Source organism: Ovis canadensis, chromosome 15 (genome assembly GCF_042477335.2).
Source record: "Ovis canadensis isolate MfBH-ARS-UI-01 breed Bighorn chromosome 15, ARS-UI_OviCan_v2, whole genome shotgun sequence".
NCBI lineage: Eukaryota > Metazoa > Chordata > Mammalia > Artiodactyla > Bovidae > Ovis > Ovis canadensis.
The window spans coordinates 87,011,116-87,155,294 of NC_091259.1; the positions used below are offsets into that span (position 1 = coordinate 87,011,116).

Below are 144,179 nucleotides of genomic sequence, written 5' to 3' on the forward strand. Positions count from 1 at the left end.
AGGGTCTGCCTGCAACGCAGGAGACATAGGTTCGATTCCTGGGTTGGGAAGATACTCTGGAGAAGGAAGTGGCAACCCACTCCAGTATTCTTGCCTGGAGAACCCCATGGACGGAGGAGCCTGGTGGGCTACAGTTCACAGTGTCGCAAAGAGTCAGACACAACTGAGTGACTTAGTTTTCACTTTCACGTCCAACAAGATGGATGGAAAGATTAGGTACCATGACTTCTATGTCTCTTGATTTCATAACATCAGTTCAGTTCAGTAGCTCAGTCGTGTCCTACTCTTTGTGACCTCATGAATCACAGCACACCGGGCCTCCCTGTCCATCACCAACTCCCGGAGTTCACTTAGACTCACGTTCATTGAGTCAGTGATGCCATCCAGCCATTTCATCCTCTGTCGTCCCCTTCTTCTTCTGCCCTCAATCCCTCCCAGCATCAAAGTCTTTTCCAATGAGTTAACTCTTTGCATGAGGTGGCCAAAGTACTGGAGTTTCAGCTTCAGCATCATTCCCTCCAAAGAAATCCCAGGGCTGATCTCCTTCAGAATGGACTGGTTGGATCTCCTTGCAGTCCAAGGGACTCTCAAGAGTCTTCTCCAACACCACAGTTCAAAAGCATCAATTCTTCAGTGTTCAGCCTTCTTCACAGTCCAATTCTCACATCCATACATGACTACTGGAAAAACCATAGCCTTGACTAGACGGGACCTTAGTTGGCAAAGTAACGTCTCTGCTTTTGAATATACTATCTAGGTTGCTCATAACTTTTCTTCCAAGGATTGCTGTTTTTCTTTCTGGCCTTCTCCATAATCTAGGGCATCCAGCAATTAACTGAGAATTCACCAGACACTTTAATTATATCTTGCAGAGGTTTCGGATAGGAGGTGAAAAACACAACTTCAGTTACACATAGTGAACCTAAATGACATAAATGAGAGGATCAGTAAAACTTTTCATGTAAACTGTGATGCCCAAAGCAGGGAGGAGTTTGCATCCCTATGGATTCTGGATTAACGATGGATAACCAGACTATCCTGCATATGGTTTGTGAGGATACAGTGAGGGATTTGTCTGCTTTGTATAGTGATTTTGAATATAAATTTTACATGTAGTTTTCTATGAGATAACTATGGGCTTTAATAAATGGCTGCAAGGGAGTGGCAGTGTTAGTATCTAACACTGTTTGTACACAATGCATTAACATACGTGGTTCAGTGAACAGGAAAAGTAGCAAATCCTTGCATTTCACAGCTTGACATGATCATGATTTGTCAGCATCAATAAGGATTATATGAATGAACATGAATTATGCTTAGTAAATTACATAATTATTCTGTATTTTATTTTAAATGACAAACATGGTTAATGCAGTTGGAAAAATGTTCTGATCTCATGTATGTTTAACTGTAAAATGGCTTGACTTCTACTTGGTATAGGGATGTTGTAAAATTAACTAAGTAGAAATCTTTTGTATAAATCCCTGCATGAAATACATTAGTTGAATTCAAGTGACCAAAAAGAGGAGTTATTAACCACAACTTGTTAGGATTGAGTTTTTATAAAGCTATTTCAGCATTGGTTATTTATATATATATATATATATATATATATATATATATATATATATATATATATATATATATATGTCATCAAGGGCTCCTCCCAGGGAAAGGTTTATCTTTCCATTTCTTAAACTTTAGGAGAAAGAGTTCAGCTGAGTTGATCAAAGTTTTGGGGAGGGGAGAGTATTTGACTAGGAGATACATTAAGGGAATTTTTAAGGTGAAGGAACTGTTCTGCATGTTACCAAGGGGATTGTTATTTAACTCTCTGCAATTATCATAAATTCATAGAACTGCATATTGCAAAGACTAAATTTTATATATATATATATACACATATGAATAGAAAAGTTAGTGAGATTGTCAGACAATGCCAGGAAAAAATTGCATGCAAATGTATTTAATTGTATTATGAATGTATGACATAATCACACTTAAGATGGGAGATTTATTGTCATGAGTAACTTTGGAAAATGGTTCTTTGATTAGTCATTGTAAAATTACAGACAAAAGGAACTGAATATAAACTTTGCATTCTGGTTTAGAAATCTGTTTCTCACAGTGGTCCAAGTTAGTTCTGAAAGGATGTACATGTATATTGGTGTTGAACAAGTAATTAAATGGCTTTTAAGTAGTGGGGCCAGGTTTTTCACTGCTGAAGAAAAACTTGACAAATAAGCTTGCAAATGAGATAAGCATGCTGTTGAGGCAGGAGCCTTACAAATAAACATGCAATTTAGAACGTGCTCCTGGTAGCTGTTCCCTGGAAAATAGCCCTCAACAATGGGATTTTCCCTTGTAGAGAGAGAGTTTGGGAGATTTGTGAGTTGTTTTTTTTTTTTTTTCCTCTCCCAAGATCTTCATTTGAAAGCCTGGGAGAACCTGAAGAAAGATTTCATGCCATCTCCATGAGAAAGTACCATTGGGACTCATTTATCTTGCATTCCTTTCTCAGGTGCCACAAGAGACGGATCTGTGAGCACTTGGGGATTGAACCTCTGTTAATAAAACAAATGAATTACTACAGTTATTTAGAAACTTGTGGAATAGATTATGACAAAAATTATGACAAATGATGATCATTGAAACCTTGAATCCACAAACACATCAATAAAATTAGCCTCATTTCAATAACACATTTTAAATCAGACCCACACAGCAATTTCATGTTTTCCTTAACAGCATTACTAAAGAAAAGTTATACTTAACAGTTTGAAAATCACAACTGTTTTCCAAGCAATGCTAGTTACCTAGGGCTCAAAATTTTCAAGAGATAAGCTTTCTTAGATATTCCCTGGTGATCCAGTGGTTAGGGCTCTGGCTTCTCACTGCTGAGCACCTGAGTTCAATCCTTGTTCAGGGAACTAAAATCTCACAAGCCATGTGGCCAAAAACCAACAAATAAGAGAAAAAACAATTAAAGCTTCTTTTTCAAATTCAGGTTTTGCCATTTTCAGACTGGTAGAAGTCCTGATAGAATTTACACCCTCATGAATGAGACTACATTGAAAAAACTTATAATTGGAAGAACAGCTGGACATTAATATTGTGAAGTGAAGTGAAGTCGCTCAGTCGTGTCCAACTCTTTGCGACCCCATGGACTGTAGCCCACCAGGCTCCTCTGTCCATGGGATTTTCCAGGCAATAGTCCTGGAGTGGATTGCCATTTCCTTCTCCAGGGGATCTTCCCAACCCAGGGATTGAACTCGGGTCTCCTGCATTGTAGACAGATGCTTTACCATCTGAGCCACCACTGGGGGAAATTTAGGACAGCTCACAAATAGCACTTGTGAGAGATTTCCCTTGTCAAAATAGAATTCCTATGATGCTTATGAAAAGATTGGAACTCAAAGAACTACCAAGCAGCATGGGACCATAGACCATTTTTAGTCTCACAGCTTTCAGAGAGTGCTATGAAAGCAACTTGGTCTTGTGGCACTGACTCAAGTTGTTTCTAAGTGGCCAGAAGGAAGATAGCTGGAAAATGTGTTAAGAGGAACAATTGGTCAGAGCTTTGGTTCTACCACCCCACTCCACCAGACTAATTTTAGTTATTGTTTATTGGAGCTTCCCATGTGGTGCTAGTGGTAAAGAACCCACCTGCCAATGCAGGAGATGTAGAGATGCAGGTTTGATCTCTGTGTGGGGAGGATCCCCTGGAGGAGGGCATGACAACCCACTCCAGTATTCTTGGCTTGAGAATCCCAAGGACAGAGGAACCTGGTGGGTTACAGTCCACACGGTCACAAAGGGTCTGACATGACTTAGCACCCATGCACACATTGATATTATTATTAATAACATTAAAAAAAACTCTAACCAAAATAATTCTACAAAAAATAAACTCATGTCTCTAACACAACCCAATCATCTACCAATGAGAAAGCTCACATCTTAAACAGGAAATAAAGTTAGTGGTTCTATCAGGAGTCAAATTCATGCTTCCTGATATCCACATCCATTCAATTAACTTTCTTTTTCCAGAAAAAAATAAAGAAAATGAAGGCACTCAGTCATGTCTGACTCTTTGAGAACCCATTGACTATATCCTGCCAAGCTCCTCTATCCATGGGATTCTCCAGACAAGAATACTAAAGTGGGTTGCCATTCCCTTCTCCAGGGCATCTTCCTGACCCAGGGATTGAACCTGTGTCTCCTGTATTCCACACAAATTATTTACCATCTGAGCTACCAGGGAAGGCCCCAGAAGAAAAAGGACCCAGAATTTCATGGCTAAGAGGAAACTAGATTTGACAACATAGACTAAATAATTCTTCAGACTTTTACTTTTTCAAAGTTTTGTTTTTAAACTTCTGAGCCCTTTTTGTGATAAGAAGAGGTGCTAGAAGCGCTTCCTATTAAGTAGGCTGAGAAAAGTTGATGAATGTTAAACAATTTTAATGTTTCAATATGGCATCTGGTCCCATCACTTCATGGGAAATAGATGGGGAAACAGTGGAAACAGTGTCAGACTTCATTTATTGGGGGTTCCAAAATCACTGCAGATAGTGACTGCAGCCATGAAATTAAAAGACTCTTACGCCTTGGAAGAAAAGTTATGACCAACCTAAATAGCATATTCAAAAGCAGAGACGTTACTTTGCCAACAACGGTCCATCTAGTCAAGGCTATGGTTTTCCCATGTATGGTTTTCCCATACATGTGGTCATGTATGGATGTGAGAGTTGGACTGTGAAGAAGGCTGAAAGCCGAAGAATTGATGCTTTTGAACTGTGGTGTTGGAGAAGCCTCTTGAGAGTCCCTTGGACTGCAAGGAAATCCAACCAGTCCATTCTGAAGGAGATCAGTCCTAGATCTTCTTTGGAAGGAATGATGCTAAAGCTGAAACTCCAGTACTTTGGCCACCTCATGCAAAGAGTTGACTCATTGGAAAATACTCTGATCTGGGAGGGATTTGGGGCAGGAGGAGAAGGGGACGGCAGAGGATGAGATGGCTGGATGGCATCACTGACTCAGTGGACGTGAATCTGAGTGAACTTCAGGAGTTGGTGATGGACAGGGAGGCCTGGCGTGCTGCAATTCATGGGGTTGCAAAGAGTCGGACATGACTGAGTGACTGAATTGAACTGATTTATGACTATCAAGAGGACTTTTCTTTCTGGAAAATTACACAAATAATATATTGCAAAAAATTATAATACCATCTTAATTTGGGTTCCCCCAAAATGAGACACTGAATCAATGATTGGTGTAAATGTGATTTGTTAAGAATTTTTCCCACAAATAGCTATTGGATTGAATGGGAGTGGCACCTAGTAAAGAAGAAAGCCAAGCAAGGATATAGTATCAAAGTCCCCATGATAGGAATTTTGGTTAGATTCCATGGAAGAGTTCTGGAGAGAGGTAGCTTAAGTTGATCTGAGTGGGCAAAAGAGCTTGAATATAAACAGCTGACACTGAACAACCCATAACCCATAAATGTATGGATTAATCTGTGTATAACTTATCATTGGCCTGCTGTATCAATGATTCCTCCCCCCATCATTGGATTCAAACAATTAGAGACATTGTAGTACTATAATATTTACTAATGGACAATTATTCATGTGTAGGTAGACCTGTGCAATTCAAACTTGCAGTGTCCAAGGGCCACCTGTATACTCCTGTGCTCATATAAATCATTGCTAAGGGGTAGTCCCTGTGGGATGTAAATTTCCAGTTGCTTCTGTCTTACCTGGCCCACAAGCATAACAGCTTCAGGAAACCTGATGCAGTTCTCCAATAAAGAAATGTAGGTACTTACTCTTAAGCAAGAAAAGCCACCAGAAGCTGAATATAGATACGATAAAGAGATCATTTGAGGCAATGGCTATCAAAGCAGAGCCCTGGACAAGCAACATCAAGACAACTTGGTATTGGTTTGCAAACATGAGAGTTTCCCAGGTGAGATCTGAAACTAGACAAGCATACATGAAGGGTGGGGAAACAAAAGAAAGAAGCAGATCATCCCAAATTGGTCAGCGGCAACTTTAAATAGCAAGGGGATATAGCTATGAGTCTTAGCTTGGGTGGCTATAAGATGAGCAAATCTCTGCAAAGGCCCCCTGGACTCCTAAAAGTTCATGTAGTAGACTTACGGGTTCACTCATGCCTACCATGGAGAAGACAATGGCAACCCACTCCAGTACTCTTGCCTGGAAAATCCCATGGACAGAGGAGCCTGGTAGGCTGCAGTCCATGGGATCACTAAGAGTTGGACAACAACTGAGCAACTTCACTTTCACTTTTCACTTTCCTGCATTGGAGAAGGAAATGGCAACCCACTCCAGTATTCTTGCCTGGAGAATCCCAGGGATGGCGGAGCCTGGTGGCTGCCGTCTATGGGGTCGCTCAGAGTCGGACACGGCTGAAGCAACTCAGCAGCAGCAGCAGCACGCCTACCATCCAGATGGTTTCAACACCTTAGGCTGTCCAGGCTGCAACCTTTACAGTGGCTCCTACCTTGGAAGCAACAGGCAGAAAAGTGCACTTCAAAGGCATGGAGGCAGGGATCGGTAGTGAGGACCTGCTGATTGTCCAGGTCCAGCTCAAGAGTCAGCCAAACGTCACATCCTCTCAGTAACCTCATTCAACACTTGGAAACTATAAGTAGCTGTTGAAAATGCCTTTTTTTTTTCTTTGCTTGCTCTGTATCAGAGCTACTGACTCTTAAACTCTGGAAGTTTGATCCAGCAATATGTGTTCTAACAAGCCCTCCAGATGTCATTAAGTAGAAAGGTACTAATTACACCAATCAAAAGGCATATATATTTAGTTACTTAAAAAAGGCAAAATCCAACTACTGGCTGTCTAGTTCAGTTCAGTTCAGTTCAGTCTCTCAGTCGTGTCCGACTCTTTGCGACCCCATGAATCGCAGCACGCCAGGCCTCCCTGTCCATCACCAACTCCCGGAGTTCACTCAGATTCACGTTCATCGAGTCAGTGGGGAGGGAGGTGGGAGGGGGGTTCATGTTTGGGAACGCATGTAAGAATTAAAGATTTTAAAATTTAAAAAAATAAAAAACTAAAAAAAAATAAATAAAAAATAAAAGAGACACAATTTTTACTCCGTTTTTGCCACTGCCAATGCAGAGGACATGGGTTCAATCGCTGGTCCAGGAAGATTCCATATGCCTCAAGGCAACTATGTCTGTGCATTGCAGCACTGAGACAGCGCTCAAGAGCCAGAACTCTGTACCAAGAGAACTCACCATAGTGAGAAGCCTGGATACTGTAGCTAGAGAATAGTACCGCTCACCAAAGCTAGAGAAAACCAGCTCACAGCAATGAAGACCCAGTGTAGCCAAAAATAAAATTATAAATATATTTTTAAGGTAAAATGATAGAAAATGATTCCAAGCAAATAGTAACTATAAGAGAGTTGAAATTGTATGTTAAAGTCATAGAAAAATAGGACTACAGTAAACAAAGATGGCACCCCACTCCAGTACTCTTGCCTGGAAAATCCCATGGACAGAGGAGCCTGGTGGGCTGCAGTCCATGGGGTCCCTGAGGGTCGGACACAACTGAGCGACTTCACTGTTACTTTTCACTTTCATGCATTGGAGAAGGAAATGGCAACACACTCCAGTGTTCTTGCCTGGAGAATCCCAGGGACAGTGGAGTCTGGTGGGCTGCCCTCTATGGGGTTGCACAGAGTCGGACACGACTGAAGTGACTTAGCAGTTAGCAAACAAAGATGGGTTTTTAATAATAATAACAGGAAAACACAGTAAATTTAGCAATTATAAATTCATGAGCAAGTGCCACAGTCACCTCAAGATTTATGAAACAGAGAGTGACAGATGTGAGCAGAAAAAGCATAATTCAGCTGGGGATTTAATGGCCCTTGATGGAAAAAAAATAAAGGGAAAATCAGCAAGTCTATAGGAGACTTTTCAAGTGGCTAGAGGTAAAGCATCTGCCTGCTAAGGCAGAAGACACAAGAGGAGGAAATGGCAACCCACTCCAGTACTCTTGCCTGGAAAATTCCATGGACAGAGGAACACGATGGGCTACCGTCCATGGGGCCATAGGGAGTCAGACACGAGTGGTCAAGAACGTAGGAAGCTTTAGTAACACCATTCCCCAGTCTAACCAGGATGAAGTCTACAGTTCTTGGAAAACAATTTCTGAGGGCAGACTTTCTCAGCATTGAAACTTAGTGTTTAGGACTGTATAATTGTTTTGTGTGTGACGAATTTTTCATGCCCACTGCAGTTTATGTAGCAGCATCTATAGCCTTGGAGAGGGAGATGGCAATCCACTCTAATATTCTTGCCTGGAGAATCCCATGGACGGAGAAGCCTGGCAGGTTATGGCCCATGGGGTCACAAAGAGTCAGACACGACTGAGTGACTAACAAACACACCCACACCCTTGATTGTCTACATAGCAAGGATATTCGTTTACACCACCTTGTCATGGTGAAAATCAATAATATTTCCAGACATTGCCAAATAGCCCCTAGGAGAAAAATCAGTTCAGATGGTGAAATCACTGATTTACAGTTGTCTCTTAGCATTTAATTGGGAATATATTACAAAAGCACTCTAAGATACATTATTAAATCATTCTTATAATTTTAAACTGGGTATTAAAGGGAACTCAGTTTTGTCTACTTTTGGCTTATACCTAGTTATGTTAATATCACATGAAATGAATTTTTATAAATGTATAAATATACTTTTATGTCTAAATATATATATGCATATATAAAATTTGAGAGATGGCATGTAAGTTCCTATGATACTTTCTACATATAAATTATGATTCTAAGTCAAGTTTAATTACAAAGAATTCAGAGAATGAATTTATTTTAGTTTGTAAATCTTTACTGAACACCAAATAAGGTCAAGTCATTTGACTAGTTTTTCATAGTCAACTAAAGAAAAAAAAATGCACCATTAAAGTCCACATTGATTTTTTTGAATCAATTTTTTTTTTTTTTACTTTACAGTATTGTATTGGTTTTGCCATACATCAACATGAATCCGCCACAGGTATACACGTGTTCCCCATCCTGAACCCCCCTCTCTCCTCCCTCCCCATACCATCCCTCTGGGTTGTCCCAGTGCACCAGCCCCAAGCATCCAGTATCATGCATCGAACCTGGACTGGCGATTCGTTTCGTATATGATATTATACATGTTTCAATGCCATTCTCCCAAATCATCCTACCATCGAATCATTTTTAAATGTGAACACAGAAGTCTGGTTTTTACCGGTGATGATTTTTTTCAGGGCATTTTTAACATCCTTATTTCTGAGGCTGTAGATTAAAGGGTTCAACATGGGAATGATCACCGTATAGAAGACAGAGGCCATCTTATCTGTGTCAAGAGAGTGCTGAGAACTTGGCTGTAAGTACATAAAGATGAGGGTCCCGTAGAATATGGTGACTGCCAGCATGTGGGAGCTGCATGTGGAGAAGGCTTTGCGTCTTCCCTCAGCTGAGCTCATTCTCAGGATGGTAGAAATAATAAACATGTAGGAGATAAAGACAATCAGAACAGAGGAGATGAAAGTAACACCAGCACAGGTCAAAATCCACAGCTGTTTGGAATGTGTATCTGAGCAAGTGAGCCTGAGAAGAGGCATGTCATCGCAGTAGAAATGGTTGATGGTATTCGAGTGGCAATAGGAGAGACGAAAAGTGAAGATGGTGTGAAACAGTGCCATCAAAAAGCTGTAGCTGTAGGGGACAGCTACAAGCTGAATACAGATTCCTCGGGACATTGAGGCCATATAGAGGAGGGAGTTACAAATGGCCACGTACCGATCATAGGCCATGGAAGCCAGTAGCAAGCACTCAGATACCATGAAGGTGAGGAAACAGCCTAACTGGACAGCACATGAGTTGAAAGAGATAACATTTTGCTTGTACAAGAAATTTCCAAGCATTTTGGGTGTAACGACAGAAGCATAACAGAAATCAACAAAGGCCAGGTTACTAAGGAAGAAGTACATTGGCGTGTGGAGTCTTTAGTCTGTTCTGATGACTAGGATCAGACTCAGGTTGCCTGCTACTGTGAAGAGGTAGATGGATAAGAACAGCACAAAGAGGGGCATCTGCAACTCCTCTTGATCCGTGAGGCCCACAAGAATAAACTCCTTTGCCTGAGTGCAGTTGATCTGTGACATATCTCTTCCAGAGGTCTGCATGAGGAAGTAGAAAACAAGAGTTAAATTCCAGTTACCATTATATAAGTGGTACTTTTATGCTTTGATATCTTGTAAGGAGATTTAATGCTAACATGTAGTTAGCATACAGGGATTCTGGGAATGGGATAGAGAGTAGAAACAGATAAACGTGGGAAAGGCATAGCTCTCCTGTCTCGGATTCATTATTTATACAAAGAAGGAAGCTGTGGAACAGCCTGATTTCTGTTGAAAGTTCCTGAACATTAAGCTATCTGCAACTTTAATCTGACTTATTAAAATGTTCGGCCGTTCTTTAAAGTCTTTGGTGAATTCATTACAGTATTGCTTCTGCTTTATGTTTGTGTGTTTGTTTGTTTGTCTGTTTTTTGGCCTTGAGTCAAGTGATATCTTAATTAATCTGTTCTATTTTATTTTATCCAGTTATTGCTCAGACTCTCAGTCATGTCCAAATCTTTGTGATCCAGTGGACCGTGTGCAGCTTGCCAGTCTCCTCTATCCATGTGATTCTCCCAGCGAGAATACTAGAGGGGGTTGCTATTTCCTCCTCCAGGGGATCTTCCCAGCCCAGGGACAGAACCCGCTTCTCTTGAGTCTCCTGCATTGGCAAGCAGATTCCTTACCACTAGTGCCATCTGGGGACCCGTACCCCTGCACTGAAAGGCAAAGTCTTAACCACTGGAAGTCCATAGCTATTTTTCTTTTATTGAGAAACTGTTAGCATTAATAGCATAAAGGAAATATTCTACTGTGGTACTTGTCTTTGATGTATCTGTCATTGTACCTGTACAGACAGAACTCCATATTATTCCAGGGCAGGCAGAGACATAGTTCTGCATTTTCTGTTTTCCTTTAATAATTTATCACTAAAAGGTCACTATCAATTATAGACTATCTTCTTAGTTATGTTAATAATGCAAATACTGAAAATAGGTAAGTGTGGAAGCTACAATGAGGAGTTCATTTACTTCATTTGTTTTACCAAAACTTTAAACCTAATATCATATCATTATGCTCACTCTGCATATGAGGAAAAGGAGATCAAAACAAGCATCCCAAACAAAATCAGCAGGCTGGTCTGAATATGATTAATTGTTTTTCAAATCTGTGAGTTTCTGACTTCAGTCTACATCTTCTTATGCTATCACTATATCTTATTAGTTCTATTAAAGAAGCAAATTATTTCCAGATATTTTTTGCTATAATATTGCACATTTTTATCTCTAAAGAATTTACATGATCAAAAGAGATGAAAATAATTTGCATTTTAAAAACAAATGTAAATTTTGAATAAATAAAAAAAAGAAAGAGAAAAAGAGACAATGTTTTTGTTCATAGAACTGCCCAGACCAAGCCACTTTTCTAGACAACTAGCTTTCAGACCCAAACTTTTTGACTACAAATCACAGAAATAAATACCTTTTACGTGATGGTGTAGACTAATAAATACATCCAGAATACTACTCTGATTACCTGACATCACTTACCTTGCATGGTCTATTGAGTTGTAATGTAATCTGTTCTATTTTATTTTGTCCAAATTATACAGGCCAAGACTCTAAAACTTGAGTTCATTATATAGAGGCCATTACAAGCACAATATCAAAAACTATAATCTAGCCCATCCCCCACCATCACCATTTTCACAAACACAGATAAACAACTTATCGATAAATAGGTCTAGGCTACACCTCCCACTCTGATCTATAGCCAAGACTGTGCACCTCCTATCCTTAACATTTGTCTTGATTATGTCTAAAGGACTTCCCTGGTGGCTCAAACGGTTAAGCATCTGCCTACAATGTAGGAGACCTGGGTTCAACCCCTGGGTCGGGAAGATCTCCTGGAGAAGGGAACGGCAACCCACTCCAGTATTCTGGCCTAGAAAATCCCGTGGACCGAGAGGCCTGGTGGGCTACAGTCCATGGAGTCACAAAGAGTTGGACACGACTCAGCAACTTCACTTTCAGGGCTTTTCATGTCTAAATGCTGCTTCTTTAGGACCCTATTTCAGTTCACTCATTCCCTCATTCAAGAATATATGTTGAGAATTATTAATTTCCAAATACTACTTAGAGTCTGAAAGAAAAGACAGCAGACTAGATCAGAAAGAAAAAAGAACAAAAAAGCCCTGTTGACATGTTCTTTATTTTTCTGGTCTCCTCCTCTCAGTCCTCTTTCTCCACTTCCAAAACACAAAACTTTGACATTTATACATAGATATCATTTTGCTGTATATCAAAAATAAGGTATGAATTATATTTTAAAATATATATGACCTTTCATAATTGTGTCCCTGAATAGTCTTATTGTTCTGATTCCATTCAACTCTCCCAAGCAATAAGGGATGCCCACTGGTCTCTTTGTCAATAAAAACATGACTTGCTTTGCTTCTCTTCCACTGTCTGCCATTCCTAGTACACTTCCCTACAAGAAAAATACATAAAGGGAAAACTATTTACTTTTAAGGACCATTTAATTATCACCTCTTCTTTGAAGTTGCTTCCCAAGTTTAGCTAACATAGTTCATATTTGTGTTGTAAAATCAGTTCAGACATACTCCATTTATATATTCTCTCACATTTATAAAACCAAATGTTTCCATAACTCTGTCCTTGATAGTTTCCATACTTTATGTTTGACAGCCTTGTTCTCAGTGCTTTTGTTTCTGTTATTTTTTAAAATTATTTTTTAGTGAAGTCTCTTCTAAATGTTAGGTAAAGTGTTTAGTCTCTCAGTTGTGTCCAGTCTTTGTGACCCCAGGGACTGCAGACTACCAGACTCCTCTGTTCATGGATTTCTCAGTCAAGGATACTGGAGTGGATTGCCATTTCCACCTCTAGAGGAGCTTCCTGACCAAGAGATAAATCAAGCTCAGATCTCTTGCATTGGCAGGCGCATTCTTTCACACTGAGCCACCAGGGTAATGGGAAGTTAAGTCTCATCTGTCTTAATTAAAGATTCATATCATGCTAATTGCATTTAACCATTTCGTCTCCTTATTCTTAATTTATAGTCTTCATTTTGGTGGCTATCTCTAAGCATATAATGATGACATTTATCTGATATAATCCTCCCAAAGTAGAAAGCATAGTTTTGAAATAGATTGCAATGTGGTCAATCATATGCCTGCTTTTTTCAAAGCTCCTCAGAGACTCTAAACAGTAATTTTTATTTTTAAAAAAGAATACATTTGAATCAGTTCTAATGAGGTGGATGAAACTCAGCCTATTATACAGAGTGAAGCAAGCCAGAAAGAAACACACCAATACAGTATATTAACGCATATATGGAATTTAGAAAGATGCTAACAATAACCCTGTATGCAAGACAGCAAAGGAGACACAGACGTATAGAACAGTCTTTTGGACTCTGTGGGAGAGGGCTAGGGTGAGATGATTTGGGAGAATGGCATGGAAACATGTATAATATCATATGTGAAATGAATCACCAGTCCAGGTTCGATGCATGATACTGGATGCTTGGGGCTGGTGCACTGAGACGACCCAAAGGGATGGTACGGGGAGGGAGGAGGGAGGGGAGTTCAGGATGGGGAACACGTGTACACCTGTGGTGGATGCATGTTGATGTATGGCAAAACCAATACAATATTACAAAGTAATTAACCTCCAATTAAAATAAATAAATTTATATTTAAAAAAATAATAAATGTATACACATATATAAGAGCAACACAAATTTGCAATTTGAATGCATTAAAACATCTTTACTGACTCCACATTATTGAACATCTTTCTGTGTTTTGAGGGGACGTCCAATAAATGTCAGACTTCAGATATCAGGGAGTAAAAACAGGAAGAGAGCAATCAAGACTATTTGGAATAGTGAGGTGCTATATAATAACCTATTAGAGTTCAGTGTTGTACATCAGAAACACATATGAGACGAGCCCTGAAAACTGGAAGACTTTGAGGAGGGAACGGTTAAGGGAAGATTTCTCTGGATATGCATGTCAAAATTAACATGGAAAGATTTAAGACAAGGGAAGTTTCAAGCAGAGAATATGTAAAAAAGCAACTAGATGGTTCAGTTCAGTTCAGTTCAGTCACTCAGTCATGTCCAACTCTCTGCGACCCCATGGACTGCAGCATGCCAGGCCTCCCTGTCCATCACCAATACCCAGAGTTTACTCAGACTCATGTCCATCCAGTCGGTGATGCCATCCAACCAACTCATCCTCTGTTGTCCCCTTTTCCTCCTGCCTTCAATCTTTCCCAGCATCAGGGTCTTTTCTATTCTTTCCTTTTTTTACTTTACGATATTGTGTCTTTTCAAATGAGTCAGTTTTTTGCATCAGGTGGCCAAAGTATTGGAGTTTCAACTTCAACATCAGTCCTTCCAATGAATATTCAGGACTGATTTCCTTCAGGATGGACTGGTTGGATCTCCGTGCAGTCCAAGGGACAACAAGAGTCTTCTCCAACACCACAGATCAAAAGCATCAATCCTTCAGCGCTCAGCTTAGGAGCTTAGGCACTGAGCAACTAGTTAAGTACATGCATAATTTCTATAAATTCTAGACATATGCATACATCATGCTTATTCAACTTTACTTTCTAGACTTGGTTCTGTCTTTAATTAGTTACATGAGCTTGGGAAACCCACTTGAATATTTTGGAGTTCAATTTATTCATGTGTATATGTTGAACCAGCCAATCTTAAAGGAAATCAACCCTGAATATCCATTGGAAGGACTGATGCTGAAGCTAAAGCTCTGATATTTTGGCCACCTGATGCAAAGAGCTGACTTGTTGGGAAAAGCCCTGATGCTGGGAAAGATTGAAGGCAGGAGTAGAAGAGGATGCCAGACAATGAGATGTTTAGATAGCATCACCAACTCAGTGGACATGAATTTGAGCAAACTCCAGGAGATAGTGAAGGATAGGGGGGACCTTGCATGCTGCAGTCCATGGGGTCAGGAAGAGTCACTCACCACTTAGTGAGTGAACAACTAACAACAATATATATTTTAAAAGGCACTAGACTAGGTTATCAGAGAAGGCAATGGCAACCCACTCCAGTGTTCTTGCCTGGAGAATCCCAGGGACGGGGGAGCCTGGTGGGCTGCTGTCTATGGGGTCGCACAGAGTCGGACATGACTGAAGTGAGTTAACAGCAGCAGCAGCAGACCAGGTTATCTCTCCACTTCCTTCTAATTATTTAACTGTTTACTTGAAAAACTAGATGTTTTTGATACTTTTGCCAAAACTAATATAAATACAGATAAAGCAGTATCTTTAGGTTACAAAATGTATTTCGAATTGTTTTACTCTAGCGCATTGTATTATTATACTCTTTAATTTTAAAAATTATTATCTTGAGCTATTGTAGCAATGTTATTCCATAAATGTGACTCACAGCTCGCCATTTTGAAATGCATTCTTCTAACCTACCTGAGCAGAGGCTGCACAAATTTCTTTTCCTAATAGTCTGGGTAACAGATTACTGCATGCTTTTGTCAGTATCTCTATCCCAAAGGACTTTACCTCGGAGTGTAATGTAAGTGAGATCATCAAAAAAAGCACAGTCTGTGCTCAGTTGGGAGGTGAAGGCTGACTGAAGATATATTAACCCAAGTCCATTTTTGAAGAACAGCATATCTACAGCTAAAAATTTCATGAAATATCTACAGGGTTGTTCACTCAGTTGTATCCAACTTTTTGTTACCCCATGGACTGCAGCACACCAGGCTTCCCTGTCCTTCACCATCCCCAGATGTTTGCTCAAACTTATGTCCACTGAGTCGTTGATGCCATCCAACCATCTCATTCTCTGTTCCTGCTTCTGCTCCCGCCTTCAATTCTTTCCCAGAATCCAGGACTTTTCCAATGAGTTGGCTCTTCGCATCAGGTGGCCAAAGTATTGGAGCTTCAGCCTCAGCGTCAGTCCTTTCAATGAGGCATTAAATATTCAAAAAATAGCAGCTTGATTATATTCTATAGGTAATGATTAGGATAGGAATTGTATAGGCAGAAACAGTATATTGGAGATATTAAATATTCTATGAATATACAATGCCTGTTTTATTTCATTAATTAAATTTATAAATGAATCTATATTTGAACAAATGTCCCATCTCTGCTTGTACCTTGATATCTCAATCCCCTTTATTTCTGAATAGTATTCCATTGCATGGTTGTATTATGATTTGTTTATGCATTCACCTATTAAAGGATAAATGGTTGTTTTCTCTATCAATAATAAATATGGCTGCAATAAATAAAATTGCAGTTTGAATAAGTAAAATCTATTGGCTAACTATCTAGAAATGTCATTTTGTGTGTTTTTTTTCATTTTTTATTTTTATTTTTATTTTTATTTTTTTTAAATTTTAAAATCTTTAATTCTTACATGCATTCCCAAACATGAACCCCCCTCCCACCTCCCTCCCCAGAACATCTTTCTGGGTCATCCCCATGCACCAGCCCCAAGCATGCTGCATCCTGCGTCAGACATAGACTGGCGATTCAATTCACATGATAGTATACATGTTAGAATGTCATTCTCCCAAATCATCCCACCCTCTCCCTCTCCCTCTGAGTCCAAAAGTCCGTTATACACATCTGTGTCTTTTTCCCTGTCTTGCATACAGGGTCGTCATTGCCATCTTCCTAAATTCCATATATATGTGTTAGTATACTGTATTGGTGTTTTTCTTTCTGGCTTACTTCACTCTGTATAATCGGCTCCAGTTTCATCCATCTCATCAGAACTGATTCAAATGAATTCTTTTTAACGGCTGAGTAATACTCCATTGTGTATATGTACCAGTGCTTTCTTATCCATTCATCTGCTGATGGACATCTAGGTTGTTTCCATGTCCTGGCTATTATAAACAGTGCTGCGATGAACATTGGGGTACATGTGTCTCTTTCCATTCTGGTTTCCTCGGTGTGTATGCCCAGAAGTGGGATTGCTGGGTCATAAGGTAGTTCTATTTGCAATTTTTTAAGGAATCTCCACACTGTTCTCCATAGTGGCTGTACTAGTTTGCATTCCCACCAACAGTGTAGGAGGGTTCCCTTTTCTCCACACCCTCTCCAGCATTTATTGCTTGCAGATTTTTGGATCGCAGCCATTCTGACTGGTGTGAAGTGGTACCTCATTGTGGTTTTGATTTGCATTTCTCTAATAATGAGTGATGTTGAGCATCTTTTCATGTGTTTGTTAGCCATCCGTATGTCTTCTTTGGAGAAATGTCTATTTAGTTCTTTGGCCCATTTTTTGATTGGGTCGTTTATTTTTCTGGAGTTGAGCTGCAGAAGTTGCTTGTATATTTTTGAGATTAGTTGTTTGTCAGTTGCTTCATTTGCTATTATTTTCTCCCATTCAGATGGCTGTCTTTTCACCTTGCTTATATTTTCCTTTGTTGTGCAGAAGCTTTTAATTTTAATTAGATCCCATTTGTTTATTTTTGCTTTTATTTCCAGAATTCTGGGAGGTGGATCATAGAGGATCCTGCTGTGATTTATGTCTGAGAGTGTTTTGCCTATGTTCTCCTCTAGGAGTTTTATAGTTTCTGATCTTACATTTAGCTCTTTAATCCATTTTGAGTTTATTTTTGTGTGCGGTGTTAGAAAGTGATCTAGTTTCATTCTTTTACAAGTGGTTGAGCAGTTTTCCCAGCACCACTTGTTAAAGAGATTGTCTTTACTCCATTGTATATTCTTGCCTCCTTTGTCAAAGATAAGGTGTCCATATGTGTGTGGATTTATCTCTGGGCTTTCTATTTTGTTCCATTGATCTATATGTCTGTCTTTGTGCCAGTACCATACTGTCTTGATGACTGTGGCTTTGTAGTAGAGCCTGAAGTCAGGCAAGTTGATTCCTCCAGTTCCATTCTTCTTTCTCAAGATTGCTTTGGCTATTCGAGGTTTTTTGTATTTCCATACAAATCTTGAAATTATTTGTTCTAGTTCTGTGAAAAATGTGGAATGGACAACGTGGAAGAAATGGACAAATTCTTAGAAAAGTACAATTTTCCAAAACTGAACCAGGAAGAAATAGAAAATCTTAACAGACCCATCACAAGTACGGAAATTGATACTGTAATCAGAAATCTTCCAGCAAACAAAAGCCCAGGTCCAGATGGCTTCACAGCTGAATTCTACCAAAAATTTCGAGAAGAGCTAACACCTATCCTACTCAAACTCTTCCAGAAAATTGCAGAGGAAGGTAAACTTCCAAACTCATTCTATGAGGCCACCATCACCCTAATACCAAAACCTGACAAAGATGTCACAAAAAAAGAAAACTACAGGCCAATATCTCTGATGAACATAGATGAAAAAATCCTCAACAAAATTCTAGCAATCAGAATCCAACAACACATTAAAAAGATCATACATCATGACCAAGTGGGCTTTATCCCAGGGATGCAAGGATTCTTCAATATCCGCAAATCAATCAATGTAATTCACCACATTAACAAATTGAAAAATAAAAACCATATGATTATCTCAATAGATGCAGAGAAGGCCTTTGACAAAATTCAACATCCATTTATGATAAAAACTCTCCAGAAAGCAGGAATAGAAGGAACATATCTCAACATAATAAAAGCTATCTATGACAAACCCACAGCAAACATTATCCTCAATGGTGAAAAATTGAAAGCATTTCCCCTAAAGTCAGGAACAAGACAAGGGTGTCCACTTTCACCGCTACTATTCAACATAGTTCTGGAAGTTTTGGCCACAGCAATCAGAGCAGAAAAAGAAATAAAAGGAATCCAAATTGGAAAAGAAGAAGTAAAACTCTCACTGTTTGCAGATGACATGATCCTCTACATGGAAAACCCTAAAGACTCCACCAGAAAATTACTAGAGCTCATCAATGAATATAGTAAAGTTGCAGGATATAAAATCAACACACAGAAATCCCTTGCATTCCTATACACGAATAATGAGAAAGTAGAAAAAGAAATTAAGGAAACAATTCCATTCACCATTGCAATGAAAAGAATAAAATACTTAGGAATATATCTACCTAAAGAAACTAAAGACCTATATATAGAAAACTATAAAACACTGATGAAAGAAATCAAAGAGGACACTAATAGATGGAGAAATATACCATGTTCATGGATTGGAAGAATCAATATAGTGAAAATGAGTATACTACCCAAAGCAATTTACAAATTCAATGCAATCCCTATCAAGCTAGAAATGTCATTTTGGAGGTGTCATGAGGATCTACAGCTTTGCTGCTAGATATGGGCTAATTTAATATGATGCAGAGCTTGAAAAAATCCATTTCTAGAGATGAATTTCAAAGCAAATGTGATCTCAGTGGCTTTTCTTGGAAACACTAAAGTTGTAGATAATGTGAAGTCACAGTACTGGTTGGTAAAACCAATATACTAGCATATCAGCTGCCTATTTAATAGCAATATCAAACTCGAAATCATCAGCCACTAAGGAAAAGCAAATTAAGACCACAGCACCATTTCACTACGAATACACTAGAATGACTTTAATCAAAATGACTGTCAATACCAAGTGTAAAGACATTAAAACACTCATATGTCTGTTAGAATAAAAACTTTGGAAAACTTTTATTTGTATTTTCATAAAAGATTTAACATAAGACTCTCCAAACACCCTAGCAATTCTGCTCCAAAATATTAATCTAAGAAAAATAAAAATATGAATATAAGACTGTTACACAAATATACCAAAAATATTCCTAATAAGCAAAAAATAGAATAATCCAAATGTCTACCAATCAATAAATGAACAAACAAAAATGGTATATGCATATAAGCAAATGCTATTCAGTAATAAAATATTTCTAACACATGCTACAACATGAATGAAACACAAAATCTTTTATTAGTGTACGAAGTCAGACATAGAAGTTTCCACATTTTAAGACTCTATTTTAATGAAAATTCCTAAAATGGCAAATAAAGCTGTCTGGAGATATGGATGGAAGTGAAAATTAACTGGAAACAAGCAGAAAGAAAGTTTATGTGGTGACAACATAAATATTTACAACTGGAACATGATTGCATATATACAACTCTATTTATAAATATATACTTTATAAACTTGCAACTTTGGAACTGAATCTGGATAATGACATGGTTGCATAATTACTATAAATTTACTCAAATAAAAGAATACTAATTAACTTACAAGAGGTGAATTTCCTCACAATAGGTGCATTTTATGTTGCATATGTATACTTTAATAAAGCTGTTATAACATTATCAAATTCAATGTAGAGGATATTTTTTCATCTCTTGGCTAAGTCCCAATTTATCCAGTCATTATACAATTTGTATGATCAATTATGTATATACTATAAATATTTAAATTTAGTTGAATTTTTTGTAGTGAAAATATGAACTAAACATGATTTGATGCTATGCAATTGTGTTTAGTTCTTGGAAGTGTGAGCTTTGGAGTCAAATTTCCATTTTGAATCTTAACTTTGTCATTTATTAGCTGGAAGATTTTGGCAATTACTCTTCTCAAAGTCATAGTTATCTTATCTGAAAATCTGTTTCAAATTCAAATGCTGTTTGGTTTGAGTTAAAAAAAAACAAATGGATTTAATGTAACTATTGAATAGTAAATAATGTCTATAAACTGCTTAACACATTGTCAGAAATAGCATACTTCAAAAACTTATAGCAATCAAAAATTATTCTTCCCATTTTTGTTGTTTATTTAATTAAGTATTTCCACATAAATTATTTCACAAGCGGAAATGAACTTTTTCTTTCAAAGTGTGGTCATAATAGATGACATAACATTTTAAATTATCTCTTCTTATGTATTCTTATTTTAGGGATTGTGATGACTTTTGTTCCTTGTCTAAGAGTTGGTTCAACTTTGCTTTTTCATGGATTGTAACCTTATTATTGTTGTATATTAAAGGTCTTTGTGGTTTGTCTCTATTATCACATATAAGTCATATAAATATCAGAAGCTACTAGGCTGTAGAAAAGTCTTCTAAGTCGGGATATGTTAGTTTCTAACTTTTTGCTTATATCTGTTTGGTCAGGAAGCAACAGTTAGAACTGGACATGGAACAACAGACTGGTTCCAAATAGGAAAAGGAGTATGTCAGGGTGTATATTGTCACCCTGCTTATTTAACTTATATGCAGAGTACATCATGAGAAACGCTGGACTGGAAGAAGCACAAGCTGGAATCAAGATTGCCGGGAGAATTATCAATAACTTCAGATATGCAGATGACACTACCCTTATGGAAGAAAGTGAGGAGGAACTAAAAAGCCTCTTGATAAAAGTGAAAGAGGAGAGTGAAAAAGTTGGCTTAAAGCTCGACATTCAGAAAATTAAGATCATGGCAATCTGGTCCCATCACTTCATGGGAAATAGATGGGGAAAGAGTGGAAACGGTGTCAGACTTTATTTTTGGGGGCTCCAAAATCACTGCAGATGTTGACTGCAGCCATGAAATTAAAAGACACTTAATCCTTGGAAGAAAAGTTATGATCAACCTAGACAGCATATTCAAAAGCAGAGACATTACTTTGCCAACTAAGTTCCATCTAGTCAAGGCTATGGTTTTTCCAGTGGTCATGTATGGATGTGAGAGTTGGACTGTGAAAAAAGCTGAGCACCAAAGAACTGATGCTTTTGAACTGTGGTGTTGGAGAAGACTCTTGAGAGTCCCTTGGACTGCAAGGAGATCCAATCAGTCCATTCTAAGGGAGATCAGTCCTGGGTGTTCATTGGAAGGAATGATGCTAAAGCTGAAACTCCAGTAATTTGGCCACTTCATGCAAAGAGTTGACTCATTGGAAAAGACTCTGATGCTAGGAGGGATTGAGGGCAGGAGGAGAAGGGGACAACAGAGGATGAAATGGCTGGATGGCATCACTGACTCAATGGACATGAGTTTGAGTGAACTCCAGGAGTTGATGTTGGACAGGGAGGCCTGGGGTGCTGGGATGCATGGGGTCGCAAAGAATCGCACACGATTGAGTGACTGAACTGACTGACCGAGGGTTCATATAATAAAGACTCTGATCCTGGAAAAGACTGAAAGCAGAAGGAGAACAGAGCAACAGAAGATGAGATGCCTGGATAAGCATCACTGACTCACTGGACATGAGTTTGAGCGAAATCCAGGAGACTGTGAAGGACAAGGAAACTTGGCATGCTGAAGTCCATGGGGTCCAGAAGAGTCGGACACGACTGTGCTACTGAATGACAAATGGTTAATATGCTCAAGTCACTGCCACCAGTCTCCTTGCATCGTACTCCATGTCCTTGTAGTATGTTCCTCTTGCCTTACATCTTTCTAATTATATGCGGTCCTTAAAAACGTTCATGTGTGTTAGTTGCTCAGTCTTATCCAACTCTTCGCAACTCCATGGGCTGTAGCCCACTGGGTTCTTCTGTCCATGGGATTCTCCAGACAGGAATACTGGAGTGGGTTGCCATTCCCTTCTCCTAAGAATGTTTAGGCTTTGAACCTATAGAATGTTTCCCCTGTAGGTTGTGAATGCATATAACATCGGTTCAGCTCAGTTCACTTGCTCAGTCGTGTCTGACTGTTTGAAACCCCATGGTCTGCAGCATGCCAGGCCTCCCCGTCCATCAGCAACTCCAAGAGTTTACTCAAACCCATGTCCATTGAGTCAGTGACATCATCCAACCGTCTCATCCTCTGTTGTCCCCTTCTTCTCCTGCCTTCAATATTTCCCAGCATGAGGGTCTTTTCAAATGAGTCAGCTCTTTACATCAGGTGGCCAAAGTACTGGAGTTTCAACTTCAGCATCAGTCCTTCCAATGAATACTCAGAACTGATTTCCTTTAGGATGGACTGGTTGGATCTCTTTGCAGCTCATGGGACTCTCAAGAGTCTTTCTAACACCACAGTTTAAAAGCATCAATTCTTTAGTGCTCAGCTTTCTTTATAGTCCAACTCTCACATCCATACATGACTACTGGAGAAACCACAGCCTTGACTAGACGGACCTGTGTTGGCAAAGTAATGTCTCTTGCTTTTTAATATCCTGTCTAGGTTGGTCATAACTTTTCTTCCAAGAAGTAATTGTCTTTTAATTTCATGTCCGCAGTCATCATCTACAGTGATTTTGGAGCTCCCCCCAAAAATAAAACCTGCCATTGTTTCCCAATCCATTTGCCATGAAGCAATGGGACCAGATGCCATGATCTTTGTTTTCTGAATGTTGAGGTTTAAGCCAACTCTTTCACTCTCCTCTTTCACTTTCATCAGTATAACATAGTGCTCATTACACTATGTCTTCATGCATTCTGTGTTCTCCTCATTCTCTTTTGATCTCGTGTCTTACTGTATGCATGTTGGTACCTGACTTATTTATCCGTGTTGCTACTTTCACCTGTCACATCACACTGTTTGACCTGAAACAATGTCAGTTCTTTTCTTTTTTTTTTTTTTTGCTGTATTGTGTGACATAAGGGATCTTAACTCTCAGACCAGGGATTGAACTTGCACCCCCTGCATTGTAAGTGTGGAATCTCAACTACTGAACTGCCAAGGAAATCCCAAAGTATCAATTTTGAGTGCCTGGTTAGAAGCTACTCTCTTTCATTTTCTTTAACAAATAGCATTTTCCAATAAGATCACACATTTCTGTTTACAAGGATAGTATTAATAGTTCAGTTCGGTCGCTCAGTTGTGTCTGATTCCCTGTGACCCCATGAACCCAAACACGCCAGGCCTCCCCGTCAGGAGGAGGAGTTGTCATCACCAACTCCCAGAGTTACCCAAACTCATGTCCATTGAGTTGGTGATGACGTCTATCTCATCCTCTGTCGTCCCCTTCTCCTCCTGCCCCCAATCCCTCCCAGCATCAGGGTCTTTTCAAATGAGTTAGCTCTTCACATCTGGTGGCCGAAGTACTGGAGTTTCAGCTTTAGCATCAGTCCTTCCAATGAACATGCAGGGCTGATTTCCTTTAGAATGGACTGGTTGGATCTCCTTGCAGTCCAAGAGACTCTCAATAGTCTTCTCCAACACCACAGTTCAAAAGCATCAATTCTTCGGTGCTCATCTTTTTTTATAGTCCAACTCTCACATCCACACATGACCACTGGAGAAACTATAGCCTTGACTAGACGGACCTTTGTTAACAGTGTAATGTCTCTGCTTTTTAATATGCCATCTAGGTTGGTCATAACTTTCCTTTAAAGGAGTAAGCGTCTTTTAATTTCATGGCTACAAACACCATCTGCAGTGATTTTGGAGTCCCCCAAAACAAAGTCAGCCACTGTTTCCACTGTTTTCCCATCTATTTGCCATGAAGTGATGGGACCAGATGCCACGATCTTAGTTTTCTGAATGCCGAGCTTTAAGCCAGCTTTTTGACTCTCCTCTCTCACTTTCATCAAGAGGCTCTTTAATTCTTCACTTTCTGCCATAAGGGTATTAATAGTGGTATTACACATGTACAGATACAGCAAATTCACTGTAATTTCTTTGTATTTTAAACATGACGTCTTTTTAAAGTCAAATGATAAATAGAAATAAGTGACAAAACAAATTTATTCTGGTCCACAGAAGAGAGGTGTAAAAGAGACACTATTGGGAAACATTTACCTAATGATGCTGAGAAGAAATTTCTGAAATTAAAAAAGGATATTCAGAGATTTCCTTTCAAATGAAGTTATACCCATAGCACTGTTAGTTTGTACAACATAATTTAAAAAAATTAACCTGATACATTTTATCATGAAACACTGAGGGTTTTAATATTCTCTATTTGAGGATCCAAATGAAACTAACCTTTTTCAGGGATACTATTTGTGCACCAGGTACATGGCTAGTCTAGAAATCCAGACATTGTTAGTAAATTAGTATCAAACAAGACTTACCGTTCTTCACTGGAAATGCCCAGCTTGGTTATATGCACTATATAAATAGTACTCCATTAATTTACCCTCATATTGGTTAAGTCCATTCTGATTTGATAAATCTGAGATATAGTCTGGTCACGTGCATATATGTGAGTTGTCTGATAAATTTTGATATGCACTCAAAAACTATCAGAAACCAAAAAATTACAAAAACAATTAATTTTCTTCTTAATGATGCAAGGGACTTTCCCAAAACATGATTCATTGAATGCTTATTTATATCAAAACACAGTACATTTATTAAACATACTGCAGAAAACTGATACTTAGAGTAAAGAGAAGAGAAAATTCTTATAAACTCCGTTTATAGGATTATCATACAGTAGTACTCAGAGTGAAAGCCATCAGCAATGATGCCTTGTGTTCTTCATTAATAAGTTGTATCAATTGTGTTCATTGCCATAAAAATAATTTCAACTGCATTTTGGTTATCGTTCAAAATACAAACGTATCAGGACTGTGTAGCTTTTCCTTCAAACCATACTAAGAAAGAGTTAGGGATTGCTTTAAATAAATTTGTCAGTTTAATTTTACTACTTGGTGGTGAAAAGGACTTAGGCCATCTGCAATTCCAGATGCAGGGATATGCTTCGTGCACAGAAAGTAAAAGAAAGCCAAAGAATGAGAAAAACCCACTTACTTCTCCCAGCTATTATGTTCCTTCTTCTGTTTTGACTTATTTAAAACTTTCAAATTCATATCTCTCTTGACTCCCAGAAATATTTATTTCAATGTAGATGTTTGCATAATCCTTGAGAAAATAAGTGAATAATGCTTTGTTTCTGTATTAAATCCATACATCCAAGAGCTTCAGATTATTTTTGAAATCTGTGCATCCCAAATTCTAGCACCTTTTAATTCCCAGAGTAACCTGCATACCTATTAACCCGTCATCTAACCATTGCTTTTTCTGACACAATGGCAGTTTGTTTTAACTTTATTTACTTATAGATTTCTGAAATTACATCGGCTTAAAAGAACAGCATGAATTTGTCAGAAATCTCTTTAAAGCAGCCTTCACGTCCTTGTTCCTCAGGCTGTAGATCATGGGGTTCAGCATGGGAATCACCAGAGTATAAAACACGGAGGCCACTTTATCAGTATCCATAGAATGGTTAGCTTGAGGCTGCACATACATAAATATCATTGTGCCATAGAAGACGGATACTGCCATCATATGTGATGCACAGGTGGAAAAGGCTTTTTTCCTTCCTTCTGATGAACGTATTTTGAGAATGGACAAAACTATGTTAAAATAAGATACAAGAACTATAATTATGGAAACCACCAGATTTGTAGCTGCAGATATAAACACAAATGTTTCTGGAAAGGAAGTATCAGAGCAAGACAATGCTAGCAGAGGGGCGATATCACAATAAAAATGATTGATGATATTACAAGAGCAATAAGTCACAGAGAATACAGAAGATGAGGCCACAACAGCTGTGGAAAAGCTATAGAGGTATGTGAGAGAAACTAGCAGGAGACAGACCCACCGAGACACCACTGCCATGTAGAGCAGGGGGTTACAAATGGCCACATAGCGGTCATAGGCCATCACGGCTAACATGAGCACCTCAGCTACAATGAAAACCAAGAACGCTCCCAGTTGAGTGGCACATTCATAGTAGGAGGTGGTGTGTTTCTTTACTAAAAAGTTGACCAGCATTTTAGGGGCGATGACAGTTGAATTGCCAAGATTGATGATAGCCAAGTGCCGGAGGAAGAAATACATGGGGGTCTGAAGGTGAAAGTCCACGCTGGTGAGGGTGATGATGCTTAGGTTCCCTGTCACGGTCAGTCCATAGATGACCAGGAAGACAAAGAAGAGTGGGATCTGGAGGTCTGGGCGTTCTGAGACTCCTGTGAGAATAAATTCAGTGACCTGAGTGAAATTTCCATTAGCCATGTAAGAGTGTAGAAAGTCATCTGGGAAAGAAAGGAGAAGTGGTTACAGTTTTTAAAAATTTCTAGGACTGTTGTTATATGGCAAGGGCAATTTCTGGGGTAAGATTTCCTGGAATCATACTTTGAAACATATCCATTCCCTTGAGTAAGTGAAAGTCACTCAGTTGTGTCTGACTCTTTGTGACCCCATGGGCCTTACAGTCCATGGAATTTGCCAGGTCAGAATACTGGAGTGGGTAGCTGTTGCCTTCTCCAGGGGATATTCCCAACCCACGGATAGAACTCAAGTCTTCTGCACTGCTGACAGATTCTTTACCATTTGACACACCAGCGAAGTCCATCAGTTCCCTTGCTGCTAAGCTGCTAAGTCGCTTCAGTCGTGTCCGACTCTGTGCGACCCCATAGACGGTAGCCCACCAGGCTCCCCTGGGATTCTCCAGGCAAGGACACTGGAGTGGGTTGCCATTTCCTTCTCCAATGCATGAAAGTGAAAAGTGAAAGTGAAGTCGCTCAGTCATGTCCGACCCTCAGCGACCCCGTGGACTGCAGCCCACCAGGCTCCTCCGCCCATGGGATTTCCCAGGCAGGAGTACTGGAGTGGGGTGCCGTTGCCTTCTCCATCAGTTCCCTTACTTCTGCTAAATTCAAGCGTGTTGATGGTTTATAACTTCCCAGGGGGTGCAGTAGTAGAGTCTGTCTACCGATGCAGGAGATATGGGTTCAACCCTGGGTCAGGAAGATCCCCTGGAGGAGGGCATGGCTACCCACTCCAGTCTTCTTGCTTGGAGAATCCCATGGACAGAGGAGCTGGCGGGCTACAGTCCATGGAGTCGCAAAAAGTCGGGCATGAGTGAGTGACCGAGCACACACAGGCTGGTTATATCTCTTCTTAAATTGCAAAAGTAAATGTTGAAAAGCAATCGATTAAATCTCAAACATTATATTTTTCCTCTAAGTTTCTTTTAAAGCTCTGTGTGGTATTTTTTGCTAATTTCCATATTTCTTTGCCATCTTAAGCACCCCATATCCTACTTCCTTAGGTCAAGCTGTCATTAACACTGTCCTGGACTGCTGTATCCTTCTCTTCTTCAGGATACCATTCTCTCAGATTTATTGATAAGCAAATAGGAGTCATTAAAACTTTCTGATTAATCAAACATGCAATCTGAGATATCTTTTAGAATAATTGAGAAAAGCCTGGGTCTCACATTCAATGCATTCCACAGTCAGGTCTGCATCTCTTTTTCAGTCATATTGTTTCACCAGACACACACCCAACCCTAGTCCCTCTGTTTCCCTGCTGATATTCAAAGATACCAGTTGAGCGAAGACAAGCAATCTAGAAACAAAACAAAACAAAACATTTTTTCCCCTCAGATTTTCTTTTCTCTTTAAGATACTACAGAGGTTCTGACTTATCAAACCAGAAATCTAGTCTGATCCAAGGAGTGGAGTTGAGAAGGAGAGACAGTGCTGGAGATTGCTGAGCCAGTTCCAGGCCTTCTTTCTAGATGGTGCCTGCTCTTTCTCTACTCTACTGAGTCCCACTCTGATTTCAGTCTCCTTCTTCACGTACAGATTAGAACCAGGGGTAACATGGCTTGCTATCATGTTTTCTTTTTTTTTTTTTTAAATAGAGAGACACATTGGATTAAGCAATGGAATTCAGATTTCTAGAATCAGTTTTACCACTTTGAAGTCTTCATTTCTACTAAGAATCATCCTTATGTTTATTAGACATGTCTTCATTTTCAGTATCAGTTATTACACCCTTCTACATTTCCAGATCCTTGCACCTTGCCCGTTCTTTAAAATTTTTATTTTAACAATGTGGTAAGAATACATACCTTGAGATCTGCCCCATTAAGAGATATATGGCTGAACAGAACAGTATTGCTAATTACAGACACAATGCTGTGTATCAGATCTCTAGATCTTATTCCTCTCATGTAACTGAAACTGTATACTTGTTGATTAGCAACTCTCTATATGATCCAGCTTACAACTTCCAGGTGTTTATCAAAAGGAATTGCTATCAGAATGTTTAAGAGAAAGTGAAACCCAACCCATTCTAATTTGGGAAATGATACCTCTGGTCATTTTCTAATATCCTGATGAAACACTTTATATTCGTTCATTTAGGGCTAACCATTAGAGGAGAATCCCATGGGGAGAGGAGCCTGGTGGGCTGCAGTCCATGGGTTTGCAAAAGTCAGACATGACTTAGAAATTAAATCACAGAGTACAAAATTATGCAATGGGATGACACTTTTCAATCTTCAGACTTGGTGATAACAGTTAGGAATTATTTGAGGTTCATAGCTTTCTCCGTAACTCTTAAAAATGTCATTCTATTCATTTGCCAGTCTATTCACTCAGTTTGTAAATATCTGTCTGAAAAGAAACAAACAGATGAACAAACATAAGCATAAGCAGTCAGTAGGGGAAACAACTAAAATGTCTCTCAAGCATGGGAGTTTATTCACATATATAAGGAATATTATAGTAAAATTATTCAGTTCATAAAATGATTCATGAGTAACACATATCTTAAAATATTATTTTCCTAAGATTGCACTGGGTATTTGTTTTTGTTGTTGTTCAGTTGCTAAGTCACATTCAGCCCCTGGCAACCCCATGGATTATAGACCACAAAGCTCCTCCGTTCATGGGATTTTCCAGAAAAGAATACTGGAGTGGGTTGCCATTTCCTTCTCCAGGGGATCTTCCTGGACCAGGGATCGAATCTAAGTCTCCTGCATTGGCAGGGGAATTCTTTACCACTGATCCGCCAAGGAAGACCTGTGTTGGGTATATTTGTAGAAAAAAAGTCAAATCTTACATGCTGCTGCTGCTGTCACTTCAGTCGTGTCTAGCTCTGTGTGACCACACAGATGGCAGCCCACCAGGCTCCCCCGTCCCTGGGATTCTTCAGGCAAGAATACTGGAGTGGGTTGCCATTTCCTTCTCCAAATGAGCCAGATATTAAAACGTAGTTATTATTTTTCTGAAATTTAAATTCAACCGAACATCCTATATTTTATCTGGAAATGTTAACTTTACTAATTTTAACAGATTAATTTGCTGGTGATTTTCAGATACTCCTAATTACTTCTATACTTGCAATATCCAACTACCACTTTTCATTTTCACAAACCAAATGAATATATGACCTCTAGTCAATTCATAGGATTTAATGTCCTAAAATGCCATGCTTTTCCAGGGAAACCAGTAAACAAAAGAGATAATGAAATTTTTGTGATGTAAAGAATAAGCTGTCAGTGACTGAAAGAGTATCCATAGTTAAGAATTAAGTGAAATTACCAAAAACTGTGGTGTTAATCAATATCTACAATTCCTATTTACTCACCTTTAATGAAGAATTCAATTTTCTGCTTTCAAATTACTCTGGCTTGTCTTTGGGTAGGGGCAATTTATATGTTCCCTCTCTCCTTGTGATGTTCCCTGAGGAAGTAGTATGAAATTTATTCAGATGATTCTCCCCAAATTACATGAGAGGTGTTTTGTTTTTTTTTTAAATTGCCTGTAATGTCTTCAAATTACCTAGGATAACCTGCATATTCTCTAGTGAAAAATTGTAAGGGACAATTTAAGGAAAGGAAGAAGACAGTATAATTTATCTATACAGTTCCAGGGAGACACTTACTTTAAGACAGCTATTACCATAACAATGAAAAAAATGGATGTGCTTTCTCATAGTAAAACTACAACTGTTCCAGAAGTTATGATAAAATTGCAAGCAAATCATCATCATTGGATAGGATTTTAAAAAAATAATTTATAAATGGAAATAGGGATGAAATAATCTAATTGTGAGTTTAATTTTCATTTACTTACTGACATGATATTGGACATTTGTCAACGTATTTGCTGGTCATTCATACATATATACATTATAAAGTGTCCTAATTTTGTCCATTTTAATCAATTTTTCATTGATTTTTTTGGACTTTTTATAAGTGTGTTAGATGAAACTACTTTTGGAGATTTTCTTCTAGAAGTGTTCTTAATTTATTTCATATTGAGGGAAATTTGCTCTACAGTGTTTTGATATTATCTACCATAGAGCAAAACAAATCAGCTATAATTATACATATATCACATCCCGCTGAGGTTTCCCTCCGCTTCACCTATTCCACCCCCCTAGGTCAAGACAGAGTGCCAGTCTGGGCCCCTGTGTTATGTAGCAACTCCTCACCAGCTGTCTGCTTTGCACAGGACGATGTATACACGTTAGTGCTACTTTCTGCATTCATCCAGTTCTCCCTTTCCTCCACTGTATCCGCAAGTCCATCCTCTATATCTGAGCTTCCATTCCTTTTCTGCAAATAGATTCACCAATACCATTTTCTCTAGAGTCACTCTCTCTATATATATATGTGCGTGCGTGTCTGCGTGTTTGTGTGTGTATCTTAATATGCAATATTTGTTTTTCTCTTTATGACTTACTTCACTCTATATAGCAGGTTGTAATTTCATCCACCTCTCTAGAATGGAGTTAAATCCCTTCTTCTTGGAGGCTGAGTAATATTCCATTGTATATTTGTATGACATTTTCTTTATCCATTCATCTGTCAATGGACATCTAAGTTCCTTCAAAGTCGTAGCTATTGTAAATAGTGCCTCTATGAACATTGGGGTACATGTATCTTTTCCAATTATGGTTTTCTCAGGGTATATGCCCAGTAGTGGGATCACTGGGTCACATGGTAGTTTTATGCCTAGTGTTTTAAGGAATCTCCGTAATGTTCTCCATAGTGGCTGTATCAATTTACATTCCCACCAACAGTGCAATAGGGTTCCCTTTTCTCCCACATTCTCGCCAGCATTATTGTTTGTAGATTTTTTGATGATGACCTTTGTGACCTGTGTGAGGTGATACCTCATTGTGGTGATTTACATTTCTCTAGCAATAAGCAAAGCTAAGCATTTTTTTTTTCATGTGTTTATTCTGTATGTCTTCTTTGAAGAATTGTCTACTTAGGTCTTCTGCCCATTTTTGGGTTGGTACAAAAACAGAAATATAGACCAATGGAATAAGATAGAAAGTCCAGAGATAAACCTGCACACCTATGGACATCTCATTTTTGACAAAGAAAGCAATGATATACAATGGAGAAAAGATAGTTTCTTCAGTATGTGGTGCTAGGAAAATTGAACAGTTATGTGTTAAAGAATGAAATTAGAACAGTTCCTACCACCATACACAAAGATAAACTCAAAGTGAATTAAAAAACAAAACAAAACTAAATGTAAGACCAGAAGCTATAAAATTCTTTTCTTTTCCTTTTTTAAAAATTTTTTTTTTTTTTACTTTACAATACTGTATTGGTTTTGCCATACATTGACATGAATCTGCCACGGGTGTACATGAGTTCCCAGTCCTGAACCCCCCTCCCACCATCCTCCCCATATCATCTCTCTGGGTCATCCCGGTGCACCAGCCCCAAGCATCCTGTATCCTGACAGAACACTCTTTGACATAAGTTGCAGCAAGGTCCTCTTTGACCCACCTACTAGAGTAATGGAAATAAAAACAAAAATACACAAATGGAATCTAATTAAACTTAAAAGTTTTTGCACAGCAAAGAAAACAATAAACAAGATTAAAAGACAATCCTCAGAATGGGACAAAACAGTTGCAAATGAAACAACTGACAAAGTATTAACCTCCAAAATATATAAGCAGCTGATATAGCTCAATGTTAGGAAAACAAACAACCTAATCAAGAAAATGAGCAGAAGACCTAAACAGAGATTTGTCCAAAAAAGACATCCAGATGGCCAATAAACACACAGAGGTTTTATTATTTTGATGTATCTATTTAGTTCTTTGGCTCAAGATCCTGCAGTGATTCAAAGCAGAATTATGCACCAGTAGGGACGGAGAAGGCAATGGCATCCCACTCCAGTACTCTTGCCTGGAAAATCCCATGGATGGAGGAGGCTGGCAGGCTGCAGTCCATGGGGTCTCGAAGAATTGAATAGGACTGAGTGACTTCACTTTCACTTTTCACTTTCCTGCATTGGAGAAGGAAATGGAAACCCACTCCAGTGTTCTTGTCTGGAGAATCCCAGGGAAGGCGGAGCTTGGTGGACTGCCGTCTATGGGGTCGCACAGAGTCGGACACAACTGGAGTGACTTAGCAGCAGCAGCAGCAGCAGCAGCAGGGAGGGCAGAAAATCTCCCCTCTGACAGCTTCTCATGTACAGAACAGATTGGGATGCAGGAGATGGAGTGGGTAGGAGAGGCCATAAAGCTGATACAGTCCCATCTCAAGGTATACAGACTAACACTCTGAAGACTGAGAAGGGAGAAGGAAAACTTGAAACCACTCTGTTATCACTTCAAGGTTTGGAGTCTAATTGGAGATTGTGATAGGATGCTGTGACAGTATCTAAATATTGCTATATTCTTCTTAAGATGGCTGAGTTTATTTGTTCTTTTAGTTACTTATTTCTGCAGGAAATTAACAAAGTTTGTGTCAAACTGCAAACTCTGCCTCTGGATGGTATAAATGTTTGTGCACATTTTTAGCTTTGTCTGGGGTCTTCAACCTTTCCCCCACCCGCACGGCTCAGGTTTGAGTTGGACAGAGCGCTAGACAGTCAGTGAGTTTTCTCACCAAGTTGGACAGAATTTTGATGTGTTTCAATCCTGTGTGAAGTGGCAGTCTGCACCATCCAGATCTCCAGCTGTTTCTCACTCCCTTGTAGCTGCTCTTGACCTGGCCGTATGGAATCTCACCTTAATAGGTTTGTTCCGAAGTCACTGGCCTCTCAAGCAGCATTCAGGCTGATGGGTCATCACTGTGTCTGCTTAGGTGTCTCCACTCCAGTTCCAACGCACATATCCCAGCACCTCGGCCCTGCTGGCCTGACTGTGTCTCCATCTTTACCTGTGTCTCCATCTTTACCTGAATACTGTGTTCTCCACGTGCCCACCGTCACCCCGTGTGAAGGACAGCTAACTGTACCCCTTACTGACATCACAGCCCTGTGCTGCCAATTGTCAGATATCTGAAAACGCTCGTTACATATGTGTCCTCTCTGTTCGCCAAATTTCCAGGAATTTTGCACACAGTGGATTGTGCCTCTTTCTCTGCCCCTATCTTATCTGTCTCCTCTTCCCTTTCCCCACTAGTCTGCTCTTTGCTCCTATGAATCTATTTCTGTTTTGTTCTAGTCATTAGGGTGTTTTATTTATTTTTTTAATTTCACATATGTAGTGTTCAACTACACCTAAAACTAATATTGTAAATCAACACTTTGTGAAAACTAAAGTATATCCAAATGTCCCTTATTTTACTGATTTCATTTCCTCTCAATTGCTTTTCAGTTCTTTCAAAACATAAACTTCTGATATTTGGACATAAAACCCATTTTATATTGCATTAAAAATAAAGTGTGGATTGTATTTGAAAGCTTATATGTTAATGTGAGTCTTTACCATCTTATCTCTGAATATTTTTGTAACCTCAACTCCTTTCAACTTTTCTTAAAATATGGTTTTAGTAATCTTTATTTTGTGATCTGACTTAATAAGTCTGTGATATGGTCTGGTCACCCTTATCCATTCAGAGTTGGAGAACAGATTTTAGTGTAAGCTCACCAATCAAAAAGTATCAGAAAACACCACAGAGTATTTTTGGAAAACAAATTGTTTTTGTAATGGTATAAAGAACTCTGAAAAAGATTGTTCATTGAATGTCCATTGTCTCACAATAAAGTCCATGTATTAAACACAATAAAGAGGACTATACTCAGTAAGGAGAAAGGAAAATCTTAATGGTATCCACTAAGCTCATGAATAAAATGAGAGCATATTAAAAAATTTACTATGTTTTTACATTGATGTATAAATTATATACATTTATAACAAATTCAAAATATATGAAGTATATTAATAGAATAAAATAGTCATATTTTGGTTGACATTCAGAATATAAATTCACTCCTACTATATGTTTTATCAAACAAACAATATTAAGAAAGAGTAGGGAGTTTTACTTTAAAGATAACTGGCATAATTTTGCTAAAAAGAGTCAAAAGGATTTTAGCCATCTCCAATTACAATTCTTTAAGATGTAGTTATCTACTATACCCATACATATCCAGGATAAAAAGAAAAAGAAACAAAATAATAAGAAAGAGCAGCTTGTTTGTTTCATTTATAAATATTGCTCTGTTCTAGTTTTCTTATTTCTTAATATATCCATCCTGACTCCTGGAAACATTTCTTTCAATCTAAATAACTAAACACTTAGTAAAGTTAGTGAATATGCTTCATTTCTGTATTTATCTGAGAGTACCAGGAGAGTCCGTTTATTTTTTAAATCACCATTTCCTAGACACAGAATCCTATTTAATTTCCAGGATTACTTGAGAACCTATAAACCAGACATCTAATCTCAGCTGTCTCTAATCAATGGCATCCTATCTTCATTTATCTACAGAGTTTTAAAACTAGAATGATCTTATTTTATTTTTTTTAATTTTTTTAATAGCCCCATTTGCTGCTTTATTAGACTAATAATTTATTAATCATGATGGGGTGACATTATAAAAATAAATATATTGATTTTAAAAAACAGCATGGATTTCTAATAAATCTCTTCAATGCAGCTTTCACGTCCTTGTGCCTCAGGCTGTAGATCATGGGGTTCAGCCTGGGTATCACCAGTGTATAGAACACTGAAGCCATTTTATCAGCACCCATAGAATGGTTACTTTGAGGCTGCAAATACATAAAAAGTAGCATTCCATAGAAGACTGACACTGCTGTCATATGTGAGGCACATGTGGAGAAGGCTCTTTTCTGTCCTTCTGATGAACGTATCTTTAGAATGGACAGAAAAATGTTGAAATAAGATGCTACAACAGTAATTAAGGAAAACATCAAATTTGTAGATGCAGATATATGTATTACTGCTTCTGGAACTGAAGTATCAGAGCAAGACAATGCTAACAGAGGGACGGTATCACAGTAAAAGTGATTCATTACATTGGAAGAGCAACAAGTCATAGAGAATACAGACGATGAAGTCACGATTGATGTGCAAAAGCTATAGAGGTATGTGAGGGAAACTAGCCGAAAGCAGGTCCGCCGAGACACCACCGCCATGTAGAGCAGGGGGTGACAAATGGCCACACAGCGGTCATAGGCCATCATGGCTAACATGAGCATCTCAGCTACAATGAAAACCAAGAACCCTCCCAGTTGGGTGGCACATTCATAGTAGGAGGTGGTGTGTTTCTTTACTAAGAAATTGACCAGCATTTTAGGGGCAATGACAGTTGAATTGCCAAGACTGATGATAGCCAAGTGCCGGAGGAAGAAATACATGGGGGTCTGAAGGTGAGAGTCCACGCTGGTGAGGGTGATGATGCTTAGGTTCCCTGTCACGGTCAGTCCATAAATGACCAGGAAGACAAAGAAGAGAGGGATCTGGGGGTCTGGACATTCTGAGACTCCTGTGAGAATAAACTCAGTGACCTGAGTGAAATTTCCATTAGCCATGTAACAGTTTGGAAAGTCATCTGTTTGAAGAAAAAAAGAAGTAGTCACAAACTTTATGGAATTATTTTCCAGGACTGTTATTAGATGTCAAAAGCAATCCATTGATGAGATTTCCTATTGGTCTCAGTTATTAAACTCAAAGTTCTAGGTCTAGTAAACCAACTTTGCAATCATTTACTGAAGAGATGAAACAGGTATGGAAAACTGAACAGATTATCCAGTGTAACGTATATTTTGAAAATTTATTTTCTCATAATCTTATTAAATTATGAATGTTTTAATAGCTTAAAAAGCAGAGCAGAGATTCCAATCTGATGCCTCTTGCACAGAGTGTGAGGAAGACATGAGTAATTGCAAGTTACCTAATAAGTCAAGATTTCCCAAGTGGCTTAATGGTAAAAAATCTGCCTGCCAATGCAGGATACGCAAGAGACAGAGGTTCTATCCCTGAGTTGGGAAGATCCCTGGGAATAGGAAATGGAAACCTGTTGCAATAGTCTTTCCTGGAAAATTCCATGGACAGAAGACCCTGGTGGGCAACAGTCCTGATGGGGGTCACAGAGTCAGACATGACTGAGCGACTAAGCATACAAATAATTTGACATCTATTCTTAATTTCTTAATCTGAGATTTCTTGCTTTATCTTTATATAGTTTAGCCAATGCTCTACCCCTTTTCATTTATACTGTATTTCTATAGCTTTTATTCTGTGTATATTGAACTTGCAAATTTGACCCATCTATTTCTTTTAACCTCTTTGCTCATTTTTCACTTTATTACCAGAAAAAATATATATGGAGACATGTTCTCAGATATATTTTTTTTACATCAACTATTCTCTTTTCAATGGCATCCCACTCCGGTGCTCTTGCCTGAAAAATCCCATGGATGGAAGAGCCTGGTGGGTTGCAGTCCATGGGGTCGCTACAAGTCAGACGCAACTGAGCAACTTCGCTTTCACTTTTCACTTTCAAGCATTGGAGAAGGAAGTGGCAACCCACTCCAGTGTTCTTGCCAGGAGAATCCCAGGGACAGGGGAGCCTGGTGGGCTGCCGTCTATGGGGTCGCACAGAGTTGGACACGACTGAAGCAACTTAGCAGCAGCAGCAGCATTCTCTTTTCAGCTTTAAAAAATTTTTTCTCTTTGAAAGTGTTTTCCTCCCTTTCATAACTCTTTTCCTTCTTGCCCACAGGTTGATGTGATTCCTCATATTATTTCAATGTGCTTTTATTTTTAACCATTATTTTTTATTTATACAATTTTATAATGTTATTTTTTGAATTGTGAAATACTTCTGACCTCAATTTTAGTTCATCATTTTACTGATATTTTATCAAATTTTTAATATTTTTTCATCAATGCAATAATATTAAACATCCTTTTATAGAACTTCTATGGTAATTTATTACATATATTTGCTAAAGGATCTACATGAGATCATAATATAACTGAATATTCTTCTAGAGATATTTGAAAGGTGATATTTGACCTCACCAAGTTGAGCTTTTTCTCAATAACAATTGATATCTAGTTGGGGGCATCTGACACAAAAGAAGTCTCTTCATAGTCTCTAATCCGAGGACTTGGAGAGAAGTTGTAGAGGGTCCAAGCTACATGATCAATTAACATAAGATTTACCCTTTAGCAACAATTAACATATATATGTAATATATTAATAATAATTAATAAAGTGAGCAGGAAGAAACTTTTGTAGACGGTGAATCTGCTTATGGCATAGATTGCGGTGATTATTTCACTGATACACACATATCTCCAATCTCATCAAGTTGCATACATTAAACATGTAGAGTTTTTGCATGTCAATCATAATTCAATAAAGTGTTTTTTAAATCTATATATCATGAATATGTGACTTTTAAAAGACCAGAACTGTTGACATTTCTCTTCTAAACAAAATTAAAACAAAAATTCTACAGTAAGAAAAAAAAAAGACGTGACAATGAAAAAGAATCAGAGCTCTAAGACCAAAATTACTTCTAATATTGTTGAATATTTTATACTAGTTTGTTTCTGACACTAAACATTCTCTTTGGTCCCTTGAGTCATTTTCTTACTTAATTACCAGGTATTTGTTGATTTTCTACTTTTGTCGGGAAATAGCCAAGTTTCAGTTGAATTACTTGTTCCTTACCTCATGGACATTCTATTCCAATAATAGGGAAGAGAGAAAGGGCTGGTAACAAAATATAATCACAAGATAACTGTAGAGCATATTAATTTTAACAATAACAAGTAACAAAGTATACATTAGGATAACCTGGCAGAACTATTTCACACAAGATGTTAAGAGAAGACATTTTTGAGACATGACATTTGAACTAAAACTGAACAGTGAGGCAGAACCAACTTTTGAATGACTCACCGGAAGAACGTTCCAGGATTCCGATTTCCTGAAGATGCTGTTTTGGGGTAGAAAATAACTTTTCTTTTTCCTGTCTGTTTTTATAGCAAAACTTAATGGAGCCAGTGTGACTAAATAATAATGAGGAAATGGGGACAGTAGAATCATATGATATAGGTCACAGTAAATAGCTGGATTTTATTTTAAGTGAATTCTAAAGCATTGATAAGTTTGAAGGTAGATAGGGAACATGGCCAGTTTTAAACTTTAGAAATATAACTCTTGCTGTTATGAAGATAATAATTACATAATTGAAAAGAGGTAGAAGGCAATGGCAACCCGCTCCAGTGTTCTTGCCTGGAGAATGCCATGGACGGAGGAGCCTGGTGGGCTGCAGTCCATGGGGTTGCACAGAATTGGACACGACTGAGTGACTTGACTTTCACTTTTCACTTTCCTGCGTTGGAGAAGGAAATGGCAATCCACTCCAGTGTTCTTGCCTGGAGAATCCCAGGGACGGGGGAGCCTGGTGGGCTGCCGTCTATGGGGTCACACAGAGTTGGACATGACTGAAGCAACTCAGTAGCAGCAGCAGAAATCATGAATAAAAATTTAAAAGTGAGTTAAGCAGTTGCTATAGAATTCCTGGTGGAAGATAATGAGCCAAAGTAGAGAAATGGAAATAGAGAGAAAATGGTATGTTAACAGGTGAGAGAAGAAACAAGAAAGCATCAGCAACATAATTCCTTGTGTGGGCTCTATGAGAAAGAGATGAGGGAATGACACTGAGATTAGGAACAAAAAATTCTTTTGTGGGGTTTTTTTGTTTTTGTTTTTTTTGGTGACTGGGTCAGATATGGTTTTCAAATATTTGGGGTTATGATTTAAGATGGAGTGATGAAAGTGATATTATGAACTTATTACACTTTAAGTGTTTATGAGACATTTAAATATTACTTTGGGCAAGCTACTATGTAAGTCTGCAGCATGTTTGGTAAGTTAGACTTGCGGATATTTAGGAAATGAGCCCTAATGATCCTATGATAGTTTTTCATCTATTTCAAGATTTTTTCATCTGCTTCCAGTTTTTTTTTTTTAATTGTAGCATAACTTCCCAATAGGTTTCTCAATCTACCTGCATCCTTTTCCACTGAGGACAACCCTGTCTTTTGAGATTCTAGTTTTTCTTTTGTCCTGTAACAATGCATGACAGGATGTTGATTCTGTGTCTCTCATGTCTCTTTTTTTTCTCAAGAAAAAAAAAATTTATTGAAGTATAGTTGATTCGGGCTTCCCAGGTAGCACAGTGGTAAAGAATCTGCCTACACATGTGGGAGACTTGAGTTTGATGTCTGGATTGAGGAGATCCCTTGGAGTAGGAAATGGCAACCTACTCTAGTATTTTTGCTTATGAAATTCCATGGACCTTGTCTACTTTTTAAATTTTGATTTTATGTAATAAAATACATAATATGAGATCTGCCCCATTATATAATTTGAGTGAACAGTACAGTATGGTAAATTATAGTTAAATGTATAGAGTAGATCTCTAGATTTTATTCACCTTCCTTAATGGACTTTTTTTTATACCTGTTGATTAGCAACTCCCTGTATGGCCCAACATACTACTTCTGGGCATTTATTGAAAATATTTTCCACCCAAGACAGAAAGGTAATGGTGGAGAAGACTGACAGAATGTGGTCCACTGGAGAAGGGAATGGCAAATAACTTTACTATTCTTGCCGTGAGAACCCCATGAACAGTATGAAAAGGCAAAATTATAGGACACTGAAAGATGAACTCCTCAGGTTCGTAGGTGCCCAATATGCTACTGGAGATCAGTGGAGAAATAACTCCAGAAAGAATGAAGGGATGGAGCCAAAGCAAAAACACCATCCAGTTGTGGATGGGACTGGTGATAGAAGCAAGGTTAGATGCTGTAAAGAGCAATATTGCATAGGAGCCTGGAATGGTAGATCCATGAATCAAGGCAAATTGGAAGTGGTCAAACAGGAGATGGCAAGAGTGAACATTGACATTCTAGGAATTAGCAAACTAAGATGGACTGGAATGGGTGAATTTAACTCAGATGACCAATATATCTACTACTGTGGGTAGGAATCCCTTGAAGAAATGGAGTAGCCATCATAGTCAACAAAAGTCTGAAATGCAGTACTTGGATGCAATCTCAAAAACGACAGAATGATCTCTGTTTGTTTCCAAGGCAAACCATTCAATATCACAGTGATCCAAGTCTATGCTCTGAACAGTAATGCTGAAGCTGAAGTTGAACAGTTCTGTGAAGACCTACAAGACCTTCTAGAACTAATACCCAAAAAAGATGTCCTTTTCCTTATAGGGGACTGGAATGCAAAAGTAGGAAGTCAAGAAACACCTGGTGTAACAGGCAAATTTGGCCTTGAAGTACAGAATGAAGCAGGGCAAAGGCTAATAGAATTTTGCCAACAGAACACACTGGTCATAGCAAACACCATCTTCCAACAACACAAAAGAAGACTCTACACATGGACATCACCAGGTGGCCAACACTGAAATCATATTGATTATATTCTTTGCAGCCAAAGATGGAGAAGCTCTATACAGTAGGCAAAAACAAGACCAGGAGCTGACTGTAGCTCAGATCATGAAAACTCCTTAATTCCAAATTCAGACTGAAATTGAAGAAAGTGGAGAAAACCACTAGACCATTCAGATACGGCCTAATGAAATCCCTTATGACTATACAGTGGAAGTGAGAAATAGCTTTAAGGGACTAGATCTGATAGACAGTACCTGATGAACTATGGATGGAGGTTCGTGACATTGTACAGGAGACAGGAATCAAGACCATCCCAAAGAAAAAGAAATTTAAAAAAGCAAAATGGCTGTATGGGGAGACCTTACAAATAGCTCTGAAAAGAAGGGAAGTGAAAAGCAAAGGAGAAAAGGAGAGATATACCAATTTGAATGCAGAATTCCAAAGACTAGCAAGAAGAGATAACAAAGCTTTTTTTCAGTGATCAATGCAAAGAAATAGAGGAAAACAATAGAATGGGAAAGACTAGAAATCTCTTCAAGAACACTAGAGATTCCAAGGGAACATTTCATGCAAAAATGGGCTCAATAAAGGACAGAAATGGTATGGACCTAACAGAAGCAGAAGATATTAAGAAGAGGTGGCAAGAATACACGGAAGAACTGTACGAAACAGATCTTCACAACCCAGATAATCACGATGGTGTGATCATTCCCCTAGAGCCAGACATCCTGGATGTGAAGTCAAGTGGGCCTTAGGAAACATCACTATGAACAAAGGTAGTGGAGGTGATGGAATTCCAGTTGAGCTATTTCAAATCCTAAAAGATGATGCTATGAAAGAGCTGCAATCAATATGCTAGCATATTTGGAAAACTCAGCAGTGACCACAGGACTGGAAAAGGTCAGTTTTCATTCTAATCTCAAAGAAAGGCAATGCCAAAGAATGCTCAAACTATCATACAATTGCACTCATCTCACACGCTGGTAAAGTGATGCTTAAAATTCTCCAAGCCAGGCTTTAGCAATACGTGAACTGTAAACTTCCAGATGTTAAAGCTGGTTTTAGAAAAGGCAGAGGAACCAGAGATCAAATTTCCAACATCTGCTGGATGATCGACAAAGCAAGAGAGTTCCAGCAAAACATCTACTTCTGCTTCATTGACCAAGCCAAAACCTTTGACTGTGTGGATCACAATAAACTGTGGAAAATTCTGAAAGAGATGGGAATACCAGACCACCTAACCTGCCTCTTGAGAAATCTGTATGCAGGTCAGGAAGCAACAGTTAGAACTGGACATGGAACAACAGACTGATTCCAAATAGGAAAAGGAGTACGTCAAGGCTGTATATTGTCACCTTGCTTATTTAACTTATATGCAGAGTACATCATGAGAAACGCTGGACTGGAAGAAACACAAGGTGGAATCAAGATTGCCAGGAGAAATATCAATAACCTCAGATATGTAGATGACACCACCCTTATGGCAGAAAGTGAAGAGGAACTAAAAAGCCTCTTGATGAAAGTGAAAGAAGAGAGTGAAAAAGTTGGCTTAAAGCTTAACATCCGAAAAACTAAGATCATGTCATCCGGTCCCATTACTTCATGGCAAATGGATGAGGAACAGTGGAAATAGTTTCAGCCTTTATTTTGGGGGCTCCAAAATCACTGCAGATGGTGACTGCAGCCATGAAATTAAAAGACACTTACTCCATGGAAGGAAAGTTATAACCAACCTAGACAGTATATTAAAGAGCAGAGACATTACTTTGTCAACAAAGGTCCATCTAGTCAAGGTTATGGGTTTTCCAGTAGTCATGTATGGATGTGAGAATTGGACTCTGAAGAAAGCTGAGTGCAGAAGAATTGATGCTTTTGAATTGTGGTGTTGGAGAAGACTCTTGAGAGTCCCTTGAACTGCAAGGACTTCCAATCAGTCCATCCTAAAGGAGATCAGTCCTGGGTGTTCATTGGAAGGACTGATGTTGAAGCTGAAACTCCAATACTTTTGCCACCTGCTGCAAAGAGCTGACTCATTTGAAAAGACCCTGATGATGGGAGGGATTGAGGGCAGGAGGCGAAGGGGACGACAGAGGATGAGATGGTTGGATGGCATCACTGACTCAATGGACATAGGTTTGGGTGGACTTCGGGATTTGGTATGGACAGGGAGCCCTGGCGTGCTGCAGTTCATGGGGTCACACATAGTCAGACATGACTGAGCGACTAGACTGATCTGATACCCTGCCAAGTTGGTGTTTTTATTTTTTTGGAAAGGATATGTCTGTTTATAGATGCAGTTTCTATTCCTGTAGGGTCAGAAAGATACCCTGGATGAAGAAATAACAATCCACTCCAGTATTCTGGCCTGGAAAATCCCATAGGGGGCTACAGTTCACAGGGTCCCAAAGAGTCAGACACAACTGAGCATGCATGTGTTCATGACAGCAGACAAGATACAGAATGCATGCAGGCATGACTGCGTTCTGAATCTTCAGAACTGCTGACGGCAGTTAGGAATTATTTGGGCTTAAAGTCTTTCTCCAAAACTCTTAAAAAATCATCCAATATTTACCAGTCTACTTGCTCAATTTGTAAAGTGTTTCTTTAAAAAAGAAATAGAACAAGACAAAAATGGACCATGTAATTAGCAAGTTAGCAACTGGTAGAGAAAACAAGAGTCAGACACTACTGAGCGACTGAACTGAATGGAGCTAAACTGAGAGAAAACAAATGAATAAAAAAATCTCCAAGTTTGTGCATGGGAGTTGATGTTATATATAAGAATATGCATATCTTTAAATTAAATTATTTTCAAATTATAAAATATTTAATGGGTGACACAACATTTTTAAATATCCTTTTTAAAATATTAAATTGGTTACATTAACAAAAATGCCAAATGTTGCATGAGGCAGATACTAAAAAGTATTTGTTACTGATCTGAAATTTAAATGCAGCTGAATATCTTGTATTTTATTTGCAAATTCTAGCCTTACTGGATTCTAATAGTTAGATTGGTGATGATCTGTGCACTCTTTCTGCAACTGTAATATCCAAATGCAGCTTTCAACTTTCACAAGTTGAAACAGACATAGAACATGTTGTCAATTCATGGGATTTTAACACCTTAAATACCATACTATTCCAGAGAAACCAGTTAAAAAAAGAAATAATGAAATTTCTGTGACATAAAGAATGATCTGTCAGCGACCAAAAAGTGTCTTTAGTCAGAATCTATGAATCAAGGTGAATTACCAACATTAGGAGATCATGAAAATCAACAGCAATGTTTATCTATTCACATTTAAAGAATAATTGCAGTTTTCTGCTCTCAAGTTCCTCTGACTTTTTCCTGAGTAACGAGAATTTACGCTTTTCTTCTATCTTTCTGATGTTCCTTGAGGAAGTAGTATGGTATTTATTAAGACATTTTTGTTTAAATCATCTGAGAGATTGAAAAATTGTTTCTGCTAATTATCCAAGATATTCTGCATATACCCTAGTGAAAAAGTGTAAGGGGCAATTTAAGGAAAGGAAGAAACAGCATAAATGATCTGTACAGCTCCATTGAGACTTACAGCCTGTTTTATGTGTTCATTCATTTACACAGACTCAATGATTGTAGTAGCAGTGAAAATGCTACTGTATGGGCTTTAACTCAGCAAAACTGAAACAGCTCCAAACCTCATGATGTAATTGTAAATGAATCATCATCATTGTATAGAATTTTTTAAATTTATAATTCCAGTAAAAAAATATGTAGTTGGCACTGGTGTGAAAATATATAACAATAAACAGAGGAAAACCAAGCTCAGATAAATTATGTAATTTGACCAAAGCCATGATGAAATTAAAGCCTCATCTTTAAGTGAGTGGTATACATACCCTGACCTTTAATATGACAAATCTATAACAATCATTGAAATGCAGTGTGTGTTTAAACTATAGTGCTTCCTGAACTTGGATAGTGTTCAGTACAACCCCATGGAAGGTAAACTTTAATATAAGACCGTACATGCCCTCTCATAACATTTTACCTATACCCTCATCCTTATGTATTAGAATTGAGGAAAAATCATAAACAGCTAAAGATGATTCTAAATTGCATAGATGGGTAAGTTTTGGAAAATGTGTCATTTGTTCCTAATACCTAAATCAAGATATAGAATATTTTCAGCACCACAGAAACTTCTCTAATGCTTTATAACCCCTCCACCCCTCACCTCTCCAGGAATAATGGAAATTTCCCTCATTTAACTCTATAAACACTCTCACAACTCTAGCAACTACTACTCTGTTTTCTATCCCTGAACTTATTATCCTGCTTTTAAATTTCATGTAAGTGAATCACACAATAATCTCAGTCTGGTATCTTTCACTCAGCATAGTGATTTTGAAATTTATCCATGTGTGATTTTATAACTATATGATATCCCACTGCATTTGAGTACCACAACTCTTCAAATATTGATGGATATTGTGTTTGTTCTATTAAAATGTCCAGCATAAAGAGTCCTATATAAGTGTATGTATGAGTATATATACATTACTTTCTCCTAGTTAGGGATCTTAGAATAACTAGGACATAGGTCACTGTATATTTAACTTTATAAGAAACTGCAAGATAAAAAACTTACTGTAGCATTTTACATTAGCAAAAGCTGTGCATGAGAATTTCATTTTCACCATATTCTTACCAATATTTGATGTAAAAATTAATACACACACATATATAAATGAACATTGGGATAAAATAATTCTATTCCCTGGTGGCTCAGACAGTAAAGAATCTGCCTGCAATGTGGGAGACCTAGGTTCAATCCAAGGAGCAAGCGTATTTTAATTTTATAGCTGCAGTCACCATTTGCAGTGATTTTGGAGCCCCAAAAATAGTCTGTCTCTGTTTCCATTCTTTCCCATCTATTTGCCATGAAATGATGGGACCGGATGCCATGACCTTAGTTTTCTGAATGTTGAGTTTTAAGTCAACTCTTTCGCTCTCCTCTTTCACTTTCATCAAGAGGCTCTTTAGCTCTTCTTCACTTTCTGCCATAAGGGTGGTGTCATCTGCATATCTGAGGTTATTGATATTTCTCCTGGCAAACTTGATTACAGCTTGTGCTTCTTCCAGCCCAGCATTTCTCATGATGTACTCTGCATATAAGTTAAATAAGCAGGGTGACAATGTACAGCCTTGATGTACTGCTTTCCCTATTTGGAACCAGTCTGTGTTCAAATCTACATCTTACGTCTAAATTTTGCCCATTGAAATTTAATCTTTCTTGATTTTTTGAATTTTTACATGTGCTAGATAAAACAATTTTTGTATATTTTCTCCCTGATCTTTTATATTTTGATATTTCTGTTTTGTTCTATGACCCAATATCTTACTGTATTACCAAAGAGATTTTTGCTATCACTGCTGCTGCTGCTGCTAAGACACTTCAGTCGTGTCTGACTCTGTGTGACCCCATAGACGGCAGCCCACCAGGCTCCCCCTTCCCTGGGATTCTCCAGGCAAGAACACTGGAGTGGGTTGCCATTTCCTTCTCCAATGTATGAAAGTGAAAAGTAAAAGTGAAGTCGCTCAGTCGTGTCCGACTCTTAGTGATCCCATGGACTGCAGCCTACCAGGCTCCTCTGTCCATGGGATTTTCCAGGCAATCACTAGGAAGAGCAAAAAGTTATCTCCCGCCAGAAAAATTCCACAAGTACAAAACAGATTGGAATGCAGGAGATGAAGTGGGTAGAAGAGGCCGTGAAGTTGACAAAGTCTCAAACGAAGGTGCAGACTAATGCTCTGAAGATCTGAAGGCTGAGAAGGGAGCAAGAGAACTGAGAGCCACTCTCTGCTGTTACTTCAAGGATTACTTTAATTTTCTTCTATTGACTATATTACTCTGTCAGGAACTTAGAATCTGTCTTGAACATGGTTATATTGTGCTGTGAAGACATGTGAATATTGCTATCTTCTTCTTAAGAGGGTTGATTTGTTTCTTCTTTTTTAATTAGAATAGGAAATTAACAAGGTTTGTGGCAAACTACAAACTCTGCCTCATGGGCGATTTCATAAATATTAGTTCATTTTTTGGAGTGTGTTTTTTTTTTTGGGGGGGGGGGTGTCCGGGACAAGTGAAATCCTCCAGTAACCTACGTGGCTCAGTAGGATAAATGAACTTGGCTCAGGATAAGTGAACTGGACAGCTTTTACAAAGAATGGGGATCTCATTTTCATACACTGTTTCCTTTCTGCAATTCATTGCCTAAATTTCTGAGACTATTGTCTCAAATTCTGACTTTTTTTCTTTAGATCAGAAAAAAAAACAGTTATTTTTAAGATTTCTATTTGTATAATGCAGACTAGAGCCTTGCCTCAAAATAAATAAAATGGGAAAAACACCCATTCCGTTAGCTTCTAATGCTGTTCAGAGTCTCCTTCACACAATGTGCCTTTCTTAACCATCTCCTCATTTACCTTAGAGTTAAAAATTACATCAGTTTAAAAGAACCGCATGAATTTGTCAGAAATCTCTTCAAGGCAGCCTTCACGTCCTTGTTCCTCAGGCTGTAGATCATAGGATTCAGCATGGGAATCACCAGCGTATAAAACACTGAAGCCATTTTATCAACACCCATAGAATGGTTAGTCTGAGGCTGCAAATACATGAAAAGCAGAGTTCCGTAGAAGACTGACACTGCTGTCATATGTGAGGTACATGTGGAGAAGGCTCTTTTTCTTCCTTCTGATGAACGTATCCTTAGAATGGACAGAACAATGTTGAAATAAGATGCTACAACGGTAATTATGGAAAACACCAAATTTGTAGATGCAGACACAAATACTACTGTTTCTGGAAAGGAAGTATCAGAGCAAGACAGTGCTATCAGAGGGACAATATCACAGTAAAAATGATTGATTACATTGGAAGAGCAATAAGACATAGAGAATACAGAAGATGAAGCCACAATAGCTGTGGAAAGGCTATAGAGGTACGTGAGGGAAACTAGCAGAAAGCAGGTCCTCCGAGACACCACCGCCATGTAGAGTAGGGGGTTACAAATGGCCACATAGCGGTCATAGGCCATCACAGCTAAAATGAAAATTTCAGCTACAATGAAAACCAAGAACATGCCTAGTTGGGTGGCACATTCATAGAAGGAGGTGGTGTGTTTCTTTACTAAGAAATTGACCAGCATTTTAGGAGCAATGACAGTTGAATTGCCAAGATTGATGATAGCCAAGTGCCGGAGGAAGAAATACATGGGGGTCTGAAGCTGAGAGTCCACGCTGGTGAGGGTGATGATGCTTAGGTTCCCTGTCATGGTCAGTCCATAGATGATCAGGAAGACAAAGAAGAGAGGGATCTGGAGGTCTGGGCGTTCTGAGACTCCTGTGAGAATAAATTCAGTGACTCGGGTGAAATTTTCATGAGCCATGGTAGAGTTTGGAGAGTCATCTGTTTGAGCAAGAAAGGAGAAATGGTTACAGTTTTTAAAAGTTGTATTTCCTAGGATTGCCATTAGTTGGCACAGGCAATGCCTAGGGGGAGATTTCCTGGAATCATGTTTCAAAATTATACCAGCTCCTGTATTTCTGCTGAAATTTAGTGTGTTGCTGGCTACATACACTTTTTAAATGGCAAACAAAAATTTTAAAGGGAGCATTTTAAATCACAAATATTGTACCCATCCTCTAAATTTCTCTTTCAAAGTTCCACATTCTATTATTTGCCAGTGCCAATAATATTTTGCCATTCTATGCACTCCTACTTCCTTAGGTCAAGCTTTAATTAATACTGTCATTGACAACTGTATCATTTTGACCTCCATGTCATGATTCTCTCAGTTTGGCTGATAGACAAATAACAGTCTTTAATACTTTTTGAGTAGTCAAATTTGTAATCTGAGATTATTTTTAGAATAATTGAAGAATAAGCTTCAGCCTCATATTCAATGCATTTGACATTCAGCTCTGTATAGCCTTTCTACTTACATCACCTCACTCAGCATACACTCAGCCCTATATTTTTTTCTCTTGTCCTCTGTGTACCTGCTGATATTCAAAAATACCAGTTGAACTAAGAGCAACCTAGAATATAAACATTTCTTCCTAGATTTTACTTCCTTATTAAGATACTACAGAGTTTCTGTCTTGTTAAATCAAGAAACTAGTCTGATCCAAAAATGGGTTTAAGGATGGAACATGATGCTGGGCTTGTGGAGCCAGCTCCATTGGTTTTTCTTAGATGACACTGTCTGCTGTTTCTCTATTGTGTCCCATTCGGCTTTCAGGCCCTTTCCTCTTTCACAGAGAAGAACCAAGTGTTGCCTGGCCTGCCATCATGGGTTTTCTTGTAGAATGTGAGACACACTGAATTAGCAAAGGAATTCAGACATCTGCTACCAATCTCACCATTTTTAAGTCTTCAGTTCTGTTAAGGATTAGTCTAGTGTTTATTGACTGCATCTTCGTTTTCAGTGTCTTTTATTATTTTCTTCTAAATTTCCAGATTATTTTACCCTACCCATTCTTTTTTTTTTTCTTTTTAATATAGTTTTTTATTTTTTAAATTTTAAAATCCTTAATTCTTACATGCGTTCCCAAACATGAACCCCCCTCCCACCTCCCTCCCCATAACATCTCTCTGGGTCATCCCCATGCACCAGCCCCAAGCATGCTGCACCCTGCGTCAGACACAGACTGGCGATTCAATTCTTACATGATAGTTACTTTTCTCCTTAAGAATATATAACATAAGATCTGTTCCATTAAAAGATTTAAGGTTGAATAGACTAGCATTCTTAATTATAGGCACAATGCTGCTCCTCTCTAGAACTTATTCATCTTCCATTACTGAAATTTGATATCTGTTGATTAGCAATTCCTCATATGGTCCAATTTACAACTTCTGGGTACTTATCAAAAAGAATTGCTATAAGAATCTTAAAGAGATAGTAATACTCCGCCCGTTCTTCTTATTTTGCAAAGGATATCTTTGGTTATTTTTGACCATTCTGATGCACCATTTATATGCTTCTATTTAGGGCTAACCATTAGAGCACACAGGATAAAAAAAAGTATGCAAAGATATAACTGATATTTCAATCTTCAAACCTGGTGATAAGCGTTAGGAACTACTTGAGGTTCATGGCTTTCTCCTTAACTCTTAAAACAGTATTCTATTCATTTACTAGTTTACTCAGTTAGTAAAGGCATTCCTGAAAAAAAAAAAAAGTAAGCAACCGTTAGGGAAAACAAACAACTAAAAACTCTCCAAGTTCATGTGTGAGAATTGATTCTCATATAGAAGAATATACATATCCTTATATTAAGATCATTTTCAGTTTGTAAAATGTTTCATGGGTTATACATATCTTAAAGTCTTTTTCAAATATCACATTGGATATATTTATAGAAAATTCAAATGTTATATGAGGCAGGTACTAAAAAGTATTTGTCATTGATCTGAAATTTAAATGCAACTGAACATCTTATATTTTATCTGGAAATTCTAATCTTACTGGATTTTAATAGATTAGATTGCTCATGATTTTTTTCAGATATATATAACTCCCTCTGCACTTACAGTATCCACATCTGACTTTCAGGTCTCATAAATAAAATAGATGTATGACATCTAGTCACTTCATAGGTGCTGCCCTGACACTACCACAGTATTCCAGGGAAACAAGTTAACAACAGAAAATAATAATAATGGAGTTTTTGTGGTTAAAGAATATCTGTCAGTGTCCATAAAAGTGTTCATAGTCAGAATCTAAGAAACAAGGGAAATTACCAATGTCAAGGTGATAATCAAAATCAACAATTTCTGTCTACTCACGTTAATGAAGAATTGGATTTCCTCCTCTCAAATTTCTCTGACTTTTCTTTGAGTAGGGAGAATTTATGCTTTGTGATGTTTGTGATGTTTCCTGAGAAAGTATTAGCAGCATGTGAGTTATTCAGATCACTTCTCTTAAATCTTCTGAGAGATTTAAAAATGATTGCCTGTGTGCCTACCTATCCTCCGGGATATCTGGCCTAGACTCTAGTTAACAGTTGTAGGAATAATTTAAAGAAAGGAAGAAAACAGCATAATGATCTTTACAGTTCCATGGAGACCCACATGGCATGAAAGTACTCAATCACTGACACAGAGTCAATGATCAAAACAACAATGAAAAACACTAAAGTGCTTTATTGCAGCAAAATTGGAACAGTTTCAATAGTCATGATAAAATTGCAAATTAATCACCACCATTGCATATAATTTTTTATTTAAGTTTATTATTCCAGTAAAAATATGTCATAGGTGCTGCATTAAAAATATACCATTTAACCTAAATGAGGTGGATATTACTATTCCCAGATTCAGAGGACACTAAGCTCAGATAAACTATGTGATTTGACCAAAGATGTGTAATTGATGACTAGAAGATTTGAAATTAAAGCCTTGTCTTTAAACGAGTGATATACATGCATTTTCTCGTCATATGACAGACACATGACAATTACTGTAATGCAACGTGTTGCAATAATAGTTGCCTAAATCATAGTGCTTCCTGAGCTTCGATCTACCGGTTTTGCATGATGTTCACATAGTCTCACAGAAGATAAAACCTAATACAAGGAAATATATTCCCTCGCACAACAGTTAACCTATGGTCTCTTCTTCTATGAATTCCTTTTGCTTTAGAATTGAGGAAAATTTGCATACAGAAAAGATGGCATTAAATTGTACAAATGGGTAAATTTGGAAAATGTGCCATTTGTTCCTAATACCTGAATCAAGATAACATTTCAACACCACAGACATTTCCCTGATACTTTATAACCCCCGCTTCTTGGCTACTCCCATCATAAAGGCAATTTCCCTCAGACCTTAACTTCCCAAAGAGCTCGCTCTCACCTAGAGGAAACGCTGCTCTGGTTTCTATACCTAATCTCATTTTCCCTGTTTCTGAATTTCACATAAGTGAAACCACACAATAAATGTTCTTAGTCTGTATCTTGCACTCAGCTTAATTGTTTTGAAATTCGGCTGTGCTGAGTTTATATGGATGCATATAGCCCTCTGCCACATCTATCCCATCTTACTCATTCTCTTATCAATAGATATTTGAGTTTCAGTTTATTATAAAATATCTTGTATAAACACCCTTATAAAAGCATATGTGTGTATATATGTATTATTTTACTAGTTATAGGTCTAAGAGGTAATTACTGTAACATAAACATCTGCTTTTCTTACTTTATAAGAACCTGCTAACTTTATGAACTTACGGTAACATTTTACATTACCAAAAGCCATGTATGAGAATTCTATGTGCCCCATCTCCTTGGCAATATTTGATGTAGACATTTTAAAAATAACTTATAAATGGAATTGGGATAAAATAATCTCATTGTGAGTTGAATTTTCATTTACTTGGTGGCTAGTGAAAGTGGACAGCTTTCTATGTACTTGGTTATTCATATACTCACCTCTTACAGTCCTAAAATTTGCCCATTTTAATTGTTTTCTTCTTTCTATTGATTTTTTGAATACTAAAAGTTTGCTAGATGAATCTACTTTTTCAGATTTGTTTTTTTCCTAGACTCTCTTGCTTTTGATGCTTCTGTTTAGTTCTGTCTCAAATTGCTGCAGTGATACAGCGCAGAGTTGTGCGGCCAGTAGGAAGGGCAGAAAACCCTCGCCCACCAAAAAGTTCCAAACAAAGCAGTTTGGGACCCAGGAGATGAAGTGGGTAGGAGAGGCCATAAAACTGATAAAACTGCAAGCCAAGGCACATAGAGGAACATTCGGAAGACAGGAAAGGAAGCCGGAAACCTAAGAATCTCTCTCTGTTATCACTTCAAAAGAAAGAAAGAAAAGAAAGTGAAGTCGCTCAGTCGTGTCCAACTCTTTGCGATCCTGTGGACTGTAGCCTATCAGGCTCTTCTGTCCATGGGATTCTCCAGGCCAGAGGACTGGAGTGGGTTGCCATTTCCATCTCCAGGGGATCTTCCCAACCCAGAGGTCGAACCCGGGTCTCCCACATTGCAGGCAGACACTTTACCCTCTGAGACACCAGGAAAGCCCCAAGAATACTGGAGTGGATTGCCCTGCCCTTCTCCAAGGGATCTTCCAAACCCAGGGATCATACTCAGATCTGTCACATTGCAGGCAGATTCTTTACCATCTGAGCCACCAGGGAAGTCCTATCACTTCTAACATTGCTCTAATTTTGTTGCATTGAATATACTGGTGTGTTAGGAAATCTGCAGTCTACTTTGGACATGGTGACACTCTGCTCTGCAGATATCTGAATATTGTCATCTTCTTAAGTGAGTTGATTTTATATGTTCTTTTTCTTTTTTAATATTAACTAAATATTAACTAAACTACGGACTCTGCCTCATGGGTGATTTCATAAATACTAGTTCATATTTTAGCCTTGTCTGGGGTACTGGAATTGTCCCCCACAGCCACATGCATCAGAAAAAGTGAACTGGAAAATTCATACAAAGAATAAGGATCTGACTTTCACTGGCTCTTTTTTTTTCTTCTTCAATTCAGCCCCCAAATTCTGTGACTATTGACTCAAACATTTTTATTCTTTAGATCAGAAAACCTGGGTTGTATTCAAGAGTTCTATTTGAATGGTGCAAACTAGGACCTTTTCTCAAAACAGAAATTGCAAAATGGAAAAATAACCCATTCCTTTGGCTTCTAATGTTGTAAGAATCTCCTCCACACAACGGCAGCCTATCTTAACCATCTCTTTATTGACCTGTAGAGTTCAAAAAGACATCAACAGCACGAATTTGTCAGAAATCTCTTCAAGGCAGCCTTCACGTCCTTGTTCCTCAGGCTGTAGATCATGGGGTTCAGCATGGGAATCACCAGCGTATAAAACACTGAAGCCATTTTATCAGTGTCTAATGAATGGTTATTTCGAGGCTGTAAATACATGAAAAGCAGAGTTCTGTAGAAGACTGACACTGCCATCACATGTGAGGCGCATGTGGAGAAGGCTCTTTTCCTTCCTTCTGATGAACGTATCCTTAGAATGGACAAAATGATGTTGAAATAAGATGCTACAACTACAGTTATGGAAAACATCAAGTTTGTAGATGCAGATATGAAGACTACTGTTTCTGGAAAAGAAGTATCGGAGCAGGACAAGGCTAAGAGAGGGACAATATCGCAGTAAAAATGACTGATTACATTGAAAGAGCAATAAGCCATTGAAAATACAGAAAAGGAAGTCACAATCGATGTGGAAAAGCTATAGAGATATGTGAGGGAAACTAGCAGAAAGCAGACCTGTCAAGACACCACTGCCATGTAGAGCAGGGGGTTACAAATGGCCACATAGCGGTCATAGGCCATCACAGCTAAAATGAAAATTTCAGCTACAATGAAAACCAAGAACCCACCTAGCTGAATGGCACATTCATAGAAGGAGGTGGTGTGTTTCTTTACTAAGAAGTTGATCAGCATTTTAGGAGCAATGACAGTTGAATTGCCAAGATTGATGATGGCCAAGTGCCGGAGGAAGAAATACATGGGGGTCTGAAGCCGAGAGTCCACACTGGTGAGGGTGATGATGCTTAGGTTCCCTGTCACGGTCAGTCCATAGATGACCAGGAAGACAAAGAAGAGAGGGATCTGGAGGTCTGGGCGTTCTGAGACTCCTGTGAGAATAAATTCAGTGACTCGGGTGAAATTTTCATGAGCCATGTAACAGTTTGGAAATTAATCTATTTGGGGAAGAAAAGAAAATATGGTTACAAACTTCCAAGTAATTATTTTCATGGACTGTCATTAGATAACAAGGGCTATTCTTGGGGTGGGGTTTCCCTAAATCATGTTTCCAAATTTCATCAGCTCCTCTACTTCTGCTGAAATCTAGTGTATTCCAGCTTATATAGTTTGCCTAAATGGAAAAAATAAATGTGAAAAAGCAACCACTGTAAAGCACAAACATTGTATCCATCCTCTAATTTTCTCTGTCAGAGTTCCACATTGTATTTTTTTTTTGTAATTTCAATTTTCATAATATTTGCCATCCTAAGCATCTCCTCACCTACCTCCTGAGGTCAAGCTTGTATTAACACTGTCATGGACTGTTGTAGCCTTCGGGTCTCCATGTCATGATTCATATTAGCTGATAGGCAGATAGCAGTCATTAAAACTTTTGGATAGCATGTAATCTGAGATATTTTTAGAATAATTGAAAAAATCTTTAGCCTTGTTTTCAATGCATTCCACAATCAGATACATATCCTTTTTTCTATTCATATCACATAGGACCAGGCTTTTTGAACTCTAAATTTTCATCTCTGTCTTTCTGTTTCCCTACTGACATTCGAAAGTACCAGCTGAACCAAGAGTAGACAACCTAGAATATAAAACCTTTATTCTTAGCTGTTATTTTCTCTTATGCTGCATAAGTTCTGATTTATCAAACCGGGAATCTAGTCCAATCCAAGGAGTGGGGTTGAGAAAGAAAGGCAGTAGTAAAGATTGCTGAGCCAGTTCTTTTCCTCTTTCCTAGATAGTATTTTCTGCTGTTTCTCTGGGCTTCTGTGGTGGCCCAGGTGGTAAAGGATCTGCACGCAATGCAGGAGGCCCAGGTTTGATCTCTGGAAGATCCCCTGGAGAAGGAGATGGCTGCTCCTCTGCAGAGCCCCACTCTACTTTCAGGCTCCGTCCTAACGCACAGACAAGGACCAGGTGCTGCCAGGCCTGCTCTCATGGCTTTCATTGTGCAAAGAGAGACACACTGGATTAAGCACAGGAATTCAGATTTCTAGTATCAGTCCTGCAACTCTGAAGTCTTCAGCTGTGCTAGGATTATTGAAATGGTTACTGAGGGTACCTCCATGTTCAGTGTCAGTAATTATCTCTTTCTGAAATTCCAGACTCTTTTACCTTGCCCATTCTTTTCTTAATTTTGATTTTAATTTTCTGCTTCTAATCAATGAGTATAGTAAAGTTGCAGGATATAAAATCAACACACAGAAATCCCTTGCATTCCTATACACGAATAATGAGAAAGTAGAAAAAGAAATTAAGGAAACAATTCCATTCACCATTGCAACGAAAAGAATAAAATACTTAGGAATATATCTACCTAAAGAAACTAAAGACCTATATATAGAAAACTATAAAACACTGATGAAAGAAATCAAAGAGGACACTAATAAATGGAGAAATATACCATGTTCATGGATCGGAAGAATCAATATAGGGAAAATGAGTATACTACCCAAAGCAATTTACAAATTCAATGCAATCCCTATCAAGCTACCAGCCACATTTTTCACAGAACTAGAACAAATAATTTCAAGATTTGTATGGAAATACAAAAAACCTCGAATAGCCAAAGCAATCTTGAGAAAGAAGAATGGAACTGGAGGAATCAACTTGCCTGACTTCAGGCTCTACTACAAAGCCACAGTCATCAAGACAGTATGGTAGTGGCACAAAGACAGACATATAGATCAATGGAACAAAATAGAAAGCCCAGAGATAAATCCACACACATATGGACACCTTATCTTTGACAAAGGAGGCAAGAATATACAATGGAATAAAGACAATCTCTTTAACAAGTGGTGCTGGGAAAACTGCTCAACCACTTGTAAAAGAATGAAACTAGATCACTTTCTAACACTGCACACAAAAATAAACTCAAAATGGATTAAAGAGCTAAATGTAAGATCAGAAACTATAAAACTCCTAGAGGAGAACATAGGCAAAACACTCTCAGACATAAATCACAGCAGGATCCTCTATGATCCACCTCCCAGAATTCTGGAAATAAAAGCAAAAATAAACAAATGGGATCTAATTAAAATTAAAAGCTTCTGCACAACAAAGGAAAATATAAGCAAGGTGAAAAGACAGCCTTCTGAATAGGAGAATATAATAGCAAATGAAGCAACTGACAAACAACTAATCTCAAAAATATACAAGCAACTTATGCAGCTCAATTCCAGAAAAATAAATGACCCAATCAAAAAATGGGCCAAAGAACTAAATAGACATTTCTCCAGAGAAGACATACGGATGGCTAACAAACACATGAAAAGATGCTCAACGTCACTCATTATTAGAGAAATGCAAATCAAAACCACAGTGAGGTACCACTTCACACCAGTCAGAATGGCTGCGATCCAAAAATCTGCAAGCAATAAATGCTGGAGAGGCTGTGGAGAAAAGGGAACCCTCCTACACTGTTGGTGGGAATGCAAACTAGTACAGCCACTATGGAGAACAGTGTGGGGATTCCTTAAAAAATTGCAAATAGAACTACCTTATGACCCAGCAATCCCACTGCTGGGCATACACACCGAGGAAACCAGAATTGAAAGAGACACATGTACCCCAATGTTCATCGCAGCACTGTTTATAATAGCCAGGACATGGAAACAACCTAGATGTCCATCAGCAGATGAATGGATAAGAAAGCTGTGGTACATATACACAATGGAGTATTACTCAGCCGTAAAAAAGAATTCATTTGAATCAGTTCTGATGAGATGGATGAAACTGGAGCCGATTATGCAGAGTGAAGTAAGCCAGAAAGAAAAACACCAATACAGTATACTAACACATATATATGGAATTTAGGAAGATCGCAATGACGACCCTGTATGCAAGACAGGGAGAGACACAGATGTGTATAACAGACCTTTGGACTCAGAGGGAGAGGGAGAGGGTGGGATGATTTGGGAGAATGACATTCTAACATGTATACTATCATGTAAGAATTGAATCGCCAGTCTATGTCTGACGCAGGATACAGCATGCTTGGGGCTGGTGCATGGGGATGACCCAGAGAGATGTTGTGGGGAGGGAGGTGGGAGGGGGGTTCATGTTTGGGAACGCATGTAAGAATTAAAGATATTAAAATTTGAAAAATAAAAAACTAAAAAAAAATAATAATAATAATTTTCTACTTTAAGAACATATAGCATCTGCCACTTTAAATGATTTTTGGGTTAATTGTACAGTATTGTTAATTAAAGTTATATTGTACAGTGGATCTCTATATCTTATTCAATCTTATGTAAATGCAACTATATTTGTTGATTAGCAATTCCCCATGTGATTCAACTTATTACTTCTCGTTATTTATCCAAAATAACTGCTTCAGTATCCTAAAAAGATAGGAGTGCCCTGCCAATTCTTCTCCTTTGGGAAAAGGTATCTCTGGTCATTTTTTAATATCCCAGTGCAACATTTTATGTCCTTCCATTGAGGACTAATATTTAGAGTAGACAGAATACAGAAAGTATGCAGTGGGGAGACTGATTTTTCAATCTTCAGTCCTGGTGATAGCAATTAGGAGTTATGTGGGGCTCATGGCTTTCTTATAGCTCTTAATAAATCATTATACTTTTTTTACCAGTCTACTCACTAATTTGTTAAATCTTTTCTGAAAAACAAACAAACAAGTGCTAAGAAACCAGCAAGAAAAACAAACAAGTAAAAATTATCCAAGTTTATGCATGGGAGTTATTTTCATACTGAAGAGTATGCATATCTATATATCAAAATTATTTGGGGGCTTCCCTGGTGGTTCAGTTGGTAGAGAATTTCCCTGCAATGTGGGAGACCTGGGTTCGATCCCTGGGTTGGGAAGATTCCCTGGAAATGGGAACAGCTACTCACTCCGTTATACCCTCAATATTTTGGCCTGGAGAATTCAGTCCATGGGGTCACAGAGAGTCAAACATGACTGAGCAACTTTCACTTCACTTAACTTCAGAGTCAATTTTAAAATAAATAAAATTATTTTAGGTATATACAATGTTTAATGAATAATACATGAATTATTATTTTTCAAATATTGCATTGGGTATATTTACAAAAAATAAATATTATATTAAACAAATACTAAAAAGTATTTGTTATTGATCTGAAATTTAAATGCCACTGAGCAGACTTGTATTTTATCTGGAAATCCTAACATAAATGGATTCTCTTAGATTAAATTGGTGATAATTATTTTCAGGTACCTGTAACTTCTTCACTTGCAATATCCGAATACCACTTTTGACTTTCACAAATCAAAGGATATATAACATGCAGTGAAGTCATGTGATTAATGCCTTAAAACTACCATCCTATTCCAGGGAAATCAGTTAGCAAAGGAAATAATGAAATTTTTATGGTGTAAAAATAAGCAGTCAGTGACCATGATAGTGTCCTTAGTCAGAATCTAAGAATCAAGGGAAATTACCAACACCAGAGTTGTTATCAAAATCAATATTTTTTATGTGCTCACCTTTATGAAGAACTGGATTTTCTGCTCTTATGTTCTCCTGATATTTCTTTGGGTAGAGAGAATATATGCTTTTCCTCTTTCTTTGTAATGTCCCTGAGGAAGTAGTACAGAATTTAAATCATTTGCGAGATTTAAAAAAGAAATTACCTACGGTGCCTGCTAATTCTCCAGGATATTTTGCATATTCTCTAGTGGAAAAATTGTAAGGAATAATTTAAGGAAAGGAAGAAAGCAGCATAAATGATCTGCAGAGTTCCATGGAGACCTACATGTCATAGAGGACTTACGGAGTCAATGATTTAAATAACAATAAAAGCATTACTGTATGAGTTCTATTTCAGCAAAACTGGAACAGTTTGAAAAGTCATGATAAAACTGTAAATGAATCATCATCACTGCATAGAGTTTTATTTATTTATTTAGTTTTCCCCCAGTAAAATAAGTAGTAGGCCCTGGGTTAAAAATAAAGCATTTGACCTATATGATATAGATATTACTATCCCCACATCCAGAGGACACCGAACTAAGACAAACTATTTCATTTGATCAAAAACATGTAACTGGTGACTAGAGATTTGAAATTAAAACTTCATCTCTGAGTGATATACATACATTGGCCTTTAATATGACAAACACATAATTCTTGCAGTGAAATGTGTTACAATAATAACAGTCTAAATGTTAATGTTTTCTGAGCTCTCTCATGATTCTTGCATAATGTTCAGCACAACTTCATAGACACTAAAATATAACAGAAGATAATATATTCCCTCTCATAACATTTACCCATGCTCTCTTCCTCTGTTACTTCCTCATGTAGAATCGAGGAAAATTCTATATAGTTAAAAATGGATCTAAAATGTAAAAATGGGTATGTTTTAATAAATGTACCATTTGTTCCTAATACCTAAATCAAGATATAGAACATCATCAACACCAAAAATGGCCCCTGATACTTTAAATGCCCCCCAAATATCCCTACATCCTAGGCTACTCCCATTATAATGATGAACAACATCCTCCAACTTCCACTTACTGCTGCTACAAGCTTATTTTCCCTGTTTCTGAATTTCATATAAGTGGAATCACACAATAAACAGTCTCAAATGAGCAGTCTTTCGCTCAGCATAGTGATATTGAAATTTGTCTGTGCTGTGCTTATACAGATACATAATAACTGACTACATGCATATATCCTATCTGTAACCATCCTCTTATTGATGGGTATTTGAATTTTGGCTTGTTGTAATAAGTCTAGTGTTAACACTGCTATATAACTGTATATGTGCATATATGTGGGGCTTCCCAGGCGGTAAAGAACCTGCCTGCCAATGAAGGAGACATAAGAGATGAGATGCAGTTTCCATCTCTGGGTTGGAAAAATCCTCTGGCAGAGGGCATGCCAACCACTCCAGTATTCTTGCCTAGTGAATTCCATGGACAGGGGAGTGCATAGTGTTGCAAAGAGTTGGGTGCAACTAAAGTGACTTAACATGCATGTGTATAGATGTATTAATCTCCCTAGCAATAGATCTATGAGGGAAATTACTGGAATATAGATAACTATATATTTAACTTTATAACAAACTGCAGATTTCTAAGCTAACTGTTGCATTTTCATTACCTAAAACCATGTATGAGAATTCATATTTTTCCCACATACTTGCCAATATTTGAAGTCAAAATTAAAAAAAAAAAGACATAAATTGAAACTGGGATAAAAGTAATACTGTGAGTTTGATTTTCACTTACTTGATGATTAATGATACTGAACACTTTTCTATATACTATATTCATTCATATATCTCCATCTTAAATTTCTAAATTTTGTATATTTTAATTGAGATTTTTCTTTTCACTGATTTTTAGAGTTTTTATAAGTGTGATAGATAAAATTACTTTTTCAAATTTTATTTGAGAAGTTTTATTTTTTGATTTTTCTCTTTAGCACTTTGACCCATGATCTTGCAGTTTTACAAAGAAGAGTTTTGCTACCACTGAAGAAGACAGAACAGTTTCTCCCACCAAACAGTTCCATGTGTACAAAACAGATTGGGATGAAGAAGATGAAGTGGGTAGGAGAGGACATAAAGCTGGAAAATTCCCAACATAAGGTACACAGACGGACACTGAAGGCTGGGAAGGGAGCAGGAGAACAGAGTCCCTCTCTGTTGTCACTTCGAGGATTACGCAAATTTTCTTGAAAACAGTGATGTTCAGCGGACTTGGAGTCCATGTTGGACATGGGGACATCGTACTGTGAAGATTTCTAAATATTGTTATAATCTTAAGAGAGTTGATTAATTTGTTCTTTTCCTTTTATTTTAGAAAAAACTAACAAGGTTGTGTCAGACTATAGACTCTGTCTCATAGTTACATAAATATTTCTTTATGTTTTTAGCTTGTCTGGGAGTCCCAGATAGTTCAGTGGTAAAGAATGCACCTGCAGGAGACTGAGGGGACGTGAGTTTTATCCCTGGATCGGGGAGATCTCCTGGAGGAAGAAATGGCAGCCCATTTGAATATTCTTGCCTGGAAAATTCAATGGACAGAGGAGCCTGGCAGGCTACAGTCTAAGGGGTCTCAGAGTGTCAGATGTGACTGGGCAAATGCACACACACATGCATGCACACACACACACACACACACACACCCTTTCCTGGGATGCTGAAATCTCCACACCCACGTGCCTCAAGACCAGTGAATTGCACAGATTTTGTACAAATAATATGGATCTGACTTTCACTAGCTGTTTATCACCAAAATTTCTGTGGCTGTTCTCTCACATTTTTCACTTTTTAGATTATAAAAAAAGGGCTTGTATTTAAGATTTCTGTTTGAAAGATGTGGACTGGGACCTTTTCTCAAAACAAAAATTGTAAAATCGGAAAATCATCCATTCCTTTAGCTTCTAATGTTGTTCAGACTATATCCCACACAGTGGTAGCCTATCTTAACCATCTCTGTAGTGACCTATAAAGTTCTAACACTACATTACTAATTGGTCAGAAATTTCCTCAAGGCAGCCTTCACGTCCTTGTTCCTCAGGCTGTAAATCAAGGGATTCAGCATGGGAATCACCAGTGTATAAAACACGGAAGCCATTTTATCAGTATCCAGTGAATGGTTATTTCGAGGCTGCAAATACATGAAAAGCAGAGTTCCATAGAAGACAGACACAGCTGTCACATGTGAGGCGCATGTGGAGAAGGCTCTTTTCCGTCCTTCTGATGAACGTATCCTTAGAATGGACAAAACGATGTTGAAATAAGATGTTACAACTACAGTTATGGAAAACATCAAGTTTGTAGATGCAGATATGAAGACTACTGTTTCTGGAAAGGAAGTATCAGAGCAAGACAAGGCTAACAGAGGGACGGTATCACAGTAAAAATGATTGATTACATTAGAAGAGCAATAAAACACAGAAAATACACAACATGAAACCACAACAGCTGTGAAAAAGCTATAGAGGTATGTGAGGGAAACTAGCAGAAAGCAGGCCTGTCGAGACACCACAACCATGTAGAGCAGGGGGCTACAAATGGCCACATAGCGGTCATAGGCCATCACAGCTAAAATGAAAATTTCAGCTACAATGAAAACCAAGAACCCTCCCAGTTGGGTGGCACATTCATAGAAGGAGGTGGTATGCTTTTTTACTAAAAAGTTGACCAGCATTTTAGGAGCAATGACAGTTGAATTGCCAAGATTGATGATGGCCAAGTGCCGGAGGAAGAAATACATGGGGGTCTGAAGCTGAGAGTCCACGCTGGTGAGGGTGATGATGCTTAGGTTCCCTGTCACGGTCAGTCCATAGATGACCAGGAAGACAAAGAAGAGAGGGATCTGGAGGTCTGGGCGTTCTGAGACTCCTGTGAGAATAAACTCAGTGACCTGAGTGAAATTTCCATTAGCCTTGTAACAGTTTGGAAAGTCATCTATATGGAAGAAAAAGTTACTTGGTTAGAAATTAAGGAATTATCTTCTAGGACTATCAATAGATGGCAAAAGCATCCCTTGGATGAGATTTCCTCAAAGAATTTATTGAACTCATGTTTTTGGTCTATTAAATCAAATTTGAAATAATCTCTTAAAGAGAATATTCAAGTGCAGCAAAAAAAATAGATGATCCAACATTATGAATATTTCAAAGATCCAATCCATTGAATTTTATTAAGTTATGGATGTCTTATTAGCTTGAAAACATTTAAAGCCATGATTCATATCATGGCATCATATTGATATCTTCTGCACTGAGTGTGAGAAACTCTTGAGTAATTGTATGCCTCCAAATAATTCAATGTTCCTTGTGATCTCTAATTTGAAAATATTTGCTTCTTCTGAATAATGCATGATCTAGTCATTTTTAAATATTATTTAGTTGCTAAATCACGTCCAACTCTTTTTTAGTGACCCCATGGACTGTAGACTGTCAGGCTACTCTGTCCCTGTCATTTTCCAGGCAAGAATACTAGACTGGGTTGCTATTTCCTCCTCCAGAGGATCTTCCTGATCCACGGATCAAACCAGCGTCTCTTGCATTGGCAGGTGGATTCTTCACCACTGTACTGCTGATCCAGTCACTATTCTTCCCTCTTTTCTTTATTCCATCCTTGTACTAACATTTATTCAGTGTAGACTGAAATTGCAAATTCTGTCATTTTTACACTTTTGATCATTTTTATTGATGTAACAATGCTAAACATTTCATTTTCATAAGGCTTTTCTGAAAATTACATTGTATATATTTGCCAAAGAATCAGCATGGAATTATAATGTTTTCCTAGAAATATCTGCTTGAAGGATGGCTTCCTGTTACTAACTAAGCCAGTTATAGTCCCTTCTCACTTTTAATTGATCTCAGTAATGGTCTGTGGCCTTAAATATTCTATCTCAGTCTCTTATATGAAAAGGTAAAATTTAGATCCAGAGAATCAACACTATTTCATCATTTAATATAAGATCTACCCTTTAATGAAAAGTTAATTATGTATATGTATAAAATAATCATAATGATAAAATGGACAAGATGATACTTTGGGGAATGGTGGGTATGTTTACAGCATAGATTTTTGGTAACTGTATCACTAATATATACTTATCTTCAAATTCATCAAATTGTATACATTAACCACATACAGCTCTTTTATGTCAAAGATAACTCAGTAAAGTGATTTTTAAAAGATATGTATCATAATTTCCTGACCAGTAAAAGTTATTGATATCTCTTCTCCTAAAGAAGAGATTTGATATCTCTTCTCCTAAAGAAAGAAGAGATTTGATATCTCTTCTCCTAAAGAAGATTAAAAAAAAAAAATCTGCAATGAAATGAAAAATGAAGCAGTGATATAAAACAATTGAAGAAATAAGGTGGTAATAACACCAAACATTTTTGAATATTTGATATTAGTTGTTTTTAACTCCAAATCATTCTTTCTCTTAACACTTTGAGTCATACTAGAAGGCTGAGTTTCCAAGAATTGACACTTTCAAACTGTGGTGCTGGAGAAGACTTGTAAGAGTCCTTTGGACAGCAAGGAGATCAAACCAGTTGATCTTAAAAGAAATCAACTCTGAATATTCATTGAAAGGTCTCATGCTGAAGCTCCAATACTTTGGCCATATGATGCAAAGAACCTGACACTGGGAAAGATTGAGGGAAGGAGGAGGAGGGGGTGACAGAGGATGAGATGGTTGGATGACATCACTGACTGAGTGGACATGGGTTTAAGCAAATTCCGGGTGATAGCGAAGGAGAGGGAAGCCTGGCATGCTGCAGTTCATGGGGTCACAAAGAGCTGGACAACAGCAATATAATCTTATTTGTTTCCTACTTGTTCCAACAGATATTAAAGTTTCAGTTACTTTATTTGCCCCTTACCTCTGGACCTGGTTGGTTGGTTGGTTTAGTCACTACATCGTGTCCGACTCTTGTGACCCCATGGACTTTAGCCTGCCAGGCTCCTTTGCCCATGGGATTCTCCAGGCAAGAATATTAGAGTGGGTTGCCATTTCCTTCTCCGGGGGATCTTCCTGACCCAGGAATCAAACCTATATATATATATATATATATAAAGGAGGTTTATCTTGAGGAGTTCAGTTCCCTATTTATGGAGGCTGAGAAATTCCACAATCTTCTGCCTACAATGTATAAAGCCAGGAAAGCCAGTGGTATAATTCAGTCCCAGTCTGAAGGCCTGTGTACCTCTGGACCTGCTGCTGCTGCTGCTAAGTCGCTTCAATCATGTCCAGCTCTGTGTGATCCCATAGACGGCAGCCCACCAGGCTCTCCCGTTCCTGGGATTCTTCAGGCAAGAACACTGGAGTGGGTTGCCATTTCCTTCTCCAATGCATGAAAGTGAAAAGAGAAAGTCAAGTCACTCAGTCGTATTCGACTCTTAGTGACCCCATGGACTGCAGCCTACCAGGCTCCTCCACCCATGGGATTTTCCAGGCAAGAGTACTGGAGTGGGTGCCATTGCCTTCTCCAACCTACTATTCCAATTGTGAGGACGAAACAAAACAAATAATGAGGACAAAACAAAACAAAAGGGCTAGAATAAAACACATAAACAAGATAACTGTAGATTAAGTACCATAAGTAAATTACACAAAAATGATGTATCAAGATAACCTGGGAGAATTGCTTCTTAGATGTTGTTAAGAGAATTCCTTTCTGAGGGTGAAATTTCAACTAAAACCTAAAGAATGAGAAGTAATCAAGTACTGAATAAATCACAAGAAGAATATCCCAGGATTCCAGGCATCTTTAAGAGATACATTCATAATTATAATAAAGAGTGTATTTCCTAAAGATGCTGTCCTGAGAGAGAAAATCTTTTTTGTTTTTGTTTTTTTGTATCATGGGAACTTAATAGAGGCTAGTGTTTCCTTTAATGCCAGAGTCACTGAATAACAGTGAGTATTAGTAAAATCAGATAACGTAGGTCACAATAAATATTTGGATTTTTTTCTAAGTAAATTGTAAAAAAATAATAGGTTTTTGGGTAGGTGGGTAACAAGGTCAGCTTTACATTTATAGAAAAAGTTTACTCTTGCAGTTTCAAAGATAATGAACTATGTGATTGGAAAGGGGTAGAAATTATAGGTTGAAAGCGGGTAGAAAATATATGTGGGAAGGGAGTAGAAAATCAAAGAGGGGCGTAAATTTTAACAATGAGCTAAGCAGTGTTACAGGATTTCTGGCAGAAGACAATGAGCCAAGTAGAAAACTTGGAAATAGAAAGCAGAGGTAAATTTAATAATTGGAAGAAGAAAAAAGATAATATCTGAGACATAATTTGTGTTACATTAGAAACAGGAAAGGGATTTGATTTAGGTCATACCTGAATGGTCTAGCGGTTTTCCCTACTTTCTTCAACTTAAGTCTGAATTTGGCAATAAGTAGTTCATGATCTGAGGCACAGTCAGCTCCGTGGTTCTTTTTGCTGACTGTATAGAGGTTCTCCATCTTTGGCTGCAAAGAATATAATCAATCTGATTTCAGTGTTGGCCATCTGGTGATGTCCATGTGTAGAGTCTTCTCTCCTGTTGTTGGCAGAGGATGTTTGCTATGACCAGTGCATTCTCTTGGCAAAACTCTATTAGCCTTTGCCTTGCTTCATTTTGTACTCCAAGGCCAAATTTGCCTGTTACTCCAGGTGTTTCTTGACTTCCTACTTTTGCATTCCAGTCCCCTATAATGAAAAGGACATCTTTTTTGGGTGTTAGTTATAAAAGTTTTTGTAGGTCTAAATAGAACCATTCAAATTCAGCTTCTTCAGCATTACTGGTTGGGGCACAGACTTGGATTACATTGATATTGAATGGTTTGCCTTAGAAATGAACAGAGATCATGCTGTCGTTTTTGAGATTGCATCCAGGTACTGCATTTCAGACTCTTGTTGACTATGATGCCTACTCCATTTCTTCTAAGGGATTCTTGCCCACAGTAGTAGATATAATGGTCATCTAAGTTAAATTCCCCCATTCCAGTCCATTTCACTTCACTCATTCCTACAATGTCGATGTTCACTCTTGTCATCTCCTGTTTGACCACTTCCAATTTGCCATGATTCATGGACCTAACATTCTAGATTTCTATGTAATATTGCTCTTTACAGCATCAGGGTTTACTTCCATCACCCATCACATCCACAACTGTGTATTGTTTTTGCTTTGGCTCCATCCCTTCATTCTTTCTGGAGTTATTTCTCCACTGATCTCCAGTAGCATATTGGGCACCTACTGACTTGGGGCGTTCATCTTTCAGTGTCCTATCATTTTGCCTTTTCATACTGTTTATGGGGTTCTCAAGGCAAGAATAATGAAGTGGTTTACCATCCCTGGAGAAAGAAATGGCAACGCACTTCAGTACTCTTGCCTAGAAAATCCCATGGATGGAGGAGCTTGGTACAGGCTACTGCCCAAGGGGTCGCAAAGAGTTGGGCACGACTGAGCTTCTTCACTTTCTTTCTTTCACTTTCTCCAGTGGACCGCGTTTTGCCAGAACTCTCCACCATGACCCTTCCGTTTTGTGTGGCCCTACAAGGCGTGGTTCATAGTTTCATTGAGTTAGACAAGGCTGTGGTCCATGTGATTATATTGGTTAGTTTTCTGTGATTGTGGTTTTCAGCCTGTCTGCCCTCTGATGGAGAAGGATAAGAGGCTTATGGAAGCTTCCTGATGGGAGAGAATGACTGAGGTGGAAACTGGGTCTTGTTCTGATGGGTGGGGCCATGCTCAGTAAATCTTTAATCCAATTTTCTGTTGATGGGTAGAGCTGTGTTCCCTCCCTGCTATTTACGTGGGGCCAAACTATGCTGTAGATAATGAATATAACGGTGACCTCCTTCAAAAGATCCCATGCACACACTGCTACACTCAGTGCCCCCAACCCTTCAGCTGGCCACCACTGACCCGCACCTCTGCTGGAGACTCCTGAAGACTCACAGGCAAGTTAGGGTCAGCCTCTTGTGGGGTCACTGCTCCTTTCTCCTGGGTCCTGGTGGCCAAGGTTCTGTTTGTGCCCACCATGAGTCTTTTTCCCAGCCCTGTGTAAGTTCTGGCAGCTCTCTGATAGGATTACTGGTGACTTCCTCCAAGAGGGTTTATGCCATACCTAAGTCTACTGCACCCAAAGCCCTTGTCTCTGCAGCAGTCCACTGCCGATCCATACCTCCATAGGAGATGCTCAAACAAAGTTCTGTATCAGTCTCTGTGGGGTCTCTGAGTCCTGGTGCTCACAAGGTTTGTTTAAGCGTTCTGAGAATCTCTGGAGGGAATGGAGTTTGATTCCAAACATGAATTCGTCCCTCCTACCATCTTTCTGGAGTTTCTCTGACCTTGGATGTGGGGCATGTCCTCACGGCTGCTCCATGCCATGCAGCTGCCATTCCAATGCTGCAGCTGGAAAGTTCAACACTACCAGAACCGTGTACTTCCAGATGTTCAAGCTGGTTTTAGTAAACACAGAAACCAGAGATCACATTACCAACATCCCCTGGATCATCAAAAAAGCAAGAGAGGTCAAGAAAAATATTTACTTCTGCTTTATTGCCTATGCCAAAACCTTTTACTGTGTGGATCACAACAAACTGTGGAAAATTCTGAGAGATGGGAATACCAGACCACCTGACCTGCCTCTTGAGAAATCTGTATGCACGTCAGAAAGAAACAGTTAGAACTGGACATGGAACAACAGACTGGTTCCGAATAGGAAAAGGAGTACGTCAAAGTTGCATATTATCACCCTGTTTTTTTAACTTAAATGCAGAATACATCATGAGAAACGCTGGGCTGGATGAAGCACAAGCTGGAATCATGATTGCCAGCAGAAATATCAATAACCTCAGGTATGCAGATGACACCACCTTTATGGCAGAAAGTGAAGAAGAACTAAAGAGACTCTTGATAAATTCAAAGAGGAGAATGAAAAAGTTTGCTTAAAGCTCAACATTCAGAAAACGAAGATCATGGCATCTGGTCCCATCACTTCATGGCAAATAGATGTGAAACTTGTGGAAACAGTGGCTGACTTTACTTTTTTGGGCTCCAAAATCACTGCAGATGGTGACTGCAGCCATGAAATAAAAGACACTTACTCCTTGGAAGGAAAGTTATGACCAACCTAGACAGCATATTCAAAAGCAGAGACATTACTTTGCCAACAAAGGTCCATCTAGTCAAGGCTATGGTTTTTCCAGTAGTCATGTATGGATGTGAGAGTTGGACTATAAAGAAAGCTGAGTGCCAAAGAATTGATGCTTTTGAACTGTGGTTTTGGAGAAGACGCTTGAGAGTTTCTTGTACTGCAAGGAGATCCAATCAATCCATCCTAAAGGAAATCAGTCCTGAATATTCATTGGAAGGACTGAGGCTGAAACTGAAACTCCAATACTTTAGCCATCTGATGGGAAGAATTGACTCACTGGAAAAGACCCTGATGCTGGGAAAGCCGGAGAAGGGGCGGCAGAGCATGAGATGGTTGGATGGCATCACCGACTCAATGCGCATGAGTTTGGGTAAACTCTGGGAGTTGGTGATGGACAGGGAGGCCTGGCGCGCTGCAGTCCTTGGGATCACAAAGAGTCAGACACGACTGAGTGACTGAACTGAACTGAACTGAAGGAATAGGAAAGACTTTTGTGATCTTTTCACAGGCCGTTGGCCATGACATTTTTCAAATATTAAAAGATATGATTTAAAATGAAATGATCAAAGTGATATTTTCAACATATTAAGTTTTAGGTACTTATGAAACACTTATAAAACATTCAGGCAATTTAATATTTAAGTCTGGGACACATTTCGTGTGATTAGCCTTACAGGCTCTTAAGAAAATGCCAGCCTTAATAGATATACTATATTTTTTTCATTTATTTCAAAATTATTTGTTAAAGGTTGTAAGAAAAATTCCTAATATGTTCCTCAATCAACCTCCGTCCTTTTACACTGCAGACAACCCTCTATTTTAAGATTCCAGCTTTTTTTGCCCTCAGACACTGAGCTACAGAATATTGCTTCTGTTCCCCCTGTCCCTACCATGCCTCTTATTTTTTTTTTGTCTTGTCTTCTCCATGTTTACAATTTTTAATGTTTTGTCAGAAATTGTCAGTTTCTCCATCATCTCCCTTGACAAACATATCAACTATCAGCCCAAACCAAACTTCCAAGTTATATCAGCTCCTGTGTTTCTGCTGAAGTCTAATGTCTCACTGGTTATATACTTTATCTTAAATTGTAAAATTACATTTTTAAACCAACTATTTTAGATCACAAACATTCTATTCATCCTCTAATTTTCTTATTCAAGGTTCCACATTGAAGTATTTGGCAATTTATGTAATACTTTCGATCCTAAGCACCCCCTCTTTTTCTTTCTTAGGTCTAGACTTCCCTGGGTCAGTAACACAGTCATTGACTGTTATCCTTAATGGTCGCTGTGTCGTGATTCTCAGATTAGCTGGTAGGCAAATGGCAGTATCACAGCCTTTTGATTTATTAATTCATGCAATCTAAGCTTTGCTTTTTAGAATAATTGAAGTATCTTTAGCTTCATTTTCAATATATTTCACAATCAGGTTCATATTATTTTTCTTGACTTACTACCTTATACCAGGATACATTTTAAATCTGGAAATAAAATCAGATAATTTAAGTCACAATAAAAATATTTGAATTTTTTTTCTAGTAAATTGTAAAACAGATAGGTTTTAATGTAGGTGAATAATAACATCAGCTTTAAATGTAAAAATGAAGATTATTCTTGCTTTTATAAAGATAATGAATTATATGATGGGAAAGGATAGAAATTGATTGGAAGGGGTAGAAATTGGAAGGGAGGAGTAACATTTTGAGAATAAGTCAAGCAGTGTTACAGTATTTCCGTCTGAAGAGAATGCATCAAAGTAGGGAATTTGGATTTTATTAGTATCTCTGGCCTTTTGTTTCCATATTCATATTGATTCTTCAAATACATAGATTGGTGAGAGGTACCTTATTATCTGAAAAAAAGATTGCTCATCTTGCAACAGTTGTCTTATGCTACCAGAAACTGCAAATGAATGTAACCTCAAATGAGGCTACAAAACTTGAACTTATAGTATTGAAAAATGTCATTCCTGATCATACTCTAGGCATTTTCAACCTTCATATGATCACCAATGAGTAACAGGAAGGCTAAAAGAATTATCTTTAAATTAGCAAAGATGCTTATGAATAAGGAGGAGTAATTATACATACATACATACATATATATATATATATATGTGTGTATATATATATATATATAAATACTTTTCTCCATGTACTTAGAAATTTATTTTATTATAAAATTAAGGCCAGTATTTTTTTAAGTAAATTTATTTCAGATATTTTATTTTGGGTTACTTTAACTAAAAGCAACCCAGTAAATGAGCATTCTCTTTCTTCTGGGTTTCATTTCCTCCTTGAGAATGTTACAGAAAGCCTTGTCCTATCAAACCAGAAATTCAGGGTCTGCAGTTCTTAATGTCTCGATCCTGTTTACGCACTGTCTCTTCAAACTGAAGTCTTCTTTCGGAAAACTTCTTGAGTAAAATGTTGTCAGATTAAATTTATTGTACATAGATGATTTATCTAAATATATGTTATTATAGCATTGGTTATATATTATGTTTATATATATATGTATATATGTATATATGTGTGTGTATATATATATATATATATATATATTCACCTCCATTGTATTGAATATATTACCAGAGATTTTCTTGAGAAAATTGATGGTATATCATTGTATTCTCAAAAAGAATCCTCATTTAAAATTTGGGTGGTTCTGTACTCAGTTTTCCTTCACAAGTGTGTTTGCGTATTTGTGTGAAAGATGAGTTTTTCATTCTAGTTAGTATTACAGGAACAAAACTATGATATAAATAATCTCAGTGAGCAAAAATCCATTGTTTCAGAAGTGGTATAAGTATATAATATCTAATGATACCAGTTGTAAGTTTTAAATATAATAGCTAGATAGTTTTTAATGACTTGTTTTCTCCAAAAATGTTGTAAATCTTGGAAATAGCCTTTACTTAAGCATTGTATTATTTGATCATACATGATGTCTGATGCCTTCCAAAATGAAAGTGAAGTGATGCACTTTGAGGTGTAGATTTCAATCCTTTGAAGGCCATTATACCAAATAAGATATTTTCTACCCACCTCTAAGGCACATCTGTTTCAGCCTCTTAGTGAGAATTTCTACGTGGCTGTGTCAGTAAGAGTTGGTGGGGCTCTATAAACCTTTGAGAACCTAACTAAAACCCAGGTGATTCTAATATCCACAAATTGTCTTTTGCATCCTTTGGGAAGATGCCATTTGGGATTTGCTGTTTCATAAGATCTCCCGCTAGGAGTTCAACCAGACATCTCTCCAGTCTTTCTCTCTCTCTCTTTTTTTTTTTTTTTTTTTTTTTTTTGGCAGTATGACCTATATTATTGAAATGAGTTCAATTCCATGACGTCTGATTAAAGCGTATCTATCAAAGTAACTTCATTGCATTCAGCGACTCATTATCGAAAAAATGCAAACCGAAGAGCTAGAAACCAATGGTCTAACAATGAAATAAAAACAAATTCCATCTACATATTTTGTTTTTATATGACACTATTTCTGTTTGATTCCTACTTTTACTTCAAAGAATGCAATTTAGCACTGTCATTATTTCAAGAATAGGATAGATTGCATATTAAAGGTGAAGCTGTGTCCTCCAAAAAATTGTCTATATTAAAAATATTATTTTAATCCTTTCTTTATAATTGTGTTTCAGGTGAAAAAAATGTAGAAGATAAATTCTAGGCAAGGATCAAATATAGTATTTGAAACTAAAGCTTTTATTTAAAGCTTTAATATAAATTTCCTATCACACAATTTTTTTAAACACTAAATATTTTTGACATATATTTTCATGCATTTAAAGACTAAGAGAATCATGTAAAAAGAAAAGTGCCCTGGAGAAATTGTCAGCTTTGGGGCTTAAGTTCTCTTTGCAACAACATTTTTGTTTGTTTGTTTTGGTCATATTATTTTCCCCTTTAGGCCTTAAATTTAAAGCTGGAAGTTGGAGTAGATTCACATTAAATACATTGGGATGGTTATCTAGTAAGGTTTTGTTGTTGCTTAGTTATTAAGTCATTTCCACCTTTTTTGTGACCCCATGGACTGTAACCTGCCAGGCTCCTCTATCCATGGGGTTTCCCAAGAAAGAATACTGGAGTGGGTTGGGTTGCCATTTCCTCTCCAGGGGATCTTCCCAACCTAAGGATCAAACTTGTGTCTCCTGTATTACAGGCGGATTCTTTACGATTGAGCCACTGGGAAGCCCACCTCGTGGGGTAAATGAATAAAGATGAAAAATGTATTCATTTGCTTGAGCAGCTATAACAGAAATACCCAAAACAGGTTTGTTTAAATAAAAGAAATATGTGTTCTCAGTTCTGGAGTCTGCCCATGATGAAGGGACTTCCCTAGTGGTCCACTGGTTAAGGCTTCACACAGGGGGTGTGGGTTCGATGCATGGTCAGAGAGCTGAGATCCCACATGCCTACGGTCCAAAAAAAAGCAAAACATGAAACAGAAGCAACGCTTTAACGAATTCAGTGAAGATTTTAAAAGCAGTTCATATCAAAAAGGGCTTCCGCGATGGCTCAGCAGGCAAAGAATCTCTTGCCAATATGAGTTCATTCTCTGGGTCAGAAGATTCTTGGAGGAGGAAAACGGCAACTCACTGCAGAATTCTTGCCTAAAACATCCCATGGACAGAAGAGCCTGGAGGGCTACCGTCCAAAGGGTCACAAAGAGTCAGACACAACTGAGCAAATAAGCACGCATATCAAAAAATCTTAAACAAATAAGTAAAGTCTATGAAAAAGAGGTTAGCAGATTTGATTTCTTCTGGGGCCTTTCTCCTTGGCTTGCATATAGATGGCCCCCTTCTTGCTGTATCTTCATGTGATTGTCACTCGGTTTGGGTACATTGAAGTGTCTGGTGTCTTTCTATGTGCTTTAGCCTCTTCTTATAAGGACACCTATGATATTGAATTATGGCTCATTTTAATAACTTGTCTTAACTAATTACTTCTTTAAAAAGCCTTATCTCTGAATACATTTAGATTCTGAGATATTGCGGATTGAGCCTTCAACATACCAATTTTGGTGGGATGCAATTCTGCCCACAACAGATTGGAAGAAAAAATAAATAATAGAGCCTTTGTGTGGATCGCAACTAACTGTGGAGCGTTTTTATTTATTTATTTATTTTAGAAATGATCTATTTATTTGTTTTTTTGTAACCAATGCCCATATTTTTATTGAATACCTTGAAAAAAGAGATGATAAAGCCAGACCACCTGACCGTCTCCTTAGAAACCTGTATAAGATTTAACAAGCAACAGTTAGAACCTTACATGGAACAACTGACTGGATCAATGTTGGGGAAGAAGTACGACAAAGCTGCATATTGTCATCCTCTTTATTTAACTTATATGCAGAGCACATCACGTGAAATGCCAAGCTGGATTGTTACAAGCTGGAATCAAGATTTCTGGGAGAAATATCAACAACCTCAGATAAGATAAGCAGATGACATCACTCTAATGGCAGAAAGCAAAGAAGAATTAAAGAGCTTCTTGGGGAATATGCTGGTTTAAAACTCAATATTCAAAAAACAAAGATCATGACATCCAGTCCCATCACTTCATGGCAACTAGAGGAAAAAGTAGAAACAGTGACAGATTTTTCTCTTGTTGGACTCCAAAATCACTGCAGACAGTGACTTCAGCCATGAAATTAAAAGATGTTTGCTCCTTGGAAGGAAAACTATGACAAACCTAGATAGTGTATTAAAAATCATAGATGTCACTTTACTGATAAAAGCCTGTATAGTCAAAGCTGTGGTTTTTCTAGTAGTCATATATGGATGTGAGAGTTGGACCATAAAGAAGGATGAGCACCAAAGAGTTGATTCTTTCAGATTGTAGTGCTGGAAAAGACTTTTGAGTGTCCCTTGGTCTGCAAGGAGATCAAACCAGTCAATCCTAAAGGAAATCAACCCTGAATATTCAGTGGAAGAACTGATGCTGAGGCTGAAGCTCCAATACTTTGGGCACCTGATGTGAAGAGCAGACTCAATGGAAAAGACCCTGATGCTGGGAAAGATTGAGGGCAAAAAGAGAAGAGGGCGGCAGAAGATAAGATGGTAGGATAGCATTACTGACTCAATGGACATGAACTTGGGCAAACTCTGGGAGATAGTGAGGGATAGGGTGGTATGGTGTGTTGCAGCCAATGGAGTGTCAAAGAGTCAGACACAACTTGGTGACTGAAAAACAACAACAACAAGAAAGTGACCAGATAGCTCATTTTTCTTGAATCTGCAACCCTAAATAAACTTATTTATCAGGAAGCTAGCAGAAACCAAAGCTAACGATAGCATGTGTCTCTGTCAAGGGAGGCTCAGAGTTAGCCAGTAGTCTTCTCATGTTTCTTAATTTAAATATCTTCTAAAATCCCCACTGTATCCCTGAGATGGGAAATATTAACTCAATCTGACTGAAAATTTAATTCTGAGAGGCATACTTTATTTTCTATATTGCTTATGTTCTTGAAATAACTTGTTCAGTTATATTCATAAACTTATTCACTTTCTTGCCTCTTGTCTACTTTATACATTATTCATGGTTTAATATTCTTTACCTTTAGTACGGTGCCTGCTTTAACATACATATCACTAATTTTTGGTCCATTGTACTCCATTTTGACTAATAAATACTTTTTAAATCTCTGCAAGTCTGAATTTGCCCAAAAATTTGGCATGATTTGCCTTATTTTTAGATAACATAGGTTCCAATATGACCTTGAAAATCACTTGAGACTTAATCATCTGACACCATGTTTATTCAGGTGAAGTGGAGAAGAGTACTGGGAGAGATGAAAGGAAGCATTTTATCCTGAAAAAGATGAAACAATGTGGTAAAACATTTTTATTTTTGATGCTTTCATTAGACTAATAGAGTATTCTACAAAGATTTTGGACCTACATTTGCAACTTGTATTAAGATATTAGTTGGGAATTTTGCATCGATTAGTTAAAGTTCTCCTCAGAGCATCTTTTACTTCTTTGTTCCTTAGACCATAGATCAATGGATTGAGCATAGGGATCACCAGAGTGTAAAACACAGAGGCCATTTTATCAACAGCAAAAGTGTGGCTGGATTTGGGTTGCAGGTACATAAACAGTAATGTTCCATAGAACACGACCACCGCTATCAGATGGGAACTACAGGTGGAGAAGGCTTTGTATCTCCCCTTGCTTGAGTTCATTCTGAGAACGGCCACAAGAATGAACATATAGGATACAAGAACAATCAAGAGGGAACAGAGCAAATTGCAGCCTGAAAAGATCAAGATGATCAATTCTAACTCATGTGTGTCAGAACAGAGCAGAGATATCAGAGGGACGGAGTCACAGTAAAAATATCTGATGACATTAGAGCCACAGAAGGACAATTTAAATAACTTGATGGTGAGAAATAGAGACACGAAGGTGCTGTAGAGGTAGGGAGTGAGCACCAGCCCCCAACGCACTTTTTGTGCCATGATGACTACGTAGAGCAGAGGTTTGCAGATGGCTACATAGCGGTCATAGGCCATTGCTGATAGAATGAAGAGTTCGGTGATAATAAAAGTCTCAAAGAACGCCAGTTGGGTGGCACACCAATTGTAGGAAATAGTATTTTTGTGCACCACAAAGTTGACCATCATTTTTGGGCCAATGACAGTGGAGTAACCAAGATCAGTAATTGACAAATGTCTAAGGAAAAAGTACATGGGAGTATGTAGCTTGGAGTCCCAATGGGTCAGGATAACCATACCCAGGTTTCCTGTCACTGTGACCAAGTAGATGACCAGGAAGATTCCAAAGAGAGGCGCCTGCAGCTCAGGACTGTCTGTGATCCCCGTAAGAACAAATTCAGTCACTTTGTGCATCGCAGTATGGTTGTGTTTCTCCATGAGGTCTATCCTGGTTACCTGGGTATAAAATCAGTACTTTGTATTTGCAATGCGATCATCTAGGAGAATTTAATATATGATATGTGAGTCATTTTCTTTGTCTAAAATTATAAATACAGATTCATCTTCCCTTCAGGTCAAGATTACACCTATATTCACATCGCAGTGTAAGTGCGTAATGATCAGCTTTTTAAATTGTTATATAAGTTCTGATATTAACCTTTTCATTGTTGAGACAATAGATTTCAAAGATATACATCTCAAATAAACATATTTCTAGCTAAACACTTAGATAAATAGCTGGGCTGTCCTATCCATGAAATTTCCCTTTTAGAAAGCCCTGAATGATATAAGTAACTGCCAGCTTGATTGACCCTACTTTTCCCTTTCTGAATATTATAACTCCTGCTCTTATTACCTTATGTTTTATTTCTTTTTAGCTTTACTTTTATTTTATTTTTTAAAAATTTTAATTTATTTTACTTTACAATACTGTATTGATTTTGCCATACATCAACATGAATCCACCATGGGCGTACATGTGTTCCCAAACCTGAACCCCCCTTCATGTTTTAAATTAACCAATAAAAATTTAACGTAGACACCTCATCCTTGTTCACAACAAAGGCAGAACCATGCTGTCCTCTCTTACTCTCCTTCTTTCTCTCTTTCTCTCCTTAACCTCTCTGTGTGTCCTTGGGTGTGCTATGTACCCTCCAGAATGTAACAAGACTTGTTTTTCAGAGTTACCTGATACTTGTTGCCGAGATGCATCTTGCAATCATAAAGAATCACAAGTGCTCTTCCAGCCGCAGCACAGCTCTGACCGGGGAAATGTCTGTGCAGTTCACCACAAATAATAGGGCCCACTTGAGTGCCCACAGGCACTCCCCATTGATAGAATCACTATCAACAGGCTGAGACCAACACAAAGCACATTCACTGAAACTTTGGGAAATTTTGCTTTAAAGGGACAAGACATTTTGAAATGATTGCTTTGATACAGCTTCTATGGCCTACTTGTTTTCACATGGTCTTTTTAAATATATCAAAAGATCTGTCTATTATATTTGAACTTTTAAAAAATGTTCAGATAATTTTTAAAACAAATATCTATACTAAAACAATAAAGCATATATTATTGACAATCATCTGTTCAAAGTTGCAAGGAATAATTAAAAGATTCTCTGTTGGTAGCTTGATGAATGATGTGAGTAGAAAAACTGATAATTAAACACAAATTTCAATGTTCCTCATTTACTATAAGTTCAGCTTGTTTATTCAATACAAAATCCAATGTTATAATGTCTTAATTTTCAAATTTTGCTATTAATATCTTAATCCTCATTTGCCATATTAATTATTTCTGATAATTGAATCTCCTCTAATGGTCTTCCAATCACACATTCATCTTCTGAAAAAAAAAAAAAGGTTGATCATTCTAATTATTTATAAATCTGGTTATTTATGGAGATCCATGTAAATAGATCCACTGGAAAGAAGAATGCAAATGAATACCAAGCACTAATATGGAACTGAACATTTGCCAGGGACTTTGCATGTATTAATTCACATGATCCACACACTAACTCTAGAAAATAAATAGCACAGTTGTCCCTGGTACTTGTGGGGAATTGTTTCCAGCATCCACTGAGGATAACATCTACAGACACTAAAGTCCCATAGTCCACCTCCCTTATCCACTGGGGGTACTCTATCTGTAGATCTGGCCAGCCATCACTGGTAAACATAGTGGTATAATTGCTAAGGAAAAAAAAAAAAAAGATCTGCATATAAGTGGACCCATATAGTCCAAAACATGTTGTTCAAGGGTCAACTATATGAGCATAATCCCTTTACATTTCAAGAATAAAATATCTTAATCAAGATCACCCAGACAATAACTGGCAGAATTGGGATTCAAATAAAATTAACTTTCTTCAGAATATATTCTCACAAACATGGCATTCTTCTGTTCTATCATGATCATCCTGAGTACACAGGCAATGAAAAATGGAGAAGGGGAGGCACCCAGTAAGCAAGGATAGAGGAAGATGCTTGTTAAAATAGATGGGAGAGCTTTAAGTTCATTTGGAAAGCTAAGATAGTCTAAATGCATTGCATCAGAGACCATACAAAAGGTCTGTCCCATACATTAATCTTGTTGATCAGAAAAGTATCCTGAAAGGGAAGAAACAGTTTTGCAGAGCATAATGCCTTCAAGATCTTTGGTGATGATTGGGTTTGAGCTGTATGCCCTCAGAAACGTGCATGCCAGTGTTTTCTACTTACCTTACTGAATAATTTGCATCCACTTCCTACTGTTTCAATACTCCTTGTCTATTGCAGAATGTTTTTAAGTGTTTTTCTATCCCTTTGAGACTCATTTTGTTAAAATTTTGATCTGATTCAAAGATTAAAAAAAAAAAAACAACAACAACATTGAACATAATTACCTTAGGGAGAGTGCCCTGGATATCTGTTAGTTATTCTCCATATGTCTCATTAGGAAAAATTAAAAGTATTTCATTCCCTGGTCTAATTGAACAAACTAGGCAATATCACTAAACACTGGAAAACATAAATATACTTTTGTCAGTATCTCAGTTACACAATTTAATGCACATATTAGATATGTCCCACATGCATACAGTGTATGAGTAAATGAAAAATGACTTTGTAGAAAAAGATTATACAATATTTGATAACATAGCATTCGTTAACCAAGAATGTTTTTGAAGGATATAAAATGGTAGGTTGACACAAAACAATGTTTTATGATATATTGTTTCTGTGAAACGATCAGTGATAACTCTTTTATCTGTTCATCTTCATCTATATCTTTCATTTCTACTTTATTAATGCTTTCATCTTCAGTTTTCAGAAACTTAACATGACATGCTTTGGTGTAATTTCCTTTCTGTTTATCCTGCTTAGAATTGTTTTAGCTCTTTATATCTTAGGATTATCTTTTTTAATGTTTGGAAAAAATTCTGGCCAATATTTCTCTTATTGATTTTTCAATCATACGTAATTTCTTCTTTCCACTTTTCTGCACTTGAATATACAGTATTTAGGTTGCTATTGTTCTACAGATCACTGAAACTATTTTCGTGGTGTGTATCCAGTATTTTAGCTTTTCTCTTTGAGTACCATTATTGTGATGTGTTTCAGTGTAGCCATCATTTCTTTTTCAATACACAATATGCTGTTACACTAATTCAATAAATATTTTGTTCCTAAATTTAGTGTTTTTATTAAATGATTTGGTATATGGAACATATTCATAATACATTTTAACGTCCTTGCCTGTTAATTATATCTTCACTGACATTTCAGGATCTATTTAATTATCTCCTGGGTGGGGGTCACATGTTCCTGCTCTCACATTTGTCTAGTATTTGTGACTAGCTGCTAAATACTGGGAAGAAATACAGAATAATGAGTGCTGCAATTTCCTGTTGTCTTCCTAAAAGAATGACAGCTGTTTCTGTTTTTGGTTTTTACTTTACAATATTGTATTGGTTTTGCCACACATCAACATGAATCCACCACGGGTGTACGCGTGTTCCTAATCCTGAACCCCACCTCCCACCTTCGCTCCCCCACCCCCACCATCCTCCGGGTCATCCCAGTGCACCAGCCCCAAGCATCCTGCACCCTGCACGGAACCTAGATTGGAAATTCATTTCTTATATGATATTATACATGTTTCAGTGCTATTCTCCCAAATCATCCCACCCTCTCCCTCTCCCACAGAGTCCAAAAGACTGTTCTATACATCTTTGTGTCTTTTGCTGTCTCACATACAGGGTTATCATTACCATCTTTCTAAATTCCATATGTATGTGTTAGTATACTGTATTGGTGTTTTTCTTTCTGGCTTACTTCACTCTGTATAATAGGCTCTAGTTTCATCCACCTCATTAGAACTGATTCAAATGTATCCTTTTTAATGGCTGAGTAATATTCCATTGTGTATATGTACCCCAGCTTTCTTATCCATTCGTCTGCTGATGGACATCTAGGTTGCTTCCATGTCCTGGCTATTGTAAACAGTGCTGTGATGAACATTGGGGTACACGTGTCTCTTTCAATTCTGGTTTCCTCAGTGTGTATGCCCAGCAGTGGATTGCTGGGTCATATGACAGTTCTATTTCCAATTTTTTAAGGAATCTCCACACTGTTCTCCATAGTGGCTGTACTAGTTTGCATTCCCGCCAACAGTGTAAGAGGGTTCCCTTTTCTCCACACCCTCTCCACCATTTATTGCTTGTAGACTTTTGGATTTTTTTTAATGTTTTATTTTATTTAAATGTTGGATTTTTAAAAATGTTTTAAACAAGAATCAGCTAGCTTCTTTTGAGACTTGTTTTCAAACTATGGGAGTCTAAAGTAGCTTTTATTATGCCTCTGAGATCTCTACTGGATGCCCAGGTGTGGAATGAGGATTCCACTCTCTGGCTTTTTGGAACACTGATATCTTTCTGTTCTGTGTGATCTCTTGGATTGTTTAGCTCACAACCCCATGATTACTATTTTAACAGACTTGTGGCCTTTCACTGAAGGCATGCCCGAATTAGTTTCAGTCACAAACGCAAGAAAATCTTGTAATGTAATTACCTTGTGTAATCGATTTGTTATTCTTACTATTAATAGTTTAATTAATAAATAGGTCTTAAAAAAAAAGGAAAATTGATTAAATTTCCCAAAGGTTGAGATAAGTAGAATGATTTTTTTTTTAATTGTGATCCAAATGTCTGCTGAATGTAAGAGGCTCACTCGATCTACACACAGTTGTTTATGTTCAGGAAATACAATGCAAAATGTTTGAAAGGACATCTTCCTAGGAAACAAACAAAAAGCTTGGCAGAAACAAACACATAGTTTACTAAGTAGATTTTAATAAGAGCTTCCTTTGGGATAGATTCAGGGTTCTGTGGAATCGTTAAAAGAAACATAGAATCAACAGCAAGGAATGTGGGGAAGGGAGTGAGATTTCATTGAGATTTAAAGGATGAAAATTAACTGGACTGAATACAAAGGAAACAATCTATTTCTCTGTGTATTTTAATGAGCTTTTGTTCTGGATCCAAGAAGAATGATATATATATTTTTAGAAACATCAAGTGACATATGCTTTAATCATAGTTTATTAAAATACTATTTCTTATTTCATTATTGGATATTAGATACAAAGTTTGCACTTATTCTTTAAGACCATTTGGAAGGCACTTTTTACTTCTTTGTTCCTTAAGCTGTAGATGAAGGGGTTAAGCATGGGAATCACTAAAGTATAAAACACAGAGGCCATTTTATCTGTATCAAAAGAGTGAGTGGAGTTGGGCTGCATATACATAAATAGTAGAGACCCATAGAACACAACCACCACCATCAGATGAGAACCACATGTGGAGAAAGCTTTTTTCCTGCTCTCTGCAGAACGCATTTGAAATACGGCTATCAGGATCAGTATGTAGGACATTAGGATGACCAGGAGGGAAGAGATCAAATTAAATGCTGAAAACAGTATGATCAACAACCCTATTTCTTGTGCATTTGAGCAGAGCATAAGCAACAAGGGAACATCATCACAGTAGAAATGACCGATGACATTAGAGCCACAAAAAGTCAATGTAAAAATCTTAATAGTAAACATGAGTGCCTGAAAGGTACTGTAGAGGTAGGGAATGCCTACCAGCATAAGACAAAGTCTCTGGGACATGATAACATTGTACAGCAGAGGGTTGCAGATAGCCAAGTAGCGGTCATAGGCCATGGCTGACAAGATAAAAAATTCACTGATAATGAACATAAGGAAGAAAGCCAACTGTGTGGCACATGCATAATAGGAAATGGTATTTTGATCCACAACAAAATTCACCAGCATCTTGGGACAAATGACAGTAGAATTACCAAGATCAATGAAAGCCAGGTGTTTGATAAAAAAGTACATAGGTTTGTGTAGCCGGGAATCCACTTGAGTTAAGATAATCATGCCCAGATTTCCCACCACTGTGATTGTGTAGATGATGAGGAAGACACAAAAAAGGGGAATCTGAAGCTCAGGCTGCTTTGTGACCCCCATCAGAATGAATTCAGTCAGTGATGATCGATTCTGTTGGTCCATTTAGTCCAGTTAGCTTTTCTGGAAAGAAATGTGAGTTTTCCCGTAATGTCATTTAATTAAGTATGATATCTTTAGAGAGAGTAGATATTTTATTTCATGACAAGAGATAGAAAAATAATTTCCATATCTTATTTTGAAACTAAAATGAAGGACAGAATCTTCTACTTTCCAAAAAGAGGAAATCGTGAGAAATCACATGCACTGTCACTCCAGATTAAATAGTCAGTGATATTTGGAAAATATCCATTGATTTAAATTACCATATAGGTATTAACATAGAAATATAGACTTTATTTCATCTATACAAGGATATCACATTTTCCTTTAGTACACTTCCACTTTCATCTGAGAATTCTTTCGGACTTCTCAAATTGCACAGCACAGCATATATTGTACACTTGTACAATACAAAGCACAGCACCATGATTTTTAAAATGTCTCAGTGTTAAGCGCTGCCTCCTCCATTTCATAAAATTTACATGGGCTTCCCTGGTGGCTCAATTGGTAAAGAATCTGCCTGCAATGCAGAGGACCCAGGTTCTATCCCTGGGTGGAGGAGATGCTCTGGAGGAGGAGATGCTCTGGAGTAGGAAATGGCAACCCACGTCAGTATTCTAGCCTGGAAAATCCCATGGGCAGGGGAGCCTGGTGGGCTACAGTCCACGGGGTCACAAAGAATCAGATACTTAGCGACTAAATCACCCATCAGTAAAAACAATTAGAACTTCTCTTAGCTTAATCCATCTGGATTCCCTTTCTTTCAGTTTCTCCTTCAACAAAATCTGGAACTCTGTAAGCATGACTTTTAATTGGAGGAGTAATTCGAGTTCAAAAACCTCAATCAGACAAAATAAAGGCTAGAATTATTAATAGTAACAGAATGCTCAACTTTTGCCTGAGAAATCCAAATGGGCCAAGATGAAAACTTGTACCAGGTGAAAATTCTGGAATCCGTTGATGAAACAATTAATCAGTTGATCTAAGAATTAAATAGATCTTATTTGAACAAAACTAAGGATTATAACCCAGAAACAGCCTCTCAGAAAGTTCTGGAATTGTTCTATCTTTAAAAGGTCAAAGCACAGTCAAGTAATTTTCTGAGACGAAGAGCTGTTCATTCAATGATGTATTTTTGACAGTGTAAACAGACCAGATCTACATGTACAGTTAGTGGTGGGTCAGGGGTCATCATGGCGAGCCCCTTACAAGAAGGAAGGTTATTTCCTAAGGATTTATGTTGCTGATGCTAGGAGAATTTGTCTCTTTGTTTTTCAGTAGACATTTCTGCTGATGGGAAGTTTGGTTGAGGCATAATAGAGATACACAGTGCACAGCAGAGGGGACAGAGGATGCCAAAGGAAGAGAAAGAAAATTATGTACACATTTCTCTGACTTGCCTTAGAATGCACATTTTTATTTCATCAGAGCTGTCGGAGAGGAATGAATTCTCTTCCACCATCTTCCTAAGTTCTTTTGGCTGCTTGGTGAGTCTGAGAATTCAATTGCCATCAGACACATTTGCAGGAAGAAATCAAATACAAGTTGTATAACATGTATACATGGAAGCAACTCAGGAAAACTGAGTAGCTCATCAAAATGGCCAAAGTCTTTACCTTAAATACTGTCTTCAGCTAGAGACAAAAGAGGATGTTGAGGGTAGTGGTTTGGGACTTCCAAGGAGCAGGCGGGAATTCGTATGGAGATGGAAAAACAAATGCTTGATAAACTGGTATCTGCTGGGTCTGATAGAGAGACTGGTACAGAATGGACTTGGATCTCTAGGTTCTGCCTGCGTTTCCCTGACTACACCTAGCCAACTTTCTCTGCAGATATCAACAAGCCCTTTATCTAGTATTTTTTAGACAATCAGGGGGAAGATTAAAAATTATTCTGGAGTCTTCTGGATCTTGATTGTTTTCAGCTGGAAATAATCCACATGCCAAAGAGACATTCTGGGGGGCTGGGGGGTTAAATATTGCTCCCCTACAAAGCTGACCGGAAGGTTAGCTGGAGTCTGAAGCTACTCAGTGGCACTTTGTAGTTTTTAGTATTGATTTAGCCAGTTTGATTCAAAGACTAGGGACGGCATACTGGAGATTGCTGAGCCATTTCTATCCCTTTATCCTAGATTGTCGTCTTCGGATTCCCCATTGAATCCCATTCTGCTTTCAGGCCCCTTCTCATTTTACAAATAAGAACCTAATATTTCAGACTCTACTGTCGAGGCTTTCCTGCAGAATGGGAGACACATTGAGTTCAGTTCAGTTCTGTCGCTCAGTCTTGTCCAACTCTGTGATCCCATGGACTGCAGCTCACCAGGCCTCCCTGTACATTACCAACTCCCGGAGTTTACTCAAACTCATGTCCATTGAGTCGGTGAATGCCATCCAACCATCTCATCCTCTGTCAACCCTTTCTCCTCCTGCCTTCTATCTTTCCCAGCATCAGGGTCTTTTCAAATGAGTCAGCTCTTCACAATAGGTGGCCAAAGTATTGGAGTTTCAGCTTCAACATCAGTCCTTCCAATGAACACTTAGGACTGGTCTCCTTTAGGATGGACTGGTTGGATCTCCTTGCAGTCCAAGGGACTCTCAAGAATCTTCTCCAACACCACAGTTCAAAAGCATCAGCTCTTCGGTGTTCAGCTTTCTTTATAGTTCAACTCTCACATCCATACATGACTACTGGAAAAACCATAGCCTTGACTAGATGGACCTTTGTTGGCAAAATATCTCTGGTTTTTAATATGCTGTCTAGGTTGGTCATAACTAAGTTAAGACAATCCAAAATTCCAGTACCCTTTGAAGTCTTCAGTGTTTGCCAAGAATTATTTTAGTGTTTACTGAGTTGCTCTCCATTTTCAGAGTCAGCGATTACCTCCCTCTGAAGATGTCTTGATTCTTTTACCCTGCTCATTCTAGTATTAGAATTTACCCCATTAAAATACTTTGAAGAGTACAATACAGTATTATTAACTGTGTACACAATGGTGTACAGCATATCTTTATCCTATTCATCTTGCAAAATTGTAATTTTATACTTGTTGATTAAAAGTTCCCCATATGATCCAACAACCTCACTTCTATAGAAATAGCAGTTGCTAGAATCTTAAAGAGGCTTTGATAACCTGTCCATTCTTCTATTTCAGGAAAGAATACCTCCAGTCATTTTGATGCAGCATTTCATACACTTCCATTTAGGGAATTAAGGCATACAAAATGCAAAAATTATGCAAAAGAATAACTGACTTTTCAATCTTCAGACATAATGATAGAATTTAGGAGCTATCTGAGGGTCAGGGCTTTCTCAGTAACTCTTAAATCGTTCTATTTATTTGCCAGTCTTTTTTTTTTTTTTTTTCAGTTTGTAAAGCCTTTCCTGAAAACAAAGAAGCAAACAAAAAACACAAATCAAGTAGTAAGCAACCAGTAGGCGGAAAAAGCAGACAACTAAAAAATGTAAAATACTTATGTTTTATCTTTATATATAAAGACTTGAAACTCTTAGTCACTTAGTGGTGTCCGATTTTTTGCAAGCCCAAGGACTATAGGCTGCCAGGCTCCTTTGTCTGTGGAATTCTCCAGGAAAGAATACTGGAGTGGGTAGCCATTCCCTTCTCCAGAGGATCTTCCCAACTCTGAGATCAAACCCTCCCGCATTGTAGGCAGATTCTTTACCATATGAACCACCAGGGAAGTGCCATAAAGACTTATATCGTTATATTAACATTGTTTTCACTTAAAATATTACAAATTTTAAAAATATATATTATAATATATAATGCATAATTTAATATATTCTTTTGAAATATTGCATTGTATATGTTTATATGAATAATAATGATCAAATAGTACAAAAGACATCTACAAAAAAATATTTTATCTAAAAATCAGATGTAACTGGGCATCCTATATCTTATCTAGATAAATCTTAATCTTAATAGATTCTAACAAGAATCTATTAAGAGATTCAATCAGTGATGATTTTTTCAGATATTTCTAACTTTTTCATCCCATGAACTATCCAAATGCACCTTCACATTTCAGAAATCAGTGGATATATTACTTCTAGTCAATTCATAGGATCTAATACTCTAAAAATTTCATACTACTCCAGATAAAAAGGGAGATAATAATGTTTTTGTCATGTAAAGAATTAGCGCTCAGTGACCATTAAGAGTCCTAAGAGTCCATGGTCAGAGGCCAGAAAACTTAGGAAATGACCAACACCCAAGTGCTAAGCAAAATCGGCCACTTCTATCCACTTACCTTTAATGAAGAATGGGATTTTCTTCTCCAAAATTACTTTTTGTTTGGGTAAGGAGAGTATATGACTTTTCTCTTCCTCTGTGATGATCCCAGAGGAAATAGTATAATTTATTCAGATGATTACACCTAAATCATCTGAGCATTTATTAAAAACTGCCTGTGGTGACTGCTAATTATTCAGAATGTTCTGCATATTCCCAATTGAAAGAAAAACAAAAGTGTAAGGGATAATTCAAGGAAAGAAAGCAAACAGCATAAAGGATCTGTACAGTTCTCGGAGAGCTCTGTAAAAATACGTATCCCCTCACACAGAGTCAATGATTGAAGTAGCAACGAAAGATTCTTCAATCAGCTTTATTCCAGTAAAACTGGTACAATTGCAAAGCCCATGATAAATTCTAAATGCATTATCATCGTCACATACTTTGTTTTTCTTTAAATGTGTTAGTCAAGTAAAAATATGCAGTGAACACTGGGTTAAAAATATATCATTTAATTTATTTTAGATAGGTATTATTTCCATATTCAGAGGACATCAAGTTTTGGAGAACCAGATAATTAGACCAAAGCCATATAATTGATAACTAGACGATTTGAAATTAAACCCTCATCTTTAGGTGGATAATATATTCTTGTCTTGTCCTTCCATATGACCAACCATAACAAACTGAGATGCAGTATCTTACTGTGATGATCGTCTCAACCATAGTGTTGCCTGAGCTGAGATTCAACCATGCTTGGATAATGTTCAGTACAACCTCATCAAGAAAAAAAATCTAACATAAAATATTATATTCCTTCTCACAATATTTTACCCATGCCATCTTCCTCTATGACTTCTGTACATACAATAATTGAGGGAAACTCATATACAGTTAAAGATGGATCTAAATTGTACAAATGGATAAGTTCTGAAAACTGTTTTATTTGTTCCTAATACCTAAAACAATACATAGAACACTTTCAGTCCCAAAGAAATTGTTCTGATGCTTTATATCCTGTATCTAGACCATTTCCAACGTAGAAATGTTCCTCTCCCCTTTACACCTCGAACAAAATCCTCCCACCTCCAGCAACTGCTGCTCTGGCTTGTTTCCATAAACTTATTTTCCCAGTTCCTGAGTTTCATGTAAGTAGAGTAATGCAATACATACTGTTAATATGGTATCTTTCACTTCGTATAGTGATTTTGACATTTATCTATGTTGTGATTTTTATAGCTAGATTATATCCCAGTACATGCATGCACCACCATTCTTTAGTCATTGATGAATATTAGTGATTTGGGTTATTATAAAAAGCTTAGTATAAACATTTCCATTTAAATATGTTTGTGGATGGATGAGTTAATTTCTCATGGTTAGATCTAAGGGTGAAATTACTGGATCACAGGATAAATGAATATTTAAGCTTATAAGAAATTTGAAGCCTTCCAAGCTTATTGCAGCCTTTTACGTTACCAACAAATATCCATGAGAGTCCCATTTTCTGAGAATCTGTGCCAATATTTCATGTAGAAGTTTTAAATTTTTGAAATAGAAATTAGTGAAAATTATTTCATTGTGATCTTTTTTGCTTGAAGACTAATAATAATAAACACTTTTCTCTATAAAATATGAGTCTTTCATACACTTCCTTTTGAAGCATCTACCCTTTGGTTCATTTTAATTTGGTTGTTTTTCTTTCTGATCAATATATTTTTTTGAACTTTTATATCTGTGCTAAATAAAACTGCTTATTCAGATTTTCCTCTATATGTTTTACTGTTTTATTAGTTATTTGGCCAGGGTCCTGTAGTGACACAAAGAAGAACTGTGCTCCCACTAGGGAGGGCAGAAAACCCTCTCCCACCTTTGCTCCTGTGTGCTCAGTGGCTTCAGCCCTCTCGGACTCTTTGCAACCCATGGACTGTAGTGGCCAGCCTCCTCTGTCCATGGGATTCTCCAGGCAAGAATACTGGAGTGGGCCGGCCATGCCCTCCTCCAGGGGATCTTCCCAAAGCCCTGAATTCCCTGTGTCTTCTGCCTTGCAGGTGAGATTCCTTACCCCTGAGCTACCAGGGAAGCCACTCAGATATAAAAGAGATTTGGGAATGAAATGGGAAGGGGAGATGGGAAAGTGAAAGCCACCATTCAAACTATACAGAACTATCTAAAGACTGAGAAGGGAGAAAAAGAGCAAAGAACCAATTTCTGCTGCCCTTTCAAGGCTTGTCCTAATTTTCTTGCACATTTGCATGTCAAGAAATTTTTGACTTTATCTTGGATATTGTAATATCCTGCTGTGTCTGAATATTGTTGTCCTTATCTTAAGAGAGTTGATTTTATTTGTTCCTTTTTCTTTTAGCAGAAAACTGACAGGCTTTGACTCAAACTCTGTCTCATGGGTTGTAATACAAATATTACTTCATATTTTTAGCTCTGTCTAGCATATGGAGTCTGCACATGTTCATGGCTCAGGATCAGTGAACTGGACGATGTTTTTACACAGGATATTAATCTCCCCTTCCCTGGCTTTCTCCTTCCTAGAATTCATCTCTCTCTCATTTCTTCCCTTTGACTATGTTTGTCCCAATTCTGTCTCTTGTTGTTCAGCTCAGAAAGACTGTGGGCTATTTACAGGGTAATCATTTGTTGCAAGATCAAGCCCTTCTCAAAGTAGAATTTGTAAAAGGAGAACATCACTTGTTCTATTAATGAATGTCTAATGCCTTTCATAACTTGCTTAATTTTCTGTCTCCAGTACTTTCAAGGTTGGCTATTTCTTTTTTTTTTCTCAAAGTTTTTAACTGTGATGTGATATCATATAAAATTTTACCTGGTGATTGCCAGAAGCAGATAAGGAAAATGTGTCTTTCTTTAAATTTCTAGGTTATGTTTTTGTCTGATATAAAATTATTCTTTGCTGTTTTTCCAGTGTTGTTAAATGTTTGTTCATTTTCTTTTAGTGTGCATTATTTTTCACAAAGTCAGTGTTTATTATTCTTTTAAAAATATATATAATGTATTTTACTTGGGCTTGTCAAGTGTCTAACTTTTTAGCGATTTCCATTTATCTCTTGGTACTTAAATGTAGAGAGTTCTGTTGTTTTGTGTCTTTTTCACTAAGTTATTTCTTCGATGTCTAATCTGCTTTTAACAAATACAGAGTAAAATGTTCATTCTTGATACTCTACTGAATCCTAGTGACTCAATTTGGTTTTCTATTATAACTCTCAGTTCTAGTTTTCATATTTATATTTGCCTTCAAATTCTTAAAATATTTGCTACTGCTTTTAAAGTCCTTTTTTTACCTATTCTGGGGCTTCCCTGGTGGCTTGGATAGTAAAGAATCTCCCTGCAGCGCTGGAGACACATGATCCCTGGGCTGGGAAGGTCTCCTGAAGAAGGAAATGGCCACCCACTCCAGTATTCTTGCCTGGAAAGTTCCATGGACAGAGGAGCCTGGAGGGCTACAGTCTATGGGCTTGCCAAGAGTTGGACACGACTGAGTGACTAACCCTTTCACCACTTATTCTCTCATCTGTTATTACAGGATCTAGAAATGATGACATATTTCTCATGGTTATGGATAACATTTTCTCTTCAACTTGCAGATGTTTCTTTGGATGCTGGACATTGAGTACATTTTTCAGTTGAGTCCATAGTTTTTGTTTGTTTGTTTGTTTGTTTGTTTATATCTTCAAAGTGTTGGGATTTGTTTTGCCAGTCAGTTTATTTGCTTGCTCACCTGCATAATCCTTTTGAGATTTAATGTTGAGTTCTGTTAGATGGAATTTAGTGGATTATTTCCTTTGGGGCAAGTTCTCTCTTCAGCTGTCTTTATGGAAAGCCCTAGATGTTCAATGACATTCTTCAATAAGATTTGACAAATTTGAATGTATCCTAACCCTATGAGAACTGGTAGTTTTCAAGGTACAAATTCCTTGCAGTTCCTTTTTTTCTTAGTAGCTGTTCTAGATTTCTCTTTAGCCGCTAAATCGTGTCCTACTCTTGTGACTCCATGGACTGTAGCCCATCAGGCTCCTCTGCACATGGGATTCTCCAGGCAAGAATGCTGGAGTGGGTTGCTGTTTCCTTCTTCAGGGGATCTTCCCTACCCAGGAATCGAACCCGGGTCTCCTGCATTGTAGGCCAATTCTTTACCAACTGCGCTATGAGGGAAGCCCATTCTTGGCTTGGCTTTATACAGTCTCAATAGCTGCAATTTAGAAGCCATCGGATGTGTCGCCAGCCAACTTCAAGCTGATGTGAAATCATTTTGCTTCGGTGTCTCCACTCCAGGGCTCAGCCCTGCATATTCCAGGCCCTGTAGCCTTCCTGACCTGACTGAGTGTCTTCCTCTCTACAGGACTGTTATGTTCTTCCTGTGCCGCACCATCATTCCATACCAGGGGCCAGTAATCACGATCCTTCTGTCATGGGCCACCAGTTGTCAAATATCTGAAAACTTTTGTTACATGTCTGTCTCTAGTTTTCCGCTTATTTTTAGCAACAGGTTTATTAAAATCCAATATTCTTGTTACAGAGATTGATAAAAGCCCTCGGGAAATGCATCCTACCAATTTTCCTACTTGTTTAATTTGAGTATTCTCTCATTTCTCCCCATGGTGATTATCCATTTCTTTATTTAAATTATCGATTTTAAACTCAACGTTCTATTTTAATTATAGATTTTTATATATTCTAAGTGTCTTTGGGAGTATATTTATTCTCCAATCTTTCTAAAAATGAAGATTGAACCATTTTTGATAACCCATTTATCTCTGTAAATGATGCTAGAATATGTTGTTCTTCAGTAAATAGTTTGATGAATGTAAGCCTTGAATTTTCACCAGAGTTCTAGAAGGATTCTTTTGAACTCAGTTTCCAAGTTAAACTGAAAATAGAGATTGGCAATCTAACCACCAAAAATTCACTTTTTTATTCTCTCTCTGTATATGATGCTTTTAAAGATTCTTTAAAATTAACTGTGTTTTCAGTTTCCTTATCTTGCATATCTGCATAACAAGCCTAGTGACACCTGATCATTTATCATTTAGGTAAATCTCTGTTCTGTGGAGTAAATTCTTTCCATTATTTTTCTTTTTAAATTTTATTGAATTCAAGAATCCTCCAAGCTTGATGATTTAAAAATTCTTTATAGTGTTTTAGTTAATTACACACTTTAGGGACATCTATGAATCAGGGGAAAATGTAAAGTCCCTTAAGAACTGTGTTTCCCAAGGTTTCATTTGTTAACTTTGTAACATTTAAGCTGTAATAGAACTCATTAGAAGCTGATGTAAAAAGTGGATGTATATATATATTTAGTTGTACCTTCTATTCAAATTTGTTCTTTTAGAGCAAAAATAAAAAATGTTAAAAATTTGTTATTTTGTTACTCTATTTATTGTGTTTTAATGATGATTTGCCTTCCGTTGTTTTGCTTGGAGATATCATCTTCATCATATACTTTTAATTATTGTTTTTAATAAAGTTTTGTGAAAAAGAAAACATGGAAAACAACATGAAGTTTCTAAAGCTGAAATTTTAAAATATTTTCTTTCAGTAAGTTGAATTTATTTTACAATAATTGACTTATTTCTTTGTTTTTAAAAATTTTTCCCATATTTTAATAGATCACTTAGACTGTTTTAAATCTGATATAATCATGAATGTTAAGAATATTAGAAGTCATTTAAACCAACTTAACTCTATCCACTCCACCTGTATCATCTAGTTTTATTCACAATATTGTCTTATGTTTTACAGGGATAGGCATGCCTGATGAGTAATATAATTTAATTTCTAAATTCCATTTGGAAACCCTTTTTAATTATGCTTACAATGAAAACTATCTGTAAAGTATCTTTCCTTGAGACAATGCTATTTAATTGATACTTTAGAAAGATGAGTTAGAGAGTTAGATGAGAGCTCTAATCAATACAAGTCTTTCTGCAGTAATTGAAATGTTCTGTAATTAGCACTGATCAATATAGTGGCTATATAGTCATGTATGACTATTGAGCGCTTGAGAGTAAATCAGACTGTAGAATTTTACCTATTTTTATTATGTTTAATTTCTATTTAAACATTCACATAAAGTTGCTAATTACTGAATTAGATAGCTCAGATGTGATGAACTAATGTTATATTTTGTTTTGAAATGTCTAGATTTAACATTACAGTTTGAAGAACTCATGCATTTTGGCAAATGTTTTGATAGTTTCTGAGTAATGTGTTAGCAATTGTGAAAACTTCTAGGCTACATATTTATGAAAGGAAATATTAAAACATCCATTTCTATTTCATTGTATTTTTAAACAGAATGAACTAAAGATTTCAAATTTGGGAAATGTTAATAGATTTAGTATTGTACCTTTTTTCATGATTTATACTCATCTGCATGACCATTAAATTTGTTCACATTACAATTCTCTGTCAATATATTGCTTATCTACTAACTTATCTCCCCACCTTCCTATTTATCTATCTTATAATTTGTGCACTTATTATTAAAGCAAAACCTAGCATTTTTCTCATAGTATCTCTTATTTTCAGTAATTATGTGATATAGGTGTGATTGTACTAGTATAAAAGAAGATAAATGACTTTCCCAAAGTCAATAAATCAATAAATGATAGCACATATTTTAATTGTAGTTTGGGCTGATGCCAACTATTTCGCTTTTGTGGCAGTTGAAATATTTATTAAAATAAATTAATAGAATTGACATAGATAAACCAAATTTTATCATTGTATTTATTTCTTTATATCTAAAAATATATGGAGAGCCCTACCCTCTTATGGATGTATTGATTCTTATATAAGCATAGTGGGGCTTCCTAGGTGGTACAGCGGTAAAGAATCTGCCTGTCACTGTAGAAGGCAAAAGAAACACAGGTTCCATCCCTGAATCCATAAGAGTCCTTGGAGGAGGAAATGACAACTCCCTCCAGTATTCTTGTCTGGAAAATTCCATGGACAGAGGAGCCTGGTGGACTACAGTCCATGGGGTTGAAAAATGTCGGAAATGGCAGAGCACTCACATAGCATAGAAGCCTGGTACAATAGACTAAAAAGCCTAAGTAACCAAACTACCTAAAGAATAGACACTTTATTGAGAAAACCACAGTGTTCCCTAGTGGCTCAAACTGTGAAGGCTCTGCCTGCAGTGCAGGAGACCCGGATTCAATCCCTGGTCAAGAAGAAAATGGGGTACACCCTCCAGTATTCCTGCCTGGAGAATTCCAAGGACAGAGGAGACTGGCAGGATACATTCCCTGGGCTTGCAAAGAGTCAGGCTTGACTGAATGACTTTCATTTCAAAATGCTGTTTTACTAATAAATATATTAGTGTTTTATATGAACATATAGTTAAATATATATGTGTGTGTATATATATATATATATATATATATAGAGAGAGAGAGAGAGAGGGAGACCCGGATTCAATCCCTGGGTTGAGAAGAGAATGGCTACCCACTCCAGTATTCTTTCTTGGAGAATGCCAAGGACAGAGGAGACTGGTGGGCAATAGTCCCTGAGCTCGCAAAGAGTTGGGTACAACTGTAAGACTAAACACAGCACAACAAACACATATATAAATATAAATACATACATCTGCCTACGATGTGGGAGACCCAGGTTCGATCCCTGAGTTGGGAAGATCCTCTGGAGAAGAAAATGGCAACCCACTCCAATACTCTTGCCTGGAAAAATCCCATGGATGGAAGAACATGGTAGGCTATAGTCCATGGGGTCGCAAAGAGTCAGACACAACTGAGCCACACTTCAATTTTATATATAGACTTATATAAAGGCATTCCAGAACATTAAATGAACAAAAAACATTCCAGAACAATAAATGATTGTGTTATTCCACATTTTACATTTTATCTTTTCTATGCATATATATATATAAGTTTATATGTGAATGGTTATAATAAATAGTTAAATATTCTGTATAGAAATTTATATAACAACAGATGTAGCTAAAAAGCCCCATGTAATATATAACATCTTTTAACTGCTCCATTTAGACAAGGCCTCATTTTCTATGTTCTGAGTCTCACCCTTATGTGATTTCACTGAGGGTCTCTCTCTGTGATGCTTATAAGGAAGTGTCATAAGAGGCCAGAGATTTATGCACCTTAAAGAGATTCATGGCATCTTTGGAGGTCAGGACTCCATCTCACAGCTTTGCTTTTATCTGGCTACATCATAGTGCTTTTATAGATTAACAATGGAGATAATAGTACAGCTGACTAAAGATCTTCTTGTAATTTACTCCTTTAAAAATGAAGACTTTTGAAGAATGATTAAGTTTAATTTTGTGAATTCCTTATATTTTCCATCAGTATCCCTCAAGCTAGTATCACTTTCTCATAGAGGCAGGCACTTGGAGACAGAATTAGATTTTTGAGAGCCAAAATGAATTTTCATATATTTGTTTATGGAGTAAAATTATAACTAGCACTAAATGAAAAAAAAAAAAACATTCTAATCAAGCTTGGTTTGGCAAAATAATTTATTTTTCCAAGGACAGAAGCCTATATATATTTCTCTGAGTCTTTAATATTAAACACCAGATTCTCCTGTGTACATTCTAATCCCCGCATCTGTTTTACTTACAGATTTCAAGATTAAGGAATTAAATGGCTGCAAATAATTTTACGGTTGTTACTGAATTTATTCTTTTGGGACTGACAGACAATGCTGAGCTGAAAGTTATTCTTTTTGTATTGTTCCTGGTGATTTATGTTATTACTTTGGTGGGGAATCTGGGCATGATCTTCTTAATCCAAATCACCCCCAAGCTCCACACACCCATGTACTTTTTCCTCAGCTGCCTTTCATTTGTGGATGCCTGTTATTCATCTGTTATTGCACCAAAATTGCTGATCAGCTTCCTAGTTGTGAGGCAAACCATCTCCTTCTCTGCCTGCATAGTGCAGCATTTGTTTTTCGGGGTGTTCATCACCACAGAAGGCTTCTTGCTGTCTGTGATGGCTTATGACCGTTATGTGGCCATTGTCAACCCTTTGCTTTACGCTGCAGCCATGTCTAAGAGGAAGTCTGTGGGACTGGTCACTGGATCACTCATTGGTGGAATGATCAACTCACTGACCCACACCATAAGCTTTGGGAGATTGTCTTTCTGCAGGTCCAATGTCATCAGGCACTTCTTCTGTGATGTCCCCCCACTGCTGAAGTTGTCATGTTCTGATACCTCCATGAACGAGCTGTTGCTCCTAACCTTATCTGGAGTCATTGCCGTGGCCACCTTCTTGATGTGATCATTTCCTACACCTTCGTTGCTGTTGCTATCCTGAGGATCCGCTCAGCAGCAGGCAGACAGAAAGCCTTCTCCACCCGTGCCTCTCACCTGACCGCTGTGACCATATTCTACAGCACCTTGAGTTTTAATTACATTCAGCCAAGTTCCCAGTATTCTGTAGACCAAGAGAAGGTGGTTTCAGTGTTCTATACACTGGTGATTCCCATGTTAAACCCACTGATTTACAGTCTGAGAAACAAAGAGGTAAAGGGTGCTGTGAGAAGGGTCATAGAAATAAAACATTTGTCATGCTAATTTCACATTATTTAGCCCTATAGCAGTCAGTCAGTCAATTCTTCCCTTACCAACATCCACACAAATTCAATGAATTCTAGAACTTCTAAGTATAGGACAAATAATTTCATTCTATATAGTCCTTTTCACATGAGAAGCTGAGACTAGAAATCAGAAGTGATTTTATGCATAAGTCAATTTTTAAAAAGTCAAACTAAAAACTCAGGTTATTAATATCTGTATTAATCATTTTTAATAAAATGATTTTAATAAATTTATTTTATCAATTCATAGAATTACATGCATCTTCTCTGAAATTCAGAAAATAAAGTTTGTGGATGTGTGTATACTATTGGAGATATAAAGAATTAAATATTTTTATAAAATACTTACATGTATTGACTCAGAAAATTAAGATAATTTTATACATGGCACTTTATTTTCCTCTTAAAGATTATATTAAAATTTTAAATATTGGTAAATCCCTATATTAGCAAAAAAGGAGACTATGATTCCAAATGAGATTTTCTAACTAGTAGTGATTTTCTTACTTTTCTTCCTGTTCTTGGACATCCATGACCTCAACAAAAAAGTTGAGTTGTTGGAAAATGACACTGTTGTAATTTTCAGTTTGCAGTAATGTTCTCTTCCTAAAAAAAAAGCCCAGTATAAAGATAGATACATATTTGGAATTTGAGAGTAGATATAATTCAGCACCCTTTCAGCACCCTTCCCATTCAACTCTGATTCTTAGAATCTACTTCATATTCTTCCAAGATTAAAAAAAAAAAAAGAAAGAAAGAAAGAAAGAAAAATCTCTAGCAATTTTAAAATCACAGGATGGGTGTTACTGCTGGATGAGAGTTTCTATTCTGTAATGATGGTTTACTTGATCATGTAACTTCAAAACTCCCCATCATTTTAGAAATGATTATCTGTTACCAAAGGTCCTGTGCATAATATTGTAATAAATTTTGAAAATAAAAATTAGTTATACTATGGACAGTTTTCTGTATTTTTAGAGTCTTTATTAACTACTGATACCAGAAAGACACAGATTGGGATTTTTAAAACAAATGAGAAAATGTTTAAAATAGTTAAACAAGCTTACATTCACTAGTTCATATCTGACAATGAAGACATTGTCAATGTGCTAGCAAGGATGACAGGATTTAAAGCAGGAAAAGCAATTTTTACCTTTCCTATGAAAAATAATAACAAAATATTGTAAAAGTAGTTGTCTTTGCACATACATTTTGCAAGGTGCATGCCATCCTTCCAATATCAGGGTCTTTTAAAATGAGTCAGCTCTTCACATCTGGATTGATTTCCTTTAGGATTCACTGGTTTGATCTCCTTGCTATCCAAGGAACACTCAAGAGTCTTTTCCAGCACCACATTTCGAAAGGGTCAGTTATTCAGCACCCAGCCTTCTTTATGGTCCAACTCTCACATCTTTACATGATTACTGGAAAAACTGTAACTTTGACTATATGGACGTTTGTTGGCAAAGTAATGTCTCTGCTTTTTCTTTTTTATTTTTGTTCATATTTCATTTTTATTTTTAATATAAATTTACTTATTTTAATTGGAGGCTAATTACTTTACAATATTGTATTGGTTTTGCCATACAACTACATGCTTGTTCATATGCTGTCTAGGTTGGCACAGATTTTCTTTCAAGGGTCAAGTGTCTTTTAATTTGGTGGCTGCAGTCCCATACCACAGTGATTTTGGAGCCCAAGAAAAACAAATCTGCCACTGTTTCTACTTTTTGCCAAATCTGTTTGCCATGGAGTGATGATATCGGACCCCAACTTCTTGTTAGTTGCATCTATCAGAAATATATTCTCCTATCAAGGTTTGTCTTGTCTTAATTTCCTCTTCTGACAACCGGTGAAAGTTGAACAATCGCTCAGTCATGTCTGACTCTTTGCGATCCCATGGGCGATACAGTCTATGGAATTCTCCAGGCCAGATTACTGGAGTGCATAGACTTTCCCTTCTCCAGGGGATCTTCCTGACCCAGGAATGGAACCAGGGTCTCTTGCACTGAAGAAGGATTCTTTACCAACTGAGCTATGAGGGAAGCCCATTTTGACAACAAAAACATGTAGACTTTCAGCATAGGATAAATTTATATATTTACAAATTTATATATAAAAATATATAAATATTCATATATTTTACAGTTAGAATTTTCTACCCTGTGTCTAATGAGATATATTATCATCTAAAAAGGTTATGTTTTACCTTGTGTTTATATACAAATACACAAATATTCAGCACCATTTATCAAAAAGAGCAGCTATTTTCTGTTTTGTATCAATTCTTCCTAATTTAGGGATTCATACATATCTGGAAAACAATTCTCACTCAGTGTTACTCCGGTATTCTATTGATCTATTCCTGTGCCAATATTACAGTTTATCAAACACTCTAGCCACTGCGTCTTAGTATCTGTGTGAACTGGAACATGTCCCTTGGTCTTCTTTTTTAGAAGGATTTAGCTACTCTTGACTGACTCTTTATACTTTTCTTATAAGTTTTATAATCAATACATATTGATGGAATTCTTTCATTTCTAAGGCACAGATGCAACTGAAATGTGATAACTTTGTCTTTCACAGGTTTACTGTATGCCTCAACCATTTACAGCATCAAAGATGCTTCATGGAAAGAATCTGACACAGTTTTGAATTTCTTTTGATTTCACATTTTTCATATTAGTGTTGGTCAACACATTCTTTACAGTTTTTCACTTTCCCATCAGAGATTCCCAATCAGGATAGATTGACCCTGTAATATATGTCAGATCAGGCAAATACTCCCCGGGGGGGTGGGGTGGGGGGATGACTGGAGTTTCTCAATTGTTTTGAAAAAAAAAAAAATCTCCAGTAGAAATTAGAGTTCATATAAAAATGTTTTTTTTTTTATAGTCACTGAAGCCTTAAATTAAGATTCTAAAACTTACGTAACATAAAATTTGTTAGTTGGACAATTGCCCCATAACAATTTAGCATTTTCTACCTTTCTACCGTAAAGACACTAACTTATCTTTACCTATACAGAAGCAGAAATTTCATTTAAAGAGATGTTTATAGGTTCCAGCTTGTTTGAGGAGTTATTCCAGAAGATATGATTGTGCTTTGACAGTGAGCTGGACCCAGATAGCAGATGTTCCTCACCACCCCCCCATCCTGGGAATATATGTTCTGCCCAGCATTCCTATAACAAGCATTGTTTAGGGACACTCCCCTGAGAGAGTAAGATGCTGTTGAGATAATCTGGACTGAATATATGACTGAATCCAGTTAAGGTCTCTCCATAAAATTTTAAGATTCTGGCAGGCAGGGGTTGCAATTTACAAAAATTTGGTCTCCCAAGACAAGCTCATTTGTTAATTTCCCTTGTTTATTAAACCTGCCACCTTCCATCTGGAGTGGTCAGACTCTTTCTGCTGTCTCTATTTGCACTCCATGCATGCGGGCTAGTTTGCAACCCCAAACAATTATCTGTCAGCATTTCCTATCTTGTCTTTACATTCCTTTAACATATAGCTCATATTTATGTTAATATTCACATATAAAATTTTAATGTATTTTTCTAGTTACTCTAGTATTTTTATTGGCAAATAGATGGGGAAACAGTGGCTGACTTTATTTTGGGGGGTTTGAAAATCACTTCAGATGGTCATTTCAGACACGAAATTAAAAGACGGTTGCTCTTGAAAGGAAAGTTATGACCAACCTAGACAGCATATTGAAAAGTAGAGACATTATTTTGCCAAAAAAGGTCCTTCTAGTCAAAGCTATGGTTTTTCCATTAGTCATGTATGGATGTGAGAGTTGGACTATAAAGAAAGCTGAGCTCCAAAGAATTGATGCTTTTGAACTATCTAACACCATACACAAAAATAAACTCAAAATGGATTAAAGATCTAAATGTAAGACCAGAAACTATAAAACTCCTAGAGGAGAACATAGGCAAAACACTCTCCGACATACATCACAGCAGGATCCTCTATGATCCACCTCCCAGAATACTGGAAATAAAAGCAAAAATAAACAAATGGGATCTAATTAAAATTAAAAGCTTCTGCACAACAAAGGAAACTATAAGCAAGGTGAAAAAACAGCCTTCTAAATGGGAGAAAATAATAGCAAATGAAGCAACTGACAAACATCTAATCTCAAAAATATACAAGCAACTTCTGCAGCTCAATTCCAGAAAAATAAATGACCCAATCAAAAAATGGACCAAAGAATTAAATAGACATTTCACCGAAGAAGACATACGGATGGCTAACAAATACATGAAAAGATGCTCAACATCACTCATTATCAGAGAAATGCAAATCAAAACCACAATGGGGTACCATTTCACACTAGTCAGAATGGCAGCGATCCAAAAGTCTACAAGCAATAAATGCTGGAGAGGGTGTGGAGAAAAGGGAACCCTCTTACACCGTTGGTGGGAATGCAAACTAGTGCAGCCACTATGGAGAACAGTGTGGAGATTCATTAAAAAACTGCAAATAGAACTGCTTTATGACCCAGCAATCCCACTGCTGGGCATACACACTGAGGAAACCAGAATTGAAAGAGACACATGTACCCCAATGTTCATCGCAGCACTGTTTATAATAGCCAGGACATGGAAACAGCCTAGATGTCCATCAGCAAAGTGTAATTGTGTTGTTCTTGTTGCTTTTGTGTAATCAGCATTTCAACTACAGGAAACGGACCTCATTAAAACAAAAACCTGCATATGTGTATATGTGTACCTGCCCTTTCTTTCCAATTTGTTCTCTTTGAGGAGAGAATTAAAGACATAAAACCATTGTTTCTTTTTTCCAATATGTTTGTTTTGTATTAAGTTTTATTGGGGCATTTTTTAACCTGAAAAGATGTTCGGTTATCTATCATTAATGTATTGATCAATCTGTCTCTCAGAAAAAAAAAACATTAACTGATTTCATGTCCAATAAGACATTAAGAAACCATGAAAATATACACAGGAGTATCCTACATAAACTGATATCATAAACTTTTCTTTCTTTGGTAAGTTAAATTAGTGTCTTTCTATTTATTCTTTTCAGGTTTAGCCTACATTCTGCAGATAATTAAAATATTGAAACATGATAGAGTTCTATTGTTATAACCAAATGCTCCAGGAAACAAACTCACTCAGAAGGACAGCATGGGTAGTGGAGTGCAGTTTATGACACCGGTGGGTCTGAGGCAGAGTTTCCTCTTTAGGCAGGGACCCCAACCAACTATTGTGAAAACCTTATATATCTTAGCTGTACCACTCAAGCCTACATCCCCAGATTCCTTAAACCTAGCCTGGGAAGTGTTAAAGGGAGATGCAGTCAGGTTACAGCCATGGTTCATAATCAGGAGGGTCCGCTGGTTTTACATTGAAGCCTACACCAATTGCTGCCACCAAGATTACAAAGGTGACTGACTACATACGGAATTATTACATTCCTTTTGGTGATGGGAAATATTGGTATGGAATCTGGTGTTTATCAGTCCAGGAAGCCAGTTCGGCTGTAGGTATGCTATCCCCATGGCTACCAGGCACATAGTCCAAAGTTCACGGAAAGTGAAAGATAGAGATTCTTTCTTTTTCAAGAAAGAGTCAGCTCGGCCTATTCCATTCCTCCCTCACTATCACTATTTTAATCTTAAAATTGATCTTATTTGAATTCATAGCTTATATAATTCAATTGATAGAGTTGTCATCAAATTTTGCTGTTGAAATTAACAGGTCAGTTCAGTTCACTCGCTCAGTCATGTCCGACTCTTTGCGACTCCACGAGGGAGGCACGCCAGGCCTCCCTGTCCATCACCAACTCCGAGTCCACCCAAACTCATGTCCATTGACTCGGTGATGCCCTCTAATCATCTCATCCTCTGACATCCCTTCTCCTCCTGCCTTCAATCTTTCCCAACACAGGGTCTTTTCAAATGAGTCAGCTCTCCGCATCAAGTGGCCAAAATACTGGAGTTTCAGCTTTAACATCAGTCCTTCCAATGAACACCTGGGACTGATTTCACTTAGAATGGACTGGTTGGATCTCCCTGCCGTCCAAGGGACTCTCAAGAGTCTTCTCCAACACCACAGTTCAAAAGCATCAATTCTTCGGTGCTCAGCCTTCTTCACAGTCCAACTCTCACATCCATACATGACCACAGGAAAAACCATAGCCTTGCCTAGACGGAACTTAGTCGGCAAAGTAATGTCTCTGCTTTTTAATATGCTGTCTAGGTTGGTCATAACTTTCCTTCCAAAGAGTAAGAATCTTTGAATTTCATGGCTGCAATCACCACCTACATTTATTTTGGAGCCCCCCAAAATAAAGTCTGACACTGTTTCCACTGTTTCACCATCTATTTCCCATGAAATGATTTAATATGGTGTAAATTTAAAGTCTACAACATGTTGATTTGACCTATTTATATAGTTTATTATGGCAACAATTTATCACTAGCTAATATTTTCACGTTACATGATTATCATTCCTTTATGTGAGGTGAGAATATTTAAGGCCCACTCTTTTAGCAGCTGGGAGGAGCCACTCAAGCCCAAGGCTAGGGCCAGTGGCCGGGAGGAGCAACCCGAGGAGCAGTGGCTGAACAGGCACAGGAGGGCCTAGGGGAGCTATCCCACATTGAAGGTCAGGAACGGTGGCAGTAAGGAGATAACCCTCGTCCAAGGTAAGGAGCAGCAGCTGTGCTTTGCTGGAGCAGCCGTGAAGAGATACCCCATGCCCAAGGTAAGAGAAACCCAAGTAAGATGGTAGGTGTTGCAAGAGGTCATCAGAGGGCAGAAACCCTGAAACTATACTCACAGAAAACTAGTCAATCTAATCACACTAGGACCACAGCCTTGTCTAACTCAATGAAACCAAGCCATGCCCTTGGGGCTACCCAAGACAGGTGGGTCATGGTGGAGAGATCGGACAGAATGCGGTCCACTGGAGAAGGAGATGGCAAGCCACTTCAGTACTCTTGCCTTGAGAACCCCAGGGACAGTATGAAAAGGCAAAATGATAGCATACCAAAAGAGGAATTCTCCAGGTCATTAGGTGCCCATTATGCTACTGGAGATCAGTGGAGAAATAACTCCAGAAAGAATGAAGGGATGGAGCCAAAGCAAAAACAATACCCAGTGGTGGATGTGACTGGTGATAGAAACAAAGTCCAATGCTGCAAAGTGCAATATTGCATAGGAACCTGGAATGTCAGGTCCATGAATCAAGGAAAATTGGAAGTGGTCAAGCAAGAGATGGCAAGAGTGAATGTCGACATTCTAGGAATCGGTGAACTAAAATGGACTGGAATGGGTGAATTTAGCTCAGATGACCATTATATTCACTACTGTGGGCAGGAATTCCTCAGAAGAAATGGACTAGCCATCATGGTCAACAAAACAGAGTCTGAAATGCAGTACTTGGATGCCATCTTAAAAATGACAGAATGATCTCTGTTCGTCTCCAAGGCAAACCATTCAATATCACAGTTATCTAAGTCTATGCCCCAACTAGTAACGCTGAAGAAACTGAAGTTGAATGGTTTTATGAAGACCTACAAGACCCTTTAGAATTAACATCTTAAAAAAGATGTCCTTTTCATTATAGGGGACTGGAATGCAAAGGTAGGAAGTCAAGAAACACCTGGAGTAACAGGCAAATTTGGCCTTGGAATGCAGAATGAAGCAGGGCAAAACTAATCTAGTTTTGCCAAGAAAATGCACTGGTCATAGCAAACACCCTCTTACAACAACACAAGAGAAGACTCTACTCATGGACATCACCAGATGGTCAACACCGAAATCAGATTGATTATATTCTTTGCAGCCAAAGATGGAGAAGCTTATACAGTCAACAAAAACAAGACCAGGACCTGACTGTGGCTCAGATCATGAACTCCTTATTAACAAATTCAGATTCAAATTGAAGAAAATAGGGAAAACCGCTAACCATTCAGGTATGACCTAAATCAAATCCCTTATGATTATACAGTGGAAGTGAGAAATAGATTTAAGGGCCTAGATCTGATAGATAGAGTGCTTGATGAACTATGGAATGAGGTTCGTGACATTGTACAGGAGACAGGGATCAAGACCATCCCCATGGAAAAGAAATGCAAAAAAGCAAAATGGCTGTCTGGGGAGGCCTTACAAATAGCTGTGAAAAGAAGAGGGGTGAAAAGCAAAGGAGAAAAGGAAAGATATAAGTATCTGAATGCAGAGTTCCAAAGAATAGCAAGAAGAGATTAGAAAACCTTCTTCTTTGATCAATGCAAAGAAATAGAGGAAAACAACAGAATGGGAAAGACTAGAGATCTCTTTAAGAAAATTAGAGATACCAAGGGAACATTTCCTGCAAAGATGGGCTCGATAAAGGACAGAAATGGTCTGGACCTAACAGAAGCAGAAGATACTAATAATAGGTGGCAAGAATACACAGAAGAACTGTACAAAAAAGATCTTCACGACCCAGATAATCATGATGGTGTGATCACTAATCTAGAGCCAGACATCTTGGAATGTAAAGTCAAGTGGGCCTTTGAAAGCATCACTACAAACAAAGCTAGTGGAGGTGATGGCAATCCAGTTGAGCTGTTTCATATCCTGAGAGATGATGATGTGAAAGTACTGCACTCAATATGCCAGCAAATTTGGAAAACTCAGCAGGGGCCATAGGACTGGAAAAGGTCAGTTTTCATTCCAATTCCAAACAAAGGCAGTGTAAAACATGCTCAAACTACCGCACAATTGCAGTCATCTTACATGCTAGTAAAGTAATGATCAAAATTCTCCAAGCCAGGCTTCAGCAATACGTGAACCATGAACTCCCTAATGTTCAAGCTGGTTTTAGAAAAGGCAGAGGAACCAGAGATCAAACTGCCAACATCTGCTGGATCGTGGAAAAAGCAATTCCAGAAAAACATCTATTTCTGCTGTATTGACTATGCCAAAGCCTTTGACTGTGTGGATCACAATAAACTGTGGAAAATTCTGAAAGAGATGGGAATACTAGACCACCTGACTTGCCTCTTGAGAAATCTGTATGCAGGTCAGGAAGCAAAAGTTAGAACTGGACATGGAACAACAGACTGGTTCCAAATAGGAAAAGGAGTACGTCAAGGCTGTATATTGTCACCCTGCTTATTTAACTTCTATGCAGAGTACATCATGAGAAACGCTGGGCTGGAAGAAACACAAGCTCGAATCAAGATTGCCAGGAGAAATATCAATAACCTCAGATATGCAGATGACACCACCCTTATGGCAGAAAGTGAAGAGGAGCTAAAAAGCCTCTTGATGAAAGTGAAAGAGGAGAGCGAAAAAGTTGGCTTACAGCTCAACATTCAGAAAACGAAGATCATGGCATCCAGTCCCATCACTTCATGGGAAATCGATGGGGAAACAGTGGAAACAGTGTCAGACTTCATTTTTAAGGGCTCCAAAATCACTGCAGATGGTGACTGCAGCCATGAAATTAAAAGACACTTACTCCTTGGAAGAAAAGTTATGATCAACCTAGATAGCATATTCAAAAGCAGAGACATTACTTTGCCGACTAAGGTCCGTCTAGCCAAGGCTATGGTTTTTCCTGTGGTCATGTATGGATGTGAGAGTTGGACTGTGAAGAAGGCTGAGCACCGAAGAATTGATGCTTTTGAACTGTGGTGTTGGAGAAGACTCTTGAGAGTCCCTTGGACTGCAAGAGATCCTGTTATGCCCAGAGTCCGAGTCCCCAAAACTGAGAGAATAAGACGTCCACAGCAATGCAAAAACATGAAGGGGTTTTATTTCTAGTTCGAGCTAGGGCTCACGCCACATCCAACACAGTGGAGTGGAGCAAGGAGCCCCGAGCCCAGATTTACAGCAGTATTTATAGGTTTTAGAACAGAGAGTTTGGCAAGGGCTGATTGGCTGCAGGAGTTTCCTAGTATTTACTAATTGGCTAATCTTTATTGGCTGCAGGGGTTTCCTGGTATTTACTAATTGGCTATTGGCTACAGGGGGATGTCTTTTACGTCCTGATAAACTCAAACCAGATTACAGGGAGTATGCTGATTAGACAAGTCCTGGCATCCATGGGGATGACCTCACTGGGCAATGACTCAGCCTTCCCCGTGAGTCCTACCTTAGTCCCTGAAGCCTATCATGGCGTTTGTTAGGTCCCAACATTCCCCCCTGTCCTTTGATCATGGAAGGAATCCTCTTCTTCTCTCTGAGACATTCCTGATATTGTTGTCTCAGCATCATCACTTGAACTGTACTGATATGTTCCTTTTACAAAGGTCCAAGGTCAAAGAATAAATCTGGCCACCAAGTATTGGGGGGATTCCAGTAGTCGAATTGAGTACCTTATGGGTTAGTCCATCCAGGTGATCTTAGCAGGTTGATGTGGGTTAGCACCAGCCGTTCTGGAGTGGAGGAGAGCCACCAACAGGAGAGTCAGGGGGATTTGTCTGGGGCCAGCTGGCGGACGAGCTTCATTTTTAAGGGATTGGTGGGATGCGGTGTTGCCTTCCATTCTTTTGGGGCCTTTTCTTGTTTCTCTGGGGTGGCACGACGCACGTGGTTGCAGTGCACCCAGGGTCCAATTCCGGGATCACCAGAAATGAGTGGGAAACCCGTTGGGCTCCCAAGTCCACTTTTTATTTAGTAGTCCAGTAATATCTTTTTGTCCTGGTGGCTCCCTGGACCAAGCTAGTCTTCTTGGACATCGGCCCGAATTTTTGATTGAGGACTGAGTATTGGGCTTCCGTATCCACCATGAAGCCGACCAGTTTCCCCTCCACGTTAATAGTTTCCTGGCGGCTGCCCAGAGTCCAGCCATCAGAGTCTGGTGGTACACTCAGAGATGCTCCCAGGACTCAGGGAGGGGTGCTGGGCCCTGACCCCCTAATCAGTATCTTCTCCTGCATATAAAATGTGGGTACCCCAGGGAGACTCTTCTTTTCTTACAGTCCTTTTTTTCAGATTTCTCTTGGGGCACTCATTTTTCCAGTGCTCTTGCTTTTTGCAATAGGCGCATTGGTCTCTCTTTAGGGTCGGTCTGGCTGGTTTCTCCCTTCCTTTTGGCTGGGTGTCTCGAGTCTTCCAGGAATCAGGTCCTAGTCTTGTTCCCGCAAAGAACATTTGAGCCAGCTCTTTCTGATTTCTCCGGTTTTCCTTGACTCTAAATTCCCTTTCCTCCCGTCTAATTTGTTCCTCCCTCTTCTCAGGGGTCTCTCTGTTATTAAACACTTTCTCAGCTGCCCTCACCAGATCCTGTATTGACTGTTCTCCTAGCCTCTCTATCCTCTGTAACTTCCTCCTGATATCCGGAGCTGCCCGATTAACAAAGGCTAGCAAGACTGCTGTGTGTGACTCATCAGCCTGAGGGTCCATGGGCGTATATTGCCTGAAAGCCTCCATTAACCTCTCTAAAAAGGCTGCCGGGCTCTCATTTGGCTCCTGCCTTATCAAATTTACCTTAGACAACTTCTTTGGTTTCCTGGCGGCTGCCCGGAGGCCAGCCATCAGAGTCTGGTGGTACACTCAGAGACGCTCCCTACCTTCAGCGTGTTCAAAATCCCAGTTTGGTCGCATCAAAGGAAACCCCTCCTCGATTAGGTGGGGCTGCGTGGTGGGTCTTCCATCCACTCCTGGAACATGTTTTCATGCTTCGGATAGAATTCGCTCCCGTTCTTCTGTGGTGAAGAGCACCTGCAATAGCTGCTGACAATCATCCCAAGTAGGATTGTGAGTAAACAAGATACAATCTAAGAGATCAATAAGACCTTGGGGTTTTTAGGAAAAAGAAGGGGTTTTCCAGTTATATAAATCACTCATAGAAAAAGGCCAGTACTGGTATGTTCGCTCCCCACCAGGATTTGCCGGCCCCACCCAGACAGGGAATGCCCAAATGGTGGATGAAGGAGCCTCCCGGCTTCCGTCCTCAGACAAGTCTCTGCCCCTTCGAGTCCTTCCGCGAGTTCCTTGGGCCGGCCCCCCTTCCCATGGCAGAGCCGAGGGTTCTGGGTCCCTTCTTTGTTCTACAGACGACACCTGTGGTGCCTGCGGGGGCAAGGGTGGCTGCATATATGGTGGAGGTGAGATCTCAGTGTCTAAGTCAATCAGGCTAGGATATAAAGAGGATTCCTGGAGTATCGGCTTCTTCTGACTCTCCTGATCTTCATGGTCAGTCATTACAGACAAAGGGGTGGAAGAGCTTTGACCCATAATGACGGAGCCCACAATGAACACACAAAAAACCAAAAATGGCGCCGGCACACAAAGAAAGGAGACAGACAGAAGACAAACAAATATCTGCCGAAAACACAGAACTGGGTCTATCCCAGGTTACTGTTGTCTTGCTTCCCAATGTCATCTCACCGAAGGGCATCCACTGCCCACCAGATTCGGAGTCGGGAGAGATGTTCCTTCCCAATCCCTCACAGAACCAGCTGCCTTCCAGCGCGAATGCTGCGCCCCGGTCTTATGCTGGCTGCCAGTTGCCTTCCAGCATGCTCACTGGGCCTCGGTCTTACACTGGCTAGGACGACTAATTCACCTCTGATTAGGCCTAACAAGAGCCAGCTGCCTTCCAGTGCTTATGCTGGGCCTCGGCCTTACACTGGACTTAACCAGACTTAACACTGGTGTTCAAATATCTTTCCTCCTAGTGAGGAAACCCCTTCTACCGGGAGAGTGTTATTCTTCCCAGTTAAAGGGATCTCGGACGAGCCCCCAAATGTTATGCCCAGAGTCCGAGCCCCCAAAACTGAGAGAATAAAAGGTCCACAGCAATGCAAAAGCATGAAGGGGTTTTATTTCTAGCTCGAGCTAGGGCTCATGCCACATCCAACGCAGTGGAGTGGAGCAAGGAGCCCGGAGCCCAGATTTACAGCAGTATTTATAGGTTTTAGAACAGAGAGTTTGACAAGGGCTGATTGGCTGCAGGAGTTTCCTAGTATTTACTAATTGGCTAATCTATATTGGCTGCAGGGGTTTCCTCGTATTTACTAATTGGCTACTGGCTACAGGGGGATGTCTTTTACGTCCTGATAAACTCAAACCAGGTTATGAGGAGTATGCTGATTAAACAAGTCCTGTCATCCGCAGGGATGACCTCACTGGGCAATGACTCAGCCTTTCCCGTGAGTCCTACCTTAGTCCCTGAAGCCTATCATGGTGTTTGTTAGGTCCCAACAATCCAACCAGTCCATTCTGAAGACCAACCCTGGGATTTCTTTGGAAGGAATGATGCCAAAGCTGAAGCTCCAGTACTTTGGCATTCTCATGCAAAGAGTTGACTCATTGGAAAAGACTCTGATGCTGGCAGGGATTGGGGGCAGGAGGAGAAGGGGACGACCCAGGATGAGATGGTTGGATGGCATCGTGGACTCGATGGATGTGAGTCTGAGTGAACTCCGGGAGATGGTGATGGACAGGGAGGCCTGGCGTGCTGAGATTCAAGGAGTCGCAAAGAGTCAGACACGACTGAGCGACTGAACTGAACTGAACTCTTTTAGCAACTTTCAAGCATAGACTATTGTTAAAGACAATTTAAAGATGTATGTGGTACAGAGAATAGCCACCTGTTGCAAAGAACTGATCCTTTGGAAAAGACCCTCCTACTGGGAAAGATTGAAGGCAGGAGCAAAGGGGACAGCAGAGCATGAGGTTGGTGGATGGCATCACTGGTGTGATGGACAGGGAAGCCTGGTGTGTTGCACCCTATGGGATAGCAAAGAGTCGGACATGACTGAGTGACTGAACTTGAATTTATAGAGAAACGGTGTGACTTAGACAAATTAGATGTTGTGAGTTACTGAGTTGCTAAGTGTGCTGAGTCTGAAGACTTTCTAGGGCTCATATATGAAAGCAACTTCACTGATGAGAACAGAGCAGGATCCTAAACTCTTCCAGGTGACAAGGGAACATCTCTATCAGTTGAGATGACTGATGAATTCAAATCATTGTACTACACTGAGCCTCCTAGAAACCACCATAAGTTTAATTATAATACATGCCTTAGAAAAATATAGCGAATAAAAAAGCAGAAGTATGCACTTACATAAAACCACATGTACATGTACAAACACATGTAGACACTAGGAAATTTATTCTAATAGTTGGGAATAACAATAATCCTTTGAATCCTTTTATATATGCTATTCTTCCTCACTTGACTTTATTTACTTGCCCTTACAGTGTCCTAACTCATTCTAAGACATGGTGCTATTTACTTAATTATATTTGTAATTCATCACTTACCCTCAGGAAAGGCAGATATTGTCCCCCTTTGGGTGCTAATGTATGTATAGCACATAGAAGTATGACCAGCCCTGTGGCTCAGAGGTTAAAGCATCTGCCCACAATGTGGGAGACCTGGGTTCAATCCCTGGGTCAGGAAGATCCCCTGAAGAAGGAAATGGCAACCCACTCCAGTATTCTTGCCTGGAGAATCCCATGGATGGAGGAGCCTGGTGGGTACAGTCCACGGGGTCGCAAAAAGTTGGACACGACTGAGCAACTTCACTTTCACTTTAGAAGGCATTTTCTAAATATGTGCTGAACATTTCCATACTTTTTATTCCTTTTAGAGACACACAGAGAGCAGTATGAAGCCCATCACCTACATTATAGGATTCATATTGTACAGAAGCCTTAAGAGAGAGAATTGCATAGTTTTTTCCATGTACTTTGTAGGCCATGTTTTACATCTTTGTTCCTCAAACTGTAGATCAAGGGATTTAGCATAGGGATAATGAGAGTGTAAATTGTAGATGCCATTTTACCTGTGTCAAATGAATGGTTAGACTCTGGCGGCACATACATGAATATTAAAGCCCCATAGAACACTGTGACCACCGCCAGGTGAGACTCACAGGTAGAAAAAGGCTTGTGCCTGCCTTCAGCAGAGCTCAACCTGAGAGTGGATGCAAGAATAAGAAGGTAAGACACAAGAACTAACAGAAGGGATGAAATAAAATCAAAACCAGCTGTAATTAGTATAATCATTTCTACTTCATGTGTATTTGAGCAGAGCAAAGATAGCAAAGGGAAATTGTCACAGTAGAAATGTCTGATGACATTATAACCACAGAATGGTAAACTGTCTTTACAGTGATGAGAAGAGATACAAATGCACTATAGAGGCACAGGATCGTCACCAACACCCTACATACCCTTGGTGACATAATAGCTGGGTAGAGCAGAGGGTTACATGTGGCCACATAGCGGTCATAGGACATTGTTGACAGAATAAAATGTTTGCTAATAATGAACACAAGAAAGAAAGCTAGCTGTATAGCACAAGAATAATAAGAGATTGTATTTTGATCCAAAACAAAATTTCTTAGCATTTGAGGTCCTATATTTATAGAGCAACCAAGGTATCAGGTATCAGGGAAAAAATTACATGGGGTTTGTAGCCTGAAGTCTGTCTTGTTAAGGATGACCATGCCCAAGTTGCTAACCACTGAGATCACGTAGATGATGAGGAAGAGCCCAAACAATGGAGCCTGCAGCTCAGGACGGTCTGATTCCCATAAGGATGAATTCACTCAGCATTGTTATATTGTGTTTGTCCATCCACGTTCATCAGAAACTTATTCTGGATAGAGATATGAGCATAGCAAGCAGATTTCATGTATTATCACCTGGAAGATTTTTAAATGCAAAGCTGGTCTAAATAAAATGCATATTAATGTCTCAAAATAAGATATTTAAAAATTAACCCATGTTCTACATGTAATAATACATACAAAGGTAAAGACAGAGTCAGGAATATTTATTAGTTCTCAACTGAAAACTATTTTACTAACCAAAGAACAATTTGCCAATGTCTAGGAGTCATGTTGGTTGTCACAACTAAGAGTTGGGGGCTACTTGCCAGCAATGGTTAAAGGTCAGTTATGGTTCTCAACCTCTTATAATACCCTTTATCAGTGCAATATCTGAAGAGTTATAAGATTGAAAAACCAGGATGGTTAGATAGATAAATATGTAAATATGTAGTTGAATAGATAGAGCTAAATATTTATAAATATATAGATACTGATATATAAACTTAGATATGCAAAGGAAGAAAGCTAAAACAAAAATTTTGGGTTACATGTATAACTATTTTTGTGCTATTCTTCTAAGCTTTCTATTAGTCATTTACATAACTGCAATCACATAGGGGCATGTATAAATGACGTTTGCTAATATGACAATGCATATGCCAATTGTGTAACAGATTATATTGTACAATTAAATAATAATAAAACCATAAAACTGGGTACTTAAAAATCTGTTACTATCCAATTAATTCTTTCCACATTTCAGTCTGTGTTAGAAACTCCATTTTGCCTCATCATGGGATCTGGAAAGAATTGTACATTTACTGGGGCTTCCATGATAGTTCAGTTGGTAAAGAATCGGCCTGCAATGCAGGAGACTCCAGTTCAATTCCTGGGTTCAGAAGATCTGCTAGCGAAGTGATAGGCTACCCATTCCACCCACTCCAGTATGCTTGTGTTTCCGTTGGGGCTCAGCTGGTAAAGAACCTGCCTGCAATGCAGGAAACCTGGTTTCCATCCCTGGGTTGGGAAGATCCTTTGGTGTAGGGAATGGCTACCCATTCCAGTATTGTGGCCTGGAGAATTCCATGTCACAAAGAGTCGGACACAACTGAGCTAATTTCACTTTCACTTTGGATCTGAGAGATATGAAGGGAACATTTCATGCAAAGATGGGCACAATGAAGGACAAAAATAGTATGGACCTAATAGAAGCAGAAGATATTAAGAAGAGGTGGCAAAAATGCACAGAAAAACTATACAAAAAAAAAAAAAAAAAAAAAAACCTTCATGATCCAGATAGCCACTATGGTATGATCACTCACCTAGAGCCAGACATCCTGGAATGTGAAGTCAAGTGCGCCCCAGGAAGCATCACTACGAACAAAGCTAGTGGAGGTGATGGAATTCCAGTTGAGCCACTTCAAATTCTAAAAGATGATGCTGTGAAAGTGCTGAACTCAATATGCCAGCAAATTTGGAAAACGCAGCAGTGGCCACGGGACTGGAAAAGGTCAATTTTAATTCCATTCCCAAAGAAAGGTAATGCCAAGGAATGTTCAAATTACCACACAATTGCACTCATCTCACAAGGTAGTAAAGTAATGCTCAAAATCCTTCAAGCCAAGCTTCAACAGTATGGGAATCGTGAATTTGCTAAACCTTTGCTAAGCCAGGTTTAGAAAAGGCAGAGGAGCCAGAAATCAAATTGTCAACATCCATTGGATCATAGAAAAAGCAAGAGAATTCCAGGAAAACATCTATTTCTGCTTTATTGATTCACCAAAGCCTTTGACTGGATAAATCAGAACAAACTGTGGAAAATTATCAATATGGGAATATCAGACCACCTGACCTGTCTCGTGATAAATCTGGATGTAGGTCAAGAAGCAACAATTAGAACTGGACATGGAACAACAGACTGGTTCTAAATCGGGAAAAGAGTATATCACCCTGCTTATTTAATTTATATGCAGAGTACATCATGGAAAATGGCAGGCTGGAAGAAATACAAGCTGGAATCAAGATTGCCAGGACAAATATCAATAACCTCAGATACAGAGATGAGACCACCCTTATAGCAGAAAGTTTAGAGGAACTAAAGAGCCTCATGATGAAAATGAAAGAGGAGAGTGAAAAAACTTACTTAAAACTCAACATTCAGAAAACTAAGATCACGGCATCTGGTCCCATCACTCATGGCAAATGGATGGAGAAACAATGGAAACAGTGCAATACTTTATTTTCTTGGGCTCCAAAATCACTGCAGATGATGAATGCAGCCAAGAAATTAAAAGATGCTTGCTTCTTGCAAGAAAAGCTGTAACCAACCTAGACAGCATATTAAAAAGCTAAGACATGACTTTGCCAACAACGTACATCTAGATATAGCCATGGTTTTTCCAGTAGTCATATATGGATGTAAGAGTTGGCCTATAAAGAAAACAGCACTGAAGAATTGGTGCTTTTGAACTGTGGTCTTGGAAAAGACTCTTGAAAGTCCCTTGGACTGCAAGAAGATCAAACCAGCCAATCTTAAAGGAAATCAATCTTGAATATTCATTGGAAGGACTGATGCCGAAGCTAAAACTTCAATATTTTGGCCACCTGATGTGAAGAACTGACTCATTGGAAAAGACTGTGATGCTGGGAAATACTGAAGGCAGGAGGAGAAGGAGACGACAGAAAATGAGATGGTTGAATGGCATTATTGACTCAATGGACATGAGCTTGAGTAAGCTCCAGGAGGTGGTGATGGACAGGGAAGCCTGGCATGCTGCAGTCCATGGGATCACAAAGAGTTGGACATGGCTGAGTGACTGAACCGAACTGAACTGAACAATCCCTAAGTCCATTCATGTTCTTGCAAATGGCTTTATTTGATCTTTTTAATGACTGAGTAGTAATTCCATTGTATATATGTGCTATATCTTCTAGGGACTTCCCTGGTGGCTCAGATAGTTAAGCATCTGTTTACAATGTGGGAGACCTGGGTTCAGTCCCTGGGACGGGAAGATCCCCTGGAGAAGGAAATGACAATCAGCTCCACAACTATTGCCTGGAAAATGCTCTATCGTCTTTATTTATTCCTCTGGTTTTGGACATTTATGTTGCTTCCGTGTCTTGACTACTGTAAACAGTGCTGCAATGACATTGGTTGTGTATATATTTTGAATCATATTTTTTCTCCATATATATGCCTAGGAGTGGGACTCCAGGCTCATATAGTAGCTCTATTTTTATCTTTTATGTAACCTCCATACTGTCTTCCATAGCTTCTATACCAATTTATATTCCCACCAATATTTTAGGAGAGTTCCTCTCTCTTCACACCCTTTCCAGAATTTACTGTTTGTGGATATTTTGAGGCTAGCCATTCTAGCTGACGTGAGGTAACATCTTATTGAAGTTTTAATTTGGATTTTTCTAATAATCAGCAACACTGAACATATTTCCATGTGTCTCTTGGCCATCTGTATGCCTTATTTTGAGAAATGACTAGGTCTCCTGATCATTTTTTGATTGGATTATCTAGATTATGTTTTGATGTCATACAAACTTTTCACTAGCCCTTGGTCTTGGATATAGATTTTCCCTTATTGCTTTATCTGAATGTTTTATGGTTTAGCATTTTACACCTAATTTTTTTTTTCATTTTGAGTGCATCTTTATAAGGTTCGGATCAGCATTATTTGTTAATTTGTTTATTTTTGTCTCTGTATTCCCAATAATATTAGCACATGTTTTTAAAAGGCTATCATCCATTTTCTGGATATACCATATTTTTTTATCCATACTCATATTAAAGGAAATCTTGGTTGTTTGTGTCATGTTGTTTAAAAATTGTATTCCAGGGAAGATTTTTTATTAAAGCTTCATGGGATAAACAAATAATTTTATTGCAAGATACTAAATAAAGCATACATTGTAGACTAATAGCCTCAGTAAAGTTGCAGGATTATTAAATAGATTAAAAGGTAGCACATCGGAAAATGTAGAAATCATTTATAAAAAGCGAGACAATTGCATTCCTGCCATGTATCAGGCCTTAGAAATATGGTATAGTGCCAACAATGAGATTGTTTCCATTTGCTTCCCACAAGTAGAATAATGAATTGTGCAGTTAAATACTGAAAGTCAATTAAAACTTACTGCATAAACAGTGTTGATAAAAATTGGAGACATCAATCCAAGGGAAGAGAACCAACAGTTAATTCATCAGCACTTCTCTTACTCAAGAATGCAAAACGTAGAACATTACTTTAAACATGGATAAATATTTTTATTCAAAAAGACAAAATTATTTTACTCTCCCTTCAATGAAACTACCAGTTATGAAGAAAGAATTATCACTTGAGAGAACAAAAGTACCAATCTGGAAGCTACTGAGGGATCTCAAATTTTATCTTGATTTAAATGTCCTCTGATTTCAACAAAATGTATGAATTGAGGCAAAATCAGGCTTCCGTGGGACCTATGAATTGCTGAATTGCAACATATTTTCAGTTACTAGGTGAATAGATTCTTATAAGGAATTAGAGGAATTGCTGATAAAAAATGTGGGAGCTCAGTGTAAAGAATAAGGGTATTTGAGAAAACAAATGTGATTGATGACTTCAAATACACAGATGAAACATACTGGGGAAAAGTATGAAGGCAAAAATGAAAGAAAATAAAGAACTCACAGACACACACAATATACCATAATTTTATTCTAAAAGATGAGAAAACATTCAGGAACCTGGACAGTCATTTCTTTGTCTATATCCTCCTAACACATTCTCTTAACATTTACTTAATTTATATACAAAATTGGTCTTTTGTGCTCAAGGCAAATTTTTTTTTTTTACTATTTTGTTCATTAATCTCTGCAGCAATTGGAAGTGCCTAGTATATATAATGTAATCTATAAATAATTGTTGAACATATTTATACTCATTACTTAATTTGGAGGCATATAAACAAAATTTAGAGTCCATAACCAGTTTATAGAAATTGTATTGCATGTTAATAAAAAAAGCTGCATGATTTTTTCCACATCCTATGTAGTGCACATTTTACATCTTTATTCCTCAAGCTATAGATTAAGGGATTCAACATAGGGATAATGAGAGTATAAAATATGGAAGCCACTTTATCAGTGTCAAAGGAATGGCTGGACTCTGGTTGCACATGCATAAATAGTAAAGTCCCATAGAACCCTATGACCACAGTCAGGTGAGACCCACAGGTAGAAAAAGCCTTGCGCCTGCCTTCAGCAGAGCTCATCCTGAGAATGGATGCAAGAATTAGAAGGTAAGACACAAGAACTATCAGAAGAGAGAAAATCAAATCAAACCCAGCTAAAATCAGAATAATCATTTCTACTTCATGTGTATTTGAGCAGAGCAAAAGTAACAAAGGAAGACTGTCACAGTAGAAATGACTGATGACTCTATAGCCACAGAAAGATAAATTAAATAATTTTACGGTGACGAGAAGAGACACAAACGTGCTGTAGACATAGGGGATGGCTACCAGCACCCAGCACACTCTTTGTGACATGATGACTGGGTAGAGAAGAGGGTTACAGATGGCCACATAGCGGTCATAAGACATTGCAGACAGAATAAAAATTTCACTAACAATAAACACAAGAAAGAAAGCTAGTTGCATAGCACAAGAGTAATAGGAGATTATATTTTGATCCTCAACAAAATTTACTAACATTTTGGGTCCCACAGTTGTTGAATAACCAAGATCTGTAAAAGCAAGGTGTCTAAGAAAGAAGTACATGGGTGTCTGTAACTTGGAGTCCATCTTGGTGAGGATGACCATGCCCAAGTTGCCCACCACTGAGATCACATAGATGATGAGGAAGAGCCCAAACAATGGAGCCTGCAGCTCAGGGCGGTCTGTGATTCCCATAAGGATGAATTCACTCAGCACTGTTCCATTGCGTGTTTCCATTCAGGTTTATTAAAGAACCTGTTCTGGGTAGAAACATCAACATAGTCAATAGGTTCTATATATCATCATCTGGAAGAGTTTCACTATGCAAAGCTAGTATAAACAGATTAAACATTCCAGTTTAGGATATTTGAAAATAAACTCATCTCATGGCTCAGATAGTGAAGAGTCTGCCTGCAGTTCAGGAGACCTGGGTTCAATTCCTGAATCAGAAAAATCCCCTGGAGAAGGGAATAGCAACTCACTCCAGTATTCTGGCCCAGAGAATCCCAAGGACAGAGGAGCCTGGCAGGCTACAGTCCATGGGGTTGCAAAGAGTCAAACATGACTGAGCAACTAACATTTTAATTTTCCTACATATAATAAAATATATAAATAATGATAGAGACAGAGGTAGTTGCTGTTTCTCAACTGGAAATTATTTTACCAAAGGACATTTGGCAAAATTGAGAAGACATGTTAATTGTTACAACTGGAATGTGGAAGCTATTGGCATATGATGGTTAGAGGTCAGTGATGCCTCTAAACATCTTATAAATCACCATATTTGTCTAAAATCTCAGTAGTACTAAGGTTGAAAAACCAGGATGTTATAGGTAGATAGATGATAGATAAATAGACGAATAAATATATACATGCATAGATATTATAGATACAGACAAGAAATACAATAGATACAGACATAGATATGACAAGAAAAAATTTAAGACATAAATTTGAGGGCTACATATATAAACTATTATTGTGCTGTTTTTGTAAACTTTCTATTCTTTCTATCTAGTCAGTTATATAATTGCAATTACATAGAGACATGTATAATTAAATTTAATAATATGACAATACATATGCCAATTATATAATAAATTATGATGCAGTTAAATAATATCCATAATAAAATTTTAAAACAAGAATTCAGAAAATGTGTAGAACTTGATACTCCAACACAGAGTTCTATATTGTTCTATGCACAGTTGATATAAGCTGAAACAGTTAACACACTAGACACATATTAGACAGCTGTATAAATAAGAAAACTGTAACAGATCGCAGTGAGGCTTATTTGTATTTCTGTGAAGAAACATATAAGACATATAATAAGTAGACAGAAAGATAAATAGATGATAGATAGAATTCCTGTTCTAAAGTTCCTTATGATATATAAAAAAGGCTAGTTTGGGCAAATAATTCAACTTATCTGAAAGTTTATTTTCTTACACAAAGCCAGTATGGTTACAGGATTGCTGGGTGGCAAAATTAAGGTTAAATAATTAAATGTTTTTATGTTACCTGGAAATCAAGTATATATATGTATGCTGCTAAGTCGCGTCAGTCGTGTCTGACTCTGTGCGACCCCATAGATAGAAGCCTACCAGGCTCCTCTGTCCCTGGGATTCTCCAGGCAAGAACACTGGAGTGGGTTGCCATTTCCTTCTCCAATGCATGAAATTGAAAAGTGAAAGTGAAGTCTCTCAGTCCTGTCCGACCCTCGGCAACCCCATGGACTGCAGCCTTCCAAGCTCCTCCGTCCATGGGATTTTCCAGGCACGAGTACTGGAGTGGGGTGCTATTGCCTTCTCCGATATATATATATATATATATATATATGTGTGTGTGTGTGTGTGTGTGTGTGTGTGTGTATGTATATATATGTGTATATATATGTATATATATATGTATATGTATATATATAATGAAGTCAATAGCTCAACTCAAAGAGATCTTCTTTATGTTTGTAAATTCATCTGCACTGTGACATACCTTCTTTGTCAAGGCAACATGATTAACAAGTGAGGATTATATAATGTACAATGGAATACATGCAATTTACTCCAAGCCTTGCCCCTTCTGCAGAAATAATATTGGGCCATCAGAGTACTTGGATTTCCTTATCTTCTAAATTTCTTAGTTATTTTAGCAAAGTGTGAATAAAACTTTATTTTGATCTTTATTTCCTTAAAATATTAACCTGATCCAAGGTGCATTTTCACTATAATGGACTTCTACTAACTTGTAAGAATTCAAATGTACTTTATTATGCAAGAACCCAGGGTAATATGAGGAAATTTGAGCAAATTGGAAGAAAGAGAAGTCATTAGCATTGTTTTCATATCTTGAATATCATAATAACTTTCTTTGAATAAAGGGATGCTAAACTTTAAAAGGGGACTTCCCTGGTGACTCAGGATTAAAGAATTTGCCTGCCAATGCAGGAGACATGAGTTCAATCCCTGGGTCAGAAAGATCCCATGGAAAGGAAATGGCAACACATTCCAGTATTCTTGCCATGGAAAATCCCATGGACAGAGAAGCCTGGCAGGCTACAGTCCATGGGGTCGCAGTCACCTGGAACTTAGCACAATGGGCCAGAGTATGATAAAAAATGTTCAAATTTCCTATGTTAAGTAATAAGGTACTAGAGTGATGGGATAAAATACACTATAGAATGGCTATACATGGATCCTTGCATATCATTTTAAATTTTACATCTTAAGCCAAAGAAATTCCTTCAAACTATAATATAAAATGTAGTTATTTTTATATAATCAAATAAAAAATATCTCTGGAGGTCCCTAATAATGCACACATCAAGAATATACCAGTGTAAGAAGTGGATGGCAGATTAAGCTAGATAATTATTAAATTTAAAATATTGTGAGCCTGAATGTTTCTTTAAAGAAATAGAAATGATACAGGTTACAATAAAAATTACAGTGACAGTAATCGCTAAAGGATCTCTATAAGAAAAGGAATAAAAGCACAATTTTTATAATATTACATGTGAAAATGATTACATTAAATCTGCATTAAATTCACTAAAATTATTGCTTACAATTTTATGACCTCTTAATCACCAGTCTTGCCTTGATGCATACACTTTTCTTATATCAGAAATACTGAAATGCGCATCACTAGAGAATACATTTAGAGAAACATCTTCAATATATTTAATAAAAAGTAGTATGAAACTTGTTTTTGTTTCTTTGCTTTGTTTTGAAATTATGAAAGTGAGAAAATACAAACTTAGCAAATTTCAATTTTCCTGTAAATATAAGAAAAGTTAGAAGTGTTTTCGTTTTTCTCTCATGCTTTAGCATTCTGCAAAGCCAAATAATTTTTTCAGAGTTTAACATCTTTGTTGAATATCAACTGTTATTTTTTTTAAAGCTGTACCTCATGAAATAATTATATATTTTAAGTCTGATCTCATTTGACATCAAAGAACATGTTGATCACTGTACCATTACCATAAAACTGGCTACTTAGAAGTCTCTTAATATGCAAATAATGTTTTCTACATTTCAGTGTGAGGTGGGAATTCCATTTTGCCTCATCAAGGGATCTGGAAATAATTATACTTTTACACTTATTTAAATAATCATTCGGAGAAGGCAATGGCACCCCACTCCAGTACTCTTGCCTGGAAAATCCCATGGATGGAGGAGCCTGGAAGGCTGCACTCCATGGGGTCGCTGAGGGTCGTACAGGACTGAGCGACTTCACTTTCCCTTTTCACTTTCATGCATTGGAGAAGGAAATGGCAACCAACTACAGTGCTCTTGCCTGGAGAATCCTAGGGACGGGGGATCCTGGTGGGCTACTGTCTATGGGGTCGAACAGAGTCGGACACGACTGAAGCGACTTAGCAGCAGCAGGAGCAGTAGCAGCAAATAATCATTAAATATTAAATGATATTGAGGGGAGGTCACAAAAAATCATGTGGAGTGCTAAATAAGAATTCAGGAAGGAGTTTAAAAAAAAAAAGACAATACCCCCAGCTTCTGAATTTTCCCAGTTTCTAAACGTTCACATCTCTTTTGCTATGTGTCATTTGCTCTCTACTTTGCCCTCCATTAGAGATATTGTTATTTATATAAAATAAATATCATGGTGATGTTTCAAAGATGCTTTTCAGCATTTTGTCTATCATCCTATGGCGTAACATTCAACAAATTAATATGAAGAGACAAGAAAAGAGGTCCTATTCCTCCTCAGGAATTATGGAGTAGTGGAAAACAAAACAAAACAAAAAAAACGGTATCGAAAGTGGTCTCATTTTGCTTGGGCTTTGCCATTGAGCTAAACTGGAACTTTGACTATGTCACTGAAACATTGTTGATATTGAAAATGAGGCATCACATGCAATATCCCGTCATTTTACCTGTAACGAAGAATCTCTCGAGACTCTCACCTGTATTTCTGACATGGCTAAGTGAGAAGAATTTATGGATTTCTTGCACTTTTTGAGATTCTCCCTGAGGAGATGCCAAGCAATTTGTTGATTATCCCTAAAGTATTGAGAGCAAAACAACATGTCTAGAGATTGTCTTTTAATTGTCTGGGACATTTTTCTTTTCTTTCTTACTTCTTGACTTCCTTCTTCCCACACCCCTTCTTTCTTTGCATATATATGCATACATTTATATATTTTTTTAACTCTTGGTTAACTTTCCTTTTGTAGCACACAAGACTCTTGATTAAATCTTGCATTGACAGGGCATGCCCACGAAGAGTCAGTATTTCTACAGGTTCTCCTCAAATGTGTGACTGTGGAGAAGTTTTCAACATTGTTTTATTACAGTATTTAATATATTGAGGAAATTAAAATTATATGTTATGCTGATATGAGGTGTAGTCCCCTTGCTTTGTTGCCCATGTCATTATTTTTACTTATCTCTCAGAGACAGAAATTAGTTACTTAATGTTACTTCTTATTTCTGGAGGAGGAAATGGCAACCCGCTTGAATATTCTTGTCTGGAGAATCCCATGGGCAGAGGAACCCGCTTGTCTACAGTCCATGGGGTCGCAAAGAGGTGGACACACGACTAAGCACACCACAGCACTTCTTATCTCATCGTGAGTTTCTATCACATGGCTGTTTACAACTTCTGCTATTTTCTTTTTCTTCACTACATAAATTACCATTTTAGTCATTCCAGCCTGTCACCCCATTCCAATAAGCACCTGTGTCATCACACACTCCCTGCGCCTGCCTTTTATAATCACACCTCTTTCCTCCTCTGCTACCATCCCCAACCCTTGGTCATCATTAATCTTTTCTATTGCTACACTTTTTCACATAGAAAACATGGATTGAAGTTTTCTTTCAACATAAAACTTTTGACATTCTTTGGCACTTTTGTGTGTATGGATCATCTGTTCCCTGCGTTGTTGAGTAATATTCCATGATATTGATGATAGTTTGTTTAAACATTCACTTATTGAAAGACTTGTGGGTTCTTTCCACTTTTCTACTATGACAAATACAACTACCATGAACTTTCACTTAAAAGTGATTGCATTTTGGGTAATGAAAGCTATCCTCTACTCTTCTAGGTTCTTTTGACCTCAAATGAATGGACATTTCTGCTGTTTCTGGGCTTTGATCACCACACAAAAATAAATTAAAAAATCAATAGATCAAGTGGAAGAAAAGCATCTTCTTTACACAATGGCTCTTGCCTGGATTAATAATTAGATTGACATCAGATTAACAGGACAAAACCATATATATTTTATTTAGTAATTGTACGTGTAGATGGGAGTCATCAGATGGAAGAGAACTGGGTTCGATTCCTGGGTTGGAAAGATCCCATGGAGTAGGAAATGGCAACTCACTGCAGTATTCTTTCCTGGAGAATTTCATGGACAGAGGAGCCTGGTGGGCTAGTCTATGGGGTCACAAAGAGTCAGATACAACTGAGCAACTGATCACACAAATGTTTATATGCTAGGCTGAACCAAAAGCAGCGATTGTAGGCAACTCATTAAATATATATGGGAAGACGAAAGACAAAGGGGCATAGACTTGGATAACTGTGACATTAAATGGTTTGCCTTGGAGACAAGCAGAGATCATTCTGTCATTTTTGATGCATCCAAGTACTGCATTTCGGACTCTTTTGTTGACCATGATGGCTACTCCATTTCTTCTGAGGGATTGCTGCCTGCAGTAGTAGATGTAATGGTCATCTGAGTTAAATTCACCCATTCCAGTCCATTTTAGTTCGCTGATTCCTAGAATGTCGACATTCACCCTTGCCATCTCTTGTTTGACCACTTTCAATTTGCCTTGATTCATGGACCTGACATTCCAGGTTCCTATGCAATATTGCTCTTTACAGCATCAGACCTTGCTTCTATCACCAGTCACATCCACAGCTGGGTATTGTTTTTGCTTTGGCTCCATCCCTTCATTCTTTCTGGAGTTATTTCTCCACTGATCTCCAGTAGCATATTGGGCACCTAATGACCTGGGGAGTTTCTCTTTTGGTATCCTATCATTTTGCCTTTTCCTAATGTTCATGGGGTTCTCAAGGCAAGAATACTGAAGTGGCTTGCCATTCCCTTCAGTTATTAAAGTCTATGCCCCAACCAGTAACACTGAAGAAACTGAAGTTGAACGGTTTTATGAAGACCTACAAGATCTTTTAGAACTAACACCCAAAAAAGATGTCCTTGTCATTATAGGGGACTGGAATGCAAAAGTAGGAAGTCAAGAAACACGTGGAGTAACAGGCAAATTTGGCCTTGGAATGCAGAATGAAGCAGGGCAAAGACGAATTGAGTTTTGCCAAGAAAATGCACTGGTCATAGCAAACACCCTCTTCCAACAACACAAGAGAAGACTCCACACATGGACATCACCAGCTGGTCAACACCAAAATCAGACTGATTATATTCTATGCAGCCAAAGATGGAGAAGCTCTATACAGTCAACAAAAACAAGACCAGGAGCTGACTGTGGCTCAGATCATGAACTCCTTATTGCCAAATTCAGACTTAAATTGAAGAAAGTAGGGAAAACCGCTAGACCATTCAGGTATGACCTAAATTAAATCCCTTGTGATTATACAGTGGAAGTGAGAAATAGATTTAAGGGTCTAGATCTGATAGATAGAGTGCCTGATGAACTCTGGAATGAGGTTCGTGACATTGTACAGGAGACAGGTATCAAGACCATCCCCATGGAAAAGAAATGCAAAAAAGCAAAATGGCTGTCTAGGAAGGCATTACAAATAGCTGTGAAAAGAAGAGAGGCAAAAAGCAAAGGAGAAAAGGAAAGATGTAAGCATCTGAATGCAGAGTTCCAAAGAATAGTAAGAAGAGATAAGAAAGCCTTTTTCAGTGAACAATGCAAAGAAATAGAGGAAAACAACAGAATGGGAAAGACTAGAGATCTCTTCAAGAAAATTAGAGATACCAAGGGAACATTTCATGCAAAGATGGGCTCGATAAAGGACAAAAATGGTCTGGACCTAACAGAAGCAGAAGATATTAAGAAGAGGTGGCAAGTAATACACGGAAGAACTGTACAAAAAAGATCTTCACTACCCAGATAATCATGATGATGTGATCACTAATCTAGAGCCAGACATCCTGGAATATGAAGTCAAGTGGGCATTAGAAAGCATCACTATGAGCAAGGCTAGTGGAGGTGATGGCATTCCAGTTGAGCTGTTTCAAATCCTGAAAGATGATGCTGTGAAAGTGCTGCACTCAATATGCCAGCAAGTTTGGAAAACTCAGCAGGGGCCATAGGACTGAAAAAGGTCAGTTTTAATTCCAATCCCAAAGAAAGGCAATGCCAAAGAATGCTCAAACTACCGCACAATTGCACTCATCTCACATGCTAGTAAAGTAATGCTCAAAATTCTCCAAGCCAGGCTTCAGCAATATGCTAACCGTGAACGTGATGTTCAAGCTGGTTTTAGAAAAAGCACAGGAACCAGAGATCAAACTGCCAACATCCACTGGATCATGGAGAAAGCAAGAGACTCCCACAAAAACATCTATTTCTGTTGTATTGACTATGCCAACACCTTTGACTGTGTGGATCACAGTAAACTGTGGAAAATTCTGAGAGAGGTGGGAATACCAGATCACCTAACCTACCTCTTGAGGAATCTGCATGCATGTCAGGAGGCAAAAGTTAGAACTGGACATGGAACAACAGACTGGTTCCAAATAGGAAAAGGAGTACGTCAAGGCTGTATATTGTCACCCTGCTTATTTAACTTCTATGCAGAGTACATCATGAGAAACGCTGGACTGGAAGAAACAGAAGCTGGAATCAAGATTGCTGGGAGAAATATCAATAACCTCAGATATGCAGATGACACCACCCTTATGGCGGAAAGTGAAGAGGAACTAAAAGCCTCTTGATGAAAGTGAAAGAGGAGAGTGAAAAAGTTGGCTTAAAGCTCAACATTCAGAAAATGAAGATCATGGCATCTGGTGCCATCACTTCATGGGAAATAGATGGGGAAATAGTAGAAACAGTGCAGACTTTATTTTTTTGGGCTCCAAAATCACTGAAGATGGTGATTTCAGCCATGAAATTAAAAGACGCTTACTCCTTGGAAGAAAAATTATGACCAACCTAGATAGTATATTCAAAAGCAGAGACATTACTTTGCCGACTAAAGTCTGCCTAGTCAAGGCTATGGTTTTTCCTTTGGTCGTGTATGGATGTGAGAGTTGGACTGTGAAGAAGGCTGAACACCGAAGAATTGATGCTTTTGAAGTGTGGTGTTGGAGAAGACTCTTGAAGGTCCCTTGGGCTGCAAGGAGATCCAACCAGTCCATTCTGAAGGAGATCAGCCTTGGGATTTCTTTGGAAGGAATCATGCTAAAGCTGAAGCTCCAGTACTTTGGCCACCTCATGCGAAGAGCTGACTCATTGGAAAAGACTCTGATGCTGGGAAGGACTGGGGGCAGGAGGAGAAGGGGACGACCGAGGATGAGATGGCTGGATGGCATCCCGGACTCGATGGGCGTGAGTCTGAGTGAACTCCAGGAAATGGTGATGGACAGGGAGGCCTGGTGTGCTGCGATTCATGGGGTCGCAAAGAGTCGGACACGACTGAGCTACCGAACTGAACTGAAAGACAAAGGTACTTAATTCTGAATATCCATTGAAGCTCCAATACTTTGACCACCTGATACAAAGAGCTGACTCATTGGAAAAGATCTTAATGCTGGGAAAGTTTAAGGACAGGTGGAGAAGAGGGTGACAGAAGATGAGATGGTTGAATGGCATCAGTGAGTCAATGGACATGAACTTGAACAAACTCCAAGAGATAGTGAAGGACAGGGAAGTTTGACGTGCTGCAGTTCATGGGTCACAAAGAGTCAGACATGGCTTAGTGACTGAGGAACAACATTTAAAATGGAAAAAATATATATTAGCAAACTTTGTAAATATCTACATATTTTATTCTCTTTCTGATTCATCTTTGGAGGTACTATACAATGTACAGCAAGATTTATTTTAGAAATAGGATATTGGTATATATATATAGTCACAGTTTATTTTTTCAAATCCAGATATTAGATTTTTCTGCCTTTTTCTGCCATAAAAGTCACATTCAGTGAAGATAATTTAGAAAAGTACATATCCAAAAATATTAATTTAAATTTTCATGTTCTCAGAAGCTATCAATATGTAATCATCATTTTACTGTATCTTTTTCCAACATGCATTTTCCAGAAACCAAAATTTTTCTGCATTTATATTCAGAATGTTTATATTCAGTACATATTTTTCTTAGTAATTTAAAAAAATCAACTATATAAATTCCTTACATTTTACCTCATTTGAAAGAGTACCTAGTTCTATTTGCTACCTTATGACCCAGCAATCCCACTGCTGGGCATACACACCGAGGAAACCAGAATTGAAAGAGACACATGTACCCCAATGTTCATCGCAGCACTCTTTATAATAGCCAGGACATGGAAACAACCTAGATGTCCATCAGCAGATGAATGGATAAGAAAGCTGTGGTACATATACACAATGGAGTATTACTCAGCTGTTAAAAAGAATTCATTTGAATCAGTTCTGATGAGATGGATGAAACTGGAGCCAATTATACAGAGTGAAGTAAGCCAGAAAGAAAAACACCAATACAGTATACTAACACGTATATATGGAATTTAGGAAGATGGCAATGACGACCCTGTATGCAAGACAGGAAAAAAGACACAGATGTGTATAACAGACTTTTGGACTCAGAGGGAGAGGGAGAGGGTGGGATGATTTGGGAGAATGGGAATTCTAACATTTAAACTATCATGTGAATTGAATCGCCAGTCCATGTCTGACATAGGGTGCAGCATGCTTGGGGCTGGTGCAAGGGGATGACCCAGAGAGTTGTTGTGGGGAGGGAGGTGGGAGGGGGGGTCATGTTTGGGAACGCATGTAAGAATTAAAGATTTTAAAATTAAAAAAAAAAAGAAAGAGTACCTATAATTATATTTTATTCCAATAAATTATTTTAATTTGAATTTGATTGACTACATAAAGAATTTAATCTGTGATGGTGAAAAAAGTGTTTAAACTATGATTCAAATAAAGTTTCATGAGTGTTAAAAATACTAAATATAACCAAACAAAGTGGAAATTTAGAAGGATTAGGGGAGCTCACAATACATAATATTTATATAGTGGTACTTATCTTACTACACTTTCACTAGAAACATACTATAGAACAAATCGTGGAATTACCTTCTTTTGCTTCTTATAAGAAGAATTATCAAATTGATCTTAATAAAAATATATCATAAGCTTTTATGAACCAATATTGAGCAAAGTCACCCCATGAAAGAGACAGCAAGCCTAATTCAGTATAGAATAGACCACTTATGTAAAGATGCACAAATATTAAACAAGAAATATTCTTGTACTTCACATTGTCAGAAAATATAACAACCTCATGAAACAAAGGTCCTTATAGTCAAAGCTATAGATTTTCCAGCAGTCATGTGCAGATGTAAGAGTTGTACCATAGGAAGGCTGAGTGCTGAAGAATTGATGCTTTCATATTGTAATGCTGAAGAAGACTCTTGAGAGTCCCTTGGACCGCAAGGAGATCAAACCAGTCAATCCTAAAGGAAATCAACTCTAAATATTCATTGGAAGGACTGATGCTAAGGTTGAAGCTCCATTATTTGACCCCCTAATAAGAAGAGCAATATCATTGGAAAAGATCCTGATGCTTGGAAAGACTGAGGGCAAGAGGAGAAAGGGGTGATAGAGAATGAGGTGGTTAGTTAACATCAATGACTCAAAGGATATGAGTCTGCTCAAACTCAGGGGGATGGCAAAGGACAGGGAAGCTTGGCATGCAGCAGTCCATTGGGTCTCAAAGAGTCAGACATGACTTATCAACTGAACAACATTAAACAAAAAGAAGCAGTTAGGAATCAAAATCTCCAAAAATCATAAACGCAAAATTGAAAGTGTCCATGGAAGACTTCAAGAGATTTATCTTTTCTGCATCACTGAGATATAATTGACTTATAGCATTGTGGAAGTTTGTGGTGTACAATGTGTTATTTGATACTCTTACACACTGCAGCATGATTACAACTTAGCATGAGGTAATACCTCCATCAGTAGAAGGAGAAGGGAGTGGCAGAGGATAAGATGATTAGATAGCATCACTGACTCAATGGACATGAATTTGAGCAAACTCTGGGATTCTCTGGTGAGTCAGTGGTAAAGAATCTGCCTGCCAATGCAGGAGATGCAGGTTCGATCCCTGGGTCAGGAATATCTCCTGGAGAAGGAAGTAGCAACCCACTTCAGTATTCTTGCCTGGGAAATCCCATGGAGTGGAGCCTGGCTGGCTATAGTCCATGGGGTTGCAAATAGTCTGACAGGACTTACCGACTAAACAATAAAGATGGCATATAGTGGCAGACAGAGAAGCCTAGAGTGCTACGATTTATGGGGTTGCAAAGACTTGAACATGACTTAGCGACTGAACACCACCACCAACAATACCTCCATCATATTACCTTTCCTTTTGTGATGAAAGCATTTAAATATTGCTCTCTTAACCTTCAGATATGGAGAAGGCAATGGCACCCCACTCCAGTACTCTTGCCTGGAAAATCCCATGGACGGAGGAGCCTGGTAGGCTGCAGTCCATGGGGTCGCTAAGGGTCAGACATGACTGAGCGACTTTACTTTCACTTTTCACTTTCATGCATTGGAGAAGGAAATGGCAACCCACTCCAGTGTTCTTGCCTGGAGAATCCCAGGCACGGGAGAGCCTGGTGGGCTGCCATCTGTGGAGTCGCACAGAGTTGGACACGACTGAAGCAACTTAGCAGCAGTAGCAGCAGCAACCTTCAGATATACAGTAAAGATTGCTAACTATAATCAAGGAAATTGATCTTATTTGGAATGTCCACTGGTACAGAAAATGAACTGATTGAAGTAAAATATTGTGCTGATTTTGTAGGTTACTGAATTGCAAAGTGTGCTGAGTTAATAGGCTTTCTAGGGCTCATGTATGAAAGTAACTTCACTGATGAGCACAGAGCAGGACACTAACCCCCTCCTTGTGGGATGGAAACATCTGGGAAAGTTCAGATAATTGCTGAGGTCAAATCATTATGCTACACTGAGCCTCCTTGAAACCACAATGTTTAATTTTTGTGTTGTGTTCAGTCATGTCCAGTTCTTTGTGGCCCCATGGAGTGTGGCCCACCAAGCTCCTCTGTCCATGGAATTTTCCAGCAAGAATACTGGAGTGGATTGCCATGTCCTTTTCCAGGAAAGTTTAATTTTTCATATGCCTTAGGAGTGTGTGGATGCTCAAACAGATAGATGTTCTTACACAAAAACATATGCACATGCCTAAACACACACATAGTCATGGGGAAGTTTATTCTAGTAGCTGAGAAAAGCAATAAACATTTAAACTCACCTTTTATATCTACTATTCTTCCTTTTTCATTGGAAAAGACCCTGATGCTGGGAAAGATTGAGGGCAGGAGGAGAAGGAGATGAAAGAGGATGAGATGGTTGGCGGCATCATCGATTCAATGGACATGGGTTTGGGTAGACTCCAGGAGTTGGTGATGGACAGGGAGGCCTGGCGTGCTGCGGTTCATGGGGTTGCAAAGAGTTGGACACGACTGAGCGACTGAACTGATTCTTCCTTTCTCACTCACAGCATACCCGCTCTCCTTTCCTGCTTGAATACTCTGTAGTTTCCTAGTCATTTCTCCTGTATAATAACATTTACTCAATTATATTTATGATTTATCTCTCTTACTCAAAGAAGGCAGATATTTTCGTTACTTTGTGTGTTAGTGTAGGTACAGCATATAAAAGTGTTACTGGCACATAAAAGGCAATCTCTAAAAGTACATTGAACTTATTTGTGTTCACTATTCCATTTAAGGGCATACAGAGAAATGTTTGAATCCCAGGATCTAAATGATAGGAATCGTATTGTACGTAGGCTTTAAGAGGAAATGTTACAAAGCTTATTCCACACGTTTTGTAGGGCATATTTTACATCTTTGTTCTTCAAACTGTAGATCAAGGGATTTAACATAGGGATAACAAGGGTGTAAAATATAGATGCCATTTTATCAGTGTCAAAGGAATGACTGGACTCTGGTTGCGCATACATAAATATCAAAGCCCCAAAGAACACTGTGACCACTGTCAGGTGGGATCCACAGGTAGAAAAAGCCTTGTGTCTGCCCTCAGCAGAGTTCATCCTGAGAATGGCTACAAGGATGAGCAGATAAGACATAAGAATTATTGGAAGGGACAGGATCACATTAACACCAGCGAAGATCAGAATGATCAGTTCAATTTCTTGCGTATTTGAACAGAGCAAAGATATCAAGGGGAGACAGTCACAGTAGAAATGTTTGATGACATTGTAGCCACAGAAGGATAAATTAAAAATCTTTACAGTGATTATAAGAGACACGAACGTGCTATAGAGGTAGGGGATTGCCACCAGTATCCTACACACCCTTTGTGACATGATGACTGTGTAAAGCAGAGGTTGACAGATGGCCACATAGCGGTCATAGGACATTGCTGCCAGGATAAAAAATTCACTTATAATGAACATGATGAAGAAAGCCAGCTGTGTGGCACACATATAATAGGAGATTGAATTTTGACTCACAATAAAATTTGCCAACATTTTGGGTCCTACAGCTGTTGAATAGCCAAGATCAGTAAGAGCCAGGTGCCTGAGAAAGAAGTACATGGGTGTCTGTAGCCTGGAGTCCACCTTAGTGAGGATGACCATGCCCAAGTTGCCCACCGCAGAGGTCACATAGATGATGAGGAAGAGCCCAAACAATGGAGCCTGCAGCTCAGGGTGGTCTGTGATTCCCATGAGGATGAATTCATTTGGCACAGTTAGATTTTGTGTTTTCATGCAGCTTTATCAGGATATGTATTCTGGGTGGAGACATCAAGCATAGTAAGCAAATTTCATGTATTATCACCTGGCAGATTTTTCATATGTGAAGCTTGTATAAATAAAATACATCCTAACTTCCCAAAACAGGATATTTTTTAAAAATCTCATATCCTATATATAATAATATGCATAAATAAAGATAGAGACAGAGTTTGAGATATTCATTAGTTCTCAAATAGGAGTTATTTTACTAAGCAAATAAAAACTGTCAACATCGGAACGACATTTGTTATTGCAGCTGGAAGGTGAGTGGTACTTGCATATAATGGTCCATGGTCAGTTATGTTTCTACAAATCTCATAACACCCCTTATCAGTCCAAAATCTCAGTAGTGCTAAAGCTGAAAAACAAGAATGGTATAGATGGTATGCTGCTGCTGCTGCTAACTTGCTTCAGTTGTGTCCGACTCTGTGCAACCGCATAGACGGCAGCCCACCAGGCTCCACGGTCCCTGGGATTCTCCAGGCAAGAATACTGGAGTGGGTTGCCATTTCCTTCTCCAATGCATGAAAGTGAAAAGTGAAAGTATCTAGATATAAATACAGAGATAGAAAAATATCCTCTGTCCATGGGATTCTCCAGACAAGAATACAGAAGAGGATGGCCATGCCCTCTCCAGGGATTCTTCCTGACCCAGGGATTGAACCTGTGTCTCTTATGTCTCCTGCCTTGGCAGGCAGAATCTTTACCACTAGGGCCACCTGGGAAGCCCCATATAAATATTTAGATACACATATAGGTGTGGATACCTATAGGTACCTAGATCAAGATACATAAATGTATGCATAGAAGTATATTAGAAATGAAATAAAAATTAAAAGTGTGATTCATATATACATATATAAACTTATATGATACATATTTAAAGTTTTCTACTAGTCATTTATGTAATTGCAATCACATTATGGTATTTATAAATTATATTTGATCATATCAATTAATCATATCACTTAATACATATAAAATTATATTATTCAATTATATGAGAATTATGATAAAAATGTAAAGCTATAAATTCCAAAAATGTGTAGAACACACTGGAGCCTACTAGGCTCCTCCATCCATGGGGCTTTCCAGGCAAGTGTACTGGAGTGGGTTGCCATTTCCTTCTCCAGTATATAGATATAATCTCTGCTATATTTTCTTTTATGTTATATACAAATGATTACTTAGGGCAAATAATTTATCTGAACATCTTTATTTTCTTATGCAAAGCCAATATTTCTTTACAGGGTGATTGGGAGAGAAAAATGAAGATTAAAGGATTCAATATGTTTAGGCTTACCTCGAATTCAGGTTAAATATATATATATATATATATATATATATATATATATATATATATATATATATCCTGGTGACAATAACTTAGCTCAAAAAGAGTTTCTTTATACATTTGTGTGTCAGTTCTTCTGCACTGTGAAATTATCTTATCTGTCAAGGCTATAATATAATGATCAATAGGTTAGGATTAGGTCAAGTGGAATGGAGCATATTTAACTTACTCCAAGCCCTTCACTATTCCCCTCTGCAGGACTAAAACTGGACCTCTGAAGTCCATAAAGTGGATTCTTTATGTTCTAGTTTTATTTACTATGTTAGCAAAAATGAAAGTTTATTACGATGCAAATTTTCCTAAAATATAATATTTCCCTAGGAGCATTTTCACTACAATTGGCATATATTAATTTGTATGTACCAATTCAAATATACGTTGTCATGCATGAACCCAGGAGAATGAGAGGATATCTAACCAAACTGAAAGAAAGAGTAATCATTGGCATTTTTTTCTGCATAATGAAGATTCATTAAAAACTCCTTTTGGAAAAGAAGATGCTGTGCTTTAAAAAAAAAGTGTAAGGTTACTATGTTACACAATGCTATGCTGTTGTTTAGTCACTAATTCCTTTCTGACTCTTTGCGATCCCATGGACTGTATCCTGCCGGGCTCCTCTGTCCATGGGAACTCCCAGACAAGATTAGTGGAGTGGGTTTGCCATTTCCTGACCCAGGGATCAATCCGCATTGACAGGTGGATTCTTTACCACTGAGCCACCAGGGAAGCCCCACGCAATAATACTGTAGACGTGAATAAAATAATATACATGGATTAGGGGTGTTACTTAACTTTTTTTGTATTTTAAGGCCACAAAACTCCACCAAATGATAATGTAATAAAAACCACAAATCAACATTTTATAAAATCAAATAAAAGTATATCTGAATATAATAATAATAAACATAGTGTGAATATACCAGAATAAGAGTTGGGTTTCCCTGGTGGCTCAGACGGTAAAGAATCTGTCTGTAACACAGGAGACCTGAATTCAATCCCTGGGTTGGGAAGATACCTTGGAGAATGGAATGGCTACCCACTCCAGCCTTCTTTCCTGGAGAATTTCATGGACAGAAGAGCCAGTGGGCTACAGTCCATGGGGTCTCAAAGAGTCAGATATATCTAAGCAACTAACTCACAAGAGTAAGAGGTAAATGGCAGATCAAGGTAAAAGGATTATTAGGTGCAAAATATTGTCAGCATAAACACCTCCTTTAAAAATATCAATAACATTGGTTACAATAAATTTTTAGTGACTGCAGTCTCTGAATGCTCTGCAAGAAAATTAATTTTAAAAATTTATAACATTAAATATAAAAGTATTTACGTGAAGTTAGCATTTTGCTCACTTAAAATATTGTTTACAATTTTAAGACCTTCTGATAGTCTGCCTGGACTTGACACAGACAATTTTCTAATATTAGAAACATGAAATGTATATCAGTCAACAGTTATCATAGAGAAGTATCTTCAGTAAATGTAATAAGAAGTAATATAAATCTTGTTTTCTTGTCTTTGTTTTGCAATTATGAAAAGCTAAAAAAAATAAGACTTTGTAAATTCCAAATTTTCCTGTAAAGGTCAGAAATGATAGAAGTGTTTTTGGCTGTTTTGTCACAAGTTTATCATTCTATGGATATACCCAAATAGCTATCTCATAGTTTAACTTTTTTTTTTTTAATTCTGATTGTCAATTTTTTAAAAGTTGTGCCTTGTGAGATAATTTTATCTAATTTGTGGTCAGATTCCACTTGAAATTGAAGGACACGCTGAAAACTACACCATTGCCATAAAACTAGGTACTTAAAAGCCTGCTAATAACCAAACAGCAATTTCCACATCTCATTGTAGGGTGGACATGCTCTTCTGTCTCATCAAGGGATCCAGAAATAATCACATTTACATACTGAGGTACATAATCATTAAACATTAAATTATATTGAAACAGTCACAAAAAAATGCCCAGAGCACTAAATGGCTAAGAATTTAGAAGACCGTCCCAATAGGAGACTGAACACATGAGGCTTCTTAATTTTCCCAGTTTCTACATATTCATGTATTTTTGGCAGTGGTGATTTCAGTTGCTAAAACATGTCTGACTCTTGTAACCCCTGGACTGTAGCCCGCCAGGCTTATCTGTCCAAGGGGTTTCTCTTACAAAAAATGCTGCCATGGGTTGCCATTTCTTTCTCCAGGGGGCCCCCTGACCCAGGGAAGGAACCCAGGTTGTTGCAGGCAGATGCTTTACCAGGTGGGCCACCACGGAAGCCCTCATGCACCTTTAGTTTTGCTTTACGTACTCTTAGTCTTGCCTTCCACTAGAGACATCATTATTTATACAAATGGGGATCACAATGACGTTTCAGAAACACTTTTCAGGGTTTGGTCTGTAAATATGTGACTATTTTCAAAAAATTAATATGAAACGACAAGAGGAGTCCTATTCCTGGCAGAACTGAACCAGAAATGGTCTCATTTCGCTCAGGCGCTGCCAGTGAATTAATGTGAGACTTTGAACCCGTCACTGAAACGCTGTCAGCATGTTGGAAACAAGACATCACATGAAATACTCCATCATTTTACCTGTAATGAAGTATCTGTCATGCCTCCCTCATGTGGCTCTTACATGGCTAAGTGGAACAATTTATGGATCTTCACATTTTGATCCTCTCCCTGAGGAGATGTCAGAGAATGTGCTGATCATCCCTAAAGTCCTAAGACCACAACAAAATATCTGGAGACTGTCTTTTCAATTTTCTAGGGCAATTCTTTCTTTCCTATTTTTTTTTTTTTTAATTCTTGGCTAACTTACCTTTTGTAGTATGCATGCCTCTTAATTAAACCTATCTCTAGGGCAGGCCCATTAAGTCTGCAAGTCCACAGCAGTCTTCTCAAATGAATGATGGTATAGAAATGCTTAAACATTGTCCTATTTAATTATTGAAAAACAGGGAATTAAAGACGGGCTTCTCAGGTGGCTCAGTGGTAAAGAACCTGCTTACCTAGCAGGAGACGCAGGTTCTATTTCTGGGTCAGAAAGAGCCCCCGGAGAAGGAAATGATAACCCACTCCAGAATTCTTGCCTGGAAAATCTCATGGGCACAGGAACCTGTTGGGCTTCAATCCATGGGGTCTCAAAAAGTTGGACACAGCTGAGGGGCTGAGCACATACGCATGTGATGAAGTCTTCACCAGGCCTAGATTCGACATGGATCTTCCCCTATTGTTCTATCTGAATATTTTATTTCTGGCTGTTGTTTAGTTGCTAAGTCATGTCTGACTCTATTGTGAACCCATGGACTGTAACCTGCCAATCTCCTCTGTCCGAGGAATTCTCCGGGCGAGAATACTGAGTGGATTGCCATTTCCTTCTCCAGGGAATCTTCCCAACCTGGTGTTTCCTGCACCACAGGCAGTTTCTTTATCACTGAGCCGCCAGGGAAGCCCTAAATGTTTCATAGTTTAGCATTTTTACAGTTAAGTTGTTCTTCATTTTGAGTTAACTGTTGTATTAGGTCAACATTATTTATTTGCTTGCTTATTTTTTCCTCTAATTAGCTCAGCACAATGATTTTAAAAGGCTATACCCCTTCTTTTGAATTACTTCTGCAACTTTAAGAAAACTTAGTTGAACTATTTATAAAAATCTATTTCTGTATTGTCTATTCTGTTCCATTAATTTATACATTTGTGTTTCTACCAATATCAAAATCTTGATTATATGGTTATATAATTAATCCTAACATGAAGGAGTGTTTTTTCCTAGTTATACTAAATTTTAAAATGTGTTTTCATCTATGTTCTGCCCTTAACCTTTCAATAAAATTCAGTATAAAATCACTTCTGCACTAAATCTTGCTGAGATTTTATTTAGGTTTGCATTAAATCTATGGATCAATTTGGGAAGAACTTTATCTTATGTATACTGATCTGAGCTAAATATATCTACTAAATTATTCATATCTCCTTTGATTTTTAAAATTGGGATTTGTACTTTTCAACATACAGATCCTGTGCAGGCTTTGTTAGTTTTTATGTACATTTTCATTAGATATGAAGTGACTGTAAGTGGTCTTGTTTTATTAATATTGCTATTTCTTTCTCCAGGAGATCTTCCCGACCCAGGGATTGAACCCAGGTCTCCTGCATTGCAGGCAGACCTCCCACATTGCAGGCAGACGCTTTACCGTCTGAGCCACCAGGGAAGATATTTGTATGCATATCATATATAAACAAATTGTTACATATCTTATTACATTTTTCCTAGAAATATTGACCAAATCATGGAATTTTGTCTTTTGTTTCCTACAAAGAGAGGATCAAACCATGGCAATCAAACAATACAATAAAAATTATAGAAAATAAAATATTTTGCAAAAAGATACACAACACAGTGCACAGACATGCACGCATATGTGGTAAAAGATTGTTATACACTATTGTGAACCAGTACTGGAGAAGGTTCGGTTCAGTTCAGTTCAGTCGCTCAGTCGTGTCCGACTCTTTGCGACCCCGTGAATCGCAGCACACCAGGCCTCCCTGTCCATCACCAACTCCCGGAGTTCACTCAGACTCACGTCCATGGAGTCCGTGATGCCATCCAGCCATCTCATCCTCGGTCGTCCCCTTCTCCTCCTGCCCCCAATCCCTCCCAGCATCAGAGTCTTTTCCAATGAGTCAACTCTTCGCATGAGGTGGCCAAAGTAGTGGAGTTTCAGCTTTAGCATCATTCCTTCCAAAGAAATCCCAGGGTTGATCTCCTTCAGAATGGACTGGTTGGATCTCCTTGCAGTTCAAGGGACCCTCAAGAGTCTTCTCCAACACCACAGTTCAAAAGCATCAATTCTTCGGTGCTCAGCCTTCTTCACAGTCCAACTCTCACATCCATACATGACCACAGGAAAACCATAGCCTTGACTAGATGGACCTTAGTTGGCCAAGTAATGTCTCTGCTTTTGAATATGCTATCTAGGTTGGTCATAACTTTCCTTCCAAGGAGTAAGTGTCTTTTAATTTCATGGCTGCAGTCACCATCTGCAGTGATATTGGAGCCCCAAAAAATGAAGTCTGACACTGTTTCCACTGTTTCCCCATCTATTTCCCATGAAGTGATGGGACCAGATGCCATGATCATCATTTTCTGAATGTTGAGCTTTAAGCCAACTTTTTCACTCTCCACTTTCACTTTCATCAAGAGGCTTTTTAGTTCCTCTTCACTTTCTGCCGTAAGGGTGGTATCCTCTGAAGAGGGTTATCCCATAACAAAGGCACAGACCTAGTTCAGCATAGAGTAGACCTCTTATGCAAAGGCACAAAAATAATTAGAACACAAATTTTAAAGAAATATTTTTGTTTTTCAGACAGATAAGGAAATGTAACTATCTTGTTTGATCAAAAAGCAATTAGGAATCAAGTCCCAATAAAATGTAAAAATATAACTCAAAGCTTCCATGGGAGAATCTCAAGAAATTTAACTTTTTTCCCTCCGGCTTTACTGTGACAAAATTGGCAGTTAATATGGTGTAAATTTTCAAACACCGACTCCTGACTCAAAGACTCGAGTTTTGGGAAAAGCAGTTGCTTATGGAGATGAATGGCTTGGTAATGAATCAGTGGGGAAGAGGGAGGATGAGATAGTGGCCCTCCCCACTGGGAATCAGGCAGTCCCAACTATAGAACCAGACTGGGACTACAACTCAGCTAAAGGAAGATGGGATCAGAGTCATTTTGTCAGATGTATTCTTGAAGGACTCAGGCAGGCACGTTCTAAGCCTTTAAACTATAGCAAATTGGCAGACATAGAACAGAAGGAGAAGGAAGCTCCTGGTAAATTCCTAGATAGACTAAGAGAAGCTCTTCGCAGATTCACTGAGATTGATCCCGAAAGTGAAGAAGGAAAAGTGATCTTAAAAGATTTATCACTCAGTCGGCTCCAGATATCCGCCATAAGCTACAAAAATGGGCTTATGGACCAAATCAGTCTTTAGATACTCTGTTACAACTGGCTCAGATGGTCTATTACGGTAGGGAATATGAGGAAAAGAAAGAAAGGCAAAGAAAGACAAAGGAAAAGGCGGAAGCCTTCGCAATGGCTATGAAAAACGGTCTTAAGCAGCCTGAGAAAAATGCCCAGAGGGACCCAGGTGAAAAGGGATGGGCTTGCTATTACTGCGGGATTGCCCTCAGGCATCTAAGCCGCCCCTGGCTCCATGTCTGGTCTGCAAAGAACCACACTGGAAGAGACTGCCCTCAGAGGCGTAGGTCTCCAGGGTCAGACTCTCAAGACAATCAGGACTGAAGGTGCCTGGGGGTCCCCACACAAGCTCCCGTCCTAATTACACCTGAGGAACCCCGGGTATTAATAATTGTGTGGGGGCCAATCCATTGATTTCCTATTTAGATACTGGGGCAACTTACTCTGTGCTTACTGAAGCCCCTGGCCCACTTTCTTCCCGATCCGCTTCTGTAATGGGACTGCCTGGACGAGTCAAAAGGTATTATTACAGTTATTCTTTATATTGCAACTGGGATTCTGCACTATTTTCACATGAGTTTCTGATCGTGCCAGAATCTCCATCACCCCTTTTGGGGAGGGATATACTGAGCAAGGTCCATGCCTCTGTTTTTATGAATATGGAGCCCTCCCTTTCTCTTCCTCTAGTTGAACAAAATGTAAATCCTAGAGTCTGGGCTGATGGAAAATCTGTGGGTTGAGCACAAAATGCTATTTCTGTAGTTGTCAAGCTCAAAGACCTGCACTTATTTCCACATAAGAAGCAGTATCCTCTGAAACCTGAGGTTAAGGAAGGGTTAAAACCCATCACTGAAAATTTAAAGGAACAGGGACTATTAATTCCCTGTAACAATCCTTGCAACACTCCTATTTTGGGTATAAAGACATCAAATGGCAAATGGAGACTAGTTCAAGATTTACGTATAAAAAATGAGGCTGTAGTCCTTTACACCCCGTGGTGCCTAATCCTTATACTCTATTGTCTGAAATTCCTGAAGGAGCCAAATATTTCTCAGTAATTGATTTAAAGGATGCCTTCTATTCAGTGCCTTTGGTGGAGGAAAGTCAATGTCTATTTGGCTTTGAAGACCCTACACAGCCAGCTTCTCAGTTAACCTGGACAGTTTTGCCCCAGGGATTTCGTGACAGTCCTCACTTATCTGGACAAAGTTTGTCACGGGATCTACAAAACTTTAATAGTTCTGAAGCGGTGGTGTTACAATATGTAGATGATATTTTGCTCTGTGCTGAGACAGAGGAAGCTTGTTTGCAAGCCTCAGAAGATTTCTTAAACTTCCTGGCCAGCTGTGGTTACAAGGCATCAAGAGAAAAGGCTCAGCTGTGTCAACAATCAGTTAGATATCTGGGCCTAATCATATCAGTAGGGACTAGGGCCATAGGCCCTGAAAGAATTAAGCCTATACTAAATCATCCCCTGCCTATGACTTTAAGACAATTGAGAGGATTTTGGGAATCACAGGTTACTGCGTTTGGATTCTGGGTTATGGAGAACTTGCCCGGCCTTTATATAAACTTATAGCTGAAACTCAGCAGGCCCAAACTGATAAACTGGTTTGGTCACCAACTCAAAAGGCTTTTAAGGTTCTTCAAACTGTTCTCCTGCAAACTCCAGCTCTGAGCTTGCCCGCAGGGTCAGAATTTAATTTGTCACTGAAAGAAAAGGTATGGCCTTGGGAGTTTTGACACAACCCCAAGGGCTTCACCAGCAACCTATTGCTTATCTAAGCAGAGAATTAGATGTAATTTCATGTGGGTGGCCGCACTGCCTAAGAGTAATTGGGGCAGTGGCTTTATTAGCACCTGAAGCTTTAAAAATAATTAATGGACAAAACCTTACTGTACTGACTTCTCATGATGTGAGTGGAATCTTAAATTCTAAGGTTAATATTTGGATGACAGACAGTAGGCTTCTTAAATACCAGTAACTAAGCTTAAAGTTTGTGGAAATTTAAATCCTGCCACTTTCCTTCCTGAGAAGGAAAATGAAACACTTGATCACGATTGTTCCCAATTCCTAACTTTAAACTATGCAGCTTGGGAAGATCTAATGGATACCCCATTAGACAATCCTGACATGGAAATATTTACAGATGGCAGTTCTTTTGTTCAGGATGGAAAGCGTAAAGCAGGTTATGCCGTGGCGACTGCTGAACAGGTTTTGGAAGCAAAATCTCTCTCCATCTGGATTACAACGAAGTGGGAAGTATCCTGGAGAGGACTGGGAAACTGATTTTACTCATATGCCAAAAGCTAATGGATATTCTTGCTTACAAGTTTGGGTAGATACATTTATTGGATGGATTGAGGCTTTTCTCTGTCGTAGTGAACAGGCTAAGGAGGTTATAAAGATTCTCTTCATCAATGGAAGGCTTCCGGTGGTGGACATCTCCACTTCAAGGAAAGGACTTTCTCCAAGTCTGTGAATACCTTCAACAGCAATCACATGCGATGCCTCTTCTTCATCTGATGACATCTACCAACCCTAAAATGGACTGGTGCAATACGTTGCACTTTAACTATGGACTTAATGTGTCTTTTAATTTTGATTTTAACTTGTTTTAATGACTATGTTGCCTTACATCTGTAACTGTGTAACTAAATTTGTTTCTAGCTGCAAAAAAATAAAATAAAATAAAATAAAAAATAAAGTCTAACATGTTGATCTGATGCATTTATATAGTTCAATATGGCTACAATTTAGCACTAGCTAGCAGGGAGGCCTGGCGTGCTGCAATTCATGGGGTCGCAAAGAGTCAGACACGACTGAGTGACTGAACTGAACTAAACATTTTCATGTTACATGATTGTCATTCCTTTTTCTGAGGTGAGAATATTTAAGGCCTACTCTCTTAGCAACTTTCAAGTATAGAATATTGTTAAAGACAATTAAGAATACTTTGGCCACCTAATGCAAAGAACTGACTCATTGGAAAAGACCCGCCTGCTTAGAAAGATTGAAGGCAGGAGGAGAAGGGGACGTCAGAGCATGAGGTTGGTGGATGGCATCACTGGTGTGATGGACATGAGTTTGAGCAATCTCCTGGAGTTGGTGAGGGACAGGGAAGCCTGGTGTGCTGCAGCCCATGGGGTAGCAAAGAGTCGGACATGACTGAGTGACTGAACTTGAATTTACAGAGAAATGGTCTGATTTTGATAAATAAGATGTTGTGAATTACTGAATTGCTAAGTGTGCTGAGTCTAAAGACTTTCTAGGGCTCATATATAAAAGCAACTTCACCGATGAGAACAGAG

General features: G+C 38.1%; 10 protein-coding genes and 2 pseudogenes across 10 annotated transcripts; 1 reads left to right on the forward strand and 11 right to left on the reverse strand.

Moving 5' to 3' along the window:
* Positions 1-9,237: 9,237 nt before the first annotated feature.
* LOC138420226 (olfactory receptor 8U9-like) lies at positions 9,238-10,209 on the reverse strand. Its single transcript, XM_069553347.1, is given in 1 exon segment — positions 9,238-10,209. A coding segment is annotated over 1 exon segment (972 nt).
* Positions 10,210-26,093: 15,884 nt separating this feature from the next.
* LOC138420587 (olfactory receptor 8J1-like) lies at positions 26,094-27,041 on the reverse strand. Its single transcript, XM_069553899.1, has one exon. It carries the CDS (start codon positions 27,039-27,041, stop codon positions 26,094-26,096), a length of 948 nt encoding a protein of 315 aa, XP_069410000.1.
* An 8,580-nt stretch (positions 27,042-35,621) lies between these two features.
* On the reverse strand, positions 35,622-36,581 carry LOC138420227 (olfactory receptor 8J3-like). The gene has a single exon (XM_069553348.1). It carries the CDS (start codon positions 36,579-36,581, stop codon positions 35,622-35,624), a length of 960 nt encoding a protein of 319 aa, XP_069409449.1.
* An 11,392-nt stretch (positions 36,582-47,973) lies between these two features.
* LOC138420614 (olfactory receptor 8J3-like) lies at positions 47,974-48,921 on the reverse strand. Its single transcript, XM_069553922.1, has one exon. It carries the CDS (start codon positions 48,919-48,921, stop codon positions 47,974-47,976), a length of 948 nt encoding a protein of 315 aa, XP_069410023.1.
* A 5,357-nt stretch (positions 48,922-54,278) lies between these two features.
* LOC138420599 (olfactory receptor 8J1-like) lies at positions 54,279-55,211 on the reverse strand (annotated as a pseudogene).
* A 7,555-nt stretch (positions 55,212-62,766) lies between these two features.
* Positions 62,767-68,948, reverse strand: LOC138420229 (olfactory receptor 8J3-like). Its single transcript, XM_069553349.1, has 2 exons — positions 68,894-68,948; positions 62,767-63,710 (listed from the first exon to the last, which is right to left on the reverse strand). The coding sequence occupies exons 1-2, from the start codon at positions 68,946-68,948 to the stop codon at positions 62,767-62,769; spliced, it is 999 nt and encodes a 332-aa protein (XP_069409450.1).
* A 7,922-nt stretch (positions 68,949-76,870) lies between these two features.
* Positions 76,871-80,403, reverse strand: LOC138420230 (olfactory receptor 8K1). Its single transcript, XM_069553350.1, has 2 exons — positions 80,394-80,403; positions 76,871-77,826 (listed from the first exon to the last, which is right to left on the reverse strand). The coding sequence occupies exons 1-2, from the start codon at positions 80,401-80,403 to the stop codon at positions 76,871-76,873; spliced, it is 966 nt and encodes a 321-aa protein (XP_069409451.1).
* A 2,606-nt stretch (positions 80,404-83,009) lies between these two features.
* OR8K5 (olfactory receptor family 8 subfamily K member 5) lies at positions 83,010-83,954 on the reverse strand. The gene has a single exon (XM_069553574.1). The coding sequence runs from the start codon at positions 83,949-83,951 to the stop codon at positions 83,010-83,012; it is 942 nt and encodes a 313-aa protein (XP_069409675.1). The 5' UTR covers positions 83,952-83,954.
* Positions 83,955-96,857: 12,903 nt separating this feature from the next.
* LOC138420749 (olfactory receptor 5J3-like) lies at positions 96,858-97,795 on the forward strand. The gene is given in 2 exon segments (XM_069554178.1): positions 96,858-97,491; positions 97,494-97,795. Coding segments are annotated over 2 exon segments (936 nt in total).
* A 14,661-nt stretch (positions 97,796-112,456) lies between these two features.
* On the reverse strand, positions 112,457-113,383 carry LOC138420439 (olfactory receptor 8K3-like; annotated as a pseudogene).
* A 4,979-nt stretch (positions 113,384-118,362) lies between these two features.
* Positions 118,363-119,304, reverse strand: LOC138420386 (olfactory receptor 8K3-like). The gene has a single exon (XM_069553575.1). The coding sequence runs from the start codon at positions 119,302-119,304 to the stop codon at positions 118,363-118,365; it is 942 nt and encodes a 313-aa protein (XP_069409676.1).
* Positions 119,305-132,570: 13,266 nt separating this feature from the next.
* Positions 132,571-133,512, reverse strand: LOC138420387 (olfactory receptor 8K3-like). Its single transcript, XM_069553576.1, has one exon. It carries the CDS (start codon positions 133,510-133,512, stop codon positions 132,571-132,573), a length of 942 nt encoding a protein of 313 aa, XP_069409677.1.
* Between the last annotated feature and the right edge of the window lie 10,667 nt (positions 133,513-144,179).

What these genes read in the sequence shown, in the direction of transcription:
- LOC138420614 (XM_069553922.1), bottom strand. Translation starts at nt 48,921, where the DNA reads ATGGCTCATGAAAATTTCACCCGAGTCACTGAATTTATTCTCACAGGA.
- LOC138420227 (XM_069553348.1), bottom strand. Translation starts at nt 36,581, where the DNA reads ATGGCTAATGGAAATTTCACTCAGGTCACTGAGTTTATTCTCACAGGA.
- LOC138420587 (XM_069553899.1), bottom strand. Translation starts at nt 27,041, where the DNA reads ATGGCTAATGGAAATTTCACTCAGGTCACTGAATTTATTCTCACAGGA.
- LOC138420387 (XM_069553576.1), bottom strand. Translation starts at nt 133,512, where the DNA reads ATGAAAACACAAAATCTAACTGTGCCAAATGAATTCATCCTCATGGGA.
- OR8K5 (XM_069553574.1), bottom strand. Translation starts at nt 83,951, where the DNA reads ATGGACCAACAGAATCGATCATCACTGACTGAATTCATTCTGATGGGG.
- LOC138420229 (XM_069553349.1), bottom strand. Translation starts at nt 68,948, where the DNA reads ATGGATCGGCAGTGGACTGCTGCAGAGACAAGGGCTTTGGGTGCAGTA. An exon ending in TTTGGGTGCAGTAGACTTAG is followed by an intron (nt 63,711 to 68,893) that starts GTATGGCATAAA and finishes TCTTCCATATAG; the next exon opens with ATGACTTTCCAAACTGTTAC.
- LOC138420386 (XM_069553575.1), bottom strand. Translation starts at nt 119,304, where the DNA reads ATGGAAACACGCAATGGAACAGTGCTGAGTGAATTCATCCTTATGGGA.